The sequence below is a fragment of the Ptychodera flava genome, chromosome 8, assembly GCF_041260155.1.
Source record: "Ptychodera flava strain L36383 chromosome 8, AS_Pfla_20210202, whole genome shotgun sequence".
In the NCBI taxonomy this organism is placed as follows: Eukaryota; Metazoa; Hemichordata; class Enteropneusta; family Ptychoderidae; genus Ptychodera; species Ptychodera flava.
Window position 1 is genome coordinate 29111159 of NC_091935.1, and position 106263 is coordinate 29217421.

Consider the following 106263-nt stretch of genomic DNA (forward strand, 5'->3'; position numbering starts at 1 on the left):
AAAATATACACATGAAAGGTATAAAAAACAGCAAACAGAATTAACAAACAAAAGATAATCGCTCGTCTATCATTACCCAAATTAAATCCAAGATGCAATTCTATTCTTGAAGCCTATTTCAAGCCACTTCTATTTATACCGATCAACAGGTGGTTTTCGCATTCATTGACACAAAACTCCAATCCGACCAGAGCTTGGAGCAGCAGTGCAGGCTGACGAAGAGACAAAAAAGTGACAGTTTGTTATGCACACAACTGTCCCTTATACAGTTTGCTTTCAAATCGCATTTGAGTGGCATATTCATGAATCACGTTGTCCCATGAAATTTCAAACATTATGATTTTAAGTAGATCCAAGCATCGTCTGTGAGTATAAATGGTGCTTACATATGCAAGGTACATGTATGTGCTGAATATTAGATTCGGCTTTTGCTGAATATGTGACTTCCAGTTTACTGTTAGAGATGAAGTCTCCTCTTATATTTTGATCTCATCTTTAATGATTAACTATGATGTACAGCCAGTTACCCGGAGACACAATATTAATATAGCTAGCAGACTGTAAAGCCTGACCCTAATAATGACGTGTACGGGAAGCGAACGCTTACCAGATGATGGACACGTCAGACACGCACGTACTGCAAGGGAGACACCAATGCAGCTAGTTTAGCCAACGCAAACCGTCATCTTACAGGACCTGGTCTAAATAGTCTGAATATCCAGATTTACTAAAGTCTGTTGTCTGTTTGTCTGTAATTGTCTCTGTCAGTGTATTTGTTCTTGTGTTCTGTGTCTGACGGTGAGCAGTGGTAAAGAAGGTGCAGCTGCACCTAATATTCTGTTTTACACATGTGTAAGCCTACTCCCAGGGCCTACAAGAGAACTCGAGCAGGGAAGTAGAACCACGATCGGACAGAATAAAATCCGAAGTGACGGTGATTTCATGTCTTATTAACCGATATTTAAAAACGGATTCCATTGCTTTATGGAATGAAAATGGAAATGAAAATGTGGCAAATTTTTCAAGAGTTACTATTCGGAGTGTATCGGCACTGCTGCTCCTATATTAACCTCTTGTGACGATATTGAAATACCGACGGTGAGCATTGGCTAGAGAAGTATTTTTCAGATGTAGTAATCTTTTGTAAAAAAAAATCTTTTCGCGGTGTTGGCATTAAACGTCAAGGCGCATGTCATTAGGGCACTTCGGGAGACAATTTGTGAGTGTTAAAAAGATTAACACTAGTTGAGTCCTTTCTGTGGGTTCGTAACATTAATTTCTAGGAGAATAAACAGCGCATTTCTCATCTTTTCATCATAAATGTTACAAAAATAATCTACTTCAACTTTTAAAGGCGGGTTGATATTTGGTTGGCCTATCATGCTCCAAAGATGTTGAACAGCGCCCTCAATGCAATTTGTAATAATTTCTAAACTGCGAACTTTGCAAGTATTCTAGTGAAATACAATGTTTGATTCAAATTTAGTGTTGTAGCTTGACAACTAAAGTGTTTTATTCTACAGACAAGAAATCGATCAATACTGATTGTTTTAAGTACAAATATCCTCATTTTCATAATGTCACGTGTGTGGAGGGACATAAGTATAATAAGATAATTTAGATAAGACTGTTATGTAGCCGAAAATGTAACTGAAGATTCATTAGTATGAAAAAGTAACATGATTTGATTTTATTTGATTTATTTATTTAGCACTTTTAAAAAAAACATACAATACAAGCAAAAAAAAGACAAACACGAAAGTGCTGGGATAACACAGAAAAGTTAAAAACTTATTACCACTGTGGTCCCACGAAAAACAAATTCACAAGCAAATCGACACGAAAACAATTAATAAAAAACAAAATCATTTTTCTCACGTTGATTCATTGCTTCATAAAAATACTTCTTTAAATTTCTTTTCAACAGAGAATTTGAAGTAATACTCTTGGAACTTTGTTCCATTCAACACTAGCTGTATATACAAAACTATTCTGATAAAACCGAACCCCATCTGGAATAAAAATAGAATAAGGTCCGGATCTCATACTATGTACATGACTGTTAAAAACAAAATTATCTGAAAAATATTTCGGTGCTAATCCTAATGTAACTCTATGAACATGATTGAATTTATATATGCGACTCTGTGTTAACAGGTAGCCATCCCAATCCGTGGCAAAACGCGTCCAACGGTTTTCCTTTGATAACGTTTTCAAATGTAAAAAGGAATAAAGACACTTTTTTATGTTTTTCATTAAAAGGACATCAAAAGATAATTGGTCTTAAGCCCGTTTTCATTAGGTTGTTACTCATTCCGAAAAATTTATAACATAATTAGGGTACCCCTCTCACCAAATGGGGGTCTAATTCCGTCCATTCGTTTCATCGTGACTGCCTGTTGAGTACTTAAAGCACTAGACACTCCAAACAAAAATGTTCGAGTGTCTATGCCTAGGGAAAAGAAAACATGAAGATGTGGTGTTTTTGTGTTTTCATTTTCAAATAATCTTTTTCTCTTTCAGTGTTAAAGTATGCGTGTTCTATCCGAAGTACATGAACTGTACACACATTTAATTACTCATAGGTTTGCTACAATGTAACAATTAATTGCCGAACTTGTTATTATTGTCCAAATTTTGTTTACGCAGACATTGACCTACTTAAAATTGAGTTCCCGCCAAATTGAAAAAGAATAAGCACTGTTTTCAACAGATTGCAAAAGGTGGTACGATGGATGGGGCAACAGGAATAAATTATTTATCACGCATCCATTCGCAAGGATTGTTTAAGGTTTTCGAGGAAGGTGTGCTGTTTTCATTTGAACAAGACATTATTGCTTAGCTTTTACGAGGTTAAAGGCACAGTAACTGTAACTTTTGATGATTATTTTACTATTTTTAGTCCAGTTCAACAACTTCTATTTCTTGTTTTATTCACTAAAACATGACCAAGTGCCAAGTATAGAGGTTCTCAACAAAATATGTATGCTTGTACAGTGCCATGTTATTGTTGATATTTGACTTTTAGTCCGGACTAAAAGTCAGTTGTCAACAATAATATTGCTTGTAATGCATATATTGACTGTGGTGACAAACTGAATCCTTGGCACATTAATATCATATAGGGAGTAGAAGACACTGTAGGTAACACACAGAACAAAAATACTGGAAATATTTTCAAAAGTTACAGCTACTGTGCCTTTAAAACATACTAGACAGTAGAAAATTGCTGTTGAACCTGTGTTTACCACTTACAACGTACACGTACCTTTGAAGAGCAGACGCAAAACAAAGAATTTACTAGTAAATACATTCTTCAGGTTTTTTACTTATACCCGAACTATTCAACATGTCATATTACACACACACACACACACACACACACACACACACACACACACACACGCGTGTCAGTCGTGACAATTCTGAAATCCGCACTTCAGCACATTTCAACTCAAGACGCAGGCTTGCTGCAATGGATTCTGGATTCTCTATTCACATATCGGATGCGCTATTTTGCGGGCTGCAATCTCTTGTTTTTTCTTTTTAAATTACAATGCCTGCAAAAACGGCGCACATACGTTTGTGTTTTTACGGAAAAACTACCCAACATAATAGAACATCGATGTTATTATCATGTAGTAACACGCCTCCAACCAATTTAACACGCTAATCGTTGTTTTTCGCACTGATCTGATCTAAGCTGTTTGCGAAATGTCGCACTCTGCAGTGAACGATATGTCTGTACTTGTTAATTAGATTGCTACATTGTTGCAAACTGAATGGTTTTTATGCTTGATACATTGAACCTTGGGCGTACAACAGAGAGAGACTAAATCTCATACAGTACATGAACAGTGGGCGGAACGTCCTATATACACCGCAAAATGAAGTTTTCATTTGAAAAGCATTGAAAGAAAAAATAAAAAAGTGCCGCTTTTTTGTTTTTGCCCTAGGCATAGCCACTTGAAAATCTTTGCTTCGAGTGTCTAGTACTTTTATTGGTAGTCACGATGAAATGAATGGACGCAATTAGACCCCCCGTTTGGCGAGAGGGGTACCCTTATTTTGTTATAAATTTTTCGGAAGCGTAGCAACGTAACGAAAACGGGCTTAAGGACAAGTTAGCGTTTTATCACGTTTTAACGTAAAACAGAAAAGGTGTCTTTATCCCTTTTTACATTTAAAAGCGAGGCCAAATGAAAAGCGTTGGACGCGTTTTGCCACGGATTCATCCCATATGTTTGAAGTGAGCAGATTCAAGGTGTGCTCTTGCTGACATACCAAGGACAAACAGTATGACTTTGTTTTTGGAAGTTTGAAGTTTTTGTTTGCTTTTTAGAGTCAATGCAACATATGCAAGTATTCGCATGAATGTGAACATTTCTCTGAAATCAAACAGCTTTAACAGTCCTCAGACTCTGATTATGCAGTACCCGATGCCTCTTGACCTGACTCAGGCTGGGCTAAGGCTAAGGCAGTATACCTGGCTGTGCATGCTGTGAGCCCTCAACGGACATAATATGCGGCTGGCTGCGGAAATATGCAAATAACCCTCGCTCTTTTTTATGCAAATCTGGAAAGGTTGTTTTGGTCGTCAAAGCATGGCGGAAACGCTAACGTAGGCTGCGGTCACTACAGCTGTATATAGACTACGACAAACTGATGACAAGCTAAAAAGAAAGCATTAATGCTATATCCGAGTGTAGATGTGAAGTTGGTATCACAGAATGTCGTGTCTTATAGACAGCTAGCAGTATCATCGAACAGCAGGTAAGATTTATTTTGAGGTTCTGTGACAAATGAGTCCAACCGCCGATTTGTGTTGCCGTACCTTGGGCAGTTGCCATGTTCGGTATGAAATCTGGTAAGCCGATACTAGGTCATTCTGGTCACAGTGGACAATCTTGACTGATACCTATCCTTTTGTGAAACTGTGAAGCATGTAAATCGTGTAAGTTTTCCAGCTTTCGATACGTAATAGGTCCGTCCAGTACGCTGAAGCCAAACTTTCATAGTGAGTAAGTGACGCAATGGAGCTGTGTACAGATATTGTAACGGACCTCGATCGAATTTAACTTTCAAACTGACTGATGAAGTGAATATTTCCCCATTTTCCCCAAAACTCAACGGTTTGCGGATAGTTGTTATTTGTGATTAAAACCTGACTGAGAACTGTTTTATGGCGGTTACTCCATCCCTACCCACCACTGGTTCAGTAAATGGGTAATGCGTTTGTGTTGTGGTCGATCAGCCGATCGTACTGTAGTAATAATGGCAAAGCTATATTGCGAGAATACAAAACCAAAATTGTTCGTTTGTAAATAAAATGACATTCCTGGCCCCAATGTTGCAGCAATTTGTTTAATAAATTAAATGAACTATTGAAAAATTAATAGAATATTATCAGTATTATCATAGAAATCAGATGGTTGCATATATCTGAATATGTACGAAGTTCTTTTCGCCAGAACAATGTGAACATTCTTGTAAAAAGCCCTCTAATTATTAAGCCCTCTAATTATTTTTATCTTTATCTTTGTAATATTGATAAAAGCAAAATACATAAAAAAAGATATAGAGAAATAATCACTATTTTGCAATCGCCCAACAGCATAATTTATCACAAAAATTACAAAATCGTCAGTAATTTTACTATTTTGTCAAATCAGTATCTTACCGATTCTTGTGTTACATTTCACGTCCTTAAAAAAAAATCAAGTCGTAAAATATACTTACGAAGTTCAAATCCTCAAAAGATAAAAACATCACTGTTAAAGTCATGTCAAAGTGCATCAAAGATAGAGAGAGAGCACTCAGCACACTTCTTTTCAAGAACAGGTGGTTTGAATGAGTATCAAAATACACTGATACCATCGGTGTAAAAATTCAATACTGGTGACTGGAGTTTATGGATTATTTACTGTAGTCATGTTGAGAGCTGTAGGTGAACCATATGACCAACAACTTTTCAATGATTTCAGAAGTGTAATACTGTCACATGTACAAAAACTATATGTCAACTAGCTCAAAATTAAAAATAACTGTAGATGACAGTTTTCAAGTTAGTGGCTGTGTGGATGTGGGACTGGAGTTGGACGGATAAAAAGAAGTGTTCCATTTTTACAAAGAGAAGCTGGTTCAGAAAGGTGAGATAGCCGTTTGTTTTTGCTGACTACTGATCTTGTCTGCACATCCCTGATGGTAGTATGAAAGAAATTCACAAAATAAGTCTAGCATGAAAATGGTGGCAGGTTCTGTTGAGATAACGGAGAAGAAATATCAATAATTTTAGGTGTGACCCTCAGTTTTATTCAAGATACAGTGAACAAATTATAACAGCTTTGAAAAATTGATGGCTACAAAGAATACAGTTATCAGTGTTTGTTTTGCAAGAGTATAAAAATATGACAATATAAAACAAGGAAATGCATCAGTGCCTGTAATGTTTTTGCTGCCATGCCTTTGTAAGTGTGAAATTATTGAAGTGAAAAACATAAAAGAATAGATTCTTGAAAAATTCAGTGAGGTAATTTCTTGTCATGTCTGATTAGTCCAAGTGTTGGCAGCAAGTGACAACTGTCATTGTAATACATACTGCTGAAATCACTAATGTGTTCAAAACGTAAAAACAAAGACACTGCCGCCAGCACGTCTGACCGCAACTTTTTCCAGCTGTCAGAAAGACATGTCAACCGAAAACATGAACCCGCCACATTCAAAACATCGACGCGCGAAACAGAAAAGTTTGACTGCCCAGACCAAAAACATAAAACCACGCCCACCTTCCAAACGCCGACCAACGCACACTTACGCTGTGTTTGAAGCGTGTTTGTGCAAGCTTTTCTCTTGATTTGCTTACTGGTTTACTAGACTTGGTTCAAGTTCATGATTTGTGATCGTGTGAGTTAGGTGATCGCTTTGAATGCAATGATTTGTGTTCTGTTTTCAAGTGAAACGTGTGAGTAGGATATGATTATGAACGCATTGAGTGGGGTGAACGCGATACAGGGAAGTTTCACCCGGCACTCACTGTAGCTGCACAGACTAAATAAAAACGCGTTTGATCGCTACGTAAACCTGACCTGGGCTGCCAAATTTTACACGATGAACTTTTACAGATCATTTTATTTTTCGAAAATTCACCGACTTGAACCAATTCTCTGCTGGTTAATTTACCTTCGTCCTATGATACCCTAATGGCTCAAACGGAGATTAGGAGTGGAAAGGCAATCTTGCCCAAGTTGCAGGTTGTAATGGAAATCTTACTGCGTGGTGGGGATAAAGTTACTGGCGATTTTCTCGTCATGCAGAGAGGTGGCGAAAAGTTCCGTTTCAGCGATCGTGGGTTACGAAATTAATGGCAACGCTTTGTATCGTGTCAAGTGTTAGATATCTCTCAAAGAAAAACAAAGCAAAAGAAAATGACGAATATGGCAATAGTGCAGAAGATGTCTCAACCAGTGCCGTCGCACTATGTGTGAGAAGCCGATGGTCAGTTTGGGAATGGACTTTTAAAAAACTGACGCCAGTATCCTATGAGAAATTCACCGATGAGAATATTGCTAACTGTGATGAATATGTGAATTTTTTTCTGAACAACACTCAAACAAAATCCAGTTCTTTGATTTCCAGTTCTTGCATATTTCACAAAGTCCTATAGTCCATGATTACGAGCCATGCTTCTAGTTGTTTCTCCCGCGGCGTGTCGATGTTCTGTTCAGGTAAATCCTGTTCATCATCTCACAATTTTTTCAATTTTCCAAAGATGAACGACAGAATGTCCGCCGGCCGCGCCAGTCGACAGGACCACGATGTCTGAACAACGTCTGAGAAAGTTGTTGATCGTGAAATTTGAGGTCAAAATTGGAGGCGTGGTTTAACAGATTTGCTCTGGCTGGTAGAACTTTTCTATTTCGCGCCACGATCTTTCGAGTTTGGCGGGTCGATGTTTTCACTTGACAAGTTGAGTGACAGCTGGGAATATCTTGCGGCAAGACGCGCTGGCGGCTGGGCCTTTGTTTTGACGTTTTGAACACATCAGTGATTTCAGCAGTATGAGTCTGCATGCAATTATAGCTGTGTAAATAGGAACATATTATTGCTATGAATAGTTTGATGAAATTAAATGTTGATGTTATGGATGAATGCACAGTATGGTTTGTTTGGTATAGCTGGACAAAATTATGAACAGGTTATTGGAGATGGCTTCTGGGGAGAATTTTGGATGATGTGTTATAAAAAATTATTGGATCCATGAAAAAGTGTTTTATATTTCTTTTGTTTGTGAAAAGCTTGGATGATCAATATTTTTTGGAGGAATCTTTAACAGACTCTGTCATTTAATTGAAACTGTATTGTAGTGTGAAGGAGGTAGGTAAATTATGATTTCTTATACGTAATGATATACATAAAAAATCATAAACAGGCTGATGTAGCATTTCTCATGACGTAAAATTCAAATATATCTCAGGTTGAAATTTTCATCATTGATAATACAAGACAGTTCAAGGATAAAAAATTAAATTCAAAAGTGACAACTTCAGGTTAGCTTATAAAATGTAAAACAACACCAAGATATAGAAACAACATCAAAATAATGACACCAAAGTCACTTCATAAATGATAATGTTGTACAACTGTCGCTGCTTTTATTTTGCTCTAAGATTTAAAATCCAACCGTGAACTAATTTGAAAGTGAGAGAATGCAGGACTCCTGAGGAGTATTTCAAGTTCAAAGCTTCATACAAAAAATAACTATATTTTAGTTGAAATAGATTATATCATTTGTTGTATATGTTTTATCAAAAGTGTGTGCATTGATTTGCAGTCTATCTGTACTGATAACTGTCATCAATAGCTCACGCTTTACCAGTGTACTTTCTTACTTATGACACAAGTCTGTGAAGGAATTTCTTTAAATTTCTTTGCATATACCAGCCCTATCAAGTCCATTATAGTAAATTTTCTTGTGCTGCTGAGACGAAACATCTTTGAGTCATTGGTGCTTCAATTATCGTGGAGAGCAAACTATAAAACCTCTAAAAATCTGTGTCCATGAATGTATACAAGACAATTGTCATAGCTCCTGCGTAACACTTTAATATTTTTGTCAGCTGTGGAATATCAACCAACTTTGACTCAAAAGCACAAATAAGTAAGTGGAATGGTTTCACACTTTAGTGGCAATAAAAGGTAAACTTTTACTTCTGTAGTTATGCTGTTAGCCATGTGGTGGATTTTTGGACTTTGATGATTGAGCTGGTGAAAGGAAATTAATAGACTCCCGCAGTCTCAAAGGATTTACGTGACCTCCACATTTTGAAGTTAGAAAGCATTAACTAAAACATTACTTCAGGGCTAAATACCTATTGTCTGATGATCTTTTGTCTGTGTGCTATTTTAAGTTTGAAACATAGACCCTAGAACCTTTTTCTAGGGTCTATGTTTACAATATGTGTTCATTTGATTGTGTTGCTGAAAGCAGATTTTACCATACTCATGATTTCTTTTAAGGACATATTGCTTGTAAAGGACATCACAGAGCAAAAGCCTCATTCACTTTATTGTAATATTTAGTGAAATTTAATAGGAAACAGAAGGAAAATTACAGTAGCTCCAAATCAGATATTATAATATCATAATTATATTACCCAAGTTTAAGGAAACATTATGTAGATTACAAGCCCCTCCATCATTGTGCCTACATGTATGTGGCCATCAGTTTGTGTACAGTTGGTGAAGACAACATCAGTTCTTCTATGATTGATAGTGATAGAAAAGCTGAATTCACATTATCTGGTTGTGTATCAATGCTTGATGGTGTAATTTATAATACTGTAAAAAGCACAGCTACAAACAGAGAAATTTGAAGGATCTTTTATTGTAAAAAGATAGTCAATTTTCAGGAGGTTAGCAGACTCTTCTACCAAATCATTTACACTTCACCTATGTATCGAGAGAAGTCACCGTTTCCCCCTGAATTCATATAAACCATATTACATGAATAAGAATTCTGTGTTGTGAATGAAACATTAAAGAGAGTTGCCTTTCTTAAAGAGTTTACTTTAAAATTCCCATTAGAAACCACTGTTGAAATGGGGAAAGTTTTTGGGACCTTTTAATCAATCTTCATACTGAAAGTTACATGGGCATTCTATAGTTAGGTGGTAGTTTCACGCACATACATACATCATTTCAGAAAGCATGTTTTAAAAATTGATTTGTTTGGTCCAGAATGCAACTATTAATAAGGATTTGACTACAAGTAGAAATATACATGCACTTCTGTGGGGCATTGTATAAATTCTTCATCATTTAGCAACTTTTCTGCAGAAAAGGCCATTCCTTTCACTAGCAGTGGAATCACCGCAGTTGTATGTAATAGTGAAGATGCATGTGATGACATGAGGGTGGTGACATCATGACATACATGCCTGTTAATCCAGTGGTATGTTTGTAATAAATGCTAGTATCAGTAAATATTGTCACCAAAGGTACAGATTTAATCTGAGATCATGTCAATAGTTTCACTACTTACATCACGTACAATTTCACTTCTCACAGAGCACACACAAACACTCAGTCAGGGGCATTTACAGACATGACATCAGCCTATTTAGACAGGGCTGCTTTCTCACACTTCATTGAATCACATGCACAACAGGTGGATTACCTTGTTCCACTCCATTGACACCATGAGTTGTTGCCAGGCGACAGCTAGCGTCAATGGGAGCCATGAAATGCCAGCCTGTATGTGGGTGTCCCATTTCAAGAACTCAGGTCTGGAGTAACAATTCAGATATTCACCAGTGTATCAGTTTGTCAGTGTAAAAATTGATATATGAAGTGGATGTGCGTGAAAGAACTGTACAGCCAATATTCTCACATTTACGCTTTGTTGTTGTATGTCTGTGTATACCGGTAGTTCTGGCAGGTGATTTCTACTTGCTGTATGTCAAAGTTCAGTATCCGGTTTGGCATCAACGCATGGATTATTTACTCTAGGTGTTTCCATTTTGAGATTCACGTCCACCCTGAAATTTATCACTCAGAGTTTTGAGAATTCAAGCAGTTTGTGAGTATGTAAAAGCAGAATACGGTATTAAACCTCTAAAAATAAAAGCACTATCAATCAAGATTAGTTTTAACTCTTTGAGTGCCTAAGTCAATTTTTGTCGCCTTTACAAAATGTACCCCGGTCAACTTTATTCAGATTTTTGCCAATATTTTGATAAGAAACTGTAGCCAATTAAATTTTAAGTCCATTTGGTCCAAAATTATCAAAAAAATTACAGACAAATTCATAAAAATTGTTAAAATGTAGCACTCAAATTTTTTTTGAAAAATTATAGCACTCAAAGGGTTATGTAGTTTACCTACATTATACAGAAATATTTTCCTATATGATGAATTCATAATTAGCCGTATTCACATTGAACATATGAAATAATTGCTAATTTACTACACAATCTGCCGAACCTCTGAATGGTTTAATCTTTTTCAAAATTTTCAGTGTAAAGAAGTGAAGAAACCTAAAATTACATAACAGTGATTTATGCAGAAAAGTTATCTAGAAAGAATAAAAGGTCAACTATATTTTTCTAATGAAAATTAATTAAACTCCTTGATTGTCTAGTAATATTGTTGAAGAGTAATCAATAATTTTAATTAAGTTAATTGTTCAGAGTTTGTCTAATATGTCTCTGTTAAACTTATGTTCTTTAGAGGGCCAATACATGCAGCTGTAATTTTTGATGATTTTTTCACTGTTTTTGTTTTTAATTTCAACTGCATTTTCTCGTGCTACTCCTCAAAGCATTTTTGAGAGAGACAGTGTATTCAGCTTGTCAACACAGTATGTACATGTTACATTTTAGTGTTGATAATGAATTCTGGTCTTGGAGTAGAATTCAAATGTAAACAATAACAGTGCATGTGTTGACAGAGTAAATAGTTGATGTTCAAACATGCTTTGGGAAGTTGAACAAGAACTTGCAATCGACATTAAAAACAAAAATAGTGAAAAATCATCAAAAATTGCAACTACTTACTCTCTGAGCATTAAATTTAAATCGTTGAATTTGAAAATAAAAGTATTTACAGATTTTTCATTTTACTGAAATTTAAAAAAGCCTTTTCTCTTCAAGGAATGTGAATCATTTTATATATTTACAGGTAACACACTTTTGAAATACACAGAATATATGACATCTGGATCTCAGGCCATCTGAGAAAATCATTGTGGTTATTTGTCTAATACAGTAACCATTTAGTGGTGTCAGTGTTTGTGTGTTGATAGGGTGGGCACCATGAACACAGAAAGAGATTAATGACTTTAACATGACCCCTTTGATCTCAGGTGTACACCGGCATTGTCTATCAGGTCTTTATGAAGACGCAATCCCTTCAGGGAATGTGATCAAGATTGTTTGGTGGCTTTGAAGTAAATTTTTCCTTTATTTGACATCTCAGTATGAATTATATCTCAGTACTTTGATGTTTTGACAATCAATGAAGTCATGTGCTTTTATTGTACAGCAGGGATTGAATGTATAACAGGTGTCATAGCAAAACATTATTACAAAGGAATACCAACTTTGCTAGATGGTTATAAAGAGTTTTAAATTTTGATATATTTATTGGCATATTGATATTTGCAGGCTAACACTCACCATGGTAGGGGATTGGTGTCCGTGTTTTTGCTCAAATGTCTATGCCCCAAACCTATCTTACTTATGTGATCCAGAATGACCTTTGGCTAACATTCTGTTCTGTGATTTAAGTTTGCAACCAATTGTTCTTATTGAAAAGTTGTTTTACACCTATGGCAACAAAACAAACACTGATATTCTGTGCAGTTCATTGTGATAACGGCTGATATGGCATGATATTCAGTTCAAAGTTGCCATTTTACAACGTAATTTACAATCTGTCAGAGTTGTAGAACGTACTGGAATGTGCCGGAAATGTGCATAATGAATGTTTCATCCCAGAAAATTGTCAGTCAATTTGCACCGATAAAGCAACACATGACAGTGTGCATATACATGTACATCAGTAATTATTATATTATTGATAACAGAACAGTGGAAACATTAAAGTTTTGCTTGTGATTGGTTTAGACCACCCATACTGCTCTAATAGACATACAGGAGGGACTGTGAGTACATGTATCATGTTTTAGTTCCTTCCATTTACCAATCAATTTCAAAATCTGGATCATGTACACTGAACCCAGTGGATGAATTGTGGCATTTCATCAGAGGTCATGTCACTTGCAGGTGAGCTGTGTCCAGTGAACTAGCTAATGCACTGGTTGTAACTCACTCCAGTTGTTAGGGACTCAATGCACCCTGGTTGCTAGGGACTCTATCATCTGATCCCTCATGCATGTATAGCGTACTAGTGTACTAAGCTTTTAAGTACAATTTAAAGCATAGCCCCACAGTCATATTCACATGTGCATGCTACATTGTATGCCCTTGTCGCATGCTGATCAGGTCTTTTGGCATAATTACGTTACCATGTTCATTACCCATGGCCAAGTACAAATTCATGTTTTTATTCCTTAGAGTTAATGTACACTGCTCAGAGCAAGTACCGGTATATTGACTTAAAAGAAACTTTGCTAAGCTACCCTTTCAGGCTATTTTTATTCACTGTTTACTGACATTTTGTATTGCTCTGGCCTGTTTAAATGTACTGCACCTGTTTGAACCAATATCTCAACTGTCAAGTTGACTCTGCACCAAAAAATCACTCATGTACAGAATGAAGGTTATGTCTGTAGCCACCAAACATGATAAACCAGCCAGCTCAACTCTTTTGAAAAAACTTTATATCATACTATTGTGGCTCTAATAAGTGGTACTTGTCTTTAGGGAGTGTATTCCATCATTGAGGTAAAAAGCCCCCATGATTCCAATAAACTCATGCTTGTACATCATACTAAATCAGCAGATTTGTATGTGAAATTTATTCAATTTTTTTTCCCTTTTGTTTTTAACAGGATATAATCTTTCAGTAAGATGTAGTGGCATATGTAGAATAGAAAACAGGAGATCAAAACAGTAGTAGTGACCATGTGTGCAGCCCGGCATGCACCGTTTGGGACTGATATACAACCCAAGACCAGACTCAAAATAGTTGGAGGAAAGCAAATAGAAGTTCGAACTGATCAAACCCCACCTCAAAGGTAATGTGTATTGATATATTTACTTCATGAATGAAAGCCATAAGTTCAATTCATGGTTGTCACAGCCTATAAATCTATCCATTGGTGCTGTCCCAATTAACAATATCCATTCATCATAGTAACTACATGTATGGGAGGATATAACATATGTTCAAAGCAATTTTGATTGATTGTCGTATCAGGATCACTGTGTTGTGTACTTTCCGCTGGTAAGGGGGACTATGGATAACAATGCAGTCTTTAATAGGGAGATTCCAGGTTCACTCTAATGTTTGGACATTCATTGCTAAGGCAAGACCCCGGGGCAAGACACTGTTTTGAGACATACCTGTTGTGTTGACTAATCTCTATGTTGTGTGTGTGCTTTACTATTATATGCCTATTTATTTCAACAGTTTTTTACGTTGTTGGATACACTGGACTAAGCAAAGGCTGATATTTTTTTATGTTATTTCATATTATTATATATTCACTGCTATCCCTACGTTTTCCTCACAAAAGAGAAGATGTAAAAAATATTGAAATTGAAGGGGACAATCTCCCTTGAGATTTTTGAACTGTCCAAAAAGTGCAGGATTTACCCCTTGTGTATAGAATGCTTCCTTTATCAGAATCTTGTACATTCTTTTTTGGGAAATGCAAAACACTGATATCTGTACATTATGACAATTGAAAAAGTGATGGAAAAACTGAAAATGATGGGCTTGCATATCTTTCCCAATGGGAATGGTTCTTTAAAATTCATTTACTATCTTGCTTTCTACAGCAAATGTGTAAGGCATGTAATGAAAGTATTATACTTGCTTCAAAATTCATATCTATTGTCATTGTGTATGTGGCAGAAAAAACACAGACCAAGAAAGATACCCAAAGATAACTGGATGAAGTTTCTTTGTATATAAATTATTTAGATATCAAAATTTAACAGTGTACTCTGTATTCTCTCATGGTGACAGTGCGGATGATGATTCTGGACCAGCAACGACTGGAAGGCCAAGGAGAGACAGTCCCAACATACTGACACAGCAGAATTTCAATGCACATGATTATGACAATACAGGCATCCCACAGCAGGTGAGTTAGACCAAGTCAATACATGAAATCCAACAGTCAAGTACACCAGCTGTGACACACCTAGCCTTTCCCATGGCCTTGTTTTCACCTGTTTATCATTCACATCTCAGCTAGGAGTTTCATCAAGTCTTCTTATTAAGAGTTATGAGAAATCAGCATGTTATTTTTAGTATAATTAGTACATATATTTAAAAGCATGAGCTATTTTGGTATTAGCAAAAATATTGATGATGTAGTTCATTCGTTTAAAGTAGAGTGTGATTAACCAAGTCTGCTCGAATTATCTTTCATAGTAAGATGTATTGCTTTTTACTGCTTTTGTAATGCATGATGGGATTATTTTTCAAAAAAAGGTCATTGGTGAACTCTTTTTGACCCTTAACCTCTCATGTTTGTTAGTCCCCACGGACACCGTCCGGGGGGACTTATAGGTTTGGTCATGTCCGTGCGTGCGTCCGTGCGTGCGTGCGTGCGTGAGTGCGTGTGTGCGTCCGTCCGTCCGTTCACGCAGATATCTCAGAGATGCAAGAAGAGATTTCATTCAAACTTGGTGTAAGGATTACTTCATATGTCATACAGATGCACGTTGATTTGTTTTGTGATACGATCCAATATGGCCGCCAGGCGGCCATTTTATTACGATTTTTTCATGTACAGAGCCATAACTCAGACATGTTTCAACTGATTTTATTCAAAGTTGGTACAAGGACATTGATCAATGTCATACAGATGCACGTCAATTTGTTTTGTGATACGATCCAATATGGCCGCCAGGCAGCCATTTTACTAGGATTTTTTCATGTACAGAGCCATAACTCAGACATGTTTCAATCAATTTTATTCAAAGTTGGTACAAGGACATTGACCAATGTCATAGATATGCACGTTGATTTGTTTTGTGATACGATCCAATATGGCCGCCAGGCGGCCATTTTATTACAATTTTTTTCATATACAGAGCCATAACTCAGACATGTTTTAACCGATTTTATTCAAAGTTGGTACAAGGACATTGACTAATGTCATACATATGCATGTCAATTCGTTATGTGATATGATCCAATATGGCTGCCTTACGGCCATTTTGTTACAATTTTTTCATGTACAGAGCCATAATACTCTCAGGCATATCTCAACCGATTTTATTCAAAGTTGATACAAGGACATTAACCTATGTCATACATATGTATGTCAATTTGTTTCATGATATGATCCAACATGGCTGCATGGCAGCCATTTTGTTACAATTTTTTCGTGTCCTTAGCCAAAACTTGGGCATGTCTCAACTAATTTTATTCACCGATTTTATTCAAACTTAGTACAAGGACATTGACCTATGTCATACATATGCACATTGATTTGTTTTATGATACAATCCAAATGGCCGCCGTGTGGCCATTTTTTTCTGATTTTGTCATGTCCGGAACCATAACTCAGATATGTGTCAAGCAAATTTATTCATAGTTGGTACAAGGACATTGACTATTTATACATATATGTATGTCGATTGGTTTCACGAGATGGTCCAATATGGCCACATGGTAGCAATTTTGTTATGGTTGTTTCATGTCGAGAGCCATAACTCTGGCAAGTCTCAACTGATCTTATTCAAAGTTGGTACATGTACATTGACTTACGTCATACATATACATGTTGATTTTTTAAACAGTAAGATCAAATATCGCTGTATTGCGGTGATTTTATTACAATTTTCAAATGTACAGAGCCATAACGCAGACATATTTCCACCAGTATCATTCAAAGTTGGTACAAGGACATTGACCTATTTCATACATATGCTCGTCAATTCGTTTCAAGCCATGTAGAAGTAACATGTCCATTATTTAAGTTTCGTAAGTAGGCTGATATGTCAAGAAATACGACTGCATCAAATTCATGAAACTTTATACAGATGTTAACTGATGTAAGCTCACATTGCTTTAACATTGAAAAAGACATTTATCAGTGTCATTTTAATTAATTTGTAATTGCATAAGTAATGAACTTTCCTAATTAGGGTGATATAGCCACAAATTAATACAACGTCAAATGTGATGAAACTTGATACAGATGTTGATCTCATAGTGTTGTAACTACTGCATCAAACTTTATGAAATATGGTACCAGTGATAATCTGTCAAGTGTTAGAATTGTATGCAAAAATGTTTTGCAACATCCTGTTGATTAATTCCTAGTTGACTCATTTTATGAACTTTAGGATGGTGGCCTACATTGGTTTTATGTTTTCATCACCATGGAACTCATTCTTGACCATTGAGCGCCATCTGTATCAAAGTATTTTTATCACAGACCTAATTAATGAAGAGGACTCTATCCTCTCAGAGGACATGTAATCAAAGTACCCATTAACAAGTGGGGACTGTGTCATCAACGATGACTTGTTTTCACATACTTTTCTCAGAATGAAAGAGGGAGAAAGAAGCACTTCCAGAGTGCAGATGCAGATAAATATAACTCACAGATACATAGGAATGGATTTCCAGGGAGTCCAAGGTATGTCAATGAAATTCTGAGAAATTGCAGAAGGCGTTTTACATGAAAGTCATGGTATGTTACTTAATGATGCTGCGAAGGTTTTCCAACAGAGTATATAATCAAACATATCATACGATACAAACTTGAGCAAATTTTGAGTTTACTGACTTTACCGTAGTAATTTATATTTCATAAATTATTGTTCTTATGGATATTAATATTAAAAATCTTCTCTATGGGCTAAAAACTATAAATATAGACTGGTGCATTTACAGTATATTTGAGAAATGAGATCAAACATGTTAGATTTATCATATGCCAGCAATTCAGTGTTCTCCCCAGGCCATTTTAGCGTAGCGGTCCCGCTACGCTTTCGCCTCTCCCCGCTACACTTTGATTCTCCCCGCTACGCTTTAAAATATTCCCGCCATCCTTTAGTTCACACGCTAGCGCTCTGCGTAGCTACCAGCTGTTGCATGCATTGTCTACACATTAGCGCTCACAGCAACTTTCAACCTGGTGAAAGAGTGGAAGGTGTGAAGTATGGTATGCGTCCGATAACTTGTCCGTAAGTGTTGAGAGGAACGTTAAAACAATAGAAGAATCGGCTGGGTTGTTCACAAGTTTTCATTCTACAACAACTATTACGACCAACAAAGACCTTCAGTCGGTATACATCGAGGACAAGTATTCACAGAGTTAGGCGGTGTAGCACTAGCGGGGCCTTTGATCACATTCCCATGCTTCGATCGACGAAATGGACCGCAAAAGAAACAAAAGAAGCAGTTGACTAGTGAGGTTGATTATGATTTTACAATGATGATTTTTTTTTTGTCCGAGTACGATCATTATCGCGATCGAGTTCACATTGCATAAATTCCAATATGGCGGCGGCCATGTTGGCCGACGTGTTTATAACGTGTTGACATTGATCCTGGCGTCGCGTGTGGTTCCACTCTGACACGTTCTCTGAAAGATTTTACACCTGATTTTCGAGTGATTCTAGTCGTACTTAGTTCATGTCTTGTGATCATCTTTGTGGTATTTTTAAAATCAAGAATCAAACGGCGATGTTCAGTGGCAGTGGTAGTTACGCGGGGGGGGGGGGGGGGGGGGGGGGTGTGTCGGCTGGTTGAATTGATCCCGTGATGAAACATTATTCGCGGTATTTGTCGTTCAAAAATGATATAAAACTCAATTACATTTTAATTGTGTAAAGCTTAAACTTATGAATTTTCCTCTTTGTTGGCAATTTTTGACAATTTTATTAGCAATATATGTATTAATGAAACTCCAACCAGACGAACCATTTCTTGCTTTCAATCTGAACTTGCTGTTACTGTTTGAATCTTCTATTTTAATTGCAATTGTACTATACTGTGCAGTGTGATGATTTATTTAAGTGTAATAAAGAGTTTCCATGATGTTCAAATTGCATACTTGTGTGTTACCATTGCATTTTGTTGTGAGTGTACATGAATGCCTGGGTGCTTGTGCAAGCTTATATCCATATGCAAATATAAATTAATGATATGCAAATGATTATGCAAATTAGCCGCTACGCTTTTGCTTGATCCTGGGGAGAACACTGCAATTAATTTATAATATTTGGCTTAGGACATAGTGTGTGTATTCTACCAATTTAAACAGCATTTTGTTGTTTCACATATCCCACAGTTTCAAAATATATTTTGTAAATTTTCAGAGTCTTTTGTTTGTGTATTTTGATTATTATTAATTCTCAAATGAGAAAGAATTTTTCAAATGGCAGAATTGGAAGTAGTATTAAAATAGACATGTTAAATATATTGGATCGACGTTCTAGAAATTAATCAAGATTTTTGCCTTGTATTTGAAGTATCCTTCCACCAATAAAAAGCACGATCGCATCAAATCCATTATCATGGCCAGAAGAACAGGGACAAATCAAAGAGATGCAAGAAGAAGAAGACTATGATAATGACTTTGGAAAGAAAGACTATGACAATTACATGGACAATATCGTGCAGTCTGGCAGGAAACCTGCAATACCGTCGCCAGAACCTGTCCCTCATTTCGGAAGGCCATCGTATTCTTTGACGGAACAGTTACGAGACCTGTTGGATGGTTATGATTCCTACTCATTTCAAGACATGTACACGGATGCAACGGATTTTGACAGAAGACTGACCGGCTTTATCAACCAACCTCAAATGAACATGCTGTGTCTGAGACACAGACTGCCCCTGGACTCTTCAATGTTGAGGATTTTATTCTCTAGTTTTTCCAAGGATGACAATCCAGACCTAGTGAACTATGAAAAGCTGATAAAGTACATGGCACGGGCACAGCTTGGATCCAAAGACCAGGCTAATACATTACTAGATGATGTCATTCAGAGGTAGGAACCTGTCAAGAATTACTTTAATTTTACTTATATAAGTAGATCCAGCCCCTACTTGATAAATTTTGCCTCTTTCTCAACATACCGTTACTATAGATTTTTAAGTCTCTTAGCCTAGAATGCCACCATCAGCAGTCTTCAAGCAATACTACAGTTGCTTTATGAAACTTTTGAACATTTTTAAGTGAAATTTTGTTAGGCTAAAAAAATGCCTGGTCAAATTATTCAACGATATAGACATTACTTCAAAACTTTTCCAATTTTTGGGTTTGGATTCTCACATAGATTTGTAGAAACCAGAGGGGATCCAATCGACAAGGACTCATCGCTTGAGCAGCACATCGCAAAAACCATGCACAGATTTGAATTTGAAGAACCCAGAAACAAAGAGAACAAGAAAGTTGATCACAGTCCCCGCAGGCAGAAGAAACAAGAATATCCAAGGCCCCAAGAACAGCAGCAACCTCGAAAGAAGCGGTCAGCTCAAGGGTAAATATTTTTAAATCTATTCCACATTATTTCTTTAATCCTCTCCTCTTACTAATGTACCTTTCTAAATTTGTGTGTGATAAAGCTTAATTTCCAAGTTTCCATAAAGTAAATTAATTTCAACCAGGTACAAGGATATTTGCTCATGTAAAAAATATGTACATGTAGCTCTGTTGGCCTTCGTAATGTATAGATTCTTTAATTTCTTATCATTCTAAAATAATATAAAGTCTGTGTGTGTGTCATAGCTACTGATTAAAAACATAAAAGGAGGCAAATATACAATGATACAGACAAAAGTAAATAACTCAGTGTTCTTAGTCAACTAAACACTGGTGAAATGTATATATTGTATGTATTTTTTTAGCACAGATAGTCCACAATAATCTCTGTTAAATTATTTGACATTGACTACCACATTTAATCATCTTATACAACCTCTGAATAATGAATATTCATTCACAGAGAGCAGCTATTGAAGCTACTGTTTGAAGTAGATTTTGATAAATTGAATATAGAAAACACATACCATGAATTATTGATGATAAGAACGATATCTGTAGTAATCTGCGCAAAAGTATTTTGCTAGAAGTTCACATTTAGCCTTTGAGTTGAAAAGAGATTTGTATTCCTGTTTCAATACAACATCTGTTTGTGGTGAGCTGCACATAAATCTCTTGGTTTTCAATATTTGTGGATCGTGTTGAGTAGACAAAATTCAGGAAAAGCTGGCAGGTGTTATGTGGAGCTGTTGCCAATTCTCATTTCCTTTGATTTCCTGTGACATCATCAAGCAACTGAACAAGAATTCCAGACATCATTGTTATTGAGGTAGTTTTCATTGCAAAATACAGGAATGGAGGTAGAGACAGACAAAACGAATAAATCTGAAATTAAATACTATAATTTCACCTGTTCCTTCTCTCTTTGAGCGAGAATTGTGTGTATGTACACATTTTACAAAAATTTCCTGACTGTTCTCATTTCCGTTAAGTTCAGTGATTTTTACAACCGTACTTTTTTTCTTCATGAAGTTGTAACATTACAAGGTACACTTGTAAGCAAGACCTGTCCTCTCTCAAATAACACTCTATTCTGCTGTTATCCTGATTTCCTCGTTGCCAACGCTACTATCTGTATGCTAATTAAAAACTAGATGCAAAGAGGAAAAATGATTGGGTTAACCCTTTGAGTGCTGTAATTTTTCCCACCAAAATTTCAGTGCAAGATTTCACCAATTTTTATGAATTTTTTTGTACTTTTTTTGATAATTTTGGATCAAATAGACATCACATTTCATTGGCTACAGTTTTTTATCAAAATTTTTGCAAAAATCTGAAAAAATTTGACTGGGTATATTTTATAAAGGCAACAAAAACTGACTTTGGCACTCAAAGGGTTAATGCAGTTGTTGTGGCAATGTCTCTGCAGAAATCAACATATAAAACGTGTTATTTCTTAGCCATGGTTTAGTAGTCTCTGATCTCATGGTGGTGTACCGGTACTTTTGTGCTGTGCATGTGTTTGTACCTTCAACAACAGTTTTCTTTCCCCTTTCCATGGAATAAGCATTTTCTGTAAAAGTTTATTCAAATTAATAACGGCATATTATTTAATTTAATTCATTCTACCATTTCAAATATCTCACTCAAAATTTACAATCAAAATTCATTTGAATTTTTCAACTAAATGGAGAAAAACCAAAGAAAAAATCCCCAACATTTACTCATTTAGCATAAAAAGCAGACATCAGTAATTGTAACATTATCGACTGTACCGTTCCCGAAATGCTTACCTACCCCAATGCCCCCAGTACTCACCATATTGCTTGCTACCAATGACTCAACACCATGCTGCTATTTTTCGTTCAATGCTGCATTAACAACAAAGGGATGACAGTGAGGATGTACCAGTGAAACCCATCGTCAGGAAGTAAGTGTGTTCTGTCATGCGCTTCAAAGCTCTCTAAACACCTGATCTTGTGTGGATTGAATAGATCACATTGAGTGGGGTTTTAAGGTATTAACCTGTAAATAGCTGTGTAAAACAATGCATGTCTTTGATAAAATGTGTTTTAAAGAATTTTGAATTTCAGGACTAAGAAGTAAAACCAAAGTAGATTTTATTTTAACCCTTTCACCTCCATGATTCGGTTCAATCACATATTTTGTGTGGGATAGTTGGACCTCATTCTAGGCACATGGGGTGAAAAGTTAAAGCTATGTAGATGGGTTAGAGGGTGGAGATGGATGGGAGGGGTTTGCTTGAAGATGTTGCTGTGTTTTGTGGTACATGTTCTTTTCACGCTGTCATGTCAGTCTTGTGTGGGAATGTGATTTAGCAATAGTTTGCTATCTCAGATACTGCACTCTCACAAAATTGAAGCATTGGCTGAATAGAAGCTTCATTTACAGAATTATGGCCTGTTTACTTATCATTGATTATTACAAACTTGCATGAAAAAACTGAACAAAAAGCTATCTACTTATTATTATTGTAAACCAGTCACAAAGGAATAGTATTTAGGCATATCTACATTATTCCATGATTATTGGTAACCATGGTTGCATCAGAAACTTTTGAAAAGACCTTATATTATGAATGCTTTTGACAAAAAAATTAGTTTGAGTTAATTTCTTGTCCTTTTGCTCAATGTGAATTGTAACTTACAGTCATACTGAACAGACACTCTGACACGGTCATAGAATTCAGAAATGAAAAATTTGAAAGGTTTGACAATTTTGACAATGTGACAAATATAAATTAACATATCTTTGAACTTCAAAGGATGTGTGAGGGAAATGTAAATATCAAGATGAAAATAATGTGTTTGAAATCTGGTTGTGAAATGTTCTTTTTTCAATGTACATTTGCTGTAGCTTGTGCAATTTTGCCTATTTGAAACCAACATGTGAATGTGCTGTGCTGTGTGTAGTGTAGTGTAGTTGTAGTGTAATTAGCTCAATTAGTTGTGAATGGTGTTTTGTTTGTGTATGCAGTGATGCACAGTACAGTTCTATTAATGCAATAAACCTGACACATATCACAGCAGTCTGCTGTGGCATTGAGCGGGAAACTGATTTTGCTTTGATGTATGTTTCCCCAGGCAACCAATCAAGGTGTTCTCGGACCGAGAAGATGCCAAGCTATTGATGTTGATAGAGCAGCAGTTAATCCAGGGCAAAGAGGATAAGATAGACATTGATGCACTGACCAGGACTTTTAGTGAAATGGATAGATCTAGACTTGGCACAGTGTCTCAAAGACAGGTTGGTGTTCAAATATTCTGTTCCTTGATCTACCCCATCCTTCAACTTACTTCATTATTAACATGCAGGTGCATTGATATTTAGATTGTTTCATCCATATGTGGAAAATGTGATCTCCACCTCCACTGTGTCAATGTGTCTTTATACAAAAGTTGTGACGAATTTGCTCTAACATATGTTGTCAGAGTATTACATATTCGTTGCTTTTAAGTTGTAGACTGGGCAGTTGTACACATTGTAGAAACATTGTTTTTCTGCTTGAAAAATATCAGTTTGATGCCAGAGGGCGCTATTTTAGTTAATGGAGTCCCACACCCTTGGCTTGTTTTGCATAAATGTGTGAATGAGTGACAAAAATTGTTATCCTTGTTACTTAAATGAAGCAAGGATGTAGTAACAAATTGTGTTGTCAGTTTTCAGTATAGTTTTCAATGTTAAATACAATTTCTCAGTACAAAGATATTAATAATTTATATAAAATTGTCCATTGTACTAATGATTAAATGATGTATACTACGCAAGACAGAGTTACTTAGCCACTGGGAGAAACTAAGACAGCATTGCAATAGTGCACAATCAGAAGTCTTTCACTTTGTTTCATATGTAACCACATGTATCAGTTCCTTCTGATGGTTATTTGGATTTAGGCAAGCTCAGTGCTTCCCATAAAGTTTGCAACAATATCAACTGTAATAGAAGCCTTGATATCTGTCCCTTGCAGATAACAGAAGCATGTTTCAAGCACAGGATACCAGTACAAGGATCCATCATGGAGAAGTTGCTTCAGAGATGTGATCTTGGTGATGGACTTTACAGGTAAACGATTATTCATCAAAGCAAGACAGACCAGATTCAGATAACACTTGTTGAACTTAGACTTTTGTCATACAGAGTTTTCTTGTATCATTCTTCATGCAATTTCTAGCGTTACTTAGTCTGTATATCAGTAACTAATAGTCACGTTGTGAATATCAGAAAACAGTTTTTGTCATTATTGAGCAAGGAATCATACACATACTGGTACTGATGTAAATAGACGCAAAGACCTACTGCAAATTCCAATTGATGTACACTTATATGGCACATTGAAGCAGAAAAGAAGTTTGTGAGAGCGTGAAGTCCGCTAATTATTTTATAAAAAGCAACAATCAATCAGTAGAATGACTCGGTCACCTGTTACCCTTTACCAACTACATTTGGAAATTGAAGATTATCATGAGCCCTCATAGTTCAAACTAAAACAATAAATGACTAAAGTTTAGTTGCAAGCCCAATGTTAGTTTATCCTGATAGTGTGTAATGACCGTAATACATATCTTATTTCAGTTGGGTGAAATTTGTAGAAATTCTGGAGAGAGTTCAACCCATCAACATGACTCTAGAACTTTCACCTAGGAGCAAAGGCATGAATGTAGGAGACCCACCGAGGCCAGGTACATGGCCAAAGAAAGAACAGAAAGCTAGGGATACCAGGAGGAAACCACTCCCTGCAACTCCACCAGAGCCAGCTGCGCCTCCATGGGAAACTAGAAAACCACTGGCTGTAAGTTGTGCTGGCGTTTTTCACTCCTGTTTTCTCGGATATCCAGTCTGGAAATGAAGTCCTACTGGAATATTCAGGTCCTGTAAAACTATCAAACACACTCTAAAGTAGTGATTTGAAAAAATGGGACACATAGTTTAAACAAGTGCTTTCAGAAAATTAATGAAGTGTTTTCATTAAAAACACGGAGTTTCAGTGGTATCTGAAAATAGGGGCAAGGTCATCTCAGCCAGTGAAGCTATTGGTATTAGTTGGCTGGCCCAAACAGTGAAATAAGTCATTTTGCATCATGAACACGACAGAAAATACCTATTTAGACATTTTTCCAAGATATCAACTCTTTGAAAACTGTTTATCAATGCTGCTTTACAAATGGTTGCGCGAGATCCACCTCTGGCACATGTTGGACTGAAAATCAAGCCGTTTCAAAGAGAATTTCACCCATTGTTAAATTTCATCCCTTGACAGAGACTTGGTAGGAGAGAGACTACCCCATCACCTGAAGCGGAACTACAGCATATCAGAGAAACGCCCTCACCCACACAGCATGTCAATGATGACAGCTATCAGAGAGCTCAACTCAAAGTCCTTGCAAAGCAAAATGAACAGAAAAGAATCAAGCAAATCCAGGCAAAGGCTGCAAAAGAGGCAGGAATGAAGAAAGATGAAAACTGGTTTGAGAGATTTATGCACCTTGCACAGGGACTTTACAATGCTGACAGTACAAACTCTGGTAGGTATACAATTCCATGCGCCATACCGATGTAATGTGCTATGGTTTATCTTTCTGTCCAAGCTCTAATGCTCTTTTGTTACAACCTTCAAAATCGATTGCTGGGTGTCTGCTCCTCCTTTGATGATACCATCATAGCCCTTCCTGCTCAACCAATAGCTAGGTTTCTTACATTTCCTCTATAAACTTACCATGGCAACTGGGCCATCACCCAATTACGAATTGACTTTCTTCCTCTGATGCACTGTGACTACCCACCAATTACCGTTGGGTTTCATGGTATATGAAACACTATGAATAACAAACTAATTACCTATTGGATTTCATTACATCATACATGCCTTGACTGCAGCTACCCAACCAATCACCACTCAGCTTTCATTTGCCTTGAACAAGAATAATCAGTCATACCCAACACATTACCAGTTGGCTTGTATTTACGCTGACAATTTCCACCTTGTAAACAAAACATCCCTTGGTATATTGTATGAAATATTCATACTCTTTATATATTACAGGGTATCTTCAAAGAAGTGAAATCCGTCGACTAGTGAATAATTACAATCTGATCTACCATCTGACATTGGATGATGGACGCATTGATAAAGCTATAGCAACCTGTGCTGGTTCTGACGGTCTAGTTGCCATAGAACCGTTACTAGAGTCATTACGACTCAGGTCTAATTAACCGTATTTTGATTCAGGGTATTTTAGCTTTGGGAGATTTTCTTCATGGTTTTAAGAGTGCTAACTCAAAATATTCAAGGTATGTGAGGTTTATAAATCGAAACACACCAGTGTGGATGTCAGAAAAAAAATATTTCGCAATAAAACACAAGACTACATCAAATACTTGGTTCTTGAGTTGGACAAGTTTTAGTCATATATGACAGTTATGTCTGTGAAAGTGATGAGATTTATCACCAGGATTTATTTTATATAAAATACAAAGTTATCGAAACAAAGTGAAAATCTTCTCCTGAACATTCCTTGTATGTTTGTTTATGAACACCCTAAGTGTTTTGTTAAACCTCATATACTTTGATTAGAAGAGTATTCAGCCCAAAGTACTAACTTGCTAATGTTGATAGATAAAATGCATGCATAAATTCAACTCAAATCACAAATATCTTCCCACCCACAATGCATGCTTAACTTATGCTTTTAAATTTTGCTCGTCTATCAATATTCAAGAAAACATAAGAATTCATGGATGCAAATGGGTGCTTCAGTTAACTTCAATCTGTTGGGTAATCGACTTTAATTTCAATGGCTTTTTAAAGAAAAAGTACCTGAACGTATATTTTTAAGTGTATTAAAGATAAATCAGTTGTTTCTTTTTGTTGCGTTTTAATTCTATGAAAATAACATTACAGTAATTGCAAATCTATTCACATATTTTTTCCAACGCCCTCTGTGAAAGCATTGATTTATGCGGTATGTTCATTTGACATTTTGGAATGCAAGACATCTGTAGCTGAATCAATATATTGAATCCATAACAACAACTTAGTGTTCGATGGCCATCACCTTCCAGTGCTGTGTAAATAGTAAAGTACAGCAACCCCATATTGTCAATGCACAGTCATACTTCTTCAGTTTGTAAGAAATGTCAAAGTATTTGTTCATTGGGCAGATCAGACTGAAAACAGGCAGTGTAAACAGTCTACAGGTTCTCTATAGAAATTGTCCCATTTATTGGATTGGCATGAATAAATCCTTGTTTGTAGTACATCTTATGCATTCTAATTCCCTGGGGACATAATGTTACCTGGTTACTAGTTTTCAATAGTTTTCACCTGTTGCAATAGAGAATGTATTTTTCAATGCTTTTCTATATGCTTTGTTCATTTATTGATGTAAACTAGGCTTGCATGTAATATAATGTCAATAATTGCTAAAACTGTAGTTCATCAGCACATATTTTGCTTTAACCACCTGCTTTAATTTACAGCAGCTGTTCTAGTCCCAACATTGTTTCATTAACAGGGCAACAGCAAATGCATGTGTCAGTATTTCAACAATTAACCAAATCTACTGTCTTGCAATCTGTAACCCTGAGGCTGATTTAACCATCCACCACAGTTTTCTCATTTCTTTTTGTTTCAGTGTTTGTTTCTTTGATTTCATTGCATCAAGAATTTAAAAGAAAATTAAAGTTGCTCTATGTGTAGAGGAAATGGGAGCAATACTTTCAACTGAATTCTACCATGACTATGTTTATGTGTCCACTTCAGTAATTTTGAAATCATAAACAAAAACAAACTGTTGGGATCAAAATACACTAGCTATTTGAACATTCAGTGAAAGTTTTTGTAGATCTTTACAAGGACAAGTCAGAAAATAAAAGTTAGGTTGCCAGTGAGTTGAGTAGTGAAAACTATCCTTGTCAACTCTACTCTAATCAGAATGCACGTCCGTTATCAAGAATTTTCAAGCCATAAGTTACAGGCTGAAGAAAACTTTACTCATCTATTAGTGGATCTTATGATTGAAGTTTTACTGTACATTATATCTACAGATGTTTTAAATTGCATTCAGGTGTTAGTAGCTTCCAAAATCCGTCCAAACAAGTTCATTGTCATCATAGCCTTTAATTCTTTACAAAAATTAATCTTTCTATCGGAATCACAATTATTTAGTTCTTTCTGTGCAGTAGTGGCACAATGATAGTGCAACCAATCACCCGTCCACCTCCCCTCTCCCTTCACCAATGCACCAATGCACATTACCATTGCTGTTGCCCTGTTTAATTACAATAGTGGAAAGTGTGTACATGGTAATCTGTCAAATCTGAATGACCCTGTATCAGGTATGGTGAATTATGCCTTGCTATGTGTCATGAATTCTACAAAAGAATTGTGTCAGCATTTCTGATATTTGCTTCTCTCAAAAGATTTGTGCATATATATTTTTAAACTTTCAGGTGTTTCTACTGTTGAGTAGAAACAAATTATACATTTTTATCCGGGAAATTAAATAAAGTGGTGAAATGTGAAGAATGTACATGGATTTGTATGTATTTTCCAGGTAAAACAAGGCAGTGTTAAAAAATTGGCTCAATGTTGTTGTTCAGAAAAAACACAGATTTTAGATGTACCAGTAATACATTTCAGCATTGTGTTTGTTCTGTTTCATTTCAACATTTTGTGCACTATTATAACATGTAAGACATTGTAATTTGACTTAAATGTTTTTGAAATGTTTTAAATGGTGATTTGGTCTTCACCAAAATAATGTATTTGTTTGGAAAATCAATCTATCATTGTGCGGTGACTCTTGCAGCAAAGCACACAGTACGATTACAAAAGGATTTCACACCAATGGTATCGAAACCCTAATGGATGGAATTTTCAAAGAATGAGACTTAAACAGTAATTGGCTTAGTGCAGACGTAATATTTATTACCGGTAAATGGAAAATTTTCATGGTATCAGATAGTATAATAGCTTGTGATAGAAAATATCAATAGAGTTATACCCCATCAGGAAAATATCACAGGACGTTTTTGTGATATTCATATTATCAGTCCAAAAAAGGGGTATATTGTCTTGGATGGCAACATGAAAACAACATGACATGTAAGCCAGATTACATGAAAAGCTGTCTGGTTACAAAATTGGAACAAAAGCTGATTGACAGAGATAAGGTACAGCTTACCTTTTGAATGGGTTATATTTGCATCCTGATGAAACTGGTAGTAATTGAAGAAATACCAGTCTAAATCTATGTTTATTGTGAGTTTTATGTGTTTATAATCTGTTTGACTCAACTGATGTATATGTGAAAATCAGAGACGACATTGTTCGATAAGTACATTCTTCGATGACAGTGTGTAAACTACACGGAAGGAAATGTGAAGCCATGATATGGTTTGATTTCTGACATCAAGCAAAATGAAAGCATTTGGAGATCAGCTGCTTGCCTGTTGACATTTTAAAACAAATTTCACGTGTGATATCTAACCTGAAAATGTATTCCGTCCAAATTAATCTTCCATCCTATGTGCTGTACCGGTATATTGGTTCAGTCCTATAAAGCACGACTGCTACAGCAATGATAGAGGAGTTATTATTAAAATTCCCTTCATTATGTAAAATTAGTCATTCTTTACAAGAGCAAGAGGTAAAGTTTAAATAATTGATCGTTGTTATCTGTCATCTAATTATTACAATAAGACTATAGCGTACAAGAAGCAGTTTTGGCTTTTTTGAAGTTTTCATCAAAATTCATAGTTTTAGTAGCATTTTTCTTGTCCAATTTTTTTTTTGTGATCAAGTTACTAGTCTTTTACTATCTCTATCACTTTGCAGTAAAGTCCTTAATGCATTCCAAATTTTTTTTCTGTTACACTTTCTGTTACATTTCTGTTACAATCTTGTTTTGTAATACATTTTCTACTTTTGAAAGTATCTAGCAGCATGAATGAACAGTTCCAATATTCATACTATTTATTCAGATATGCACAGATACTATTGTACCATATCATGGGAACAGTTATATTGTAGTTTATACACAGTAACTAAAAACTTGCTTGTATTTTATTGTGTACCTTTATTATTACAAAATGAATATTCATGTGTCTTTTGCATACTTTCAGGCCACAAAGTTAATTCAATGGCAAGGCTGTTTGAAATTTTACTTGAAATCACAAGAATTATCAGTGCATGCAGGGCAAGACAGGCAGATGCCAAAAAAGGCCCACACCCCACAGTAGGGCTTATATATACTGTGTATCAATTGCAGTTAATTGAATGTAAACATGATTTGATATTTTTTATTTATCCCTGAGAAAGATCAATGTACAAGTGATATACACTTTATACAGGCTTTGCTGTGAAGAAGAGTTTTGTACGATGGCAGCCAATAGCTTCCTAGCAGGAAGAAACTGATCATTAACCGTTATTTCAAGTAAACTTTAAAATATCATAGCTGCATTAATGGTTGTTTGCATTATTCAAACGTGTGTAATGCATGTATTCAACCATAGCTCTTCAAATATGCCCCAGAGTTATTTATTGATGATAAATTGAAATTAAAAGCTCTATAGATGTTGAGTTTGTCATCTCAGGTTTAACGTTAACTTGTAGAAGGTATCTCACAATTTTGCATGTATGCATATTTTATGTGGTTGTACAATGATTATGAAATATTTTATGTTGTGTTCATGTAGTATGGTATTCCTGGTTAAAGTTAATTTGCTGTAAATACTAAGACCGTGTGTACAAATGTCATTTCACAAATAAAACTGAGGAAATGATCACTGTTCATGGTTTTGCAGAGGAGAATGTATATTAAACCGGTAACTCTCGGTAGGGCCCTACCGAGAAAAATCGATAAAAATGGGCGGAGCAAAACATAACTAATATGGTATCTTTGTGAACAAAAAGTAGCAAATTAAAACAGCTGGTTGAACACCTCCAAAAATAGAACGTGCACGCCACATAATGTAAACATTGACTGCACGGTGACTTTACGTATACTATTTTCACCCAATTTTACGGTTTACTTTCCATACGATACATCCACTCATTTCCCCCATAGGTTTGTCTTGAACATAGACTTTTTCGAAGTCTTACTGGAGCAGAGGTTCGGCGCGGCTGTCGCCTCGGATTTGTACAAACCGTGATGACGTTGCCAGGCGATCGATCGACACTCCTTAGATCTCATGCGTCATGGTATACGTTTCTCATTCGAAAACGAAGCGTTTGTCATTGTATTCTGCGCGTTTTTGAATGATTCAACGTAATGCATATCATGGCAGTGGCAATAGCTATCCGCATCTTTGTATACGGGTAAACGATGGAGAAATCCAACGAGTAGTTTTTTTGCCACGGGATCTATTTAATCGGAGTTTTCCTCGGCTCTGAGTCAGTCATAGCTGTGGGTCCATAGCTGTGGTGTTTTCAGACGGGATTCTGCCTTTACGGGCCGGTTTTGACTTTTACGATTTTTAACCCCGCCACCACAGCTATGGGATATTCCATAGACTAGCGTCCAAATCCGCCGCAAGCACCCTTTGCGCAAGTTTGCTCGACGATATTTCGAAAAATTTTCCATCCAAATTACAAATTGCCAACACTCATCGACAGCTTGGTTATTAGGGACTCACCAGACCAGAAAACGCTCAAAATTCACTGAAATATCGCCTTTTTTCTAAGTTTGCGCGACATGACTACACGTAGACCGCCATTTTGCTAGCGTAAAACTGTTGGTCGAGGATCCCTGCAGTACGTCACTACAGTGACGTAGGGCCGTGACCTCTCAACTTCTGAACACAAACTAACTTACGGCCAGCATCCGCGCGGCACGCCACGAATAATTATAGATCCTAGGACTGAACTTTTTTCCCCCAAGTAAAAGTTTGGTTTTAGTTTTGTGAGACTGGGAATGTCCATAAGACGAACGATGGTCATCGATATCACACGATGAATCTCTCAGTTTGTGTTTAGAAGTTGAGAGGTCACGGCCCTACGTCACTGTAGTGACGTACTGCAGGGATCCTCGACCAACAGTTTTACGCTAGCAAAAATGGCGGTCTACGTGTAGTCATGTCGCGCAAACTTAGAAAAAAGGCGATATTTCAGTGAATTTTGAGCGGATTTCTGGTCTGGTGAGTCCCTAATAACCAAGCTGTCGATGAGTGTTGGCAATTTGTAATTTGGATGGAAAATTTTTCGAAATATCGTCGAGCAAACTTGCGCAAAGGGTGCTTGCGGCGGATTTGGACGCTAGTCTATGGAATATCCCATAGCTGTGGTGGCGGGGTTAAAAATCGTAAAAGTCAAAACCGGCCCGTAAAAAGGCAGGAATCCCGTCTGAAAACACCACAGCTATGGACCCACAGCTAAGTCAGTCATAGTTACATCACTCTTGCAGGGAGTCTTGATTGCAGTCGTATTTGCCTTGATAATGAAGCACCGTTTTGTCCAAACGCCGTCCTAGAAATGCCGCATTTCAGGAAAGAACGGGAAAAATCAAAACAGTTCTGAAAGAACAGCAAATTCGCCTACTAGATGTCCAAATTTATCGAGTGTGGTTATTTCAATGGACGACGTTGGACATTTACCACAATGCTCAACGGCCGAGTCGTCTACCAAATTTTGTAGAGCTTTTGTCTTACAAACAATCCTTTCCTCATTCTACCTTAGTTTAGCGAGGCAGGGCTGTGTCTCCATTATAAAACGTAGTTTTCCACAGTTCTTGGATGGTAGTTGTAGTTTCCTTTTCAAAATTTCGTTGTCTCATGAACTCGGCGCTGTCGCGGATGGGAGGGTACCGACGACTATTCCCCCGGCTTCGATTACAAGTTTTATGGTGACCGAAATGAAATGTGGTGTCGATTTGTTGTCTTATGATTATTTCAAAAAGCTTCTGAAAAATACTTATTTTAGAAATCAAACCTGTTAATATTTAATCACCTAAAATAAAATCAGAATAAAGTGATCGCATGATCTCTCGGAGTATTTATTTCAATGTTCATCCCTCCTTATAAAATGGTGAGTTCTAGTATTTCGCTACTTTGAACGATCCCGCCAAAATCGAGCGCACTTGCACTTCTACACTCTCCACGCAGTCGCGATACTAGTTCATTACAAACGCGTGGTAGTCAGAGTTAATCACACTATGTCAACTGGCTTTATGAAGATAGCGGTCACTGATGAGCACTAGAGGTAGCCTCGGGAATTTTCTTTGCCAGGAATGAATTGGAGCTAGCTGTGATGGGGATCGAGCGCGGACATTAAAGTGCAACTTATGGGACTGATTGATACGGTGACCTCAGCTGCCGCCGGCGACGTTTGTCAACTCGACGTCTGATCAGCATATTAGTGACCCAGCAGTGACGACCGAATATGCCGAAGGCGATAGCAGGCGTCAAAAAAAACCCAGTTTTTGTCAGCACATTGGATTCTGGAGGCTACTTGTTTTGTGTTACATAGGCATGCACGGCTTTAGATCGGGAAAGAAAATGTATATCACTTTTGGAAACAGCTAAGCGTAAGCGATAGTTACGCATATCGCATTGCGATGATTGCGCTTTCAACAGTACGTTGACTCGAGGGTAAAACTTGAAATTTGAAAAGAAGACAGAAGATATACAGACAGTGTAGCTGTGTAGACAAAGTGAGAGATCATGCCAGAATTTGTGCTGGTACTTGTCCGTGGTCTCAACCCGAACATACCAGACGTTCTTTATGTCGGGCATTTTTGACAGTATAGGCCTTCCTGTCTATGTCTGTAAAATGTATGGCTCAGGTAGGCCAACATAAATGAAAACGGTCCTTTTCAGGAACAACAAATTTCCAAAAAGAGAACTACCTAATCAAATGTGTTTGCATGTATTTATTATACACAGTGTGTGTGCGTTTGTATCTTTCGGTACGCTCCGAGTATTTGGTGTTTTTCCCCGCGTTGAACAATCAACGCTACGTACGTAAAAAGTAAACAACGTATCGCTCATGACTCATTTGCAATTTGCATATCATGTCAATCATGCAGATTCAAACTGAACATCGAACGTTATACCGGCGATATTACCGGCAAATATTTTATCCTTTTCCTGGTTCCAGACGTCATTTCAAATTTAATTTCGTCAGAAACCAAGTATATTGTGCTCCAAATACTTATACACATATCCCTCAATTTCAAAGAAAAAAATTAATCGGTAGATTTCTAAATTGACGGTTTTCATTGACGACGTCCAGAGCGTACCGAGTACGTTTGAATATCCCACCATTATGACCACTCTCGTAGGTTCTCGCGCTTTTATACGGGAGTTGGGGCTTTAAGTAAAAATGTTTGACCAACTATCAGACTTAATTTATTTCTTTTACAAATGCAGGGTTTGTGTATATATCTTGTGTTGTTGAAAACATTATAGAATTTTATCCCTTGCTTGTTGCAACACTGACCAATATTGATCTTGTATAAATATTGTTGTAAAATGTATTGTAGTAAAAATGACCTTTGTCATTAATTTTTGAAAGTAAATTTTGTTTTGTGTTGATTTTCATTTATTTGTAATAAATATTGAAAACTTACAGGTTTGTATGTAATTTTGTCATCCCTGTAGTATTCCCTCTGCTTCAGTCAGAAACATACAGCTCTGTGACTTGTATACTCATCAAATTTTACCAAATTTTTCCATTTGAATTTAGTTTACAGGTAGGGGAGGGACTTAATGTTCTTAATCATATAAAGCAAACAGGACTTACTCTGAAAGAAAAGTTTTTGTCAAAAATAACATTTTTAAAAGTTCAACCTGAGCGTATGCCGTTTGTTATTAAGCAAAATGAGAACAGTGCGGTAGTTCTTCAAAGCGAGAACTGCTATTCCCTACATGAAGACCCTGTGTGCCTCACAATGGAAATGGCTGTGTATAAAATTATTTTAGTCACTTGTTCTAACTGGATATCACTGCTCTGTAAGAGATTTTGGGCCAATCAATAACATTGGCTATGCCAGCAAGTATATAAATCCTCCCACACTCAATTCTAAACAGTTCTTACTTTTGCCGGACAATTTTCTATTGAAACTAAACTGTATCGTATGGCGTAACGAAGGCAATTTAAGTGAGTAGAGTAAACCGTGATTAAACCTACGAGTGGTTCATTGAACTGGCGTTCGACTGGTTGTGATACTTTGTAATGTTGACTACAGAGGGCGCTGCTATGCATGTGTCAGCATGATGGCATGAGCGGCATGTCAATTAAAAAGTTCTGCGCCTGTTACCTCCAATGCTAGTGGGTCACAGATATGTCCCGCAGGTATCTGATTTAGCGCTTTTCACTGTCAAGAAGAGATGAAATAATTTCTCTGAAGTAGAATGGCAGCTACTCGGGTACGGGTAGCTTGATTCAAACTTTCAAACTTTGGCATCAGCCACAAATCACGTATTGGACGCGACTTTGCGAGAACTGTTTTGCCAGTGCTGTCTGCTGTTTCATGCTAGCCGTTGTCTGCTAGGATCGACTGCAATGTTGTCCATGGTGGAGTGATTAAACGGTCTTTAATGATTGATGACTCGCCAACTCACTGTCGAAATTGGAATCCCGTGTCGGAGGTCTTCTGCACTATACTGGACATGAAACTTTGACAACCGACCCCGGCGCAACGTCACAACGTTGATTATGATTCTGAACATGCTCCCCGCTGTTCCTCTCAGTATGCTCACTGCCATTTGACCTGAACTGTACGTTTCTCGTAATAGCAGTATAATAAACGTCGATTATAAAGCGAACAGTCACAGGGAGTGGCCATTGCCGTTGATAGTTCGCAAAAGTCCTCTACAGGGATAATCATGAAGCAGCATGATGTTAGGCATGCATGTGCCTTGCCCATTTTCTTCATGTTGCTGGTCCTCTGTTCAATATTTTCACGTAAGTATCCCATCATCCATGGTAAAGTATCAGGGGCGCACCCAACATTTTTTCAGTGCATTGTAGTATAACACCAAGTTCTTAGGAAATGTTCTTAAGTTAATTATAAAATTCTTGCAGCTATTCTAAAATTGGAATGTTTGCTCATATCTCTGTCAAAAACTACATTTTTAATCGGTTACTGGCGAGCGAGGGGAAGTATAAAGCCTTAAAGGATCCAGCTTGTTTGTACAAATACTAAATTGACAACTTGAATACGGAAAGACTGCGCACCTGAAGTATTCTGTCCAGCTAGGTCACTGATGGTCATCCCTCAAGTGAGAAGTAATACAGGTAATAGCTATAAACTCAATTTTTCTAGGTTTTGCATTGATCTTGATACGTCTTTATATTCATTCTCTGATGGCAGAAAACGCGCAGGGCCAGGCATGGTTTCCATGGAGTTCATGGAGTTGCGATGTCACCTGTGGAAACGGTACACAGACACGAACACGAAGCAATCCCTACACCAGTGAGTCACAGATAGACGAATCGGCATGCGTTATGGAGGAATGTCCGAGTAAGTGATGCAGATTTTATTGTAATCATTGGCAAGGTTGTTGTGGACCTTAAAGACTCTCAGTACATTGGAGCAACTTAACAAAAACTTAGGTTTCTGTTCTGCTGAAATAATACTACAGTAGGCATTGTAGTGTTAGTTAAGTTTGTTTGTTAAGTTTCAATAGTGTATACTTACAATGTAACACCATCTTTCAAAACTTCTAGAGAGGCAGTCTCTCTGTAAAATTTTGCTCAGTTTGATTCTTAAGATTAAGACAATCATACATAGTAGACAAAGAGATGAGAGTTGATTGTTTAACCTGCTTTGCATTCATCATTTGTAACATTCTAATCTGCAAACTATCAGAATCAATGTAGATCACAGTCACTTGAACAGTCTGAAGCATACACAAAACTTGCCTTTTTGGAGATGGTTCCAATGTTTTGTTCTGCTGTCCCTATGCAGCTGCTTCAAAATATTTTTCCTGAACTAAACATTGGTCTATTGTGCCAGAATTCACACTAGAAGATTGAAATCCCCACCTCCAGACACGAACAATGATTCAGGGTATCAATAATATTTATGCAGCTAACTTTGCCAACTGTTGGCCTGTTTAGATTTTCCTTGTTTAAATAAAAACATTTCATATTGGAATTTTAACAGAGGTATGGAATGAATGGACATCATGGTCTTGTGATGTTACTTGTGGTGATGGAACACAGACCAGGCAAAGGTCAGAGGTCAACACAGGAGAAATACAAACTGAAGAGGAGCCATGTCCGGACAATCCTTGTCCAAGTAAGCTGCAGTCACAAAAAGTCAAACTGTGCATTTTGTGGAGGATTAAGTATATAATGATCAGAAATGGAATTTTTTATCACACATACATGCATACTAACCAGAAATAGTCAACTTGCTGAAATGAGTGGAAAATTTTGATCTTCAGGGACTTTCTCCCGCTTTCCTATATCATTTTGATGAAATTTTACAAAATGGAAGATATTTATTAATGGTAACAGTGACAGCAAGCATACAGACGTGAAAAAAATACAAAAGTAGACACCTGTAAAGATCATTAGATGTGGTCACTTTCTGTTTGATCAGTTGATGGTGGTTGGACAACCTGGACACAATGGTCTGATTGTGATGTCACATGTGGAGCTGGCAATGAAATCAGAACTCGATCCTGTACTAACCCAGCACCTCAATATGGTGGACAAGATTGTATGTATGCTGATGACTTCCAAGGAAGACAGTGTCTTTTGGCGTTCTGCCCAAGTAAGCTCCTAGATCATGTCAATTTTTTGTGCTATGCTATGCAGACCTATACTATGGTACATGATGCTATGCTATGCATTGCTATGCTAGGCAATGCTATATGTTATCCTATGCTATGGTAGATGATTCCATGCTATGCTAAGCTATTCTGTGCTGTGGTATGCTATGCAATGCAACGTTATATGTGATGCTATGCTATGCAATTCTACACTATACGATGTTATGTTTCTCTATCCTCTGCAATGTTATGCTATACACTACGTTACACCATACAATTGAATACTTATTATTGGTGCCCGGTCACAAGGGCTGTTAAAGAATTTTCATGTTACAGAAAATGTTTCATATTAAACACTGAGAAATCTCAGAGACTTACAAGATTTGCATACATAATTTTCTTCTTTGTTCATGACGTTCATACATGAATGTCTAGAAAATGTAATAACTTTCATTTAATTTAATTAAAATATTCAGTTCACATATATGTACATGAGTTGGCATTTTTTCATCTCATTATAGTTGATGGTAGGTGGTACCAATGGGGTTCTTGGAGTGAGTGTAGCATGTCATGTGGATCTGGAGAACGTTCTAGATACAGGGAATGTGAGGAACCACAGTTTGGAGGAGAGCCGTGCTCAGGTCCACGGAATGATACTGAGACTTGTAACACAAATCCATGCCCAGGTAATGAGTCTGGAGGAATAAAAGTAAAGCGTTTTGAATCGTTAACATGTTAAATACAAACATTGGATAATTGTCTTCTTTGTCTTTGATGGCTTTGATGAGTACCATTCTTGGAGTTGTACATCAGAATATCAACTACAACATCATATTGATTTAATTTGTCCTGCATGATATTAATTCATGTTATTTTGCAAAAACGAATAATACATTCTTTTTTCTTGGTTCTTAACTCTGATACTGCCAGGCCTGTCACTTGCCGATTAGTCAAATAAGCAACATGTGGTAAACCAAACGCACTGTAACTTTTTTACCTTTTTGGCATAGCAGATTTGATCAGTGAAAATCATATTTACAGTGTCTAGGTATTCAGGGACCTCATGTTTTGCTTCACTGATTTGAACCAACATGGACCTGATGATGATATATGAACCTGGCTGGATAAAGGTTAAAGCGTTGCCAAATATGAATTATTTCAAATATATGTACAAATTTATGATCAGAAAAGATTACCATTAAGGTGGGTACTAGCTTACTCAGTTTGTAGTCTTGTTATGACTTATTTAAAACATATTTTCCACCTGTACAGTGGATGGATATTATGACACATGGGGTAACTGGTCTGGTTGTAGTGTTAGCTGTGGTGGTGGCAATCATACCAGGGCAAGGAGCTGTATTGGACCATTCTATGATGGAAAACCATGTAATGGATCTAGCCTACAACAAGACGAATGCAATACCCAACATTGTCCAAGTAAGTTACCAGGGTTGTGTCAAAAGATTTGTTTTATATTGAGAGAATGTTGATCCTAGGTTTGATCATATGAAGCTATGAATTATAGTGTGTAACATGTATCAAAATGCCCATTTAATAATCCCTTTTGACTAATTTTCCTCTTAGCATCTTGTATTCTATTACCAACAGAAAAAATTGTCATTTGCCTGCTATCAAAATATTTTGGTTGGGAAAATGAAACAAATAATTGTTCATATAAAACGAGTTGGGAAAATAAGAGTATGTTCCCTGAGATACATATATAGCATGATTTTTATCTACAAATTTGAACGAGGAACTTATCTAGTTTGTTTCACCATATAAAATAATTCAATTTCTGTTTGAAGTCAATGGAGGCTGGTCTGAGTGGACGTCATGGTCAGTGTGTTCAACAACTTGTGATTTTGGACGCAAGCATCGCACACGTCTGTGTGATAATCCAGAACCCCAGTACGGTGGATTGCCATGTCCAGGAAAAGCAAGCCAGGGTATTAGATGTTACATCATCATCTGTCCACGTAAGTGATCCAGTCACCAATGATGTTTACATTATAGTGAGATACATTTTGAAATTAACTTAATATTAACTTATTATACACTATCCTACTTGAACAAAGTCCTATAGGAAATCCCATGGGAATTCTATAGGCCAATTTCCCTATAGAAACATGTTTTTTTATGGATCAGTCTGTGAACTTACGTTTTTTGATACACTTAGTCTGAAAAGTTACACAAAAGATGTCACCAGTACGTTTTTCTTCTTGACATTCTGACAGAGGATGGTAACTGGGGTCAATGGAATCAGTGGACAGATTGCAGTAAAAGTTGTGGCTGGGGAATCAGACATAGACAGAGGTTCTGTGATGACCCTCCACCTCTCTATGGCGGTATCAATTGTATTGGTGCATCGGCTGCATCAGAGAGCTGTAATCTTGAGAACTGTCCAGGTCAGTATCTCCTTGCGCTGATCTTCTCCATAAAAACATATCAAACAATAAACTCCAATTTTCATGTTGGTGCTAAGTTTAATTTTTACTCATGACTTTTGTTTTGGTTTGAAGACTCGTTGGCTTTTGCTTTGATTACAACTTCTTCAGAAATCGGATGAGTAAGACCAGTAGCCATTATTATAAAATCTTGACTGTTTACTTTTTATTTTTAAAAGGATTCCAACACCACTTTTGAAATAAATATTCTACTAAATATTGAGGCAGAAAAACATTCTTAAGTCATTTTGAATCAATGATGATCAGTGTTTCCAAGAGTATTGAACTGAGAACACATTATGCAATAAGTTGAGTAAGTAACATATGTATGAGTGAATGTGTACAGCAAATTTAATCTTATGAAAATTTGACTTGTATTTTCCAGTTGTCAAAATAAAACTCTACTCCTATGGACACGTCCTCTAAAGTATGTCACAGAAAAACCATGGACTGTAACGGATGTGATTGTCAGCTATATATCTCATTTGAGATGTTTAATAAATAGATAAACAAACAAACAAACAAATAAATAAATAAATAAATAAATAAATAAATAAATAAATAAATAAATAAATAAATAAATAAATAAATACCATCATGGTGTCTTGAGAGAAGCTTAATTTTCAAACTCATATCTGAATGTGTTACTTTCTGTTCTGTGTATAGTACATGCAAGTTGGGATTGGTGGGGTGCCTGGTCTGAGTGCAGTGTCACGTGTGGGTCAGGTGGTTATCGAACCAGAAGCAGGTCCTGTGAAAGACCCCCAGCAATGTATGGTGGTAGAGATTGTGTTGGCAATGGTACAATGACTGCAGAGTGTTATGTCCAAAGATGTGATGGTGAGTAGCATTTGGATAGATTTGTGTAACCCTTGAATCTTCATGTTTTCATAAACCCTATTGATTTTTGTATGGAAAAATTGACTTCTCAAAGGGATGCAGGGTTTAAAGGTACACGGTCACCGTAAATTTGCATATTCCATACATGGTAAAGGGGTGGGGTTTAGCGTACTACCTCGTAACACCTGTAGCTGTTGGTCCTCCATATTTGATACGTCAAAGAATATGCAGACGACGGTGCTAAGTATGCCATGGCTGGTCGTGTGGAGGCGCCCTTTTTAAAAAGCGGCCACCCGCGTAAAATCTGTGATTGGCTATTAAAAAACAGGTGACCGAATACCTTTAAGGAGCTCAGTGAATCTCACCCTCCAGAATCTTCTATTTGTTTTTTGACAACTGCAAGAAGATGAAAAGTGTGCAATTGGTGAATCTCCAAATCAGTACTCTCTGTCAGTGATGGCTGTCTCATGTCATAATCAACAGGTGGTTGTCTGTGGATATTGTGCACAGTAACAACCCCTTTTTACTGTAGTTTAAATAGCCTTGGTAGAGGATGCCCTAGGTTTGTTGGCAGTCCTGGGACGAGGCTATTGTTGCTGCCTCGTGTTCACTTATACTCAGCATTGCACTGTAGTGCACAACATTGTTCAAGCAAAAATTTCTTTACATTACGATAATGGAGACTGGAACGGACTTTAAAAACTGGTGCGAAGAGCAGGGTCTCGTTGAAAGTACCCTAGATAAACTGGGTACTGAGCAGATTACTTCATTGGAAGTCTTAAAGCGATGGACGTGACCGACATCAACTCACTAAACCTGCCGCTCGGACAATGCTGTTTGCTACGTCAAGCATGGAAGAAAATCACGTGTGAAGCAGCCGGTAAATCTCCAGTCCATGATGCTGACGGGAAGGGTACGGCCCCTCAGGCACCAGTCACAACAAAGAGCCTGGCTGGGGATTCGGAACTGAATCGGCTGTTAGAAGTCCTAGGAAACGATGCCTTGAAAACAGTCCTCTCTGGATCCAACAACGGCGGCAATGCAACAGCCACAGGAACCGGATGGCGCCAAAGGTGAGCAGAGCAACAAACCCCTACTCATCCCCGATTTTGTCACAGCAAAGAAGGGAACGATTGACGATACGGACGAAGCTGAACTAGTGAGCGATGGTTCCACTAAACTAGTTGTTCGTACTTCAAAAACCAGGCCAAAACCAGAACAGATTTCACTCTCTCAATGGATATCGGCGAACGCGCGTATTTTGCGTAAGCAAATAATGGCGGGAAAGCTGTCAACATCCGATATCGTCGACTATCTCGATCATACCATAAATATCGGGGACTATGCTCAGACGTTTACAGTTCCGTCGGTGATGTGTTACGATCACGAATATCGCAAAAAACAGGCGGTATCAGGCAGCAAGTGGGGAACCGTCGACCTCCACTTGTCTCTATACCATCTGAGCGCCGCACCTACCACGCAACCATCGAAACCTCAACAGAAGCAGCGCAGCTATGACAAGGCGGGCAAAGAAATATGCTACGATTTCCAAAACCCGACTGGCTGTAGTCGCAACCAATGCAAGTTTGCTCATATCTGCATAGAAAAGGGCTGTGGAAGGGGTCACCCACAATTTCGCCATAAACAAGCAGATCGAGAGACTAGTGCCACTGAAGGCACCTCACGATAGGATCCAATCACTAGCCCGCTGACAGACCGTTTGCACGTGTGGGAACGCGAATTAGAAGATGACTTTGACCGCTCATTTATTTTAGACGGAATTTCAAACGGTTTCCATATCATTGAACCTAACAGCCATCTTCGGCCTGCTGAGAGAAATAACTACTCGTCTCTGACTTCACATAAGATAGCTGCTGAGAAGCAAATCCTGGAAGAGATAGCCTGTGGCAATTATAAAGTGACAGTACAAAGCCAACGATTATTAGCAGTCTGGGTGCTATCCCAAAACAAAACAAAACAGAGTAAGACTTATCCATGACTGCAGTCAGCCTGTTGGAGATGGTTTGAACTCATATGCTACCACAGAACCATTTACTTATGAATCCATTGACAATGCAGTACGTCTGTGTAAGCCAGGCTGCTACCTTGCCAAAGTAGACCTGAAATCAGCATATCGTGCTGTTCCTATAAGCAAAGAGTCTCAAAGCGCTACAGGTCTTAAATACAAGTTTACCGGGGATGATGACTGGACCTACATGGTTGATACTAGGCTACCCTTTGGGGCTGCTAAAAGCCCAGAGATTTTTAATCGCCTTACACAGAGTGTTACAAGGATGATCCGTCGGCGGGGATATCGTGCAATTATTGTATACCTGGATGATTTTCTCATCATAGGAGACACAAAACTAGCATGCGAGCAAGCATTCAGGGCATTGCTCCAATTACTACGGCAACTGGGTTTTACCATTAATTGGGATAAGGTAGTAGAACCAACTCAATGCCTTACCTTCTTAGGGATTCAAATGAACACAGCTCAAAGAACACTGTCACTGGATGCAAATAAGCTTATGGAATTGCAGAATATGCTGGTGTCTTGGACACCTTACAAGCGAACGACAAAGCGGAATCTGCAGCGACTTGTTGGAAAACTTAACTGGGCAGCCAGGGTCATTCGCGGCGGACGTACATTTTTGCGTCGTTTGATCACGTTAATGAATTCAGTGTCGCGGCAGACACACCATGTGCGAATCAATAAACAAGCAAAGGCGGACATACAATGGTGGGCAAACCTGTGTAGCAAGTTTATGGCACGGCTTTCTTCATTGAAGACCAACCGTTGCCCCAGCAGGACTTTGTCACCGATGCGAGTGCTATAGCGGGTGCAGGCTATTTTGCGCAAGACTGGTTCTACACGCAGTGGCAGGTAGACCACCCTGACGTGGCTGGCGGACATATCAACAACAAAGAACTCTATACAGTTTTATTGGCATGCAGGCGTTGGCATGAACGATGGCATAATAGACATATAGTCGTATACACTGACAATATGGCCTCCCTGTATATGATAAATGCAGGCACATCTCGCGATGAGCAAAGCATGGGGTGGCTGCGCGAACTGTTTTGGCTTTCGGCCACATCCAACTTCTACATTACAGCACGTTATGTGCCATCCAAGGCAAACAATGCAGACTCTCTTTCACGGATGCATGATCGTAAACATTATTTTTCAGCCATGAGCCTGCTCCGGTCGGAAACTTACCCATTGAAAGATTGGAGAGAACACATGTCTGATGATTCATATTCTTATTTACTACAGGCTCTGTCTACTGGCAAGTACGACAACTGGATCAGGATCTGGACAAGTACAAAGCAGCAGCATATGCAGAAACCACCAAAAGGACATATTCCTCCCAAGGAAAGCCTTCCTGAGATTTGTATGTACTTCGGTATCCTGAGATTTTGTATGTACTTCGGTATCCTTCCGGTACCATGCTCACATCTGACAGTAGCTCGTTATGCTGGTTTTCTTGCAAGAACATTAAAGCCAGCAAGCATTCCTGGGTATTTGAACATTATAAGACTGATGCATGCTGAGGTTGGTGCTCCCAATCCGTTAGAAAACAATTGGTTGCTAGCAATAGTAAAACAGGGAATTAACCGGTTACATGGGAGCCCACCAAAGCAAAAACTCCCCATCTCTCCTGCGATACTTGCAAGTATGTACAGTAGTCTCGACTTGTCAATCCCATTTAATGCAACCTTTTGGTGTACATGTTTAATTGCATTCTTTTCCTTTGCTAGGAAGTCTACACTTTTGCCAGTGTCTCATGCTAAACATGATCCGTTGAGATCTCTTTGCAGGAAAGATATTGCCTTTACTGATACTGGAGCTGTGATATCCATTAAGCAAACAAAAACCATCCAGTTTGGACAGAGGATACTGGAAATTCCTATCCCTGAGATTAGCGGTTCCCCCTATGCCCAGTTGCAGCACTCAGGCACATGGTTGAGTTGTCTCCAACAAAATCTCCCACAGATCCACTGTTCTCTTATGTCACAACAGGAAAGTCATATAAAGTGCTGGCCTCCTTAACTCACTCACAGTTTGTAAAGACATTGAAACTTGTGCTCCGTGGTGCTGGGTATGACCCCTCCGATTACTCTGGACACTCTTTTAGGAGGGGAGGTGCTACTTTTGCATTTAGTCTGGGTATTCCTCCATTGCTCATTAAACATCAAGGGGATTGGAAGTCAAATGCTTTTGAGCGTTACATTGTAATTAGTGCTGATACAAAGTGCAAATTGGTTAGAGCTATTGCCCTAGCAATTAGGCAATAGATTATGATGCGGGTTAGTGAACTGATATCTTTGTAAATAGGCTGTGCTAGCAAGTGAGCAGCCGGGAGTGAAAAAAAAAAAAAAAAAAAAAAAAAAAAAAGCAAAATATATATATTGATTTACTTTGGTTGGGGGTTTGGCGCAAGTTGGCTATTTATGTCAACTATAAATAAAGTTGACCTTTGACCCCCAACCTTCCGTGTTTGTTGTTGCGTTGTGTTAAGGATATTTAAGTGCACAGTAACAACCCCTTTTTACTGTAGTTTAAATAGCCTTGGTAGAGGATGCCCTAGGTTTGTTGGCAGTCCTGGGACGAGGCTATTGTTGCTGCCTCGTGTTCACTTATACTCAGCATTGCACTGTAGTGCACAACATTGTTCAAGCAAAAATTTTCTTTTTGTATTCATTGGCGCAAGTTGGCTATTAATGTCAACTATAAATAAAGTTGACCTTTGACCCCCAACCTTCCGTGTTTGTTGTTGCGTTGTGTTAGGGATATTTAAAAAGTAATATTTACATTCTCTCCAAATAACAGTTATTATAATTAAGTTGTACTTTAGATATTGTATGCAAACAAACAAGTTGAGGCATTTTGTGTCTACTAGATAGATGTAACTTTCTACAATAGTTCACTTTTAGTTAACATTACCGCTAGTTCAGTTTAGTTTGGTGTGTCTAAAACACAACAGGCATCCAACATGTACCATACTTGTCAAAATTTGACATCTCAGTAATATAGTGCCTCAACTACTGTTATGGCTTGATGCCAAAAGGGGGTGTTGCTAATGATCTCTTGAGTACAATATGTTCAACAATTGCACAAGGTTTAAAAACTTAAAAATTTCCAGCAAAGTGTGCTCCTTGCGACAAGCACACAAATGAAATGATAATAATAATCAGAGTTTCGTACTCTTTTAATTTTTTTACAAGCTTTTTATTGAAAAAAGCAAACATAAAAGAAAAGTTGCAATATAGTAGCAAGACAATCTAAACTCTGCTGAAATTTACAGATTGCATTTGTCATCACTGCCATTTAATATTCAAACTCACATTCAAAATTCAAGGTATTCAGCCATTCAACTTGTCTTGGTACAAAAAATATCAAAAAATCATAGTTTTGTACAGTGTAATGTAGTAATTTCACAGTCTTGTACTTTTCTATATGGTTATTGGAGACCATTGGTAGGACGGTAGTGTAGTTCACTGGTTTGTTAAGGTATACCTGACAGACAAATGATGTAATTTATCAATGAACTTTTCAGATGATGGTAGTTGGTCAGATTGGACTGAATGGAGTGAGTGTAGTAAGAGTTGTGAAGTTGGAACCCAATACAGGAACAGAACATGTGATGACCCAGCTCCCACTCCACCTGATGGTGAATACTGTAGAGGACCAGGCATTGAAACTAGACAGTGTAATATACACATATGTCCTGGTAAGCCATGACTGGAATACTTTTTTACATATCAATTGCATGTTGAGTGAATATTGTTACGCCATAATTTGGTATGTCCATGTCTTTCCTGTGGAAAAATTGATTGATATGCATTGAAATAGGGATGAAAGTCTTCAAATGGTCACAGATGGCAAGGTACATGGAATCATATCATCCGAGCAGATTGACTGATTTTATGATGAGCAATCATGAACTATTTCAGCACATCCTTGGCGAATCGTGTATTTACTTTGTAACGATGTAATTTGCATACATTGAGGTATGAAAATTATACTGTTTCTTAGTTCCATTCTGTATATGCTGTCTCAATATTTCTATTTGACAGTACATGGTGGTTATTCCAAGTGGTCACCATGGACAGAATGCCCTGTGACATGTGGTGGTGACACTGTGACCAGGTTCAGGACATGTACCAATCCACCACCATTGTTTAATGGTAATGACTGTGATGGATCTCCTACTGATGAAAAAGACTGCAGTACAAATGGATGTCCTGGTAAGTCCTAAAACAGCAAACAAAACAAGTTTGTAACTTACGGTAGAATGAAACATGAAGATGGATGTTCAGAGTCTCAAACTTTTACAATTCTATTTTGGTCCACTATTTATGGTGGTTCATATTGAAGGTCATGGAGTAAACAAAGTGTTCACTGACTTATTTTTTGTGAAAATGGAAAATTTTACCCTATGGTGTTAACATGGTGATGCTAACAAGTTTTCAAATATCAGGAAAAATTTCATAATCTGTTTCTCTTGTAGCAAATTTTTTCACAGTGACCCCTGATTTTTTTCTTAAGAAAAGGAATCAGTGGTTTAAAATTTCCATAAGGAAAGTTTTGAGCAAATGTGTGTTTCAATTTGGAGGCTTATACTGCCCTATGATCATTTCTCTTTTATTCATGGATTTCTTTACCAGGAAGGCTGCAATGTCTGTGTCTTTCCTACTGTATATTATATTTTGTGGTTAAGACCTTCAAGAAGACAATTTTAATATTACTTAAAGGTAGTCTATAGCTGTGTTATGTCAGTGTCATTTAGCATTATAAAAAGAAGCTCTGGAGATACTCAATGTTTGTGAAAAACTTTAAAAAATGATGACTGCTCTAGGCATACAGGATATTCAAGTTCTGTATCAAAAAAGCACGAATACAAAACATGCCACTGTATTGGGAATGATTTACACAAATCTATTATTTCAAAAGTTGACAGTTTATGTAATCGAATAAGATATAGGGTCTATGATATGTGTGACTTTGTGCACATGCAGTCAATGGTGCATGGACTCAGTGGTCCAGTTGGAGTGAGTGTTCTGTGATGTGTGGTGGTGGCAACTCAACCAGAGAGAGGACCTGTACAGATCCTGCACCTGCCTGGGGTGGAAGAAAATGCCCAAGAAGAGATGAATTCTTCCAAAGAGTGGATTGCAATACACATCATTGTCCAAGTAAGTCAGTCCTAAAGAGTTATTGTCAGGTGATATGTCCAGTAGACGCAAGATTTAAATGTACTGCAAACTACAAACCTGTATCATTCAAGAAATGGATATGTTGGGTGTATGTTTTGGTGTACTTGTTTCTCCCTCTGTTATATTTTTTACAGATTGATAGTCCTGTAAGAATGTCATGACAAATATTGAAAGTTTCAGGAAGCAATGTTGAAATGCTTCACCAACATAAACTTTTAAAAAGTCTCATCTGTGACGTGTTGTTATTTGTAATTCAAAGATCTGTTTTGTATCAACCAACGTCGGTTTAAAGGTATACTGTCACCTGTTCCAATTTTGCCACAGTTACCATGGAAAGAGAAAATCTAACCAATCACAGAATTCAAGCAGGTGACCACTTTTTAAAAAACGCGCCCTCACATGGGCATTTTGAAAACCAAGGAACGCCCCTTTGACCATATATGGGCATATTTAGATTACAGGTGACTGTATACCTTTAATACCTATACTTTCTACCCATGTAGGTTACTTCCTACCGTTCTACCCAAGTGGGTTATACTCACCCATGTTTTTCTTTTCCTAACAGTTCCTGGTGGATTCAGTGAATGGAGTGGCTGGGCAGAGTGTCCAGTCACTTGTGGCGGTTTCACATTGTTCCGTAGTAGAGTTTGTAACAACCCTCCACCACAGTATGGAGGTGATGATTGTGATGGTTCTCTGAATGATACAATGATTTGTAATGGAAATTCATGCCCAAGTAAGTTGAATACTGGTACCATGTATTCACAAGTATGTACTGGCATGGTCCTTTTACAATTGCAAGCAAAATGTCAATCTCCATGCCTTAATCTTGTCAGGATACAGGCAAAGCTATTGACTTTTAGCTTTCATCAGAATAGCAAATTCTACAATTTTCTTGGCCATTGTCCATCAGAGGACCCTTTTCACAGACCTATAGAAAATTGGCACTTGTTATTCTGTGTCTGAACTGTTTTAAAATCATCATTGATAATTTACATATAATATCTTCTATGCTGCTGCTTGTGTACAGTGCCAGTGCGCCCTCAGTGTTAGTTTCTGTAGTTCTATTTGTTTCTAGAAAACCAGAAAACCAATTCTATAAGAAGCTCAGTCATTTCAACAACTTTTGGAAATGACACCTTTTTTATCAGGTTAACTTTTGTCAAACTAAATAAAGATCTTTATTAGTACCACAATGCCACAGTGCTGTAGAGTGTGAGGGGTATAGATCCTGATTATGTGCGTTTATATTTCTATTTCTACCAACTCAAGTCAATGGAAGTTGGACAGTGTGGTCAAACTGGTCAGATTGCTCTGTATCCTGTGAGAATGGAACACAGACTAGGACTAGGAGTTGTAGTGATCCAGCTGCTGCCCATGGTGGATACACATGCTACGGTGAAATAGAAAATGGTGAAGAAGCAGCTGTTGAAACACAGCAACAGTCCTGTAATGAGCACAGATGCCCCAGTAAGTCTTTCGACTTTTTCAACACGGAAATCTAGAAAAGGTCACTGAATGTTATACAACAACTATTAGAGATTTACATAATGAAATGAAAAAGTCAATGAAAGTTTAATACTTATAGTAGAAAAGTTACAGTTGCTAATGTGTTGGTAATGTATTGCAAGAAATTGTGATTTACAAATCTGAAATAGTAATGCATATAAACTATCAAATATTGAGAAGACATGAATGTAGTTGTCAACACTGATATTGCATGGGACATATTGTGCAGGCTGTGTTGATGGGTAAAACTCTGAGTATTGTGAGAAGAGAAGTCCACAACGATGTAGTAGTACATGGAACAGATAATACAATGTCAAAGGTTACTGTTACAAGCCCTTAAATTTCAACTGATCTTTTTTAGAGTTGCAATATTAAATCAGATTTTCAAATTTCTCCTACAAATCATTGAAATTTCAGTTGATGGAGGTTTTGCTGCCTGGGGTGAATGGCCTGAATGTCCTGTAACGTGTGGTGGATACAAGATTTTCCGTTATCGCAACTGCACCAATCCTGTACCAATGTACGATGGACAGCCATGCCCAGAAAGTTCTGCAAGTGAATCCATGATGTGTAATGGAAACATCCAGTGTCCAGGTACATTTCAAATATTCATACACTGCAGAAGTTTTCAAATGTCGTAGAATATTTGTAAATTAGTTTTGGTCATTTGTACAGTGGATTTGAATTGGATGTAAATCATGATACAGTATTGACTTGTTTGTTGTCATTACTGATGATACTTTTTCTAGAAGAATACTGACTTTGTCTCAAGAATTTTGCAACTGCCTACCCTATCGACAATTAACCAACCATGTATGGATCAAGTGTGATAGTGAAGATGTTGAAGTGAAAGAAATTGTCCACAGAGTATAACATTGTTTTAGCTCATCAATCTATTCATTCACTTGTCAGTGACACATTAATTGTTGTTGTATTCCTGTAGATATTTAACTTGCTGTTTGATTATATTCACAGTGAATGGTAACTGGGGTAGATGGACAGATTGGACAAGATGTACAGCAGAGTGTGAAGGAGGAACACAGATTAGAATACGTCTTTGTAACAATCCATCACCAATCTACGGAGGTATTCCGTGTGAAGGACTAGAAAGACTACAACAGTATTGCAACACTCATAAGTGTCCAGGTGATATACTAAAAGCCATTTCATTAGAAGTAGTAACATTGTAACATTATCAGCATACAAAGTATTAGAAGTAGTAACATTGTAACATTATCAGCATACAAAGTATTAGAAGTAGTAACATTGTAACATCAGCTTACAAAGTATTAGAAGTAACATATTGTAACGTAATCAGCATACAAAGTATAAGAAGTAGTAACATTGTAAACATCAGTTACAAAGTATTAGAAGTAAAATTGTAACATAATCAGCATACAAAGTATTAGAAGTAGTAACATTGTAACATTATCAGCATACAAAGTATTAGAAGTAGTAACATTGTAACATCAGCATATAAAGTATTGGAAGAAGTAACATTGTAACATTATCAGCATACAAAGTATTAGAAGTAGTAACATTGTAACATTATCAGCATACAAAGTATTAGAAGTAGTAACATTGTAACATTATCAGCATATGAAGTATTAGAAGTAACATTGTAACTTATCAGCATACAAAGTATTAGAAGTAGTAACATTGTAACATTATCAGCATATGAAGTATTAGAAGTAGTAACATTATAATGTTGTCAGCATACAAAGTATTGGAAGTAGTAACATTGTAACATTATCAGCATATAAAGTATTAGAAGTAGTAACATTGTAACATCAGTTACAAAGTATTAGAAGTAACATTGTAACATTATCAGCATACAAAGTATTAGAAGTAGTAACATTGTAACATTATCAGCATACAAAGTATTGGAAGTAGTAACATTGTAACATTATCAGCATATAAAGTATTGGAAGTAGTAACATTGTAATGTTGTCAGTGTACAAAGTATTGGAGGTAGTAACATTGTTATGTTCTCAGTGAACAAAGTATTGGAAGTATCATTGTAGTGAATGATGTTCTTGGACACATTGTTTTGCTTTATTTACAGTGTTTCAATATTTAGGACAGATTGTTGTTTGAATGAGTTATTTGCTGATTTGCTGTTTGCATCCATTGATATTACATATTGTAGAGGATTGATATTTCAAAACAAAACGAAAATTAGATGTTGAAGACATAATTTTATACTTTATGTGATGAACTGTAGTATACATAATTGATGACATATTACATGATATCCTGACAAATGATATGGTATATTTTCATTTGTTTTTATGATGGCATAATTGCATTAATATCCAGTATTCAAATTACAGTACATGGGTTGTGGACTTTATGGACGCCATGGAGTAAGTGTTCTAAACCCTGCAATGCTGGTCTGAAGGAGAGAGTGCGTTCTTGTGACAATCCACCGGCCCAGTACGGAGGTGATGAGTGTGTTGGTAGTGATTTAGAGAAGAGAATATGTAATGCCTTTCATTGCCCAAGTAAGTTTGCTAGCAATTCTTTCATTGTGACAATATAAACAGTGTCAATTGCACCATACTATTGTGTGGAAAATTTTCAAACTGGACTGCAAGAATATGTCTTTGTCAAAAAATCATCTGCATGTCAACCATTAAAATGGTTGAAAATTGATTAACAATAAAATGTCAACTGACTTAAGGTGGATGACAATGCAAAAATAAAACTATTGTCATTTTCTTTATAGGCTGGGTATATAAGAATGAGAGAAAGTAGTGTTCCTATCTTACTTTTTGAGATACATTGTAAATAAATATGCTATACCATTTGATCTTGTGCAGTTTACACTACTCAATGACAAATTTCAGCCCGCAAACCTTCAAACATGTAGAGAGCTGATTAAGCCCGAAGTATCGTTATTTCCAGCTACGTAGAGCTCTAAAAAAATGTAAATTTTAGATTGTATGAAGAAAAGTGTGTGTTGCTGACCATGCAATGGAGGAACATGATAATATACATATCAAAAGCACTGAGAAAAACTGCTGAGTCAGCATATTCATCATGTTCTGTTGTACAGAAAGGCATAATCTTGCCATTTTCTCTTGAAATATGGCATGGTGACACTACTTTTTTGGATGTAATTTTAAACATGACATCTTATTCCAAGACTTTTGTGAAAGTTTCTGAATTACCCATGGAGAATCCCTTACCTTAGGTAACGGTAGTATGCACCTCAAAAGTGACAGACTTAAACTTTTTCGTAAACTTTCCTCAAGAAAACTTTCAACCATTCTCTTTCCAAATCAAGAACAAAAATTAGGGGTCCCATTGCAAATTTTGGTTCTGGAGAGAAATATACTTTTAATTAAAGAATGGCCACCATGCCAGTGTTAAAGTAACTGTATGGGAATAAAATTAAAATTTTGATTTTCACAAAATTGAGACTGAAAATTGTATGCATTCTAAGAACTTCAAAAAGTATTGTAAAAAATTGAGAGTCCGAATAGCTATTCCTGAGCTGTATTCTGCCTCAACAACAAAAATCAGCATGGAATATATACATAATCTGTGTTCCTTCATTGCAGCCATTGTAATTTGAGATATGGATGGTTCTGCTTTTGTTACTGGTTGGAAAGATGACACATAATAAATAATATTTACAGTTTGAATACATAATCTATAATTCATTAAAACAGCATCTTTACAATTCTTGACCTTGATAAGCCTACCAATTTGTTTCCTTCCAAACATTTGACCAGTTCATGGTGAATACAGTAAATGGAGTGATTGGAGTGAGTGTCCAGTGACCTGTGGTGGCGCTATTGTCAACAGAACCAGAGTATGTAACAACCCAGCTCCCAAGTATGATGGCAGTGACTGCGAAGGGTCACCAGATGACAATAAGTGGTGTGCTACAAACCCATGTCCTAGTGAGACCATTATTTCATATCTGTCCATTGGAGTCAAGTACAGCACAGAAGCAATATTTATGCGGCAAAGTTTATAGGAAACACTTTACACTAAGCTTATTTCGAATCTTTCAATCACATCTCTCTGTCTCAGTTGTTTGATAACATACAACCCAATATTGTACATTTGCGTATTCATCTTACGTGTATAAATTCAGGGTGCCATTACGTCTTTGTACATAGAATTGACTGACTCATCTCTTGCATTCGAACTCTACGAACTTGAATAAAATCAGAAAGAAAACGAACACCTTTTCAGTATGTTTGATTCCAGTTGGCTTCAGAAATTCATATATCCAATTCCAAAAATGTGATACACCTGTGCTTTAATGAGTTTCTATACTGCTTGGTGTTTAGCGTCACAGGCGTCAGACCGTATGGCATTGTTTTGTCTTTTTCGTTGCAACATCTGTACATTTTTGAGGACCATCCAAATATCAAATTAACATAAACAGACTCCTACTGTAGCAATTGGAAATGGAAGGACAAACTCACACTTGAAATAACTAAACCTTTTCCGTGTAGGGTCTTTGGTTTTTTCATTGTTTTAGTATTTGTTACATATTTAGGATACTTCATGCGATAGAAATCATTTACTTGATCTGATATTTTTTTTCTCACAAGTGAAGGCATTGATTACTGTGATATTGAGTGCTGGAAAATAATACCATTTCATAGCTCTGATACTGTCATATTTGTTGCCGCTACATGTAGAGATCACAAGATTTCAGTAAACTTTCCTTTCTCGTTTTGTAACACAAAGTCACATGAAATGACTAATTCCTGTATGTTGACATGTATTCAGTTAATGGTAGCTGGACATCATGGTCAGAATGGTCTAACTGCAGTGTGGCCTGTGGTGGAGGGGGTGTACACCTTGCAACAAGGAACTGTTCCCAGCCACCCCCACAACACAATGGTAGCTACTGTCCAGGACTTCCAACAAAGACGTATGCCTGTCTTGAAAATGAGCAATGCCCAGGTTTTTGATCGTTTACACTTTTTATAGCATATAGAATCTACAAGATAGCACAGATATTGAATATCGATATTATTTTCATTCAGCATATTAATATCTAATTTTTCTTATTCACAAGTTAATATTTTCTCACAATATTGTATCTCTATGCCATAGTAAGGTATATCTGTCCCAGACAGCAACTTTAACTTACAGCAATAGTCATTAAATCAAGATAATTGATTCCTTTGTTCATGTATCTCGATTCAGCTTCAGGCCTGAACAGATAAAATTAAAAAAACAGTAATTGTTATATTCCGTAACATGAACCATGATTATATTTTCCAGGATTGCCATCAGTACCGAGTAATTTAGACATTTCTGGCATCCTTTCCCGATCCATGGTTTCATCTCCGTACACGGTATATTTGATGTGGGATGAAGGCAATGTGACTGGAAATCCAGCAGATTATTATGTTATACAGGTAAACATACATACACCTACCACATCTTTTCTGATAAAATTCTCATCAAGTTCTCTTTATTAACATGTAATGCATTGCAGTAATACAATCACATGTCTACATGTCAATTTTATATTCGCCAAGGACTAGCAAGTTTAAATTTTTTATTTTTCCCTGTTCCTTTATTGAATCACAGGATTTCTGTTAAATGTCAAACTTTTTTCCTTTCAGTTTATGGTTTTTGGAAGAAATTACTTTCTCAGTTGAGGCACAAAATGTAAGAAATAAATCCATGATTTCTGACTGGCCATTAATGTTCAAATCAAAGATTGGTGAAGAACAGATAGAAATACTGAGTTTAAGAGAAATTGTAATTTTTCATAAATGTTTAATTTGACAGGCCAAAAGAGTACAGATTGCAGCTTTGGCCAAGGTCAATGCCACTCATTTCCAATGGCAAACATTTGGTACTGTACATGGTGCTGTGAAAAGTGTTGCATTGCGTAACAAGGGTGAGATGCAGCTACTCAGTGGTTCCTTCAAGGTCAGGATCAAAGCTGTTAACAAATATGGAGAGGTGTATTCCCAGGAGGAGACTTACGATGGTAAGTGAGTGTGGAAACTCCTTTTTTGTCAAGCCTTAAATCTCCACATCCTAACTGGCAGATAGATGGTCAGGATTTCTGTAAGTGAGTTGTTTCTAAATGAGTAAGGTTTTGAAATGTCATCTTCAAATTTGAAATTCGTAGAAATGAAAAAATTACTTTCCTGAGAGCTTTTGAGGATGCTGTCGTGGTTATCGTCTGGAGTGAACTCACAAAGCCAAAGTGAAAAACGAAATGGATTGATTTGTGCATGTGGATTTTAGGATTTTCACTTTTCATGCTGGAAGTCTTGAATAGAACTGCATTTCACTACTAAAATGTTAGCTTTTGCTTTTTTTATCTCCAGTCAAAGAGTATTTGAGTGCATGTGGAAACACAACACTGCCCTCTGTGTTCGCCTTGATAACCATGCTGATAGCTTTCATTCTATGGAGTGACATGCTGTAACCAGAAGACATGTAAAACTGGATGTTGACCGTAAAGATGTAAATATCCTGAAGGCTTTTGGGAAATTTGTTATCTCTAAAGTAGTTTTCTAGTGATAATTATAGCACTGTATGCATGTTGTTTTACCAGTTGTTAAAAATGCGTGGAAATCTGAGCAGGAATCAGTATGTCAAAGTATATTCACATTTTTTCTAGTTATCCAGAAGAAAGCAAACCATGTTTCCAATACATTATTCATTCTTTAAAAGCCTTTGTGTACAACACATTGATTTCCTTGGAGAATATGGAGTGTTTTTTCATAGATCCAGACATTCTGTACGTTCTGTGGTTTGAACGGTTCATTTTGGAATTTACAATCTTGAGTTTTATTCCTTAGAAACTGGATCTTTGTAAACAAGGCAGAATTTAGTATTGAAACAAACTCTGATTTTAAAAATCTCCATGGTTTTGACATTTTAATTTACAGGTAGACAAACATTGACAGGTAAAATAAACACAGATTGACCTTCCTAAATCTGTCATCGGATACTATTTGAGATTTACTCATGAACTTTGACAAAGATGCTGTCCTACAAATCACTGATAAAATTTATGTATTTCATTCAACTCTATTTGTGATAATACAACAATACTACAATTATGAGAAAACCTTTGTACTACATTTCTCTGCAATGCTAATTCTTAATATTCAAGTTCAGCTATTTTTATCTCTTTAGTAGATATTTTAAAGAGTTTTTCATGTTTTTTTCATACTTTATTATGTTTTTGCCAAGTTGTGCAATGTGCGTTGGCAAAGGATCTAATGAACTTCCATATCAGCTCAACTCACAGATTTGGGAAGTTTTCTGGAATAATGAACTCATGGTCTAATAATCCTTATAATAAATGGATATTTTGTGTTACAATTTGTCTTGAAATGAAACTGAAGAAACAGATGTAGATGTCTGTATAATTTTCCACCAAAGTAATGTTGATTAATGCTATCGACTTTTTTCTTTCAGAAAAATAACCAGATATTTTTAAAATTTGTTTGAATATAATATAGAACAGGAAATTTAATCATTGCTATTGTAATTACCATATTTTGATACTTGGTCGAAATCTGTAATGTAAAAATGCCCGTTAGTTGAATCCAATAAGTGCCTTTGGCAAGTCTATATAAAACCATTGTGTTTCAAGAAATTGTGGTTGTGTTGATGGAGTTTATAAATACTATATTGAAAATTTTCTGAGCAAAGATACTCTTGTTACTGCATGTTTTATTTTTCAATAAATAAATGAAAATGAAAAACCTGAAATAGTGAATTTGGTTTCCTCATTATTTGCCTAAACCATGGCGGATTGTACATATAAACTATGTAAAAATTCTCAGTTAAAATTCCATACAAGTTCATGCCAGCTGGAGCAATGCACATTCAAATATTCACACAACACACCATACTATAAAGCAACAAGCTATGGTAGAATGAATGTGTTTTGGGATAGATAGTTTGACCATCAAATGTTTCCAATACTTCTCTGGTCTATCACTTTGGGGGGGAGGGGGGCTCATTATGAAATGCTCAGAGTAAGTAAAGTTTTCATTGTCTGAGTTTTGTGTTATGGAAATAAATAATTTAACCCTTTGAGCGCTGTAATTTTTTCCCACCAAAATTTTAGTGCAAAATTTTACGAATTTTTATGTAATTTTTAGATAATTTTGGACCAAATGGACATCACATTTCATTGGCTACAGTTTTTTTACTAAAATTTTGGCAAAAACATGAAAAAAATTGACTGGGGTATATTTTGTAAAGGTGACATAAATTGACTTTGGTGCTCAAAAGGGTTAATTTATCCCTCAACACTTGACACAGGGAGGGTGGCTGTTTTGAATTTCAAATATTTGTAAATGTTTGGTAGTTCGTTTCTGGTAAGGTGAATGCTGATTTGGTAAGAGAATGGTTAGGAGTGTATTTGAGGAAAGTTTCAAGTACTGCAGTTTTGAGACACAGATTACCTTACACACAAAGACAGGTAAAAGATATTGACTTCTGAGTTCAATTTCATGAACCAATTTGAATCTTGTTTTAATCAATAACACAGCAAATGAATAAACAACAGCCAGGAGATAGAAATTTACACAGCATGAAGAAAAGGACCAATAATGTGAAATAGACACATGTAAAAAAAAATCACTATTTACATTTGATCATTTGAGAGACAAGAATTAATGATCTCAGGAAATAAAAGAATGCTATTGCTTGATTTTATTGAAGAATGTACTATGTTGGAATGACAAAACTCTGATGAGGAAAGTTTGTAATTTTTGAGTTCAAGCAATTTGAAGAAAGGTAGAAGTGATTTGCATAAAGCATATTCTTGTTTGGTTGAAAAGACTGGCATCATAAGCCTTTCTTACAACCCCTTTCTGGTTTTAAGAAATCCTTAAATTTACATCCAACCCTCCCATCACAATTCAAACCACAAAAAAGTCATACTAGTATTTATTTTGATTATCAACCAACTATAATGTCAACCTACATTTACAAAATAAGTTACTCTAAGCTTCAAGGTACAAATCCAATACCTAAGAGCTTCAACAATTCTTTGTACTTACATGTAATCAAGAAATAAACTTTTTCTCCCATCTTACAGTTCTACATGTCTTACAGTAACAAGCCGCTTAAAAACCCTGTCTATCCCCATTGTTAGTGGGATTGACCAACAGGACAACACCGATACACAGGTTTGGGTTTACTAGGGGTGTGCATGTGCCTTCATCAAAATAATGCAAAACAAGAGATAAAAATATGACAACAGTGATCACATAAATGAATGAATAGAAATGGAACTGTTACAAAACTGAAAACTTCTGTACACCAAACAGATCTGGTCACATGCCCATTGACATGTGCAGTACTGAACACCTCAATGTGATTAAAATCAGATGTAGAGTATGGCGGTATTTTCTTGCTGTCACCACTCACTACTAGTGAGAGGCGACAGCAAGAGAATACTGCGTAAGTATAGAGGTCGCCCTACTCTAAATCTGATTTTAATCAGATTGTGAACACCTATACCAACAGTTGTAAGTTTGGGAAGAAATCAGTGAAATCTCAATAGAAAGTTTGTGACCAAAACATGACCTTGCATGCTGATACACTGGTATAATCTATCAGTGTTATTGAACTCTCTGTAACAATCAACCCTCTTCACGGAATTCTGTTCAGAATTGCCATCTTTCCGTCATTGTTCAGCAAAATTTTCAAATATTTTGCAACAAAACATAGAATATCAAATATGACAAGCAAATAGAAATATAATGATTAAAGTAGTGCATTCAGATTGATCTCAAAGTGATTAATTTTACTCCATACATGGAAAGATGTTTCATGGCAGGTTGAGATTTCACATGTGGTTAGTGGTATGCTCATACCAACACACTGGCTAGACCTAAGATAGTCATCTGTTGAAATCTGAACAAGGTGTAAGTTGTATTCATACTACTGTGGGTCTTATCAAACTGTTGGTTTCCAAACCCAAATGCATAGTATCTTGAGTGACAATACTGTATTTTCTTCTGAAAATATTTCTACATAAAATGTGCATAAGGAAAACAAATGAAAAGCCAGTTTTCATATAAAAATGATATTCATTGAAAAATAATCATGATCAAAATTGTAAATTAGCCATAGAAATAACTATGTTAGCCATATAACCGGTTTCCAAACAGTTGAAATAACTTAAAGTATAACTTGTCAAGCAGATCTTTGTCTGCAGTCTATATGTACATTTTTATGCTACTTAAATATTGAAATGCAGTGTGACTTGGATTTTTGTTCTTGAATCTATGTAAAACTATATCTATTGTGAAGACCTTCAAACTTCAAACATATTGGCATTGTTCATTTTGTATGGGGGAAACGAACAATTGTTCACGTCAAGATTTTGTATGTGAATTTTTATCCTTGTGTAATGTGAAAACACATTTAAAATGAACGGAGTCATGTTTAAATGATGATAAAGAAATCAACTTTCAACATTACTCCTTTTTTTTTTTAAATATTTATTGTAGACAGTGGGAATAGAACAATAGTTGGGTGTAAAAATGTCATAAAACAGTGTGTCCTTTAAACGTTTAAGATTTCTCAATCTTTGAATAATTAATATTACAAATTTCATTGAGTCAACCCTATCCCTGTACAGATAATAAGTAAAATTTTCATGAATCAAAAACATTTGTGACTTTGCAGCCATCAAACTGGCTTAGAAAATGCATGGGTAATATTTTGATGTGTCAACTGGAACCAATGTACTCTTGCTACACTAGGAAATACTTAAAACAAGATATTTTTATTACTTTTCGGTTGCAATATTCACAAATTCTTTATAAAATAACTTCATGAATTTGTTACATTTCAGACAAAATAGGATATAAGCTTTGTACAAAAGGCATTACTTTGTAATCGCCTCAAAATTTTGATTTTTTAATGAGAAATGATTAAATTCATGGGGCTGCTTGCTATGAAAAGCTGAAATGGACTGCATTTGCCAATAATTGATCAATAAAATGCTTTGAAGAAAAAAAATGTACACAATATCTGCTAGGCTACACTTTATATTACCAGTGTTTACTTTCAAACACAAGGTCACAAACTACATGAGTTTCCTCTGTACAGAATATAGTCTAAGAGTGCAGGAAAAAAAAGTTTTGAATTTCATAAATAATACAGACTACAAGAACACTTCGTTCTTTGAATCATCTATATCAACAATACATCACTCAAGATATTTATATCACATGAAAACTAGGAAATGGGCGTGTTTTGAATCTAGATATCAGTACTGTGTTCTTTTTAAATGAGTTACAAATTCTGGTGATGAAAATACCTATAGATTTTACACATCTGATATATTATTTACAGACAAATGGATGCTTCCCATTGTAAACCAGTAACATAGTTCAATAAGGAAAAAGGACATTCCCTAGACATGTATAAATTACATCTTTAAACCGCCCTAGCAACCATCACACTGTTTGGATGGTTTAGAAAAATAGGATTTTTTCTGGGTTCACATTTTCTGGGATGAAACACTATTTGATAACGCACATAGCTTGAAAGTGGGCTGAGGACGAATTTACTGAGGAGTGTTTGTATATGGCAAATGAGTTAAAATCTTCCAAATAGCTTGATCTCCTGCACTTTCACAGAATACTACACATTTTTGGGGGGACTTCCCTGGAAAGATTTGAAATTTAAGGACTTTCCATAGCATTAGAAGTCACACTCTGAAATTACATATTCAAGACACTTGTTCAAAAGTTGAGCTGGCTCATGGGACTTTAGAACAATTGTATCATATCCTCTATGAGTAGAGGGACAGAGGGTCAATCCGATGGAATAAGACAACACTAAGATGAAATAAATTGTAACATCTAAAGAAATATTCTCCTGAGATCAGTTGGTGATGTAATCATATTACACTGTGGACACAGCTTCTTGGCACCCTGAAAAGAAAAGGATATTTTCTCTGTTTAAACTTCCATTTGCTTTATTAGAACTAATGAAAGTAGATTGAGCCTCAGGGACAGATATTCAATTCTCTCAGTTTTACAATTCTTTTCTGATCTACCACTTGTGGGGGCTCATTTTGAAGCTCATGGAGAAAGAAAAACTTTCACTGGCTTACTTTTTCAAAAATTGAAAAGTTTCTTTTTTTTCCATAGAGTTAACACAGGGATGGCAGCCATTTTGACTTTCAAATATCAGTAAAAATCTTGGGGTAATTGGTTTCTCTAGGACTACAATTTGCATGGTGACCCCTGATTTTTATTCTTGACTTTGAAAGAGAATGGTTGAAAGATTCTCTAAGGAAAGTTGAAGGAAAAATTGAAGTCTTTCATTTTCGTGGTGCATACTACCTTAAATGCAAATCTTTATTTTTTTCTCTCTTCAAAAGGCAGTAATATGAATCTTAACTAAGAAATGAAATCATCTGTTTCAACTTATTTGTAGGCTTTTGCATGACGATAGTCTTCACCATACAAGAGTTAATTTTGAGGCTATGAGGAATGGAAATGCATGTCACTTACCAGAGTTCTAAGCCAGCATTCTTCACAATGTACATGCCAACATTGTACAGACACAACAGGGTTGTGATACGTTTCCTGTAGGGATATACATACAAGGAAGAAATCAGTTATAAAGACTGAATAACAATCAGAAAAGGTTTTCCAGCAAGCTGCCATGACTACAGTTTCCATTATCAAACATAAACAACTTGCCTGGGCAGACACAAACTACAAATGTTCACCAATTTGAACAACAGCAATGTATATTTTGGCTACAGAGGGCGCTATATATACCGTATTCAAGTTATACTTACCATGCAGATAAGACATTTGAATTTATCTGGTTTAGAGTGTCTTTCTAACATATGTATTCTAGATTTCAATGAAGCAATAACTTCAGTTGGATTCTGTCCTTCCAAATCAGCCTCACTGAAATAAAGAGAAAACAACTTCATCAACTCCTATGGAAAGAAACACTTGCAAGAGATCATCTCACATTACTTGCCTAAAGAGCAACATGCCTTTCTATCCTTTGCAGTCACACATTTACATTCTATTCCAGAAATCAAGTTCAAATATGCACTTTGCTGTATAATCAAATTTCTATGAATTAAATGAAAATTCCATTGCATGGCCACAGGGATCCAAAGCTTTTGCAGGCACACTGCCTGTCACTAACAATGTCGCTCCATGACTATTGTTTATGATCTGGCGTTGGAAATTCTATAAATTTTTGTAAACTCATGCATTACAGTCCTCTATAAAATTATTAAAATGTGCTATTCTTCACAATATATATCAAGATATACAGAATTTTATACATTTTACAAATAAAATTTGCGTTAAACAAATCTTTTCATTTCAAAGAAATGAGAGAAAAGAATATGACGTACCTGTCGCAGGTTGTGGTGTCTGTTTTCTGTTTCTTGGCAATATGTTTTGATTTGTCATCAATACCTTTGTGTTCTAGAAATTGTAAAAAAAATTCAACTATTACAGATTAATCAAGATGATCATTGTCTGAATGTTAGTCACATTCTATGAAATCATGAATTAGACAACAAAATTGACATCACAGGTGAGATGCTTCTGTAATGCAAATTTTATGAATATTTTATGCAAATACAGCACTGCCTTATGGGAAAAGATCTTTCTTTTTTTCAAAATGAATTATGATTTGAGTATATCAAAAGATTTTCAAGGTTGCACCTTAATACTTTATCATTTGCTCACTAACAACTTGAGAGAAGTTCACGAAATTCAAAGACAAGACCTTTTTTGCTTATCTCAAAGAGTTTCAATAATTTTCCACTGATCAAAACCTTAGTTAAAGTTTTTGGCTTGTTCATATTGTCCACTTGCAATCCTCATTCCCTTCTAACGGTATATCTCTTTTCAATTTCTCAAGAAGGGCTGATTGCCTGCAAAGGTTTTCAGCCCACAATACTTCAAATAAAAGATTAGATGCAACAACTCTAAAAACACACAGATGCAAGCAAAAGAAATTTTGTCACATGTGAAAGAATGAACATTTCAGGTTATTAAATTGCAGAAGAGTGGCCCACCCATCCCTAATAATTCTATCAACAAATTAAATGACAACACATACCTGAACTTTCCCACCTTGTTCGGTCTACTGAGGGAGAACCAACCGGAGAGGACATCTCTGCTCTATAAAACAAAACAAAAAATATGAGAGATCTTATTGCATTCTGATTTGAAAATATAAACAACAGTTTTGATCACAAACTGTTCAGATTTATCCAAAAACCAAACAATACATTTATGTAACGATTGCACTGTCAAAGGTGAACAAAAGAAAGAAACATTGAATAATCTTCTAAATGTCTAAATAATTCAGATCCCTGGCCTTTTCAAGCTGGGCTGTAACTTGATCCATTTTGTAAAAGAATTAAAATGGTACCGTCCTGTTTGTTTGTTTGTATCCACAATACCTCCTCTTAAAATATGAAAACTACCTTTGTGTAAATTGCACCTTCTCTAAACTTACTTGAGAACTGCTCCTCTCAATGCCCGTCTTTCCCGTTCTTCCTTGGGTTCTTCCGACGTACACGGAATGACATCACGTTCACTGTACTGCACAGGTCCGTACACTTCATTGTCATCCCCATCTACGTTGAGATCAACATCACTGTCACCATCATCACCTTTCCTCTTATGTACTTGGAAACCAGATGCTGACAAAGCAAAGTACAAATGCACACAGTTAGGGTTTGTATTTTATTGCATATCAGAACTACAATAATTCAAAGTGTTAAAATAGAAGCCAGGTTCTAACACGAACAAAATCTTACACAGCCGGGAAACCTTTTCCTTTCCTGTCAACGTTTTAGACCATAAGTTACCTTACATCTACACAGATCAAAAGCTTGCATTGTATATTCACATATTACACTGACAGAACACATCCTTCATAAATTTTGCTGCCTCAAAATGCTGTATTGAAGAGATTAGAATTAAAAGATGACATTCTATTAATTTCTTCTGGCTCCACTTGACCACACCTATTGAGAACAAATCATGTTTATTGACAGAGCACTGCTTGTATTTTTCATATTACCTGCATATCCTCCTTCCAACATAGTGCTGACTCTGACCCTAGTCTGACCAGCCCATTCATACTCCTCAAATACATTGTCATCATTGCTAGGTGAGTTTCTTTGCTGTTATGGAAAGAAAAAAGTCAATGGGGTTATAGGAAGAAAAAATCAACAAAAAATTTTGTAGTTTGTCCATTCTTCATGTCATCGTATAAGAATCAGTTTCCAAGCTATTGTAAGAACGCACTTTTAATACAGGATCTTTGATAGAGCATTGGGGCATTTTTTTCTCTCACACAACATATATTTGTCAAAAACACAACTGCTATCAGCAGGGTTTTTTATGAGTCTAAGGACCACTACCAAGGCCCCCATCATGTAGTCCTCAGATTCCTTTAGTTACGTTTATCATACACCTCCCTTGGCATCTATTACAGGGCTGGTGAAATCAGTCTTGGTAAAATATTTGGTGATCATGAACCTTGGACAGATGGCTTTGCTCACAGCTGTACCCATAATTGTGATCAACCCTCTAGTTCTACCAATATGTTTGAGACCCATCACGTTTGATACATGCAAAACAATGCAGAAAAGGCCTACAGGATGGTATTAAAAGACCATTCTGTAACAACTGCCTTCTTCAAATTTGGCCTTGACCTCATCCAAAAGTGCTTTCTTCCAAAAAACTTTAACTCTACTGAAAAAAAAAGTGTATCTGCCAGATAGGGAACTTCCTGAGACTTACGAAGATCTTCATACCACTGAAATTTTTGACAATATTCAAAGATGTGTGAACCTTCAATCACCTTTCTAATACAAGCTTCAGCATGATTGTTGATTTGTTCTGGAGTACCACTGATCTTCTCACAGCAGATAGGACACACACTCTCTGACACTACACTGCCAGATGCAGCGTCTGTACTGGTCCCAGCTTCCATCCCATTATTGGCATCACTACCGGTGGACGCGCCAATTTCCGAAGATGTCCTCTTCTTCTTTCTCAATCTTGCAGCTGTAAGGGCAAAGTTAACAGAAAACACAAGTTCTATTAGAAAATAGTCCATTTCCTTTTATATTTGTGATGAGCTACAGAACAACAACATTTACTTTTTCTCAGTCATAAGGAACCTGACAATTATTGCAATTTTCAATAGTTCTTTTTTGGTGTGAAGTTCAAATCATGACAAATTTATATATATTTATGCGAGCACAAATGAGAATTCATTCATTCTTGATGTCTTTCAAAATCTGTGATCGTGAAGTTGGTTGCCAATGGATGATATCTAGAAGACTACCACAGATTTGACTGACCAATCACAGGGCCCAATGTTAGTAAACAAGTGAGTTTGCTGGCCTGGATGACAACAAATCTGCATCATGCTATCGTCCGTGATTTACATTGAATTTAAATGAAAATAGCTGTAAGGCAGATCAAAGTATTGAGAAAGTCACTAAGGATGGTACTGATCACAAATAAAATGCCAAAATACTCAGGAGAATGACCTTTGCATCAACTCACCTTGCAACCTATTCTGACGGTTTGACCTCACCCGCTGGAAATTCTGCAACATCAAAAAAATCACAGTAAATTACTTTCGATCCCTAAAATTTGTTCAAAATCAATGTCAGCATGATCTAGTGTTACTGATGCGCTCTAAAATACCTCTTCTTGTGACGTCATGGGCGGAGAATTACTTGGATGCATCAGATGATATGCCTATGCTATGTCCTCTTTCCAACAATGCAAAACAAGGAGTTTGGGGGCTCTGATACGCCCTCTATTGGTGAAAGTCAGAAAACCATTTCCGCCGTAGGAAAACCAACGAACAGACTTCCTACTCCTAGAATCCTACTCTGTGTACAAAGTTACTGGAAAAGTAACCGTGGGAACTATAAGCATGCGTTTAAAAACTGAAACTACGCTTTTTGAGGGAAAGTGATAGAGGAGGAGTATACCTCACACGTAAGTCCAAAATATGCTTGGAAATATTGCCTTCAACTACGAATATACATGCTTCATGCTTCATGTTTCATGTGTACCGTACACCACGATTCATGTTGCGATCGCGACACTCACAAATTGAGTCGGGAACATGGAAACAGCTGAGCTTGTTGTGAGCGTTACATATCTATCAGCAATGTAATGACGTCGGATTTACCGTCGCTGATACCGTAAAGCACATAGCTAAGCTAAGTTATCGCACAAGACGACCGATTATCGTCACCCAAGTACGAGGCATACTGCACAAGCTACCGCAACTGATTGCAGAATTCGGTATAGCGCCACCTACCGGCAAGGTATGAAGCGATTGGGAACCCAAACTGAGCAATAGGTTATGTACTTAGAAATGGAATGATTTTGACAAGCTCTATTAACTATGTGAAGGGGTGTCGTTGATGATCTTGCTTCACTTGTATGAAATGAATACCATGAGTGAGGACACTCACAAACTGAGTCGGGACATGGAAACAGCTTTGTCACAAAACTACAGTGAAGTGAACAACCCATTCACACCATTTGTTCAAAATGTGAATTTCTTGATTTCAGGTGACCTGACTGTGGTAACTTGTAGGATGCGTACATAAGGCAGTTTCACAATTAAAATTGGTACACAACAGCTTAAGTCGTCAGTTCATAAGAATGATGACAATTTACCATAAGAATGATGACAATTTACACTGTTCCTTGAAACTTTGATTTGCAAGACATATGTACTATTTTTGACAACTGAAAGTTTTACCCACAAACTGAACTGATAATTTCTTATGATAACAAAAATAACCACAGTACTCCCTCCCTGTAGAAGCTAGTTTTGTAGATCATAAAAAATGTGAGTCTATAAGAACAAGATATAGATACTCAAGTCCCTCAATAGCACTTTTACAAATCACTTGACACATTGGATTTTTCATAGGATTACAAAACCATCATCAGTTCAAAATAATCAACAATCTCAATAACTGCCATAATTTTCCACTAGTTGTCTCTTTTTCGCAGAATGTCACTTGAAAATTATCCTGTGCCTGGCGCCAGCTATCAGCCATGTTGATCTTGTGACAAATATGGATTTAATCAAATTCATCATAAGCGATTTTATCATCCGGGAATTAATGGATATGCTTGCAAAATTTACAGTGGAGAAACATATGGCAGGTATAAATAAGCCAAAGTAATTTGTTGAATTATTATCCACATGAAAGGAAGACACTAACAAAAAACTAACAATCTAATTTTTGCTTCAACATGTAATTCAATGCTAGATAGCATGTTTAAATATAAGAAAATTTTGTCTAAGTCTAGAAATATTACATTTACATGCATTGATATCTACTTGACTAAAAGAAATACAAAATTGACTCTTAAGAATTTCTTATTGATGTTAGTTGGATGGCACTCTGACTTACAGAAATACTGTACAAGCCCTGCCATGATATTGTTAGTTTTAAACATTGTACTAGCTCTTATGGGTGAATTTCTTTTTCTCTCTGTTTGTGAAAAGGGGCAGTTTGTAAACAAAGCGCCGTTTGTTGAATTTTTGGAGGCAAATTGAGTGACAAGATCCATTATGAATAGGCTAGTAACTCCCAGCTTTTGCAGATTTAGAATTTGACATAAATTTAGAATTGGATAGTTATTGTGAATAGCTAAGGTCTGAATTTATGGGTTTGAAACCATGAAAATACATTGTGGCTGTCACTAAATGTGATGGAAATACAAGATTGTAGATGGAATCTTTTAGAGAAGAAAAATTCAAAGTTCTGCTTACAAAGTATGCTGGTACCACAGTAAAACTGCAGTGGTATCTATGGAAACCATATGTGTTGGCTGTTCTTTCATTGCTTTTACTCTCCATTTCACATACAAAGTAGACAGAGACAGGCTATATATTTTATCTTTTCTGGAGGAATGGCATCACATGTTTTATCAGGTCACATGTGTTTATCATGTTTGCAGTGTGCGATATTGGCACGTATGATATTTTTTCAGAGACTCACCAAGACTGGAAATGCATGATTTGTCTCAGCTGATAGAAGACAATGCTCTGTGTACATTGTATCAATTCTACTGGCTTCTATGATTCCAATGAAGGAAAAGGAACCAATATCTAGCAAAACCAATCTCTGCTTCCTTCTAATCCATCAAACTTGTGTAAATTGACTGCAGCTGATCCAAGAACAATGATCTCAACTCCTACCACAGATCTTCCGTCATTTTCTTTTCACAACACCAAAACTTGAGTCAGCTGAATTATCGACACAGTAACCTTCTAAAACACCATTCTGTCCTGTGCGATCAATCCCTCTTCTTTACAATGAAAATACAACGGTTGCTTAAGTGTGACGAACATAAATCTTTCACTTCTACTGTATGAAAGGTCACTGTACTTTATCTATATGCACAAGTACGTGCTAACAGAACACACTATTTATGCCAATCATCTAGTCTTGATTCCAGCTCAATTTTGGCTTAGTGTAGAATGCACCTGAGGGACAGATATTTCGACTCACATTTTTACAATTCTTTTCTGTTCTACCACTTGTGGGGGCTCATTTTAAAGCTCTTTGAGTAAGAAATTTCAGTCTTAGCTTTCCAAAAGTCAAAATTTAATTTATCCCTATACAGTTGACACTGGGATGGCAGCCATTTTGGATTTCAAATATAAGTGTATATTAGGTAATTTGTTTCTCTAGTGCCAAACTTTGCATTGTGGCCCTTGATTTTTATTCTTGATGTGGGGAGAGAATGTTTGAAATTTTCATTGAGGAAATTTTGAGAAAAAGTTTTAAGATTTTCACTTTCTAGGCACATACTACCCTAAGAGATAGGTTTTTATGCCCAATGTGTGCCATAGCCATGAACATTTCCATCAACTGAGATTGTGCCAAAATATACAGTCTCTGGCACTTTGCAAAGCAGTGGCTATACCCAATGCATTCTATACAGGAACTGCAGATGCTGGGATTGTCTGCACTCTCTGAGTATGAAGAGTCTTTTTCATCGATACAGGGCAAAGATGAACCATATACTACTAGCAAATCATATGCCACCAATGTTATGATGAGATCACCATGATTTAATATTGATTTAATGATTGTGATTTAATTAAAAGAATATTTCATCCACAATAATGAAGAGCTCACAGTTTGTGACTGGCATTTGAAAGAAACATGTCAAAAATATCTTCCAATTATTAGAATAGTAATATCTGTATGGACATTTTGAGATCTATGGGACGATGACTACAGCACTGCTGCTCATTTGCAAATGATGTTGGGAGAAATCAAGAATACTCATCACACCATCTTTTCTAAGAAGATTGTCTTTGCACAGATGACTATCACTATTGGAGCCAATAAAAGCTTGTTCTTACTCCCATTACAGCTCAATAACATGTTAATTGTGCTGGAAAAACTGACTTTGAAAATTCAAGGCATGTTTTCCACGGTTTGATGAGGTGCAGTTCAGTGACTCAGATATTGTAAGTGCACAATGGTTATCTCTTTCAAAGCATCCGGTTGAAATGTTCAAAATGATGGAATAGTGTTTTGTGAAACCTCAAGGAAAAAAAGGCATGTAATTATAAATTCTGAATTAGAAAAAAGCCATTATGCTGTATGCGACTCCAATAAATCTCTGATCATTTCTCATAATACCGACCTATCTGTTCATATCTAGTTTGTATATATCATTATGTACCAACATATATTAAGTGTAGATGCAACAAACGATTATGAACATGCAATAAAATGGTCTCCCAGTAGTGAGTGAATCAAATCACTTATCATTTGAGAATTTAAAAACATTTACTGGTGCAGTGATCATCCATGCTCATATTTGTTCATGTTTTTGAAAGACAGACCCATCATCCATTATCTGATTGGTTCATCAAGGATTTTAATCCTCTAAACTCTACTGCTACTGTAATTTCCTTTAGAAGAGTTATCTATATTAAAAACAGCTACACAGATAATCATCCGTGTAATCTCTTTGCCTTTTGGCATGGAAGGGTAAAATGTACATGTTCTAGTTGAAAATGGAATCTGCATCAGCGCCCTCTACAGTCCTCACCTCAAATCTGCTGACAGATGAGAGTTCCCCATTATGACCTTCCTTGGTGTTCTTTTTTCCGTCACTTGTGACGGTTCCACTCTCCTCCACTGAACTTCCATTACTTGATATCTGGGGTAGGCAGTAGGGAAAAAAATGACAAATATGTTTTCAGAAAAAACGATTAGATGTTTTATCTAAATTCTGCTGGGCCAGCCCACTTTCAAAAGTACGGCAAAACAGAACTCCCAGTGGAGCGAGATAAAAAATTAAAGAGATAGAATAATATCTTGAAAATGCTTGTTCAATTTTTGAAAGCTGCATATCATATTTTTAAATGCCCCTGAGGACTATCAAAATTTGTAGAGTCTTTATGGGGTTAAGTAGCTAGCACTTGCAATATTACACAAGCCCTCAGAGGTCTATTTGCACAAAGTACACTCTCTCTTATAAAAGCTTTGCCATTTACATAAAATGCATCACTAGCTGCAGTGATGGCACTGGGTAAACACATCAGAGTATCATACCTCACTCTAGATCTCCCATTTGGAGTCTTTGTTTGTTGGCTTACTCTAATGTTTGCATGGAATCATCCAAAATACCTCAAACATACATATATCATCTCGTATCCATTTAGACAAAAGAAAAAAAACGCACAAAAAAGGAACAGGAAAAATAGAACACTGTATCCACTTACATAAACAGTGTATCTATTTACTTTGAAATCCTCATTTACAAACCCATAGATATAGAGCACTGTACCTAAGTAAATTGTCTACAATACAGGTATACTTCACCCTCTACGTTGTAAAAATGTGATTTACATTTAAAAATTACAAAAATGGAAGAAGTTGTAAAAATTGCATCTATTATTAAAATTTACAATTGCAATAAAAATTGTGAATTGTAAATTATTTTCAATTGTCAATACTGTAAATTATGATTATGATATAGTTATAATAAAAAGAGAGTTGTATTTCTTTTGTGGTGGAAAATTTACTGAATAATTAACATACAAGCATATCTTTAGCCCTTGAAAACATGATTCTTGTTAAGGTCCAGTGTACCGTGAGGAAGATATTCAGACTATAAAACTTTCACAATAGATTTTTGGTCTACCACTTGAAAGGCTCCTTTTGAAGCTTATGGAGTAAATAAAGTTTTCACTGATTATTTTCATGAAAATCAAACATTTTACTTTTTTTCCAAAGAGGTAACATAGCGACAGCAGCCATTTTGAATTTTACGAGTAGCTAAACATTAGTTAAAATTGTTTCTGTAGTACCAAATTTTGCATGGTGACTTCTGAATTTAATTCGCGATTTCAAAAGGGAGTGGTTATAGTTTCTTTGAGGAAATTCTGAGAAAAACTTTAAGACTTTAATAATAATTTGAAGGCAGAAACACATGGCTGCTTGCTGTCTGCAGTTGCTTTGTTGATACTGTTGTTATGCCAAAAGAACAAAAAACATTTTTATTCAGCTTCAAAATGGTGAAAGTGGAAGTTTACACAATAGGAGCTTTTACATTTCCCCAAAACAGCACACTGAAATGAGACTTTTAAAACGTCAACGTCAGATGAAGATGTGAAACATAATATATTGTATGACTTTTTTGAGTATATTTGCAGATTATATCAGTTTTATTCTATACCAATATTTGCAACATCTGTTGTTTAAATGTCAGATATGTAATCTGAAAGGACTTCAAATTCCTCCTGAGCTTTTCTGCCTTCTGCTGGTATTTTATTAATTGTTACACGTGAATAGTCTTTTATTTCAGATCAAGTAAAAGAGCAGATTTGGTGGGTTTTTTTACACTGTTTATCTTAAACGTTTTTGAATTCAGAGTGTGGCAGTGTGGTTTGTTGCTGTGTGTGTGGTGTAAAAATTCATACTAGCTCTTTATAAAAGATATGTTATCATCAAGAAAAATGAAACATTTTGAATGAAAGATGACGTGGAGGGGGGATCATTATGGAAATAATATGAAAGTTCTTTAAATGCCGTGTGTATGCTCTGAAGTTAGTTATATGAGTAAAAAAATTCTTTGGAGTTATGAACACTACAGGTAATGTGTATTGACAGACCTGGTGTGTGGTTATCATATATCATGGGGAAATTCCAACCTACGGAAATACGTTTATGGTGACAATATTTTCCACCACGCCTTGTTGAAATATTGGGTTGTATTTCAAAAAGTATTCGTTTTACCATCAAAAGAGGGGAATAACCTCACATGAAGTACTGGCTATTTATTTACAATTTCCCCAACATATATGCATGTTTAGTGTTGATGATCGTAACACTACTTTTCTTTCCAAGTTCAGTTTTATACTCAGATATCTGGATTTGATGCGAATTCTATGGAAATTCTCCTACACATCACAGTATTAGGTCACTAGGTTCTTGGGCTTTCCCCCATATATACTGTAATTATTGCATCTCTACAGATTTTTCTATGTGTTACATCAAACGTACAACACATTCAAGAAAAAGGGAATGAATGTGTGCACATTCTGGTGACAAGGTATAATGAATAATTTTCATAGATTTATTTAGCACATTTGAAAAAAAATACTTGATAATGCATCCTTTGAACCAGAACAAGGCTTGCTGCAATGGTCTATGCTCAAAGGAGTGAAAAAGAAACTTGCTGTGTTAAATTGGAATGATCATATCAGTTAACCCTTTGAGTTAAACAGTCAATTTTTGTTGACTGTTTAAAATATAACCCAGACAACTTTTTATTTCAGATCCAGACAGTTATTTGCATTTTTTTTCAAAATTTTGTTCAAAAATTGTAGTCAATGAAGAGCAATGTCAGTTTGGTCCAAAATTTTAAAAATAAGTAAAATGTTACTCTAGAATTTTGGTGGGAAAAATTACAGCTCTCAAAGGGTTAAATTCACCATCATTCTGGCATGTAGTACACATACCTCACTGGTCTGACAAGTCACAAACTTGAAGTCAGCACAGGTCAGTTTATTTGAAAATAATATTCTCCAGAAAACCCTTTACCATGACATTCTACATATTTTACCTGACCTGTGTGTTTACTGTAATGGGTAGGCCTACTTGACAGGAGCAGGGAGGGTGGGGGACAGGACCACGCAAAATACCTTGTCTGCCTGGGAAGTTTAATTAAAAGGCGTGCGTGGTGTGCCCTAATGTAAGACTACAAAATATTTCGGGTCCTTGAAAGTTAATTGAAAATTCATAGAAATTCTTGGAGGCAGCCAATAAAACACCGTGAAAAGGTGGAAAATTCATTTCTGTCGTGAAAGATGTGTGTGTACGTCAGAAGTACATTATAAGAAGGATTTGGAGTGGCTGCGGCTTTAGATTACACTTGACATTCAACAAACAGGAAATGTACAATAGCCATCATTGTTGTTGGCCTGCATGATAGGAGACATCAGTTACTTTGAAGTGGTTACTGTTGGTTGTTGTGCCATGATTTTATGAATTATACACGTGATATACATGTTGTGATATCAACATTTATTTGTTTTGTTCATGAATGAATCCACTGTGTCGGGTAAGGGTCAACATCAATGGAACAACAGTTAGCAAAATTCATAAACTTGACCGTGTGCTTGAACATATAACATATATAAGAACGTGGGAAATAAGCTTTAGTTTTGTGTTTTTTTCTTGATGTAAACTTGTCAATGTTTATATGCTTTTTTATAAAGCTAAGGGTGAATACCTGTACTTGTTCAGAAAACAGTTTGAATAAAACCCTGAGTGTTTGTGTCAGGTTGTACCAATCTCTTGACTGATGTGACACTGGTGACGACCCACACTTACCCTTTCCCTTATGAAGGACAAAACCTACAGTCATGTTTGGAAACTAATCCTGGCAGTACATTTGTGGAGTGTGTTGAGCTGTTTGTGGGTCTCCTCAACCAGTGACATTTCCCTCATGCATGATGGTCACAGTCTTCAATTTTGATGTTTGCTTTGACCACAAGTTAGGCAAAGACACGTTCAAAGTATGCATTATGGACAATGAACCAGAAGGATACAGTTTCATAGTCAATTGTCTTAAATTCAGGGTTATAGCTGGGATGAAATATTAGTAAGCTACCTTGTTCTGCTAATTTTTCTGAATGTTTGCAATGTACTGTGCTTGTAAATGTACACAAACATCCACAAAAACCACATGTAACTTGTCCTGGTGGTCAAATACCTTGTGTGCTTTTCCTAGGATTAGGTGAAAAATACAATGTGACTGCACATTGTACATGATATAATTGTATTATTTCAAAAGAGATCATGTGGATATAGTTGTTGCCTGAAAATCCCAATTACCATTGCACATGGGAAAAAATATAATGAAATTGTCACACATATTTCTGTACAGTGGCTCAAGAAATATCTGTGAAAATTGCCAATTTGCAAATCATATCAATAAAACGGAATTACCTTTTTCTCCTGGAGACTTTTCCGGCTGATCCTGTAATTAGTTTGAAGAAAAAACAAAGTCAGACATTTGAGTTTATAAACCAAACACACAGCATGTGTTATATATGACGAAAGGCTAACACAGGTGGACTGTGGTGATATTAGTAATACACCAGCATTGCTCTGTTGTTCACATTTGGACCCATGCACAATTCTATTATTGAGTGGTCAAGTAAAGTTATTAAAAAACAAAACAAACAGGAACTGATCACCATGTCAAACAACACAGAACGTTCCTTTGTACGTTCAGAACTGTGTTCCGTGTGAACTTTACCATTGCCCTTTTATAACTAGTCAAAAGTTTGAAAAATTTGTAAGAGTGGTGGAAAGGGGTTTCTTTTCTATTCTGCTTTGTGCATTTTCCAAGTGTGTGAATTACTCCCGTCGCCGGCGAATGGCTACATTCAATGATTAAGTGTGTCCCTAGTGATCAGAGTATGGAGGAAATCCAATAGTCTGGCTTAATATCGGGTTTCTGACTAACATCTTCAAATACGCATCAACCAATCTCTCTGCATACAGCACAGGTAGACAGCGAATTCCTTCTGTTGGGAGAGGGCACTCCCATTGGTGACTGCCATAATATGGAGCGCCACTACAAAAACTCCCCGACGCAATTAATAGAGTCAGTGGCTCTAAAACCACATGTGGTTGTACACCCAAATTGAGTCGAAGAATTCGAGCTTCAGGAATTTATTGACGGGTCAAACACCCAACTCTGCATTCATCACTCACAATCTTCATGACTTGGCAGTAAGGTGTGTAGATGAGACGAAGTGAGGCGCCTGTTTGCTGATATAAATAGCAGAAGCCATCCTTTTTTCATAGACATCGTGCTTTGTTTATATATTATCTCTGAAATTTTTTTAATATATTGTGCGGGTACCTTTGTGCGTATATCTGAGAATGCATTCTTTGCATGTACAACAACTGCCGTAGTTACTTCTTGTGTCATGACGGGAATCTCAGAATAAATATAGATTCCGCAGAGTACAGCGGAAATCTTCCAATATACACTTTGATTAATCCAAGTACAATCAATATTCCATATCAGTGTACACGCTCAAATGTGTACCCTGGTCTTTCACGTTCCGTGCCCACAACAAAGAACACATTCATTAACAACTTCCAGTTACAGTGAAGTAAAAATTGATGCTGCAAAGTTTCTGTTGCTTTTTTCCAATTGTTTCAAGAATAAATGGGGAGCTAAGAAAACACACCAACACATGGTTATCAACCTTATAGAACTGGGGAATTTTTCAGAATTGAGACTTTGACATTTTTGAAAGAGCAAATTCAAGATAAATTTTTATTTACTGACAAAGCGCCCAAAAGGGAGGTACATGCAGATATGACAAAACTTACTGATAATGGGTTATAAAAGAGAACCAAAAGTTAACTTTGTGTTGATTTGCCAAGCCAAGAGCTTCAACTTTCTTTATGGTGCAGTTTAATGTGACTTTGGAAATCATGCAGGGTTGGAAAAGATGAAACTTCTCCCAGTTTTTTTTTTTTCAGAAAAAATTGAAAGCTTTTCACTCCACTGCTTTACTCAACAGAAAATGCCAGGCATTCCTTCTTGACCTCCGGAATGACGTAAAATTTACACTGTGAGACAAAAGATGTAGGAATACCGTGAATGGATGCATTGATAGTACTGACTTCTACTTGTATGTGTGGCAGTACTTTTTTGGTTACTTATGTATTACAGAGGATTATACTGAAGTAGCGTGTCGTGGCTAACACAGTCTAATCACCTAGTGCCCATTTCGTACACCTGGTGATCTTACCACTGTGAACAGGTGGCAGTGAATTGCACCGCTAAAAGCTTACACTGTCAAGTTTCCTTTGATGTATGGCATGTTTTAAGAAGGCGCTGCCATCTCGTCCTTAAAGTCTGCGCAGTCAACCAGGGTGAGCCCACACTAATTTCAGTTTCACAGATGTACACATGTCAGTGATGTTGAGATTCATTTGACTCAAAAAGATGACCACACACAGAAGGAATGAGGTCCGCTTGACAGCTAGTAGACAAATTTTCTTTTTGGAGAATTTGTCTGAGATAGCAAAAAATAAATCAATTACTTTGTCCAACTAGGTGGAAAAAATGCGAAAGATCCTGAGAGTACAAAGACTAGTATGTGTACTTAGGCGCTCCAAATCCTTTCTTCTTTATCTCAACTGTGGGAGAAGAATTTACTGCACACAATAAGAAGACATAAATCTGCAAAAAAGGGATATGAAACGCAGAGACGGCAAAAAAGCGACCACTGGCTTTTAACATTCTTTGTTGCCAGGCATACTTATGGTGGCAGAAGTCAAAACCCGTGGAAGCGTCATAAAGGGGGATGTAAATTTTGACACAGGGGTCTCGCATCAAACAAGAGTATACATGTCATATGCAGCATACGACTCATACGGATAATTGACAGTGCATTTGACTAGCCGTGAGACTTTTATCAAAAACAGGAAGGTGAAACGGATCAGATCTGCCTGCAAAACAGGAAGTGTGGCCACGTTTTTCTTTATCATGTGAAATTGATGAATGTTGGCAAAATCATATCGGAAATTTCATCATTGATTGAGAATAATGAAAATTCATAAAGCCCATCTCATGTTTAAATTTTTTTTGTCCTGTGTGATAATGAAAAGTACCAATCAAATTTGTCAGTGATTATGCTGTTTAATACATGTGTGTGCGACGGAAAAACGCTGCCACAACCTGCACAGTGATTATGCGAAATGAAAGTCATAAAAACCCATCAATGAACGCCGACAGTATGCGTGTATGACAAACGCTAAGATGTTTAGACCCTTTCAGAGTGTGAAATGAATGGAGTTCACCTCAGGTTTTTTGTCCCCTCGTTTGCATTTTACGGTACTGACGTGTAACAATAACTCAGCCGACATAATGCAGTGCATTCATTGTGCGGACAATCAGGGTGGGCGTACATTGCTTGCTTGTCCCTGACAAGTCGAGGTGACAGCTCCTTGGTTTGACTACGATGACCGGCACCAGGGGTTAAGATTCCCCATCATTTACCTGGTTTTAGTGATAGTGACACAATCATTAGGGCTTGAAAGAGTTATCTGTGATAAACATACTCCCTGTGACATGCACTCTGTCATAAATATTCCAATTTCCAAGCGGAGAGAAACACTGAGATGACAACCACCACAACTGGCAACATTGAAACAAAAATATGACATTTTGTTTCTTCTGTAGTTTTTGAACTTGTAGTAAAGCCTACGCAGGCTTCCAAAGAGCCAACACAAACACAATGCTGCAATGTTTAGCCATTACCATGACAACTGTTGACCTAAACTGCTACTGATACTTGACCCTAGCGTCCATAGAAAACTAGACAGATCAAAAAAAAAAGGCATTGATTGCTAAGGATACGTGAAATCATAAGGGTGGTGATACCCTCAAAAATGAAGTGACTTTAATCCCTTAAGTCTGTTGTCTCAAGACAAATGGTTGCGTCCCTGACTTGTGTTGCCGAGAACCTCCAAATCACCGCAAACAAGTTATTAGGCAGAATAGGGCTATTGTACTTGGCCGGGGAGATTTATTCTCTTGCAGTTAAAAACTAAGCTTTTTAAAAACTAATTGTTGAACTATTATTGAGGGGAGATCATGAGATGGCTGTTTCAGGGTAATGATATATGACCAGGATTAAGACTGGCTTGTATGGAAACTGAGTTGATCCTGTAATAGCGACCTACCCCGCGGAGTTAATTCCCACCGACATATATTCCAGGGTGTAAGTTGCTAGGTACCAAATTCAAACAGTTGCTGAGAGAAGTGTACACAGTGTGAGTATTTCGGCCCACTCCGTTTTGTAATAAATTGGCAACTTAAACATAAATGTGGGCAGACATCAGACTGTGTTAAATTAACACAGTCCGCTAGACAAATATGGACTGGTAAAATTAACAAACTGTGTGCTTGATTATGACCCCCTTTAAAAATACACAGTTTTCCACACACTCATGCCCATGTGAATTACTTCAGTTGTAACGATACCGTTGATGTTTTTGTAATCTCAAAGTTCACACAAAAATTGTACAGCATTCCTGAAAATAGTTGTAGCACACAAATTAATACAACTGTTTGAAAGCCCCAGAGGATTTTGTTCTGGACTTTTCTCCATATGTGCATCCATCAAGTGTTTGCTTACAGAAGCTGTCCATGAATCCATTCTCTGATAATTCTTCTATCAACAAAGGAAAAATCTCCACAAGCACAAACCTGTTGATCTCCATTTTTTTTTGAATTTTCTAATTTTTCAGGAATCTTTTAAAAGGTTTGATCAAAATTGTCACAATAAGGATGTAATACAGTTATATTTAAAGTTTTTTTTAATACCAAGCACACATCAATAGTGACTATATTATGTTTGCTTGATTCTTTTAATTCAAAACTTTACCAAACAGCAGTTCATCAGGGCAAGAATGTGTGATTATTTCTAGGAACATATCTAATAATATTGCCGCAATTAATTTTTTTTTTGACTATTGTTCCATTAACAGGACAGAATTGATGGTTTTGAACGTAATTTCGGCACATCACATTAATTGAGAACACAGCAGAGTTATGTATCATATTCTTTCTACCATTGTATCTGATTGATTGTGAAGTGATTATTTCATATTTTCTTGACATAGAAAACTATAAAAAAAAGAAGACAGTTCCTTTGAAGCTAATTTCTTAAAAAAATATTCTAAATTTTAACCAAATATTTTTGCAAAGATTCTGAGGAGAAGCAAAATGCTGAAAAAATAAGTCTAATTTTAGTCAAATATTTTTGCAAGAGATAAAAAGATTGTTCAAATTTGGTTGGTAAGCGAGAAGACACTGATAGCAGCATAGAGAGAGGTACATGTGGCTATATTTTCAGGGAGTGGTTAAGTTACAGCACAAAGGTGGAGGGAATTTGAAAGAATGGAGAGAAAACCTCAAAAACAAACACCACTGGAAGAGCCCTGCGTATTTACAACTGAACAAAAGGGACTGTTTGAAATCTGATGTAGAGTTCAGGTCTGACCTTCACAACAGTGAGCTGAATTCAGAGGCCAAATTGGTCCATTAATTGATGAAGTTTGAATGATTGACACGTCAGGGTGAGTTATCCTTCCATAAAAGTTGAATTCAACAGGTGATTACTTTCTGGAAATACTGGGAAACCTTTTATTGGACATTTGGTAGCCTTCAATTTGGGCCTTAGAATGTTAGGCAACAAAAGAAACTGTCCTTTGAATGTTGAAAAATGACTGCAAAATTACCACCTGGTTGAAGTACCTTTCTAACAGCCAAGCAATAGAGTAAAAACAGGCTAGAGAAAAAAAGAAATCGCCACATATCAATATTTATGTTCTTGACTGTGGATCACTATGAGTCCTTGAGGATAAATTTCAGTAAAATTTTATGATATTTTAATTTTTAACTTCTAATTCTCCTTAACATGTTTGTTGATCAAACCATCAAGATTATTTATCTTGTGATCAGTAAGTAAACGCAGGGAGCTACTCACAGTAGACAGTCTATGGCTCCAAAGTCAAGTGGCGGAACCTACAGCTACGGTTCCAAGGCTGTGCTGTCTCCTTGTAAACTAAGCGTCACAGACTCCGTCTTTTCAGTCAAAACACTTCAAGATTATGTTTGTCTGTATGGTTGTATAAAGTGCTTAGACTCCTACCTTTCCATTTTATTGACTTTGTCCATTTCTACAGCAAAATGGTGGGTGATTTCACCTGGCTGTAGAGTTTCACCGCACACGGGGCACACAGGCTTTTGTCCATTTCTGTGATGCAGTTGCAAGTTACCTGTAAACAATGGACAGAAAAACAATTGTATTATTATAATTCAGCATGTTTTGGTGTGAAAATATCCACAAAAATGGTGTTGGGAGGGAAAGACAATGTCTTTTTTGATTACTGGGTTTCTTTTTCATTACAAGCACACGTGAGTCAAAATCAGCATATGACATTTGCCTTGCCTAGTTCAGGATCATAAATAATAATTTTATGATCTTGAAGTACAAAGTTTAACATCCTTCATCATGGGAAAAGACTTGAAATATGTGCCATAAAGTATGGTAATGCCATGATCAAAGATTTTACAAAACTTGATTTGTGTTTTAACTGAACAAGATTAGAGCTATACCGTGTAAATTTTTGAATGAGAGAGCAAAATCAAATAAAACATGTGACTAGTACATGAATTCTCTGTTAAATAAAAACATTTTCTTTGGGAAATATGATAAACTCTGTGATTTCTTCCTGTGTAAAATTTGCAAGCTGGAATGTTCTTCCATTTTCTATGAATATCATTTTCCCACAGCTGGACTCCACCTTAAAGTGAACCTTTCCCGACATTCAATTTACTACCAATACAGAAATTTGTATTCAACGCAAAGAAAGGTTACAATCTTGATGTACATTTTGTTGCGAAGGAGGAACAATTAGTGAAAATGACTATAAGTTTTCATTAACACATAAGATGAGTTGCTGATACAATTTTCAAGCTATTTCATTCCACTATTTTATTATTTTCCACTTTTGGTCCAGAAAAATAATAAATTGATTCCCTGTAATATGAAAGGCACATTATGAACCTAAAATTTTGTAACAGGCATTTTGGATTTTGATGTGAACTAGACAGAACTTCAACTTGCTTCCAGTCAAAGGAGATATCAAAAGGAATTATTTGATGTACTAGAATAATATGTAATGTTTAGGCGACAATGAGAGGTCACATAAAAGAATGACTGGATTCCTGGTTGAAAATAATCATCTGAGTTCCTGGTAAAAAAGAGCATTGTTTTCATCGCTCTCATGATAGAGGGTAAACTTGTTGAAACAGATATTCTAGGAATGCGTTGAAATTTTCATGATCAGCTGTTGGACTCCATAGCAACGATGATGTACATGTATGTGTCGTAATCATTCATTTACCAATAAGTCACCGATAAACCTGTGCAGACTTTAAACAGAGCCGAGTCCTACTGTAACACAGCAGAAAAAATTAAACTGTATACACTTTATAGTTTGATCACAGTACAGATTGCTGAAGCACGCTGACTGATAAGTGACTTTAAAAATTCCTGTCTTTTTATATTTGTGTATTAAGACAATTTCTGAAATTAGTCCAGAAGAACCTTTATCATTCCAAGTTGATGATAAACAGTTAGATTCCAGACTCTGCAAGAGCATGCTACGGAAAAGTTCTGGCAGCTATTCGTTGTGGAATGGAAGGTTTTGAAAAACCTTCCTAACCAGTTCATCCTATGGGTGTCATCAATACGTGTGTCCAGTGTACTTTGCCAAAACATACTGGTAGCACAGGGTACAGTGTCCTTAAAAATGATGGGTTAGTTTCAAATGGTTCTTGAATCCTGTCACCAGACCATCAGACCTGTTACTACAAATGATGGGTATGATACCTGTAATTTTTGATAATATTATCATTTTGTCCCATACATCTCTTCTTTCCAAAGAATGTTGCAAAACAACGTATTTCCCTCGCCACACAACTCATCGTGTATGCAAAGCTTCTGTCGAAAAATGATCAAAGTCTGGTCCTGACTGAATTCAGTTTCAACATCAACAACATAGGACATTGTTCACATATCACATATGCATGCTGTATTGATGTATTTAACATTCAGCATTGTGACCGACTTTGGGAGTAAGTCAGTATGACTTGTATTGCTAGAATTTTGACATCGAATGGGTTTTTGCATGATTTGTGCATTTTAATAATTATTTACTGAGTAGTTCACACACACTTTAAATAAAATGTGAAATTTCAGCCTTTTCAAAAATTCTGGTTCAGGTTTGAACAGGTTTTCATGATGTTGACTGTTCAAGAGACTGAGTCAGCGGCTGATCTTTTTTCTGAGAGCTGTGATTAATTAGAGCGGTTGAGCTCATCATGACTGGGGAAAGAAAACATCCTGAACACTCTGGTACTGGCGTACATTTCAAGTCTTGACATAAAGTATGTCAATTTAAAAGTAATTTGCAGGCAGCATTATCCTTCATGAATTTTGCAGATTTTGCACAGCAATTGTTGCTTAGCAACTGAAACCACTTTTCAGTTACTTGGAGGGGATTTGTAAACTTTTGCCAATATTTTAAATAAAAGCTGGGGTCTGGTATTAGCACAGCTTACGTAGCTGCAATTATGACAATCCACTATCCCAAATCCGCTGTCATTTATCTTTATTCACATGTACATTTTGCTCAAATCACCTTTATGTATTTCATCGCAGAAAGGTTTGGATCACACAATAAAAATTCCCAGAATTTTATGTCATGCAATTTTCTCCTAAACATATGTTGCCTGGCTTTCCATTGATTTCAACAGAAAGAGACGGTGAACGAGATCCTTCAAAGGTTTTGTGTTGGTACAATGTGTGAATTTGGAATGTATTTAAAAGTCTGAGTTTTTCAGAAGCTTCTTAGTCGAAACATCTTCTATACAATAGCTGAATAAAATTTTATGTATCTAAAAGTTTGTGTATATAGGAACATCCTTCATTTTTCTGATTGTTTCAATTACTAGTAATAATTGTGTTTATATGTATATGTATATGCTAAAACAAGCTAAATTGTCAAAACAATTATTTTTGACTGAGTTATTACTCGGAATTTATTACATTGAAAGCTAAATTTTTGAATAGGAACCACAATATAAACATATGTGTCACATTTTCTCATTGTCCTAAATTTGGAAAAAAGTTACCCTCAAAGGTGTATGTAAATTTACAACTCTAAAAATTTGGTCTTCAGGGGTGTCATAACTGTTAGCTTTACAAAGTGGTAACATTATGTTGTCTGCTGTCTGTACTCTGAGATCAATGGTATAGCTGCTAGCGGAGTACCTTAAAGATTAAATGTGGAATGAACAAATGTATGCTTGGCCACAAGGTAGAAATTGTGAGTGGCATGTAAAGCAAAAACTTAGCGCTGCAGTAAATTTCACACTGACGATTTCAATTATTTCATTGTGTAGATGTACTGATCCAATGAAATGGGATACAATTTTTGACAGTGTAGAAAGACCGACCAGATTGTGTAATAGCTCGCATTTTGTGAGGACTAATTTACAGCACACAAAATTAGATATTTGCCGGTTTCATTAAATATTGAAAAAAATAAATCAATTATCACCTATCTATTGAACACTTAAAGAAATAAAAGGCAGATGAGGTTTACTGAGAGGAATAAAAACATTAGCTCTGTGAATGAGGAAAAATATATGCATAAAAAAGTCATCAACAGAAACAAACTTTACGAGCTGAACAAAATTAATTCATCTAAGTTCTATTAATTTTCTGTCACAAAGTACAATTTTACAGCTTAATTAAACAGGGAAAAGTAAATGACACATTGGTCGAGCATTATACATTAGAGTTATCATCAACCTTCAGAAGTACACACATTACCTTCTGTAATTTTCACCGTTCTGGTTCAATTGGATATTTGCTCTCGGGTATGTCGGAGACATAGCACCAAACATAATTATGATTTAGCGGACAGGAAAGTGCAGTTCCAGCAGGAGAATTAGACCAAAATATTGAAATTGACATTTAATAAGAAAATCTTGCTTTTTATCACTGTCGGTTTCTAATGGGCACTTATTTGGGAGGGAAACATAGTTAACCAGTTGTGTGTATCATGGTTAGTGGCAAGCTGTGAAATGTTTTCATAGATTGATTTTGACGTGATCGTGAGAAAATGTGAGAGAGAGCACAAATGGTTAATAAAAACACTGACAAAAGAGGCAAATAATAGAAAAAGTTGACAGGGTAAAATCAGATTTGAAAGCAAATGTACTTAAGTTCTAATTAAAACTGCAATTCGCACTTTGTCAATTTCATAATGGCTTTGCACATTTCTTTCACATTCTGCCATGATTGGAAAATAGCAGTGATCAAGACAGCACCAAACGGCCGTAAAATTTCAAAACTGCCTGCTTAGAGATATAATAGGGAAAGAAATGTCTATTTCGCATTCAATATGTTTCATTCAAAATGCATTGACTGAGAGCGTTTGCCTCCGAGGAGTATTTGTGAATATTAAAAGCAAACTGCCGTCTACTGCCGTAATGGGGCATGTCAACTGTTGTAAAGACACACCGTTAGGAGATTGAACGCGTTGCAATGGTGCAACGGCTCGGTTGAAGAAGGACTGATTTCATGCATGGATGCACAATGAAAACATAAATTAATTGGAAATCAAGCAGACTACTGCCCACCCCTTCAGTGGGATTATTTGATCAGTTGATACAAAAAAATTGTGAGGGGAGAGTCAGCAGCCAGAAAACGGACTCAGGTTACCCGTTGCTGCCGACATATGTGCTGTTCCCAGCGCAATTTCCACTGAGCCACACACATCTGAAACAGCTGATCTCCACTCATCTATTATTCAAAATTTCCTGTTTTTTTAATATTAATTAAATGAATTGGAAATAATGTCAATAAATGGCCTTCGCCCTCTCCAAACTGGAGAGTTACTACCAATTCCCTCTGACAACCCCTTTGGCTCATGGATCAATATGGATACAATTACAATTTGTCCGTGTAGCGATGCCGCAACCACATGCCCCGACCCCGTGTCAATACAACTCTCTGAATAGGCTTTTCAAAGAGGGATGAAGTCTGTTCTTTCACACCACTGTTTGGCCCTTTCACTCAACAAGTTTTCCTAGTCTTTTATCCCATTATTTATTTCTTCTTATACATGATTTCCCTTCTATGGAGGTTTGTCAACCTGCTGTTCAAGGGTTTCGTCATGGTGTTGCCGACTTCTTCAGTCGCTGTGTTTGCCTATCACATCTGTGTTGCCACTTACGAGCAATGACTCTGAGCCCGAGTGTGATACTAGCAATATCTGTAAAAAGCATGAAAGGTCGCATCCTTGAGGATGCTTTCTAATCACTGTAATCAGGGAATTCATCCCGGCAGAAAAGTCACTGATGTTTTCAAAATAAGGTATCAAATCTCCCAATCTTGACAGTTTCTTCCCCAAACATTTTTACACAGCAGGTTTCCAAAATCTCAAAAATAAATCTGTAAGGCATAGCTGTTTGAATGGTATCTTCACTACATATCAACGGATTTCAGGTTGACTCTTAGTGATTCCTTGTGAAACAGATTAATGGGTGTTGGGCTGATTTTACAATACTGCTATATGCAAAACTCTTAAAGAATTCATTGGTGATTTTGTGACCAGATCTAGCATTGTTGTTGTTAATTTTAACAAAATATTTGCGATTTTTAAAAATACTTCAACAAAGTAAAGTAAAATGACATTGAAAGGCGTATCGTGATATGTAAGATTCCTGACCCGAATTTCCTCTTTTGAAAAAAAAAAGGAAAATTGAGTTTTCCAGTTTTATTTCCAGAGCACATCCATAGGCAAGATGAAATAGGAATTGAGATGAAATAGGTATGTTCGTTCCGATGATATTGGCTTGAAATGACGGTCGACTTAATTCACACAGTTCAAGGTAATTTCAAACCTGAAGATGATGTATTTTTCCAAGTGGCAATGAGCAACTGAAAAATATGAATTCTGTGTTTAAATTTTTTATGTAACACCTGAGTTTTCACCGTAAAATTGCAGACAAAGTAAACAAATGCATGTGAGAGTAGACGGGCTTCTTGCTCTGGTTTATACCGTATGGACAGAGAGTGCAAAAACACTAGGAGACAATAAGTCTGTTAGCTCACCTGGATCATTTCAGGTGTATGTCAAGGGCCTGTCATTATATTGTTGAAAGTCATTTACTTTTATATTTTTTTCACTTCATGAAATTTGTTTCCACTGTTGCTGAATTACCAGAACCTTAGGAGGATTTGGGTGCAATTTTCAAATGAGGAAAGTAGGACATACTAATACAGTTTCCTTTACTGTATCGGACGACAATCACAGATGAGCGAAAGCGTTAAACTGCAGGTACACATACACAGTATTGAGACATATCATGCAAAATGCATGAAACTTTATTTCAAAGGCTCATTAAAATTTAGTGAATGGCTGTTATATTTCAGGCCAATAAAGCGTAATTGAGAAATGAGGGGCAGAGAACTTATGACGATTATCAAAATGTTATTTCATCATTTATAGCGGGCATTAATTCTCCTTCCCTGATACATACAAAGTACCTCGGCATAGTACTCAAAATGGTAATCTCGCCAACACTTCCATTTTTCCAATCTCACCATTTTGAAATGACTTCCAACCTTCCAAGTCGTTTGATTTGACCTGTGAATTAATCCCCACTTTTTTTTCCTTATTTTGTGAAAACTTGCCAGTGTGTCTGTCATACATAGTCAATAAATGGGAGTTACATGTAAGCAGGTACAGTCGCCACTAGTACGGTCAGACTGCACTCTGGTATATGTTCTCGATACAATGGAATGGTATTGATCACCGTGTCTAGTCGGGTGTTTCTCTATAGCAGTCTCTCTCCACATGTTTTTGTTGCCACCTTTGTCTATTCTAAAGCTATATCTGTCTATCGATATCTTTGTCTATATTTCTCTGGCCTTTTTTTTTTCTCCACCATATATATTTTCTAGAAACATTCGTGTTCACATTCACATCTGCTTTAGCAAATTTTGTTCCTGATATGAATTTTTGATGTAATCAAAACATCGTTACATGAACTTCATAACCTCTTTCCACAACATGTGTACTTTGGTCCCGATCAAATAGGCTCCATCTGAAAACAATGCATAGTCATGATATTTTTCCATAATTTCTTTTGAAATAGTTGGGTCTTGGTACAGCAAACGTTGATTTTTTTCCTAAACACAGTGCGGCAGATGTGTATGTAGGTGCAGTACAGGTACTGGGCTTGAGGTTTTTCTTAGGGTTACTAGTCGGAAGGCAAAACCAGTCGAGTTTCACCATCTAAACCTATAGGCAAAACGTTGAGCTACTGTACTCCAGGTTACTTGTATAGAGTTGATGGTGTGTGTGTACGGCACACTGTGCGACCAAGCTATTTCCCCCCTTGGTGGGTTAGGAGGTGAATGGTAGGGCTGACACCTGTATAATTGACAACCAATTTATCAACATGGGTGTATACGTGTATCTGATTCTTTGGAGTAATTATGTTTTTCAGCGACTTACATGAAGTGCATAATATATAGCTTATTTCAGTAATCCACGTCAATTACATGGAAACCACTCATGAGAGATGACACAAAACTAGAGTATGATTGGCGTCACACCCATGTCTACGTCAAACAAGACGGTACTCAAATCACGATTTAGCTAAGAATCCAAACTTAAACATACACACATTGTCATTATTCTTTCAAACTTTTAATCCTACCCGTAGCGCCACTACAATATCAACAAACTGGTTTTTCCAACAGTTTCAAACACGTATTTGTACTCGACTAACTTTCCAAATTTGATTTATACCCCAGATATGTGTACGTGAATGGACATATTGGACCTAATGTTTTGGAAAACTTTATCAAAACCACTGGTGACGAAAAGAACTATTTTTATACAGCTGTATGGACATTGATCGTGTGCTAAGCTGACCTGACAAACCTCAGCCTTCTTAAAATTAGAATTTACGCTCAATGCAGCCCAAAATTGTCAGGGTCAATGTACTCTTATACTACTTGTGTACTCAAAATGTATACAACCCACCTGTACTACCCTGTCAGAAAGTTCCTAGATCTGTCCTTATCATCTTCAACAATTTACTATATAGACTTTTTTCAACAATTTACAGTAAAACACACTGAGTAAACTTTGTAATATCAAATATCTTGTTGCTACTCATTTTTATAGCAACAATGATTCAACAATTAAAGACTTCGTGTATCTTTTTTTGGCAGCAACTACAATAATAAATGTCCCACTTTTTTGAAATGTCTTGATTTCCGATCTATTCAACAGTCGAAGCCCATTTGAAAAGAAATTTTCATAGAGTGAGTGTCAAATGTCAGGAATTTCAATGGATTAAATGTAAAAAATTGTAGATACATGGTTTGTGTCCATTCCATCAAACATAAGGTATCGCGATATTTAGAATATGGGGACAGACTGAGATCTAACTCTACACACATGAAAGTTACAAGTTTGATACATCGATTACAATTTGGTTTGTAGATTTGTGTGTTAAAACCTTTTTACACAAGTACCGAGTTGTTTACATGGAAAATTATAGTGTTTAATGCTTTGAATCAGCAAAATTGTGGGACTGTCACTAAAATGTCGTCAGTTCAAAGACTCTGAACGCCACAATTTTCTAAGTTTTAAGCTTGTGATCACAGGCTTCCTACACTTTAAAGCTAGCATTTGCTACCATACATCTTTGATAGATCTATTTGTCTCATCCTCTTTGTATTGCTCCATATGTCTCTGAAATAAGCTTAAAAAATCAACAATATTTGAATTTTGTCAAGAACGAAGTGTTTGAACAAATCCTGAAGAATCAGAAAAATATGTTACCACTGTTTACAGAAAAAATTAAAATATTGCATTAAGCGTACATTTGAGCCATTGCACAAGTCATCCAATGAATCGGTGTTTATCTTGTTTTAATATCATTCAGCTGATGGCGACTCCGCATTCTTCCTTGATCTTTTGAGGGTATAAAGCTTACAGTCCAAACACTGAGGGGTTCTCTAAACTGCAGTGGATTTATTGCTGATAAATCTTCATTAGCATTAAGCCCCCCTCTGTCGTCACATCAAACTACCCTGTCATACGTACAATGTTTCAATTGAGCACCCTAAATCCATCTCTCTTCAATGATAAATATCAACATGTCAGGGTTTGTTAGCTCTCATGTCACAGTTTATCAAACACTTCTTGTCTGTACGAGTCACACTATGGGATGAGGAATCTTTTTGGAAATATATGCGGACAACACCAGCATGTGGCATATAGGGCAACAACAGTATGTAGCATAGAGCACTGGGGCATGTTCATATCTGAGGATATGAATATGCAATGTTGATAATTAACCATGACCTTCACATTTGCATTATAACCATTGCACTCCATTCCCCTGTATCTATAGGTCCACCAAATTACTCAAATGATTGGAACATATCAAAATTTGGTGACAAAGGATTAAAAAATACTCATGTACAATACTTGTATTACTTTGCATAACTGTGTAGACTGTTGACTGTCTGTTGGGCCTTTTCTTTACTATTATTGACGTATACTAGTCTCTCGCACATACAGGGGTGGAGAACAACGCAAGCATAACTGCTTGCAGTTCCCCCACTGTCGTATGTGCTGCAATAATAAGAGACAGAAAAGGCACATCGGACTGTCGACATTCTTTGTTTTGTGGTGCTTCAAGTGTTATTACTTTGCCGTTGGTTTTGGTATTTAATCTATTTTTTGTTCCTTATTTATTTTCCTGTCTGCATATCAGACATAAGTTTTGTCATTCTTTCAAACCCATTCCACTCTGTCAAGGTCCAAACATTTAGATTCAAAACAACTGTGTGATAAAAAAGTTGGGTGGCAAGATATGATATTGGAAGGGGAGGGGTAGGATGGAAGAAGTAAAGCAGATGGTTGCACAAGATGTACAATCTTAATTTTCCCCCTTCAAGTGTTGAAATATTTAAAAATACCAATGTCTGCTTACACCAAAATCGAAAACTTTTCTCTCAGTTTTCATTTTCACATTATTCAATTCTCCATACCATAAAAAGAAAATTTTTGTAGCTTTTGAATTTGAGTAATTTAGCATCTTTCTAAATGGAAAATACAACAAAAAATTTTAAATTTAAAAACGTATTTGAAAGCCATCTCTGAAAGCAATGGTTTGGTAAATGCATCAAATCAAGATACGACAAGATGTGACCAAATTGACAATTTGTTTTCTTCCAGTACTCTTCGATCATCTCATATTATTGTTGCATCTAAAATGTGTGTCCCAGTAATTAATATATGCTTGAGCAATGAGTGATTCACTTCAGTTTTGCTAGTTCAATTTAACACAGTAAAAAAATTACCTGGATAATTTACCTCAGGTCTCTTTGTAAAGTTTTTGTGAAAGGTATGTAACAGATTGAAGTAGTTTGGTAAGTGAATATACACTAAAATTTACATTTGCAACAGTCAAAATGCTTTTTAACAATGTGCAGAGTATTAGATATTTACTTGAATGCAAGCTGTCGACTTCAGATGTGCAAACTTTTAAAAGTTTGAAATACCCTGGCCACTACAGGAAAGCAACCTCTCTTTACATGTCATGGATGATAGCAAATTTTCTTGAAGTGAAGGGTTGGGGTCGAGTCAGTTGGGAGAATCAACAGGCCCTAGAGCTCTGCTTGAGTATAGTGATGAGGGGGGGCATTTCAAAGCCCACCTGTGGTACATTGCCAATTAATCACTGTGGCTCCAATCCAGTCCTTACGTTCTTGAAATTAACTACCATAATCTTTATCTGAAAAAACCTTGGTGTTTATCACCAGACAGGGTATAATACTAGTACCTGCATGCTCTGCCAAGTACATGTTCCTCATAAATAAACACAGTGTTCAAGTATGTGTATGTTTGTCTACATATAAATATATAGCCCCCTGGCTCCAATTTTTTGTTGTAACAGTTTCATTAGCAAATGTACATACACCATGACTCTATTGAGAAGTTTCCAGACACTCTTCTGTTGAGGTTGTAATACTTGTCTGAGAGTCTGTCTCCAGATACAACTCTCGGCTCAAAATCACTCATTTTTTATAGGCAGATGTGAAATCTTTTGTTGCCAAACTACTTTGTGACCACTGTATTCCCTAGCAGCATTTAATGGCTACCCAACTTACCACGTCTGCTGTCTTCAGTCAGTCAATCAACGGCAGACAGAGTTTTTGTTTTGGCTGGTGACTTAAAAGACACCAAGTCTGCTGGCCTGAGTCAATTATCCCCAAAGTAACTTCTACTGTTGAATTCTGACTGGGCCCTTCAATTGCTAAACACGCAAATTACCCGTCATCTATTTCACTAGTACTTCATTATTTGCCGTCTTTTAGACGGTATAAGAAAAAGCCAAAACATTATGTCAAGGACACCATGTTTCCCATACCCACCTGATACATGTAATTTTTACGACCACTATTTCATCCCTAATGTGTGCTGTCCCTAATGGGGTGCACTGATTACCTGCAATGGCCCGATCTTTGACCAGCCCCTTGTCCTCTTTTGGCTGATTTCCAGTTGACCAAAACCATGCCGAATGACCTTAAAGTGGTGCCATACTTGTCCCTTTCAACTGTAGCTCTTATCTACTGCCTGAGAATACGGTACTTTCTTTTCTATGCTTTGCTTTGTCCACAGCTTTGATATAGTAGGAGTTTTTTCAATTTTTTTTTTTGCTTAGAGTTTTCGTACTATTAAGTGAAAAGCATTGGACACGTTAGTGTCTGCACATACTTTGAAGTTTTCTTTCTCACAGAGAACAACTGATATACTCATTGTTAAGTCTCCCTCACAGCATTTGCCAAGCAATTTAACATTTTCTCTATTAAGCTAACATGCTAATATTATCAAAACATACCATGACATAAATATAGGTCTTCCATCTCAGAAGCTACATTTCAGATCAAACACTTCTTGTTGACATATCACAAAAAATTTTGCACAGGCATTCAGTACAGTTTACCTTCTAAAGGCTTCAAATGGAGGCTGCATGCTGTGTTTTTGTTTTCTTTTGTTTGCTTGGATGGTGATTTTTTCATACACTTCTCAAATATAGAGTAACTTTCAAATGATGTGTTCAATACCCAGTAGATGTGTTGTGTTATAAAGTGGATCTGAATTTTGCTTCACTTCACAAGAGTCATCAAACCACAGTCCCTCCACAAAAAATTGAAGACAAGAAGCGTTTGCCACAGTATTGCTTGTAGTGGTTGACTTTTGACTCACTGGCAAAAATCTGCTCTGTGAGTTGATCCGAATTTGCTACAACAACAGGAAAACCACAAATACGGCAAGGGGAAAAAAACAACACAATGGCTTGTGCAGTGAGTATAGTCTCATAAAATACCCCTTCGGCACACAAAGCTAGGAGCCGGTAGTAACTTAATAGAGTCTGTGGGAAAAAAAAGGCATAGACATTTCACGCAGTAGGTAAAGGTGACAAATGCCCAATGGGATAAATTGCCTGATTTACACATTTAAGGTGACAGCCATTTGTATTGCGTTAATGACTTTTTATTCTGGGCATCTGCTTGCTAAATTGGTCTACAGAACAACCGTCAGTCCCCTATCTCTGCTGTTAATGTGAGTAAAGTACAAGGCTTGCTGCATCTGTCTGTGGCATCAATTACTTTCCGGACAAAATTTGGTCATTTCAAATGAAATATTAATGATGTCTTATCTGCTCGCCAATCAGCCTACTAATTGAGGAATTAGTGCTAATGTCTTAATATGAATATCACTATTTTGAAGTTATCGTTTATTTATTCCAATCAAATCACAGCGTCTTGTTTGCTGTTCGCCATAATCAGAGGCTATGTTAATTAAAAAAATTCAGTAATGGTTTTATGATTTCTGCCTTTGAAAAACGTCTAATTGCCTAAAAAGTTCACTGTAATTGCATTTAAATCAGATTTGAAAACCACTTTCTTGATACAAGCATTATGCAGGGGCATACTTAAGGACAAAAACAGAAAAAAATAAAAGCTCACAAAACGTATTATGCCAGGCAAAGCTGTGACTCTGCTGTAGGTAAGGTTGCAGGCTTTTCACAAAAGTGCTCGGATATTTTCCCCCCAGTTTTGTTTTTCCCAATTATCCTCTCTGCTTTGACATATTAAGTGGACCAGTAACAGAGCATTGCTTAGGGGGAACATCTGACAATCAGTTGCGTTTAGAGTTATTACCTTAATTACCCAGTTGGCAGAGAACCATGGAATTTCACATCGCCCCAAGGTGTGAAAACGAAACTTGTTTATAATGAATTGAGTGTTAGCGCCTAGATCAAGTAGCAAATGGCTACTATTAAGAAAGTGGCACTATTTAAATGTTAATTTAGTTAACTGTAACATTCAGTAAGGATTATTACATGTGCCAATGATATTCATCTGCTTTATGGGAAATTTCAAACGAATTGACTTGCAGTCACTGACACTCTGCCCCACAAGAGAATCCTAAACTTTAATGCACCACGCACAATATAACGTTCAATTTACACAGGTGTGGTGGGTGGAATTTTTATCAAGCTATTCAGTATGTTGGGCCACAGTATCTTTTTTCCCCTTTCTTTCCGTGGTGAAAAGACAATGCCGGGACAGAAGTGGTGAGTCAATTTCTGTTGAATGTTGAGTCAATCGCCGGCAAAGGAAATGTATGCGTGATTTATGCATGACACAGCAAGGTCTCTATTTCATGGCAACAAGCAACAACATCCAACTGTCCTCAAAATCTGCAATAAAAAACCACCTTTGCCATTTTCTGACGACAACAGCAATGATATTACTGTTCTGGTACTGTTTTGCACTGTGTTTAGACAGGAAATAAGCTGGCCAGAGAGGTTTTTTTCAACACAGACAACTCTATCGTCCTGGCTTTGAAGGATCAGTAAACAGGAGTACAATAAAAGAATAAGTACTAGAGTAAGGCTTCATAGCCCAAAGTCCCTGACTTAATCACCGTTTTACCACTTAATATCACACTGACAAAAAACTACACCATGGACTTTTCTTATCCACAGGTGTTGCTCTAATTAGTTTGTCCCGTTGATATCTAGATTGGCTTTCAATTTTCTCAACTGTTCCCTATGTATGACTTGTGGGTTCATGTCGTTGCTAGAGCCGTACAGGGTCGTGTATGTAGCTAGGCAGGGGAGATAGGGCCTCACATTTGCCATCTGCTATGATACTGTGGGCAAAGTGTAGCACTAACTGAACTGAACGTCCACGTATAGTGTAGCAGCTGTTGAATTAGCTAAAAACACTTAATTGTCACGTTCTTCTCTCTGGGTTTCGGTGTTTCTCCGTTGTAAAATGTTCACCATGGTAACCGAAGCTCGGCGCGTTGCTAGCTAGAGATTAAAGCTGTCGGCTTTAGTGTTGGTATTATTGGCATTGATACAGTCTCTCCGAGTTGACAGAGTATCTTGCTTTGATCCTATGGTACACATGCACTTGTTTCCAACAACAACCGCTATCTCAAGTACGGGGTACTTACGCAAAACGACCTCAACTCTTTTCAATGGTACTAACATTTTACTTGCCTGCTTTATCATTCAGTTGACAGATCAGAAATAATTTACTGAGAAACCCCGAACTAGGAGTGTACATTAACTGTTGAGTTGTCTTTTCTTTTGATGAATGTGGGGTTTCGCAGTCGTGGTAACCCGCCGACACGTTTCACTGGACACAAACCAAGACTGAGAAAGCAACAGCAGTCACACAATATTTCATGGCGCTCGCCACGGCAAATTTCAAATCTATGAACTCTGCTTCCATGAATCATACCGGATTGTTTTGTTCTGTGGGAGGAAACAAAGGACTGTCACACAAACACAGTCACACACACACACACTCTCATACACACACATATACACATTGAAATGCGGGCGGTCGTTCTTTGCCGGAGCTTACCTCCCATGAGGAACATTAGTTGCCAATTCCGTAATGTACCATTATGAATACAAAGTAGGGCGGAAAATCAAATCACAGCAAAAGTACATCTCATCAAATTTATAGCAAGTCTCAATTGCTGAAATGATTCAATGATCAGTTGAGCCTGTTTTAGTAGTTGGGATCAAGAAAAAAAGCTTTACAGGCTGCTGGCCAGTATTTTCTGTATTCAGTGCCTTTATTCACCACTCCCATCCACAATTAGGTGGTACCTTAAACAGCTAGCCTTTATGTCCCCACCGTAATTTTTAAAAGAAAGTGATAAAAAACAGGATATAAACTTAATAGCGCACTGATGATAAAGAGCATAAGGGACTTTACGGTTCCAGCGCTCTTCGGGAGGACTTAATCCACGCAAACATCAATACTGTGATAGCAACACAGTTGATTTCCACTAAGTGTTACTGTCATCTTCACTCGAGGAGAGTACACTGGTCACATACTATTGCCCCTGACTACACTCAGCATTTGAACAGTGGGCGGGGACTGTTTAGAATACTACCGCCTCTACAGGGCCACACAGTGCTAATGTGCAGCATGGCCCCGGAAAGAACATGTCAGCTACAAGGCTGTGTAGAGTTGATGGCTTACTACGGCGATGGCGCGATGTCAAGTCAGGGAGACACGGAGAATGACAATGAATGTGACTCATATGTATCCGGCTGGCAGCCGGCAGCAGTCCAATCAAAAAGTCGGCACAAACACGGATGAAAAGAGAGATTTCATCCCATTTAGTTGTAATCTTTGGAAGATGAACTAAAACTTCTGAGCTTACACAGTGCTAATATGAGCATTATGATTGCACCCCATGATATCTAATCAGGCGACTTCTCATGCAACCGACTTGTAGAAAATCTCTTGGTTTCCGGGACAAGTCTCAATTAAACAAGGCTGAACGTTATTGATTTCATTATCTCTGAAATTCCACAGATTAGAAGCAATTTGATCTTGTGTAATGATGGCATCGTACAACAGAAATACTCACTCATACCAATTCACAACATTGACGTAGACTTTCCCAAAATATCAACAAAAAAAATTATATGATCCGATAGCGTAATTATTTGTCCTATTTTTGTGTATATGACATTTACTGCGCTGTAACAATTTATTTATTCATTCATTCATTTGGCTTTTGTAGTCTAGTATGTTTCATATCAAAACTAACAAATGCTTTATCTGTGGAGCACTCATTAAGAACTCACTCCCAGCAACTGTATATTTCGTTAATAACGGCTGGAATATAGACTTAACTGTACACTAATCCCACCAAGATTAAAACTCCTAATGTCTGATTTTATCAACCAGAACTCAGGTGATATAATAGATTGAGAAATTAGAAAAGCTTTAATAAAATAGTTACAAAGAACCAAAACTGTAATTTTGTTTACAACATAAACAAAGGGGTAGATATAATGATGTTTTATCATTATTTGTCTATTAGACTCATCTGACAACTCAATGCACCGTGTTTAGAGGAGAAAAGTGAAAATTCAAATTAATTCTCTGAAGGAAAAAGAATGATTCTGAGAATCAGAATTAAAATGGGATTGTGAAATTTCAATTCTACAGTGGAAATAACAAGGTTGAAAGAAAGCTGTTGTACTATTATTCACACTAGGATAGTTCTGAGAGAACTAGTCTAAAATCTTGCTGCAATTTTAGAAATTCTGAGAATCTGAAACTGATGAGGTTCTAGGCATTTGACAAAACAGACTGATATCATTTTGTGTTATACAACATGAAGACATCCTACCCAATTTTTATCAGCAATCTTCAAACTTTTTATAAGAAATGAATTTTAACCCGTTGAGTGCCATAGTCGATTTTTGTCGCACTTGTCAATTTTTTCAATTTGAGACTATTTTTTGTTCAGATTTTCCCTAAATTTTGGTCAAAAACTGTAGCAAATAAAATGTTATGTTTATTAGGTCCAAATTTATCAAAAAAATTACAGAAAAAATTCATCAAAATTGGGAAACTGATGCACAAAAATTTTGTTGACTCGGTCATGAGGTATTTAGATGAAGTGTCCAATATGAATCCAGATTACTGCTACAGAACACGTAGATGGGACCTAATACTTCAGCAAAATGTAAATCTGACAAAGAGTAGATTGAGCAAAAATGTCAAAAGTCAAGTTCATGTTAATGGTTCCTTGATGAAAAATTAAGTGAACTGTAAAATCAGTATTAATATCAAAACTCAAAATTGGCCCTCGTATTTGAAAGTCCAGAAAAATTTTTGTCTTGGAAAATCTGAAAATATAGCAAGGTTAGGGCTTTTCACAGTACACTCAATTTGATTCAGAGGTGCTTCTGAACATGGCATCCTCAAGTTACTGGTTCAAATGCCAGGTTTATTCAATTACTGGAATAAAATAATTGGATACCGGTGAAATTAAAAGTAAACATGTTTATTGAATATTTTAACGACCAAGTTCATCATCTTAGTGAGTGTTATGATGTATAACACCCAGGCCTTAATGACAAATGAATACATTTGATTTGTTGCGTTCAAAAGCTGCCTACTGGTGAATCAAATGCATAGAGTTTGTGAAATTGTGAAAAAAAAATATCGCTGAAGGTTCTTTCAATCTCATCTTCTCTTGGTTTACAAAGAGAGACATGGACAGGTGGATGTCAAAATTGACTAGCATTGTTGCCAACGATGGTGATTAATAATTGCCTTATCAACACGCTGCCCGGGCAATCTGTTGTAGCTATCAACTATTTTTGCTTTATGATTTATCATTTGAGGAGACCGTAGCGCAGTTGCCCGAGTGACACAAAGGCTTTGATGCAACGACAACATTGCTACCATTAAAAAAAAGGAGAGCGCAGCACAGTGCGTTCCAATATAACTGAAAATATTATTTCAAAGTCCATCATTTTTTGCCATTCAGCGTACACCACACAGTGATTGACTGAAAATTACTGTCATCAACACGATGCCAAACCATGAATAATATTAACCTGGCATAATTGGCAAATTCACCAGCTTTCTCGACGTAATGGCCAAAATATTCTGATGTGTTGGGCTTCAATTTTCTTGAATAAATAGTAATGAGTTTCTGATAGCCGGAGAGGTTAATTGAATAGACAAAAATCCCTGCTAATACATAGGATCTGGCAACTTATCTGATGATAAAAAGGAAAACGAAGCCTGGTGCCGATTCTCCGGAGGGATCAGTGGAGTGGAAGAAGTTAGATTTCTGCGTAAACTACTCCTTGTAAAGCTTTGTTATCGTTAAATGGAATTACAGTAATCCGAACAACTATACAAGCATTAAAGCTATTATATCTGAGTTGCATCGAGAGTAGTGATTGCCCATTCTCTGACTGACTTGAGGGAATTCTCAACTCCCTGCCTATGCAAAGCAACTGGAAAACTCTTTGTCTGTCTAGAGTTTTAACTCGGGGTTTAATATTCTTAGCACCACATATCCTGACTTTTAATAATGCCTGCGCCTTCCATCAAGAGTCGACAATGAACACAAAACACATTTTATCTGTAGCAGCGCAAAGCTAAAATTCTCATCTGAACTTAATTGTCATTAGTCTATCCAGTAAATCAAATTTGCTCGTCCAGCTAATAGAGTGATCAAATCAGAGGACGTTAGGAGTGAAAACACCCCCTGTATTTTGCTCTATGTATGCCTGTTTGTTTGACTATTGTTCTAGGTGGGCCATAAAAATTATAGCCTTGTGGAAATGGGCATATTGAAGGCATTTCGATGTGGGGCCTTTTGATTTGGACACTATAGTGCCGAGTAATGCGTTAATTGGATTTCATATTACAGAGTATTAGATTAAAAGCCGCAATTTTCAACAGTAATTAAAATAATGCTTACATATTTTGCACTTATTAAAAGTGATGGGTTGAGCTTAGAGGGGAAAAATACTTTATTTGATTTGGCAGGGCTTTGAGTATTAGAAAATATTGCTGAGTGACTGGTTGTCATCATGGTGCATGCAATGTTTGTGTGTGTTTACAGTACTGGGTATGTGTATGTGTTAAACTTATGGCATACATGCATATGAACAACTGCTTTGAACAAAAAAAAAACGAGGAAAATGAGTGATATACTCCACTATGGTGCCGGTCCTGGCAAGAACTTTCCACGGTCCTTGCTCAGGGAAATCACTCCCAAGCCTATGAATGAATAAAATAATACGTTGAATGGACAACAAATGGTGCGTACAAACAGAAGTGGTTGTGGAAGAGATAGAGGGGAACTGACGACAGGAAAAACGTCTGTGCCATTGGCTCCACAGTGGCTGTGAACACTTTGGGGGGAAAAAGAGACGGACAAAAAAAAAGCCTCAATTAAATCGGATTTGGCCAATTTCTTTCTGCAATAACTGGAAGGCAAATGGGACGGCAGAAACGAGTCAGTTCGCAGCGGAGGGAAATGAGAAGTACCTCTTACGCAGCATTAAACATTTCCTTTTTGCAATAAACTGTTTCCCGTCATTGTAGCTGGTCAATGCGGTGCTATGGCAGATAAAAAACAAATTGCAGGAAGACATAAATAAACATACGGACAAAGCCAGCATCTAGAAACCCATCCGTGTTGCTTCATACAACAATTCCTTCTCCACTTCAATTTCCTCCGAATATCCATGCACAATTTATCCTCTCAGATATTAATGAAGGAAGTTATCGTTTATTCAAAAGTGGCCATCTATCAATCAAAAAATGAACGACGACTGGATGCAGGAAAGGTAAGGTTTAAATTATGCAAGTGCTAAGGAAAAGCATTATTATATACATACGTTTGATGTGATCATCTTCTGGGCTTGAACGATCAGTTGATCCATTATCACTTGGGGAGCTTTGTAATTCAACTGTTGTACCTGAAAGGCATTCTTCTTTTTCTTTTTTCATTTCACCTTTAGAATGTTCTTTATCAAAGTCGTCTTTCTCATACATGCGAGAAAATGGAAAATCTTTCGCACGCTCTGGATCAAAGAACAGCCCCGATGCCTCCACTCCTCCTAGATGAGGGGGTTTTCCTCGTTTTGTCGGGACAAAAGCTGAACTGTATGCGTTTTCTCGCTCTTCGCTGTTGAAACGACGGAATGCACCTGCACCGGCTGTGCTGAGGAACCGAGTCGCTTCAAAGCTGTGGCGAAACTGTGGAAGGGTGATAAAATGGTGAGGAAAATCTCTCGGAGAGAAAAACTCAGTCATGTTCTGTCTCTGGAACAAGGCATGAAATCCTGGGAAAGCATCTTTTTCCAGGCCTGGAGGCAGTTGTTCTCCTTGGAAAGTTGGCCGCATTGGGTCTCTTGTAGCCTCTGCAGTAGATGCCAATACCATTAGGCCAGGTGTGCCAAGATGTTGAGGCAGAAATGTTGAATTTTCCATATTGAGTCTAACAGTTGAAAAATAGTCTGTTTATCTATCTGAAAAATAGGGAAAAAATTGTATATCAAAAAATTCATGAATTAAGAGGAGATACATGTTACTGTTGTGGATTTTTTTTGAAATGGAATTTTTAATGTGTACATGTTAAATACTGGCCAAAAATGCATATGTATACAAATAAATACATAACATGTATATATACAAACACATGCACACATATATGTATATAATATACACATACACATACACACACAAATACATACTCAGTAAAATGGTCCTTAGATTAAATGTAGAGTCACTGAAGGGGTAGTTTGCATTTGTTACTCAAACTTTCTACGGAACTAGTATACTTCTCAAGACATAGACCGTCTGTTAAAGTTAGTTCAACAAGTCTTTTATGTCGTTTGCGCGTTTTACTTGACTGGCACTTGAAAAACAAGTGGATTTTCGTTACTTCGTCGGGTGAATTTCAGTTACTAGTAACAGGTTGTCGGGTAGTCTTTGAAGGTTGACGGCTTGCCCAGTACAGCACAGTGGAGTGTAAACCGAGAATAACAGAAAGCGAGTTGTAGCGAAGTTATTGTCAACAGTAACAGTTTTTTTAAAAGTATCCTTTCGTTTTTTTAATTAGTATGAAAAATACTGACCTGCTGAACTCTCGTACTGCAGTTTTGGAGCCTACTGAGTCTGTAATTATTAAAGACGGAAGTTCGGTTTTTGCGAGGTGCGATACAGCTGTACGTTCGGACACAGAGCGTAATGTGGTGAACCCACCGATGACGAGAGGCGCTCGCACGACAAGCACACACGGCGAACTGAAGTGTTCTGTGAATGGCAGTGTTGAGTGTGACGTAAACACACCAGAGTAGGTTTGCCCCTCCCGGAAGTTATCACCAGTACGTGACAGAACGGCGGCAAATCCGAACTCAGCAACCTGCAAAAGCTCGCTACAAATAGCCCTCAGGGTGAGTCTATACCACTATTACCGTTTCAGTAACGCGGTAAATCTCGCCAGATATTGAAAAACTGCGTTAAGAGGGAAAAGTTTGACTTGCCAGATTTTAATTCGTTCAGATTCTGCCACTGCCAGCCAGGCGCAACGTCCAATGACAGTGTGTTGATTTATGTTAATGATACGAGCCTCGTTTTCATCAAGCCTGTGATTTTGGATACAGCGGGTGCAACTTGCTTGTACATGATGTAGATCTTTTACTCAACTGTTTTCGTTGTCTCGGTAACCGATTGGAATTTAATCTACTAGCCATCAATTTACTTTTCGATACGATGAAGTGTTATTCTGAAAAGAAAGACAGAAAATTGTGTCACTAGCCAGTAATAAAAGACAAAATGTTTTTATTTTTGCACCGAATGTTGATAAATCCCCCAGCTGCTGTAACTTTACATGGTAACGGTTTAGCAATTATGGGAAGTCCATGAAACAGTCGTAATTTTTCGACAAAAGATGATTAGTAATTTTAACTAAATCTTCCCTTAACTAATTCGTTCAGTTTTTTTCTTAGTCTACGACACAGCCAACTTTGTTGGTTGATGACAAATTCAAGTGAATCAACAAAACAAGTTCAACTTGCAAAATGTGCAAACGAAACGAAATAAACTCACGTCAAATATGGATTACTTTCCTTCATTCGGAAGATGCATAACTTTGCGGTAATTATTCTATAACTCTTCGTGCTTTCAATAATTTGTACACTCATCAGTTCATTTATTTTCTGAGTCGGCCATAGCCTTTCCATGGGTCTGAGTGCTACGTAAAATTTACATGTAATTCAAATCGTGAGCATATATGAAAACATTATTTTTTGAGTACACATGCACGTATACGTACAATATGGAGGTTGTCATCGCCGCTGCTACCGCGATGCTGACAAAACGGATAATTTAAAGTGTTACACGTGACAAGACGATAGGAAATAAGTACACAGCAAAAACGTCTCCATGGCTACATATGCTGCAGTATGGTTTGTAATGATTTTAACGTTGGGCAGTGTCGTTACATTGCGTGTCGGCCTCGGTGTGCCAGTTTATAATCTCCGGATCAGATTATGATTGTAGAGAGCTTGAGCTTTGGTTACTGCTTCGCCGGCCCTTTACAAGTCCACTTCAAAAGAGTTGTAAAGTGACTCGACCTTCCTCTCTTCATCAATAGTCCTGTCTGTTCACCTTGAAGCTCAATGTAACCGCTGTAATCAGTCCTTACACACAGACAAGCAGACTATCGTTGTCTCAGAGCCAACCATGTAGAACGCTGAACGGTTGAATATGCTCCAGCACCGCGCCCGCGTCTAGTTCAACGTGATTACCCAAACCCGTATGTTCGTACTTTTCCTGACGCGATAATGCATCGCGGCGTTCGTGATTTCTAATAAATCGGACCGGGAATGAATAGAGACCCTGTCGGTTATGATAATAAAGTAATCAATGATGGAATATTGTTGAAATATAGACCATACAGCGCGCTGACACTCGCACAATGCCCGTGTGAATTTATCCTGAATTTAAAAATGATCACATTCACGTTTCACATGCACTCGAGTAATACTTTCATTTTGTATCTTAACACGTCTCATTTCTTGTGAATGGAAGGATGTACTGTCTTTTGCCACAAAAACCAACGCGTTCACAAGATCACACCAACTGTTTGGAGAATTACAAATAAAGAGCGTTAAAAGAATTAATCGATAGTGATAAGTATTGAACAATTACAGTTGTGTGATCACATTGGTTCTCATGTCACAGAAACGCGCGCCAGTGTCAGAGCCCGGGATTTTATGGAGCTACTGGTATTACGTAAATTACGCAAAAAGAAGTTCAGGTCCCGATGGAATGGAATGGAAGGGTGTCAATATCAAGGTTTAGATATATTTTTTAGGGTTGAATATGTCAAAATTCGAAAACTCACTAAATGAGCAGCATCTGTGACAGCAACACACAATGTCCTACGTTAGCCGCAACTTTAAATGTATTTTACACTATTTTGGTCTGTTTTTACATGTAAAATGCATTTTTTCTTGTTCGACTATCCAAAATGCCCAGCGTTCAACCTATCAAAACAGCCTGCATGTATGCATGGAGATGAAAAAGTCTCTTTTTACCTTCATGATGTATGTAATATCCAGTTTATTTTTGATATCTGAATTTGAAGTCCGGGTTAGAATTCATTTGACAATAATATAAATAACACGCATAATCAACCTGTTGTGTTTGCAATACTAATACTTTATAGTTCAACATACTCCAGGGAGGACATGTCTTTCATTTTATAGAACAAGAAATGATGACAATATTATCATAAGTTACAGCTATTGTCCCCAGAACCATATTACACCGTCGAGAAAAAAAACCCTCGAGAAAAAACCCCGAGGGTCTATGCTAGAGCCCAAGGTTCCGTGTTTCACGTTGGATAGCATTCTTGGCCATTTCCTAACACTGTATCAAACAATTTAAACCAAGTTAAAGTTGACTGGTATTGTTGGCATGGGAGTAAGCCCGACTGAACGTCGACATGTTGTGTTGTCATTAGATGTTTTGACAACATTTTAATAATGCATTTACAGCATAGAGATGAACGTTTTCAGCCCGGGGCACAGATTTGCCTGTGAAATACCATCTTCAAGTAATTACTAGCGCTATCGAAAAAACTAATAAAAACTAAAAACTAAAAAAATAAATTTGTAGAACGCTAATTTTCATTAGTAAGCTTATTTGTATTTAGATTTCATGAAAATTAATAAAACTTACCATTAAAATCAAAATCAATGTTGTCTGATACTTTTGCAACCTCTGTAAGGCTTCTTGTTCGGCATCGCCAATGCCCCTGAAATGTCACACGGGGCACTCACGTTCTGTTAAATGTAGGACTTAATTTGTGAATGTTTTTCTCTGGAAAATTTCATTGAAGTGAATATAATTTCATTGTGCTGAGAGAGATTACATACAAAATGTTAAGAAATTACATCGGGCAATTCACCATGCTTCAGCAAGTATCACATCACAGCGAGTCTGTAAGCTTATTGTCTTGTCATCGAGTACTTTTACTTTGAAAAATCATTATGCGTAGCGACCTATAACTGTTAATCTACTCACCTGTAAGTGAGGAGCGTTCAGCCAAGTGCTAGTGAAGTGTGTATACTATCTATGGTATGGCGTGCATACGAGCGAGTATAAACTTCAGAATCTGCTATGGTATAGCAACGCAGTTTTTGTCCTGGGTCAGAATTTTGTTCGTGGCAATATCAGTGCCATCTAGGGCGAATCATAGACTCCGTT

At 36.8% G+C, this 106263-nt stretch overlaps 3 protein-coding genes across 4 annotated transcripts; 2 read left to right on the plus strand and 1 right to left on the minus strand.

The window, feature by feature from the left end:
* The first annotated feature begins 4587 nt into the window (after positions 1–4587).
* LOC139138974 (uncharacterized protein C1orf87-like) lies at positions 4588–29290 on the plus strand. The gene is made up of 12 exons (XM_070707630.1): positions 4588–4773; positions 14012–14197; positions 15154–15271; positions 17694–17785; positions 19626–20147; positions 20436–20639; positions 22530–22571; positions 23746–23908; positions 24630–24724; positions 25235–25451; positions 25920–26184; positions 26703–29290. The coding sequence occupies exons 2-12, from the start codon at positions 14085–14087 to the stop codon at positions 26870–26872; spliced, it is 2001 nt and encodes a 666-aa protein (XP_070563731.1). The 5' UTR covers positions 4588–4773; positions 14012–14084; the 3' UTR covers positions 26873–29290.
* Positions 29291–36127: 6837 nt separating this feature from the next.
* Positions 36128–58116, plus strand: LOC139138975 (A disintegrin and metalloproteinase with thrombospondin motifs adt-1-like). The gene is made up of 22 exons (XM_070707631.1): positions 36128–36563; positions 36973–37122; positions 37768–37902; positions 38209–38382; positions 38902–39066; positions 39653–39817; positions 40186–40356; positions 40615–40785; positions 41491–41664; positions 47226–47399; positions 47746–47916; positions 48688–48864; positions 49451–49621; positions 50158–50355; positions 50812–50988; positions 51370–51540; positions 52728–52898; positions 54135–54305; positions 55150–55326; positions 55651–55787; positions 56167–56371; positions 56718–58116. Exons 1-22 carry the CDS (start codon positions 36485–36487, stop codon positions 56816–56818), a joined length of 3585 nt encoding a protein of 1194 aa, XP_070563732.1. The 5' UTR covers positions 36128–36484; the 3' UTR covers positions 56819–58116.
* Positions 58117–59291: 1175 nt separating this feature from the next.
* Positions 59292–101976, minus strand: LOC139138976 (E3 ubiquitin-protein ligase Rnf220-like). Of its 2 annotated transcripts, none has more exons than XM_070707633.1 (13): positions 101382–101976; positions 81655–81781; positions 75914–75944; positions 71505–71615; positions 66954–66996; positions 66241–66446; positions 65455–65554; positions 64885–65071; positions 64483–64544; positions 63767–63839; positions 63188–63302; positions 62895–62969; positions 59292–62309 (listed from the first exon to the last, which is right to left on the minus strand). In XM_070707633.1, the coding sequence occupies exons 1-13, from the start codon at positions 101974–101976 to the stop codon at positions 62238–62240; spliced, it is 1797 nt and encodes a 598-aa protein (XP_070563734.1). In that variant the 3' UTR covers positions 59292–62237. The 2 variants fall into 2 exon arrangements, with proteins under 2 accessions (XP_070563734.1, XP_070563733.1); XM_070707632.1 differs by having other exon boundaries at positions 65455–65557.
* Between the last annotated feature and the right edge of the window lie 4287 nt (positions 101977–106263).

What these genes read in the sequence shown, in the direction of transcription:
- LOC139138974 (XM_070707630.1), top strand. Translation starts at nt 14,085, where the DNA reads ATGTGTGCAGCCCGGCATGCACCGTTTGGGACTGATATACAACCCAAG. An exon ending in CTAGATGATGTCATTCAGAG is followed by an intron (nt 20,148 to 20,435) that starts GTAGGAACCTGT and finishes ATTCTCACATAG; the next exon opens with ATTTGTAGAAACCAGAGGGG. An exon ending in GTGAAACCCATCGTCAGGAA is followed by an intron (nt 22,572 to 23,745) that starts GTAAGTGTGTTC and finishes ATGTTTCCCCAG; the next exon opens with GCAACCAATCAAGGTGTTCT.
- LOC139138975 (XM_070707631.1), top strand. Translation starts at nt 36,485, where the DNA reads ATGAAGCAGCATGATGTTAGGCATGCATGTGCCTTGCCCATTTTCTTC. An exon ending in CCTCTGTTCAATATTTTCAC is followed by an intron (nt 36,564 to 36,972) that starts GTAAGTATCCCA and finishes CTCTGATGGCAG; the next exon opens with AAAACGCGCAGGGCCAGGCA. An exon ending in CGTTATGGAGGAATGTCCGA is followed by an intron (nt 37,123 to 37,767) that starts GTAAGTGATGCA and finishes GAATTTTAACAG; the next exon opens with AGGTATGGAATGAATGGACA.
- LOC139138976 (XM_070707632.1), bottom strand. Translation starts at nt 101,976, where the DNA reads ATGGAAAATTCAACATTTCTGCCTCAACATCTTGGCACACCTGGCCTA. An exon ending in AGAAGATGATCACATCAAAC is followed by an intron (nt 81,782 to 101,381) that starts GTATGTATATAA and finishes CATTGTTTACAG; the next exon opens with GTAACTTGCAACTGCATCAC. An exon ending in GTTGGAAGGAGGATATGCAG is followed by an intron (nt 65,072 to 65,454) that starts GTAATATGAAAA and finishes TTGCTTTGTCAG; the next exon opens with CATCTGGTTTCCAAGTACAT.